We start from the raw sequence: 144,179 nt of genomic DNA, 5'->3' as shown, positions 1-144,179 counted from the left end.
TTCGCCGTTTCCTCACGTCGCTCACGTTGTTCATTAAGCTCTTAATTAATGCAATGAAAGACTTCAATACCACCACGCCACGATTAAGTCGCGCGAATGAACTTTTACCGTAATTATTCATGGATACATCACGGATGGAAATGAGACGCGAGAGTAAAAGTGTTCGCCTACGAGGATCCGACGAAATAAAAAAGATTTTAAAGACCTCGAAGAGTTTCAGGTTTAGCTATTAATAATAACGAAATTCTGCGGAAACTGTAACCATTACGAGACGAATGGACAACCGATTTTAGTCAATCGTATGTCTCGTGAATGTATATATATATATATATATATATATATATATTTTTTTTTTTTTTTTAAATATAAAATTTATCGTATTCGCTACGACTTTCTAATCGCTCGAAAGTCTACTGACCTTATCTCTGTGGAATGCTTATCGAGCGAGAAATGTATTACGCAGATTACTAGTAATGATCAAAACCAAATAGGAATATCGCACTTTCGCATTTATTTGAACAATCAACATTATAGTACAACAAGAAGTAATTTACAAGGGGAAACCGTAGGACGATTCTATTCTCACGACACTGACGCACATAGAATATTGACGAGGTAGAGAGAGGTGAGAATTTCTCGACCATAGGTGACGATGATCCGGCAAATAAAGCAAAACGCCAGGTGTGTGTTGCACATTACTTTCATGTCATTTATTAATCGAAATTCAATAGTAATTTAGCTCTTCCGCCGCTTCTCTAACAAAATGTGTTCACCATCACTCGCCAGATCTTTATTTTTACGTTAATATAATAATTAAGATTTAATTACATTATAATAATATACAGCATGGGGGGAAAGATGAGCGGAGGGGAAAAAGAATCGTTTACAGATGCGTATATCGTTTAACGGTTTCGTGTATACGTGTATCTCTATAGGTGTACTTTTACATGTCTTTCTGTCGCCTCTCTTTCGTTTGTAAATCGCTCGTAATTCGCAACATCCACACGCGTTGTTACTTCAAGAAAACGCGTTATCATGGATCGAAATCGGTATAATTTACATTTCGATTGTCACAGACATAAAAATGATTTTATATACAAGGAAACGTAATACGAAATATAAATACAAAATATTTAGAGAAATACCTTTCAAACTCAAATTAAAAATTTACTTATAAAAAAAATACAAATAAAATAGTGTTTGAAAGATATTTAGCTATTTTAAATATTGTATATACACACACGCACATATTGATACATATAAATATATAAAATTTATACATATACGTATGAATAAAACATATATAAATTTTATATATTTATATATATATATATATATGTGTGTGTGTGTGTGTGTGTGTGTATACAGTAGAACTCTGCTTATCCGAACTCTGCTTATGTCAGGAGATAGGATAGTTTTGATAACCAAGAAATTTGGATAATACAAGTTCACTAGCTTCTACTTATTAGTTTTGATAATAGAAGATGATGTTCAGAAAATTCAAGTCAAGCACGTCGAGCTCTTATTATCCGAACTATCCAAAGTTCAGATAATAAGAACTATGAGTTCGTGTATTTTGAATTAAGCACAAATTTATTCGTATAAATAGAGTGCGGATAAACGGAATTCTCTCTCTCTCTCTCTCTCTCTCTCTCTCTCTCTCTCTCTCTCTCTCTCTGTCTCTGTCTCTCTACTGTATGTATAACGTCTCACATTACATACATACATGCATGTACATAATGTAACACATGATGTATATTATATATGTATCATTGCATGTGTAATATACATGTACACACAACATAAAATGGAATTTATCGAAATTCGATACCGATTTCACTCTCCACGCGAGATAGAACGGGAATCGAAGAGTGCGGTTGTTTCGCGAAATCACAATTATTGTCAACTTCACAGAGAGGAAGGAAAAAAGAAACACACCTCGGGACATGGTCCAATTAGCAATTGTCCAATTTCGCGTTTGCGCGCGCCGATTCGCCCGGAAAAGGATTTCCTTAATTTCCTTAACGAACAACCGCGCTCCTCGACCTCCATACGTCCGAACACGTTCGCTAGCAATCGCACGATGCCACGATCGCAACAATTAACATCGATTTTCCACCAATCGCACGCCGTACACGATCGCACTCGTACGTTTTTTTCTTGCTCGCTTTGCTCCTTTTCCGTTCTTTCTTTTTTTTTGCATTTACAAAAAAAAATAATGTCGAATTTTTTTAGCGCAGCGTCTCATTCATCGTTTCGCAATTTCGCATCAGTCTCTCTCGCTCTTGTCTCGGCGATAAAAAAAAACGAGCAGTTCGATTTGTTCAGCCAATAAAATCACCCAGTGCGATCAATCACCGTTAATTTCGATCTCGGGGACGCCCATTCTTTTTGCGTGAGAGTTAAATTATAAGCGTCCGTCGCTCTCGCAACGATTCGCAATCGCGCATCCGATGCCGATGGGTAAAGCCGTTTGTCGATACAACAAAATCACTTTGCTAGCTACGTATTTGTCTCCTCTCTCCCCCCCCTCTCTCTCTCTCTTTCACACACACACACTCTCTCTCTCTTTCTCTCTCTCTCTTAATCAAGTAATACAGACGAAACAAAAAGAAATATTGTAAGAAAATTTTGCCAAATTTTATGGGGAGAGATTGTATTTTATTATCTCTTGCGAAAAATTTAAACATAGTAACAAATAATTCATTGGCTCAACAAATCTTCTCTCGCACATGACGCGTATTCGTCTCTTTTTTTCTTCCTCGTTTCTCGCTCTCTTCTATCGTGTGTGTGTGTGTGTGTGTGTGTGTGTTTTCTTTGCTATTTTCATTAAAAAATAATAATAATAACTAGCATGCAATAACAAATGGCGACTGAACTTAAAAATCGCGCATATCACATACAACTCTCCGTTAACGCTTCCGTTAACGTGTATTCTATACGATTTGTAACGCGACGCAATTATTGTTATAATAGGCGTTTAATTAACTAACGCGAAAAGTTTGTAGCCGATGCGCCTCTCGGAAAAAGATTCCTCTAACAATATTCATTTCGCTAACAGCTTTTTATGCAACAATAAAAAAGATCACATCATAAAATCAACGTGCAGTGCAATCTCCACAGCGCGGAATTCATAATTCACGAGCGTCAATTGAATTATGCGGAACAGTGTATAAAAAATATACATATGTATATGCAAATGGCGCAAGTGAAATCTTTTGAATCATTTTAATAATGAGTGTCGCATGTCAATTCGCGACTACAGCGTTTATAAGCGTGCTTTTTACGCTATACAGATCAATTTGCAGCATTTTTCAATTAAATTCCGCAATAGTAATCATTCATTCATTTTATTGAAATGACCGAGATTGTACTTGTCGTTGTTAGAAACGGGTACTGGCGAAGATATCAATGTTTTCATCGACACTTTATCAACATCGAGTTTGAACGACAATGATGCATATGAATGTAATATGCATATGAAAACATTGTTTATGAAATGTCTTTGTCGTTGTCAATACAGCCAGTATCATTTTTTTTGTCAGTGGAATAACTACTTTTAGGCAAGCTCGATCCTCGCCTAGTGCCAAGTGCGAATAAACGATGAAGTCGAAGATATGTTTGACATATCGAATATATCGCGCTAATTAAGGAAATGTGAGAAGATCAGCGATAAGCATCAGCGGCCAATTGAGCAAATAATCACAGAAGCTATATGACTGATAACAAAACACACGTAATTGCAGTAATCACTATGGTATGTAATGTATAGCAGAATTGCTATTTTGAGCAGACAGCAATGCGTTGCTAAATATAAAAGACGAGCTCTTCATTTTAATAAAAAAAAAAGTCTATTAACATCACATTCAGAAACATCTTCGTACACGCTTAAGTAAATTTCCGAGATTTCAAATTTAATTTTTTCTAAATGTGTGGAACCTAAAACTTTCATACAACATAAAATTATTATAACACATCACGCGCGTAGATTTGTTCGAATCCCGTCGTTCGCAAAGGAACAGCTGTTTGTACCATGAATCATATGTTATTGGTGAAGAGTAAGTGCGATTTTCGATTGACGAGCAAGCGTAAGATTTACATTTCTCTAGACATATTTTATAGCTGGTGGTCTTCCGAATTAATTAACAGTCTATGAAACAATAAGCAAGAGGATAAAAGGCTATGCAGAGAAAAATACCGTAATACACAGGAGGCTGATGAAAGACATTAACGCGAGCTTAACGACGACATAATGCTTGAAATTTCTCGGAGCGAACCTGCGGGAATGGATACGATTTCTATTAAACCGGCATCGGTAAATGGACCTAACAAGGATTTGATTCGTCCTCGTCCGACGACGGGGCGGTGATTACGTCAAAGAAGGACGTCTGTATTTCAACGACCGAGGAGGCTAACGAGCGTTGCTAATGCGGGAAGGACTCTATCCTCGCAGGAAGATGGACGGCCTAATATCGGAGCTCATAAAATTCCGAAGCTCGTCTCGTAGGCAAATATGCTTCTACCGATCCACTATGATAGTCACAGATAAGACCTTAAAGCGTGCGCACGATAGTACGAAGGGCGGATACACGTTAACTGATTTGTTAGGAAATGTTAATCCGTAAAGGGAAACGCATGCTACGATCGATCGTAATGAATGAGCTAAATTTTCAAGGTCGTGGTACAGTGAGAATATAGATTGTCAGCGCGTAAACGTACGGAATTTAGAGTAATTCCGACAAATTTTTAATGAAATTTCTCGCTAATAGAAATTCTTTTGCCAATTTAGTTTTTCGTTCAATTTTGCAGATAATACGAAATAAAAATATTTCACGATTCCCGTATCATTGCCACAATAAAATACGGAAGTTTTCTGTGAATAATGGTGCTGAGGACTAGATTCACTCGATAAACACGTTCGAAATCTAGTATCACGCACAACGGCTAAACCTCCTAAGCAGAGCCTCGCTGGGGAGGGGGAGGGGAGGTTAGGCCCAATATACCGTGCCATTACCAAAACGTCGAAATATTACGGAAATGAATAGCCCGCGATGCGTTAAGCGTATTATAACGATCAAAAATTACGATGATTAGCGGGTCGCGTGGTGGCCATGTAACGCCGGTCCGTCCGTAAAGTTGCCTGGTATACGGTGGGGCCCTCCTTATTAAAGTCCCGTGACGCGCTCTCCACGAAACGATCGCGTCCCCATAAAAATCTCTCTCTTCCCAAATTGGGCCGTGAATTACAAGCCGCGGCTCCGACGCGCGTTTGCGCCCCTAAACGACTCTTTTAGCCCGGCAAGTAGATACTATAGGTGCTATTAACGCGTCGGGCAGTTTATACACACCTAATGCATCGTTATGCGGCCCCCAGCTGCCAGACGCAAGTACGACTCCGCGGAAGTGTATAAATTACCGTCGGTATTTCGGTAAATACGCGTAATGTCAACGCAATGGTTCGGGCATTAATAGACGGTGACGAACGGGTTCGTTGAACCTCCTTACTTAAATAAGAACGCGACCGCCAGGTAAGTGCTTTTTGCGATGACCCGACTTGTCATGCGTCGCTAGTACTGTCATAATCTTCCTGTCATTCTAGCCATGGAATACTAACTACACGCTCAAAGAAGAATAGTATAAATGCAGAATAATACAAATCATGCAATTACAACGATTTTCTAGACACAATATTGTATCGTTTCGTGTGCCAAAGTAGGGTAACTCCGGTACATATGCCGCATCTATCAAGTGTTATTTATCACGTTTAAGGAAAATGAACTATATCAATAAAACCTATATTGCTTACTATTATATTAAAAAAAATTAGAAACACGAAATTTATTTTCTTATATATTCTTATATCTTCTTAAAGAAAAACCTCAAAAAAACCCTTGCATTTTTGCCTCATATTCCATAGATATGGGATATACGATCATTCATGTGTGGACATAGATAATTTACAAATGTTTATCAAATGTGAAATGACACAATAATTTATAAACTGTGTTTATAAAGTTTATTAGAGAATAAGAACGGAGTAATAATAATGCAATATTGAAGAGATTAATATAGCTGGATAGCAGTGGAATGCAGATACGTGTACTTTATGTATTCTGTGCAAGTGCAAGTATTGTCTTCCAATTACAGAATGTCTGTACTGTGGATTAATCGCGTGCACTGAAAATGCCGTATATCCCAAACAGATGAGATGATGCGACGCATCAAACCGATCAAAAAATCCAAGAACATAGGTTAAACACTTCTCTATTTTGTTATACTCTAGTCTTTACTATCCCTCTACAGTCATGTATCACGAAATAATTGTTAAATCTTTTATATTCTTTACAACAATCATTTTACGTAAGTTATAATAGATGATTGCGCTACTTACTACATCGACAAATCGATTCAATTCACTACGGTTTTGTTATTATTAATAATAAAAAATTGAAATCATAACAAAATATTAATATAACATAAAGGAGCATAACAGAGTTGCGTGTAAGTTACTCCTACTTTTTCTGATTTTGTGTAAATCCTCGTACAGCATAAATATTGGGAGTTACCCTATATTGTGTAAAAAATGGTATTATAAAAAAATAGATCATAAGAAAATTGTACAAGAGCGTCCTCGAAATAATACTTGAAAAATGATTTCGTCATTGATGTCAACTTTCGCGAGGAGCACAAAATCGAAGTCATGCGACAAGATGCTCGCAAAGCCGGCAAGTCAAAGTCTTATCCGGGGTTTCTTATTAACACCCGAATGAAGTTGATCGGATGCCGACAAGTAATCACGGAAAAACAGTATCTGCGAACGCGCTGGTATAATGACAACGGCAGCAGCCGATGATACCAGACAAATAAATCCGCGCGATACAGCGCGTAACGAGCCTACCGCGATGAAAAAGAAAAGGAGATGATGCCGCGTTTCGCGTGGGCACTCGGTACACCGGCGCGATCAACGAAGTACTGCACAACGATTGAGGTGGAAAATAAATCGCTAGAGAGGAGGCGAAGGTGTGCGTCGGCGCTACGGAGTTCGCGACCACCTACGCGTTTTACGACGCCAAGGAAGAGCCGCAAAAAGGCAGCGAGTCGATCGAGAGAGTTCGATAGATAAAAAAAAAATATATATATGAAGCGGTGAAACAAAGCGACACTGAGAATCTGGGAGACTCAGCTCGCAGAGACTTGCGACAGTCAAAGAAAAAGGAAGGAACTTTTCTCTTGCAGAATGTATATTGCGCGACAGATGTTTCTGTATACAGATCTAGAACGATCAGATCGATGTCCAGAATTAATGACTTATAATGTAACTTATAACGTAAGAATTATACGGAAAATATTACTGAGCGTATATTTTTTGGAAACGTCGATTAATGTGATTATCGAAGCGAGAGAGTGGGTCTCGCAAAGGAAACCGTATAAATACTCTGAAAGTATTGGATGAAGCATCGAGACACGTGACTACCTACGCGCCAAATAGTTAAAAAAAAAATTTTTTTAAATAGCAGAAAGTGAAATCTTGACGAAGCGCGAGCGTAAAAACAGAAGATACGCTCGATCGATCTCATCTCGATTTCGATGCCTGTGACCGCTCGAGGGACATAATTTAAATTTCATAGAGCGTATAAAGCCATGTTTATTTCTCATGAGAAAATCTACCGATGTAAAACTGATCTTCCATGGAATAAAATATTGTTGAGAATTAATTCAATTAAATAAATCTTCCTGTAAATTTAATTTTGCGGAAAAAAAAGTCTTCAGATTGTTTCTAAAGAATTAACATTAAATACAATTTCCCTATAACGATTTCCCTATAATAAAATACGATGTTGTAAAATGTATAATTTTATCACACAAGAAATAAAAAACATGATGTAAAAGAAAGTTCTTGCGCGTTTACTCTCATTATTTTCCATTCATTTAAACTTTAAAGGCCATAGGACGAACTTAATTTTACCGTCGGCAAGAATAATAGCTTCGTCTTTTGGCTAAGTATCTCTGTATTTTGTATCACGTGCGACGAATGCAAATTTAGTTATGCGCGCCGAGATTCGCAGTGGTAGCGAGAAAAAGAATCCGAAACTCACAATCAGCGAGACGATTCGCGTAGAGACGATCGGCAAACAAACCAAAGAGAATTTGGTAGAAGCGCAGCCGGTTTGTACAATATAATCTAAAATTCTACGTACACGATAATCTAAACAAATCGTCTAGACAAAAATATGAAAATTTTCTTCACGGTTTGTGTGAATATTAATAATATTATATATCGAATGTTTTCTACTTTTCATCATATCGATATTTAAAAGACAATAGAATTTAATAACACAGAAGATGAATATGAAATTATACGTCCCGTACTACTCCTTTACAATACTGTACTACTCTTTACAATTACTGTACCATAAACTGATCGGATAATTAATAACTTCCACGTAAATCACACAGTTTATCATCGTCTAATACTACACTTCATGACGTAAGATACTTTCAGTAAATAGTACTGTACGAACTGTGTGTGTCAGCTTCGCATCTGCCTAAGCCTCTTTGAAAAAAAAAAAAAAGTACAATCCAGACAGGAGAGGAGACGAACGAGACGAGAAGCAGAGAGAGACAAAGGGAGACAGATTGAGAGAGCGAGAGAGGAAGAGTTCTTCGATATCATGCCCGGCAGCGATGGAAGACGCGAGATTCTCGGCTCCGCACTTGACTCCCGGGCAGTACAGATATCGATGATATTAATAATGACGATGACAATAATAATAATTAAAATTATAATAATCGCAATAAGGAATAATAATAATAATAAGTGACAATAATAATAGTGGCGAATATTATAATAGCGACAATAATAAATTTACCGCGTTAACGCCGGATTTGTGCCACAATTACAACATTTTCTCAAGACCAGACAATGAATGTCACAATATAATAATATTAATGATAATATATAATAATAGCAATATAATAATAAACATAATAATACAATAATGATAAGACATAGCTAGAACCTTTCGATCTTTACATAGACATAGAGCTTTCGAATGTAACGCCGTTCCGCGTTTTCATATACATATATATATATCCTTTTTCTATTTATATATAATAATATATCTTCATCTATAGACTCGTGTATATATACACATATATATTTATGTATACTTACTCTTTATACAGAAGGGGTTTTTCGCGTGAGGGGGGAAACTGTCTTGCTGTCTCGCTAGGATTTCGCACGCGCTTTTCCAATACGCGGTTTTTCTTCGGTGTGCACCCTGTCCCTTTATATATATATGTATACGTATATATAATCTGTCCCTCTTTTTTTTACTTTGTCGCGCTGCATATTCCTTGTCTCTCTCCCTCCTCTCATCTCTCTTTATATCTCCTTCCTCCGTTTATTCCAGCTCCCGCGTCTGTTTTTTCGCTCGTTGTCGACGACGACGGTGACGACGACGATTCATGCTCTCTCTCACTTAACTTACTAGCTTTATCTAGTACATTATTTACAGTCCATATTTACTTATGTTACATCATCCGCCGGGTTTGCTCCGAGCAAATCCCGCGCGAACACAGCACTCGCTCTTTACGTATGTTCTTTTCTTGACGCCCGTTCGTCCGCCGCAAATTTCGGACCCCGTGGGAGATAAGGGAAAATCGCACGCGCACGCGAAAAAAACACCCTTGCGATCCGTGTTTCGTGTCCGATATTCTCGCTTCGTTCGCGGGCGAGAGAGAGAAAACACCTCCGTTCTTTTTAACCGCACCCTCGCCCGAGTTCATCTTGCGTCCGCGCACCTCGTTATTAAACCATCCTTTTTCGCGTCCTCATCGGAGACCGCTGAGTTAACCACTTTCGCTCACCGATGACGATGAAACAACAACAACAACAACAGCAAACAGCCAACAAGGTCCGCGATCCAGCTCGGATTCCACGAACGGACGAACGGGCCCCGACCTGGCCGCGCGAAGGAGGAACGTCATTACCACGTCCGTCAATGGTACCCTTTGAGAGGAACGCTACTGGATCTCCTTTAGTGTCGCGTCGCGGAAAACACGAGAGAGATATTTCACTTATCACCGAAACATCGGTCGATGGAAAAAAAAATAGCTGAAGTCGTGCGTAGAACGGTGTAAGATGACGATGACGATGACGGCAAGGCGATGATACTTCAGAGATGAAGATATTTTGTAGAACTCGGGCGTAAAACCGATCACCGATGTTCGCCGACGGCCGCGACAGTCACGGCATTCTCTCTTATTCCGTATTTCTCTTATTCTGTCTGTTCCGTCCACAGCTTTCTCTCTCTCTCTCTCTCTCTCTCTTTCTCTCTCTCTCCGGGTCTATGCGCGCGGTCAAGGTCGACAAAAAATCACCGACCGTGCGCGTCAGCTCCTCAGCCTCCCCGATGGACCGGTCTCGGCCTCGTTAAACCCCGTTGAACCTCGTTGGACGAGCCACCATTCCGTACCCTCGTCTCGGTAACGAGCGCCGCCGTCCGATAGATAGAAAGGGCGCCGTGAGTCGGTCAGCTACGAGGTCGTGTAACTGCCGGTGCGTGCCTGAAGGTAGTGATGATAGAACGGCGGCAGAGTCGTCGTTTCCGCCGTCGACGACACGTTTGCCGAGTTCTGTGAGGTTACCGCGAGGCCCAACGGGGGAGGCCCCGGCGAACGCTAGTGAGCCGCAAGCGAGTGGGCCGTAAGGGCCTGAGGGCTGAGCATCGGCGGACTGTGGCTATGACCCATGGGCGAACCGTGCAGATGATCCTGCGGATGATAACCCTGATGAAGACCGCCTTGGCTTTGGTGGCCCGGTGGCATACCCTCCATCATGCCGTCGCCGAGTGTATTGGGCGGCGTCATTCTCTTTTCCTTTTGTCGCCGATTGCAGAACCACACCCTAACCACTTCCTTCTCTAGTTGCAACGAGTCCGCCAGCGACGTGATCTCCTGGGCCGATGGTTTTGGTTGCTTGTGAAAATGTTGCTCGAGCGCACCCTTCACCGACACTTCGATCGACGTCCTCTTCTTTCGCTTTCTACCCTGAGCGGCGATCTTGTCGATGCTCGTCGGCGAGCCGGTCGTCGAGTCCGCCTCCTCGAGCCACTTCTGCAGCAGCGGCTTCAGCTTGCACATATTTTTGAAGCTCAACTGTAGAGCCTCGAACCTGCATATTGTTGTCTGCGAGAAGACGTTGCCGTAGAGAGTACCGAGCGCGAGACCGACGTCCGCCTGGGTGAAGCCGAGTTTGATGCGCCGTTGCTTAAACTGCTTGGCGAAGGCCTCGAGGTCGTCCGACGTCGGCGTGTCCTCCTCGCCAGCGCTGTGATCCCTATCGAGAGGATGGCCCGCGTGCAAAGGATGCCCCGACGGTGGACTATGATTGTGCGCGTCCCTCAAGTGGTGAGGTAGACCGGTTTGATGATTGTGCAGCTGATGTGGATGCTGATGCGGATGCTGATGCAGCATACCGTTCATCGCTGCATGGTATTGTTGGAGGGTGGTGGGCGAGGCCGCGCCACCGCTAGGGTTGTAGTGCGCCGACGGGACGACCGGTGCGTGCCAAGAATGCGGCGAGGCCATGCCCGGAGACTGGTGCGGGGCACGATGATGCATACCCTGGTCCGTCGCGTTCGCCGCGGCTGCCGCGGTCAACGGCTTCACATCGAGGCTCGTGTTTGCCTGATGGGGATGATGATGAGGATGATGGCTAGTGTGATGCGCCATGCCCATCGAAGCCGCCCAAGGATCGCTACCGGGCTGTAGGCTCACCCATGGATTCGCCGACGAGAGACTCGCAGGATGGGAAAGTCCGTTTGGCGACGGCGAAGACGTCATCTGATGATGATGGTGATGGTGATGATGATGCTGCGGAGCCGGCATGTACTTCATCTCGCCAGCGTCGGCGGCGCTGCGAGGCGAACCCGAGGAATAGCCACTCACGGCGATGTTCATCCCGATCGTTGTACCCGAACCACCATCCAGGTCGGTAGACACTGCGCTACTAACCGGCATGTACGTAGTAGCGGCCATCTACTTCCTGCTTGTCGAGAGGCTTCGCGAAACCCTCTCGATGTGGGGTTCCCCACCGTGGAACGTCCACGGGGTACGATTTTTCTTCGCACCCCTTTCGCAAATAATCTTCTGAACTCTTGTTTTTCACGATAGATGGAAAAATGAAGATTTTATAACACGGTGAAGAGAAAACTCCTACGAGAACGGGTTGAGATTATCGGAGATTCTTCTCCTCGCAGGATCGTAGATGCAGCTATATGTCAGTCATATGTCTAGTCACCTCACGAAAAGCGACGATCTTGGAAAAACAGATCTCTTAGTAATCACTGATCACTCGTCGCACAATCCACAGTTCGCGTCGACACACCGGAGACCAGACGAAGCTGGTCGTCGTTCGTGATAAAGTTTCGTCCATAGTTTCTCAAAAGTGTCATGTATGCAATAATACGGAAACATCGACGTATTCGCGGTGAGAGATGATTGTCGGTGTATACCGTTTCTCCCGTTCACTCCGGCGGGGTGGGTCCCCGCGGAGGAAAAACGCGTCTCCAGATCGGAGCACCGCTCTGTCGCGGCGCTCCGGAATTTGATTCTTTCTCTCGCTCTCTCTCTGTCGACAACCTTGTTGCGGTCACTCGTTCCCGCACAAAAATCACACGTGAAACGAAAGCTGGCTTCCTAGCTATGTACTGGCCAATCCTCGAGTCGAGTCGGGAAGTCACTCGCGACGAGGATATCGATTCAGCTGAGGTCACACATCCCTGGTGGGGATTCGAACTTGTCGAGTAATCACTAATCTTGTCTCGACGTCGACGGCAACGGCGATGTCTACGGCGATGCGAGGATTACTCCGCACTGGCGTCGTGTCTGTGGCCCCGACGTGGTGAACGCGTACCGACGACGACGATGCACGACGCAACTGCACTCGGGGGTTGCCACCGCGGACCGACGACCGAGCAGCGAGCGACCGACCGACCGGCTCAGCGTAAAGGGACGTACGACGGTAATCGCGGAACGGAAGAGACTCGACTCGGCGGGAGTAGAGTAGGTATATGATGTCGTGCGTATGTGTTCCTTCTAGTGGTAGATGTCCCTCTCTTTACATGAGTGTACGTGTGCGTATACATACGGTATACGTGTATGCGTGGAACAGCGTGTAGGTGAGAGAGTATAAGGAAAAAGAGAAAGAGAGAGAGAGAGAGCGAGAGTGTATGTATGTGAGTGTGTATGTGTATGTGTATGTGTGTATGGCGACGGAGGAGAGACGGGTTAGAAAGATCTCGCTCGGGCTCTCATGCGTTATGCATGTCGTAGCTGAGAGCGACTGACTGCCTCGCCTTGCAGCTCGCCCGAGGTTCCCGAGGCTCCCGGAGCCGCTTGTGGAGGAACCTCGTCATGCGCGTCACCGTCGTGCACATCCCTACCACCGTTGGCTACGCAGCTCGCAATTGGACGGGCTCGCAAGGTGGCCGTCGATGTACGTCAGCATCAGGCGGAACCTACTGTGACCGCGCCTACGAAGGCAGGCGAGGCACCCCAGGCGCCAGTCCTTCTCGACCCCCCCCCTTTCCCTTGCCGTTGCTCGACTACGTTCTCGCCTGGCTAACAATGCTCGTTCGCTGATGCCGCGACCGCCGCCACCGCCACCGCCACCGTCGCTGCTGCTGCCGCCGTCGCCGCTACTACCACCACCACCACCACCACCACCACCACCACCACTACCACCACCACCGGTACCACCACCACCACCACCACCACCACCACCGCCGCCGCCGCCGTCGCTGCCACCACCGTCACCGCCACCGTCAGCACCGATGTTGCTGCCGACGTTGCTGCCGCCGCGCTGCGCCAACTCTACCACACCGTGCCGCACAACCATCGCCAAATCGTGCCGTGCCACATCGCGCCGTGTTGCTCTGCACCGCAATCGCATCGTTCCGTTCTGTTCTGTTTCTGCCGTTGCGATTAGGATAAGCGTGAGCGATTAGGACTTGAATCGATTTGACACGAGCTAGCGCTCGTTCAAGTTAACCACGTGACGCAGCGCCCTGCGCGACTTCGTTTCTCAGGTGCACTCGATTTCTCAACTCTATGCGGTTTTGTTCATGTAAATCTCATCACTGTACTCGAGTACCTCGTTTTTCAAACGACGGATGCCCCCAGAAATTTTTCATGATCACGGTCGGCGATCGTTGTCGCGATCTCTCACGGCACCCGCGCGCGCACGCAACAGGTACTGATTTAATAGCGAATAATTGTATGTGCGACGAGGCACGGTAGACGTCGCGACGCGACGGCTCGAATAGTCCCACCTTCGGGATAAAATATATCTTGTGGGAATATCCGGAGCTATGAGAATCATATGTGGGAATCACGCACAAGGCATTATTAATTCACAAGTAATCATAAAGTATATAAAATAACTAAGCCACGCAGAAGCCTCCGTCAAGACACAAATCACAAGATTCTCATTGTTTCCGTCGAGCTTTTGGAACAACTTGAACACACACACACACACACACACACACGTCTGAATATGCGAGTTCATTCTGCTGCACCCTGCGATTCCTTCACGTGAACGACGATGGCATACGCGTCACGTACGCAAACGAAAGATCAATTTTTCAGGCACCGTCGCGGTACAATCCTGCCCGTCGACAGTTTCATTTCCTTTTCGCGTAGCTCGCGGTGCAACAGGTGCATGGATAACCGTTGGTTTCGGCTCGTTCGCTGATTACGCACGCCTTCGTTATCGGTATTCTGCACCTCGCACCGTCGTCGCGTCTCGTAGTGAACGAGAAAAAAAAATCGAAAAGGATAATCCGCCGCATTACTTCAATTTACGACTATAGGAAAATCCTCCCGCAACATTAAAAAAGATTATAACGGCTATATGCTGAAAGTATTATATACTTTCAATGTACGAAAACCTTATATGACAGATTAGAAAACAAGATGTAAATAGAACAGGTCCGTACGCTTTTCTTTACTTTATTTAGATTTCGCAAAGAATATTCTATTACTCGCAACGTAACCTAAATTTACGAAATAAAATTTTCAAAAGGAATCCAAACGAAGATAGATCGATCAATTATATCGATTACGCAATAGCAACAGGTACTTATTCGGAATGATTAATTATGGAGAAAGGTTGCCCGATCTCACCCACGAGGGAGGGAGAGAGAAGGGGGGGAAAGTGGTATCAATAAGAACGAGCCGAACACAAGAAACGAGCGAAAGCGTGTAAGTGTATTGAGAAGAGGGAAGAAGAGAGGAGGAGAGGAGTCGAGAACGAACGCGCGAGTGAGCGAGGTTTAGTACATTTAAATGAGAGCCACAGGTAGCAGCATTATGCAGTACGTGCCAGCTACCCCTCAAGAGGGGTGAGTTAGATCATCGTGTGCCGCGGGATCCTCCTGTGTCGTAGTCTGTTTCAACTACCCAACTGGCTTTGCGCGCCTTCGCACCTGTGGCCATTCGCGTTATTGTTGCCGCTAACTTCCTTCGTTTTCTTATTCTTTATTACTCGCGCGTGCGAGGAAGCGCGACTAATTATCGCTCGTACGAGACGTACGCGAGTTCTGCGCTTCGAGCGTTGCGATAAAAAAAAAATATAGTAGAAACACAGATGCGAACGCGATACTTGTCTTCCTCGCCTTGCGTGTGATCCCAGTAATACAACGCAAGAAAATTAAAACAGCGATAATTATCTATAATATGCCGTTCGACGTTCATCCAATACATGAAGAACGGACGTTAAATTTACAACTATTTCAACTTTTATCGCTATTTAATTAATTAATATTGATTTAATATTTAATTTAAAATATAGCAAAATAACTTTGTAGCAACGTCACTACGAAAATTCTCTTCATACAAAATTAAAATTAAATATTACACACGTCAATTTTTCAGATCGTAAAGGAGATCAATATTACAGTTGCGTTGGAAAAGCTAAAACGTTTCATGACTTCGCAAATGGAACGCACCAAGAATTTCGTGGTTCAGAAGAATTCCTACGAAGCATTCTCCAAATAATTTTCTACAAAGTGCAACAGTTGGCCGTGGCGTTTCTAGGTCGACACGGTAAAACTGAGGCTCTCTTAGCGCGTTGGAGAAACCGTGTCGGGTGGTTGCCCGTTATGCTCAAAATATCACGCTGTTTCGCATGGGCCTCGTTGTCCACCAATGACGATTGGTCTCCGCGGAACCCGCGAGACTTCACTTCGACGGCTTTTATCGCGCGTCTTCTTTTATTGCCGCCACAGCGTGCCGCCAGCGACAGCAAAGCTCTGTCGCTGAGAGAGAAATTATGCATTCCGCGTGTACGCGGGTGTACGTTACCTGCGAACGGCCTCCGGAATTTCACTCGCCTCGTCCCCTTTCTCCATTCCTTTGCCGCAAATATTCCAGAGTACGCGCGACTTGTTGCCAGAGTTCTTGAGCAAAACATTCGAAATCTCATGTTCCATCGAATGGATTCCTAAATTACTATTAAATACGTTACAGAATGAGATCAATTAAATTTTTATGTGGTTCAAAGTTATTCCCGTCTAAGATCCTTATACAATCTCATTAACACATTATCGTACTGCTAATTCTGGTTGGTCGACCAGATATAACGAAAGACCAGTCATCCGTCTTTTCTGTTCCTTTTTGCGCTCTTTATCTTTCACTGTCCGCCAACTTTTCGCGGCGATGCTGACATCACGGTGATCTACGAGCGGCGGATAGAAGACTCGCGCGAGGCGTATAAATTCGCGTTCGTTACGCGCGACACGGTGGCATCTTGTCGTAGGACACTGTAAACCGCCGCGGCAGAGAAGAGGGAGAACGAGGAGCAAGAATAGGATCACCTTTACATACCTATCGTTCAACTGACAGCCTATGAATGGCACTGCTTAAAATGCCAAAGACGTATCTTGTCAAAGTGCTCATTCAAAAACTGAAATGATATTGACGCATATAACAGATTTTAACGTGACGCGCGCGCATGCATTCTTGCGTTTAGGCGTAACACCGAAAGCATAATAGCGGTTGAAAACGCAAGAGGTTTTACAGAGAATTTAGAATAGCGAGTAGGAAATGGCACGAGATACGTAAAGTAAATGTCCCAGTAATCGGACATGTTACGGTGTAGAACTAAGATTGAACTTTTATAAAATGATATAATGATATAATTAACAGAAATATGAAATATAAAGCGTTGTTATTTAGCTGAAATGAAGGGATTTAAAAGATAAAAGAGGCATTGTCGACCATCATTATTCTTGCTTTAAATGTTTCCACAAACGACATTATGTTATTTTAGAAAGCGCCGAAATACAGAAAAACGAATAATTAAACGGATGAACTGACAAACAAGAAAGGTAATCAGCATTGATGTCGCTAACAATATTTGATTTTCAAGGATGCATAAATAATGTAGTAAATATAAAAAATATTTAAAGCGTATTGATTTAAAAAATTGCAAACTGTATGTTTTTTTTTAAACAAAGAGGAGATTTCTACTTTAATTGCTTGATTTATTTAATTATTTTAATTGATTCCAGTGCACTATTCAATCTCTTCAATTATCTTTACAGAATAGGCAGCCGCTCTTGCGAAATTTCCTTGATCCATCGATCGAGTGGGTCGCGGCATCATAATACGCCCTTAATTCGATTTCGTGTACCCCCATTGTGTCAAATTGGATTGAACACTGCTGTGAAATATTTGCTTAGGATCCGACAGGTAGCTCTAGCTAGTTTCCACTTCACGTACGACACACGGGGAGGAAGAAGAGAGGGAGATGAGAGATGACGAAGGTGAGAGGAAAGACAAAGAAAGAAACAGATGCAGGGAAACGCAGAAAACAGCTAACTAACGGCCTAGTCCTGGACGTGAAAATGTTTTGCTACCTGAACATATGCTTGCATAATTTAAGCGGTTCTTTCGGGACCCAACCCTGAGGGGACCTGAATGAGCCGGTTGCGGTTGATCGAAGGTCCACGGAAGTGCGAAAACATTTGTGTAAAACAACACCAGCACGAAATCGATTTTGTCCAATTGGACGTTAAATGCCCAATTTTCATCACTCGCCTTTTCTTTTCTTCATGTTAGCCGACTTTACTGAAGTATTTCATGGCATCTCGCATTCATGTGCATTACATCTTAATTTTGCAATACAAAATATCTTCAAATTCTTACAAATTATTGTACAGAATTATTTGAATTATATCGACATGAAGTAGTATTTTAAGCACACACCTGACACAACATTTCAAACAAACTATACAAGTTATGCGTTACACGAAGCAATAAAAAAAAAACATATTCTTGACCTTTGCCCTCTTAATTTTAATATGTATACGTTTGCTTGCATAGTGTTAAGCGAGCACGAAAAGTAGCTGCAACACTTTGAAAAAATAAAAGAAAAGTCCCAAATAATCGCCTTCTCTCCCAGTTATTTATCATGATGTGCTTACGACAGTGGCTTAAGCAAACGTATTTACATACGAAATCTGTGGACTTGAAGAGTGAAATACACAGCACTCTTGAGCACACAACACGCTCATGATTGTCGCCACGTGGAAGGCCATCATAATAGAGCGTGCACACAAGACTTAGCTAGGCCATCATTTTCGGGTTCATTTAAAATTACAATTGCGCTAGTCGTTAACGTGTCATGCCAAAACTCTCGCCATGATGTCGAACCGAAATATAAAGTTTCTGTATAAGATAACGACGATTTTTAACATCCTGCTCATGCAGAAGTTCAGGTACTTTGTATCGCAGGTATTGAAACAACAATCGCACTACCTACATCGCTGGAATTTTCGTTAAGCAAACACGTTTTATCGGTCATCAGAAGCGTAGAGCATGAAGTGTAAATTTTTTCCGGCTTCCATCGACGACCCAAAAACCTGCCAAAATTTCGTTGCATCCATTTCCCAAAATATGCGCGAATCCTGAAAATATTGCGCGAGTGCACGCTCGAAATTCGCGTGAATTTGATCATCTGTTAAAACACAGTGCGACGTGTGACAATGTTAGATCGCCGTTGTGACTCGATTACACACACGCATACACCTACGCACATGAGCACACACACACACACACACGCACGCACACACACGCACGCACACACACGCACGCACGTGCGCATATGTACGATGACCATGCTTTAACGATCGTCGAAATAAAACGTGTGGCGATCTCTACGAATCAGTGTGCGCTCCTCTTCCCGAGAAGCCTGTGTGCAAAAGCGAATATTTAGGACGTGTCGTAGGTCGCGGCAATCATAAAAAAAAAAACCGGGTGAGAACGCCACGTCACCCGTACGTGAATGGAGGACGTTAACCGTAATTTGGTCGCTTTTATGCCCGAAATGAATATTTTAATATTTTAATACGAAATACGCTATGAGGGATTTTATGGTGCGCTATAGCATTTCCCTATTATGGGTATCTGCCCCCGTGGAGGTAAGGAAAGGGAGAAAAAGGGCAACGCGCGTGGAAAGAGAACAGCGAGACGACGTGCTTAGAGAGGAGGCAGATAGCGATACGAACAGTGGGGACAGGGTTCGAGAAAACGAAAGGAGGGGGTTCCGCGAGTGCCATTCGAGGGGTCGGAAGGGGAATTATTGTATAGTGAGCAAAACTGTAACGAGATGGCAGCAGCGCGCGGCTATACCATCGCAAAGAGAGGGAAACTTCGTGGGACATCCCTTTCGAAAGGGTTGTTCGAGACCTGTTGTTCGATATGGTGACATCTATGGAACAAACCAAGAGTTTCCGTGAAAATACGGGAGCTTCGAAGATAATACGTGTGTTTATATTGATCATTTTAATTGTTGCATTTGCAACGGTACGTTAAAATTTAATCTCTGCTTTTAATATGAATAGCCAGAGAAACATAACAAATTTTATGTTGTTAAAAGAAAAATGCGTCAAGTTATTAAATAATATTACAGTAATCAATAACTTACGTTCACTGATTACATCTATATTTAGTGATACCTAGATAATATATCATTAACGTAAATTATTTTGATTATTGTAAGATTGTTTAATAACTTTGCGCATTTTTCTTATAACGACATAAAATTTATTATTTCTTTTTTTGTGTTATACATTAATAATACATATCATATAAATATTTCTCCATTTGTGTAAACACAATCATTATTAATGTATACACAAAAAAAATTAGGAATATTTATATAATATGTATTATTAATGTATTAATACTTTTCAGAAAAATGTAAAAATCACATTTTTGTATCTCAAATTTCCTTATTTAAACTGTTTCTATCTTTTCGTCTTTTTTTTTTTTTGATCTCTCGAAAGTTCAGCAACCCGTCATTACGTGATTAAAACGATTTTTCAAGCCACACGTCAAGATCTCGGTCTTGGCGAAGGGTCGTGAGCTTCCTCCCTCGCCTCGTGAAAATTTCCACTTTAAAAAGTTCGATCTGCCACACAGCGCAACCGTTGGACCGCTCGGAAGGAGAATCGATAGCTCGCGCGTGCAAGGATGTAAGGAGCGCGAAGAAATATGTCAGCGGGAGAAGAAAAGGGAGCGATGGTTTTATTTACTACCGTCGGTCCGTGATCTGAATTTTTACGATCGCGGCCGCCGAACCCGGGTGCGATTCATTCCCGCGATGACGTCACCACACGGGTCTGATACGTAGCGTCGTACACGAGCATCCACGCTCGCTTCAGATCACCCTGACACCCCATGTAAGCGTAGAGCACAAATCTCGAACGAGATCCCCGTTTACAAAATGCTACGGCTATTGTTTCGTAAACCCCTCCTTGCGGAAGAGTAGACAGTTCTTCTACTGTTTACACATAATAACAACGTTTCAAAGTTAATAGTTAAGTAAGTCTTTGGGCTATAAATTAATATTCATCTCTCGGTTACACGCGCATTCGGACATTCGTAGCAATCGCAATCCACAACTGAGACACTTGGTATTAACAGATAATTCGCGGTCGCTATAAGCGAATGCTGAACTACATCGCCAGTGTCCGGCCAGGCAAACGGATGGAAATTCCCGACGGACAGCAGAAAGGTGCCGAGCTGTTCGTTAAAGCGTCATGAGGGGTCGAGGAAGAGGAGCGAGCGGGCCGTGGAATAGATTAGGTGTCTTGGATTCGATTATAATTGCCGGCGGATCGAATCGGTCTCAACTAACTTCGTCGACCGCGGATCCTTGGCAGAAGCGAACGAAACTCGCACGGGATTCGCCGACCTGGTAGACCTCACGCCGTACGCCGTACGCGAATTTGCGTTTGAAATCGAGAAGAGGAGGGGATTTCTCGTCGCTCGAGCTCGACGCTCTCTCAGGCGCGGACTATTTGATCCTTGCACTCTAAGGACCCGCTAACTGCGGCGGAAACTTCGGCGCTCTGGGTATACTTGATTAAGGAGACGATAAGCGCCGCGCTCGAGCTCTTGCCTAATGCAGCGAGCCCAGCAGCTCGCGACGTTACCGCTGAAAGTTAGCGCGTATTCGCTCGCCGCTGCTGTTTCCTTGATGAAACGATGTAACAATGATTTTAGAGTAAATTGTTGATACGACCTTGTGTGCTTAATTTCTTGCATTTATCGAAAAGAAATAAAGCGTGAATACGAAAGCTCGAAAAATCTATGGACGATTTCAGAAAATAATAAAAAAGTGATAAACAATTAAAAAATATTATTTTAACAATATTCGTTTGTAACAATCGAATTGTAACAAGAACATTAATTAATTATCATCTGCCATGTATAAAGAAACGTAAAACTGAGCTGTTATGCATTTTTTCGTGTTTGCAGCGCATCGAAAATTACCGTAGCACAGCGTTTCGATTCTTGGTTCTAGTCGCGGCGGGATTTGCGAGAACGATTCGTCCTTCGTCCGTGCGCAGCCCCGAGGCTGCGTCGTCCTTCCATCCCCCATGAAAACGGAACCGCGGCGAGAGCACGGGCAGCCGACAGTCTCTCGCGAGAGATAACGATCGAAGCCTGAAATATGCACCACGCCAATTTACCGATCGAAATTATTATTAAGAGGTACCTGTGGTCAAGAGAGAGCCCGAGGAATGGAGCCCCTCGGTACCCCTGCATCGCCGTCGACGCCGGCGTACCAAAACCTGGCGGCTCCTGCTCCTTTTGCACCATCAGCCTATAATATTCGATGTGCGAAAATCGGAAAGTCGGGAGAGGGGAAGGAGGACGGAGAGGGAGAGGAAGAGAAATTATAAGAAGAAAGGAGGGCGAATAGAACTCGAGGATCGCCGAACAGGAGGAGGAGGAGAAAAAAAGGGAGAATATTGGCGTGCCCTCATGGGCAGGCGATCTATACCGCTTATGAAATATATCGTAAAGTTTTGCGAAGGTGAGGAGGAGGAGGAGGAGAAGGAGGATGGCGGGTTGAGGGACGCTGTTCGAGAAGGCACGGTCAGGAAGGTAGCAGCTTCGAGACGAAACGAGCAGAAAAGAGAATGTGAGAGAGAAAGAGAGAAAGAGAGAACGAAAGAGAAGGAGAGACTGGAGGCTAAGCCTGTAATCATGAGATTGCCAGGAGCTACTGCAGCTGATTGTTATCTTGTATCTACACCCACCACTTTATCGCCGGCCATCTTATTACCCTCGACATATTGACGTCACGCACGTACACGAAGGAGCGCGTACTCTCTTTCTATCTACTTGCCCTTCCTCCTTATCCGTTTTCTATTTTGCTCTTTTCTCCCCCGTCTTCATCCCCATTGAATGCTACGTATCCTGGATTAGAAGATTGGGACCGCGAACCCCGTCCCAAAGCCCAAGGGCCCAAAATCGAAGTCTGTGAAACTAATAAAAATTTAATTTCCGCCGAAATTTTCTGTGTTATAAGTATTTTGTTTACCCATACTTCTTAATTTTTAAGGTTTAGATCTTTAAAAGAAAAATCAATATTTTGAGAAATAGTGGTCTAATCTGCAAAAAAATTTCCATGTCTTTAAATGTTTATTTTATGTTTACGGACTTTAATTAAAAAAAAAATAAATTTGCAATATAAAAAGCGATTAAACATTATCGGTCTGCAATGTCTTCAAATTTATTAGTTATATAATCTGAAGAATCCTCTCTCTTTCCCTCTCTTTCTATCTACGCGCGCGCGCTTAACTGCGGGTTGCAAGTCCTTCAAGCCCGCATATCGCTATTATCGTTGGTTATCATTATTTGCGATTATTTTTGTAGCTCATAGGTAGCGCATCGATAAGACGCTCCTTCGATCACGACAATTAATTGGCGAACAGGCGTCGATAAATTTGAGCAAACGTAGCAGGTTATTACACACAAGTCGGACAACAAGTCTTCGACAACTTGAATACGTCGATTCTTCTTAACGTTCGGTGCGCCGCGCCGCCGGGAACAGCGACGATTCAATTTGTTTATGAAGGGCTGATCAATACAGAATTGATTACTTGATAAGAAATGAGAAGATTCCAACGTCATTGAATATGACCCCTTTGAATTATCTTTGATTGAATATTTTTATGAAATATCAGAGCAGTCTGCTATTTTATACATAGATTGTTAATGTAGAATGTATTAGAAATAAAAGATACTATAATTAGAAGATGATATTTCATATAATACAGTCGATACGCGGAAAACTAATTATTTATAGCGTTAACATTATAGCTTGAAGATTCAGAACTTCGAGAGGATTTTAATCTGGTTGTCCTGCTGTCGACATACCTCGGGACCTGTTAGCGTGAAATCGTCGCTCTTCACACGCACTCATACACAATTTATTTATAGCACTTTCTGCGGAAGTAATTAATAATGTCGTCGAAACGAGTCGATAGTTGGCAACAGAATAATTGCGAAAATACGTCGTGCAGTTCGTATGAATTAAGTCAGCGGGGATTAGCCGAGATCACTGACTTTGATAAAGAAATATGCGATTAAAAAGACAAGCAGGCGGGAATTATCAAAAGGAATGTATTGACCGAAATATAGCGAAGAAAAACTGTAATAATTCAAATTGCGTTGTAAAGCGAATCGAAATTAACTTTAACTCTCGATTGCAAGAGAGTGTATTAAGACAAGTTTTAATAAAATTGTTGAGAAATATGCACAATTAAGAGACATGTAAAAATTTGGTCACTTTGACTCACTTTGAGATATATTTTCATTATTTTATTGTTGACCTTAAACGAAAATAGCGCGATCGAGTTAATAGCAATAGGTAGCCAGTTTCTCTTGGAAGGACCTGAACATCAGGATGAGCGAAGGAGTCGTGTACAGCAGAGGGCAGACGAACGGAGCAAACGAGGAAGAAAAGAAGGAATTCACGAACTGCAAAATGCAATTATCGGCATTAGTCCGCGGGGTATCACGATCCACCAGGGCTGTTCCTGCCGGTCGAGTGGGTGGTGAAGCTTCTGTACCGGGTGTGTAACCCATCGTGGAATAAATTGCATCATAAACTTTCGTAAAATGTATTAGAAATATCAAAAGGTTCACTCTGATTTAAGTAACTCGTGAAAAATGCTGAGCACAACGAGAATCATCTCAGAAAAATAATTCGTAAATATTATGAATTTTTTTAAATTTCAATTTTACTGATAAATGTGTTGCTAAATTATATATCTATTCCTCAGAATTTTTCAGAATTTATATGATTTAAGAATTTTCTCGACGAGGTTTCGCGACAGATCGACGACTGCGTTGGCGGAGTTTCATCAATCATTACGCAACCGATTTCGGACAAATCGTAGGTTGCGAGGGGTCGGCACAATTTGTATCCGAGAAATCGGGAGTAAGGCGATAGGACGTAATCGACTCGGCCAAGTATCGGTCGATTACCTCCCGGTAACAAGCAGCTTCTTCTCTAATCGCACCACGGCGATGATTTCTCGTTACGAAACACGCCTAATAACCCGTTTTGCCACTCACGACCAGTCGTGCTGGGACCACGACGACAACTCGAGTCTAAATTACAAGTGCATCGGAGTGAACGTAAGACCATCTGAGAATTAATCCGGCCGATCTCCGTCTAATAGGAACTAATTCGAAATCGCTCGGTGAGAGTCATGACGGCTGAAGAATTTAGGATTAACTAATTCAGCTAATCGCGTGTGATGCGTACAGAGAGCTGTTGCGGATGTAAGAGACGTTAAAAAATCATTTTTAACAATATCTTTAGATCTCTGAAGATCAATAATCATTAATCGGACGATTGATAATAAAATCGCAAATCCATCTTGAAACTATGCCGCATTAATCGTTTCAATTTAGTCGTAAGTAAAGCCGAAAGTTCGATTGAACGGATAATCAATAATGAGTGTCTTTAATTAAAAATTACATTTAATATCACATTTATCTGACACCTTAATTCAATTTCGAATCAATAATTACATAGATGAAATTAATAAAGGTTAGAGATAACGTGAAGGATTAATGGGGAAAGCCCATTATCGTGTTTTCGTGATAATTAAATGTCTGGAGAAAATATCTGTGCGCGCGCTCACATTTTTCAATGCGGGACACCCCGTATACGTGAAGCAGCGTAGGTACGAAGCCCGGTAGCCCAGGGCCATAAGGTCGGACCTCCTCTACTCCCTCACCTACACGCGCTCAGGGAGGTGAAGGAGGAGGAGGAGGAGAAGGAAGAGCAACGATTGGTAGCAGACGAAGATGAGAATAAGAAGGCAGCGGCGAAACTATAGCGGAGACGAAAGAGAAGGAGAGAGAACGAAGGGATCGTCCACATGCGACTCTCGAGCTTTACACGGTCTATACTTTGCGTCGTGGTATCTGTATCTCAATTCTGACGGCGTAACACACGAAGGTGGCACACACGGGACGAAGAGAGACAGGACGAGAGAGCCAAGAAGGAAACCAGGGGAAAAGAGGAGGTTGCGCGGGAGGAGGTGGGGGAGGAGGAGCGATGAGGCTCGACCGAGTCCCTTGCGTTGTGTGTCGGGGCTCACTCCGTAATTTTCTAATTATATACTCGAAAATAATTGGTTATTATCCCCCCCCTCGTGTGTACGTGCGTCTGTGTGTGCATCGGTGATGCTGCGCCGGATCGCGAATGCTCTGTAGCTCGAGCCTAAAGGGAATCACGAGCGCGTCACGAAGCGCCGCGCCGCTTCTTCTTCTTCTTCGTCGACGGTTTCTCTCCTACTTGTTCGCCCGGTCCTGCTAGCGCGAGAATCATCTGCCATTTAAGATTCGCTGAAAAAGACAGTTGAACGGACCGCAAAATCAAAACGATAAATATTTAAGTATACAATCATTTCTCCCACGAATCACGCGCATAATAGATTATTCGTATAGTTATTAGAAGTTCTTTAAAAACATTGTCGATATAATATCGCGAACCTTGACCGCAAGATCGAGAGGAGTCAGCCCGAGATACAGGGTCACACCGATTCGAAGAAAATCGAAAAGTGCCTGTCTCGATGATAATAAATTAACAGCGAATTCATGAGTTTTCGTCGACAGGACACGCCGGTAGCAACGGTAGTCTTTCGAGAACAAAACGATAGTCATCTCCTCTTTCGGGCGAAGGGTCGAAGAGATTCACGAGTGGAACGGCGCTTCGCCCCTAATTTGCCGGGGCTGCGCTGCTCTCGGGGGCCCGGAAACGCGCTCGGAGTATTAATAAAAACGGTGAGAAATAGCTTGCGCAATATCTGAAATCGGTTTCACCGTCTCACAGATACTTTTTCGACGGGGACATAGCGATCAAAGATGCCGATGTCCGAAGGGTTGGCAAGATCGTCAACGTTCAAATTGTATAATGAATCGTGAGGACAGGTATGTGCCGGCGAGATAGCTCTTCTCGTCTATATCGATCTTATCGTTGCAAACAACTTGGTGTCTATGGGATATATATATATATATATATATATATATATATATATATGTTGGCAAAACGTGTCAATGAAAACGATCACTTTCTTGATTCAGAAGAAGTCGAAGAAATCTCATTGTGTTCGATCTAGACTATACATCATATTATCATATTAATTTAAACAAATTATTGCGTGAAATCTTCGTACAATTTATTGTTGATTAATAACAAAAATTAGACAACTAATAAGTTATATATTTCTATATATTTTATCCATAATATATATTACAGTTAAAATATTATACAGAAAAAAAATTTCATTAAGCTGATTTTTTTTTTTAAATAAACAGATTTTAAAAGTGTGTGTGTGTGTGTGTGTGTGTGTGTGGTGTGTGTGTGTTAACATAATTTTAATTTATTATATGACATTTTTTATGATTCTATTAAGATTTATTATACAGGAAAGATCGAAATAACAACGTGGCTAAACGACGAAGAGCAACATTAGAGCTCCATCAATTTTCATGTTCTTCTCTTTCTCTCTCTCTTTCTCTCTCTTTCTCTCATTGGAAGAAACTAGAAAACATTCCTTCTCAAAACACATCTCTTGATAACTTTTCCTTCATTCTTTCAAATGCTCTCACTCTTCTAAGAATCACGAATAAATTATCATCTGCATCTTGAGATCTAGCGAGCTTTGCGCGCAATACCACGAGAGAGATTCATCGATCTGGAATTATTAACGAGTCGGTTCCTCTATGGGCGGGAAAGGACTCGCGATCGAGATGAAACGAACCATTCGAACATCGTAAACGATATCACCGATATCTAGGGCTGTAAGAACGTTGACGAGTGACAGATCGTTGACGTGATCTACAGGAGGAATGCAAAAGGAGAAAGCCGCTCTACATGCCTTTCAAGATCGGTGACGATCGAAGGATCGAAATCGACGGCTACTAGAGGGTTCGTACCCTCGAACTGGTGGTGACATTTTAAGCGGGTCATTAGTTTACAACCGGTGGCACATTAGTTCGCATTAGTACACGTTTGTTTACATACGTATGTCAGCCCCGGCCCGACAGAAATCGACGATCTCACGATCGGAACTCGTGCAACGGCTAAATGGAAAAATTATGCCCGTCGAAATTCGTTCCAGTCTCCCTTTCCTCTCGACCGTGCCTCCTTTACACGACTCTTGAAATTCATGAACTACCGCGAAGATCTCGATCGTACGATCAAGGCGTGCGAGTGTCGCGTCGCGCCGCGCCGCGCCGCGCCGCGACGCATCGCCATCGACATTAGTCCGCGCACGAAAATTTACGTAATACCGTTGTAATTCTCGACCCGATCCGATTTGGGATAAATATAGGTCGCACGCCGCGCTTTACGGACGCCCATTATTTTGACACAGTCGCCGCGACGCATTGCCGTGTAGACTATGTAGAGAAACGGCAAGTCGTATGGTTGTAATAAAGCCTAATGTGTTAATTAGGGTATCGTTCATTAGGTAATTCCTAAATGCGTGCTCAATTAAAATCTTCGTTTCCAATCATACTTTTCAATCGACTTTCAATCTTAGTTTTTCGCAATAAAACAATGTACGATTTATCGTGTAGATAAATGAAATGCAATAAAAATAGTTGGAAAATGTCAATCTATTTTACTTAGACATTGATCGCGATATCGATCCTCTCTACAATAAATTTGCGAATTCTCAACTTTATTGAAAAGAGGATACACATCTGCAATTTTTCTCCTTTCGAACATAAGTTAAGATGATCTAAGGTGAGATTACAAATAGACGCGCAATCTCACGTCATCGAATGCAAATTAGAAGTAGATTAGAACAAGTTAGAGCATCCGGCGAACATAGTTCCAGAATGTCAGAGGGCATAAACGGGCTCTTCGCGGATTTTAGACGACGTAAGCCGGAAAGGCTGATATCACTGCTGATAAAGCAGCTAGCTATAGGTCAAATAAGTTCACTCTTGCATTTATGCATCGAAAGCGATCAACTACTGAAGCAGATCTTGTTTTTATTCAAATCATAAGAGCAGCATGTACGTTGCATGTAGTTTTCATACAGATTACTTCGATAGAAGATTCTTATCGAGAAAAAAGGATACTTGATCAATTTTGACATGAAAGTCGAAGGAAAATAAAAATGAAAGAAAAATGTATTATCAAAATATATTCGACAACGATTATATTCACAATTCTTAACAATTTACTAATTCCCTGGCCATTACAGAAAGCATTATTGAAAGTTTCAAGATCATGTATATGCATGTAAATGATAAATATAACTGCCATTATATATTGGAAAAGGCAAAGGTAAAAAATTAAGTGTAACATGTTATAAAAACGAGCGAAAGCCCGAAATCTTGGCACTAAAATCTCATTCCTAATTTTTCGAAAGATCAATCTTGTTCCAGCCGGGATATTATTCGGGAGACGGGATATAATTCTAACATCTACGACTTCGACCAAGGAGTAGATTTGTCGTTGCCGATTAAAAATAGTTATGTCGCGTCGGTGCGACGCGACGTGGCGCAGTATCAAACGGCCCGTCGTCCAACGTCGCTGCGCCGACGTCCAAGCTTAATGCATATGGAAGCAGGAAGCGGGCGACGTCGAAAGGTCACTCGGCATTTCGCCGGGGTGACGAAAGGTTATCTGTCGCACGGCAGACGCGGATGTGTCAAACGTCACGAAGCGGCGGCAGCCGAGAAATTCCCCTCCCTCGCGCTCTTACTCGACCCTTTCTTTCTCGGTGCGCTGCTCGCCGCGCGCCGCGCGCCGCCGGTAGGCATGAAATTAAATTCAATCTTTGACTACGCTGGATTTGCATACTTTCCCCACGCTTCGGAAGCTCGAACGACTGTCAACGCATAAACACGGGATTACCATAAGCGGGACCTATTCCCGGAGCGATCCATTTTTTCGGCCGAGCCAGACCGGTCAAGCTCTGCTGCCAAGTTGGCTCTCGGCGGCCTGGAAGATGGTTAATGGATCGTATAAACGATGTTCGTCTTGTCTGAAGTTACACGACTATCTTCCAAGACTATGTAAAATGTTATAAAAAATATCAACGTGACTTTTACGATGATGAACACATCTTTCACGATTATTAAGAATACCTTGATCGCTGGTTCGCTTTGTACACAATAAATTGCAATTCTCTCGCTGTGTATCTTGTTTCTCATTCTTTTATCTAAAATTTAGTGATCACTATGATGTTCTAGTCATGAGAGACAAAAGTTGATGGGCCGAGGAATGAAGAGAGAAGCGATTCGAAGGATATGGCGAGGACGATAGCGAGAGCGCGAGACAAACGATCGTAGAAGAGGAAGAGAAAAGAAACAGAGAGAGAGAGAGAGAGAGAGAGAGAGGGCAAAGGATCGTAGGGTCGTCGTTCTTGCAGATGATGAAGTGGCCCTCTTGTTATCCCTAAATACCATGCGCGGCTCATGAGCAAACAGCGACCGCGGTGAGACTGCCCGCCGGTTAACACCGCCGGTCCCTATGGGGGCCCATAAGACCCGCGCCTTAGGGGGGCCGGAGCCCCCACTGGCTTCTAGCACCCTTGTTCAACCCATTATAAACAAGGCCTGTCTGGACCCCAATGCATTATATTTCGATATTCCCTGCTTCAACGCTGGATTCGGGACTCGCGCGGCGGCGCCCATCCTCCCCCGCGCGACCCCCCTTCTCCATTTTATTTTCTTCTATCTCCGATCAAATGGCTCGTCGAAGAAAGTGTGCGGGATAATCGATATGCTGATCATTCTCACGGCGCATTTTTAATTCGCGATTATAAACGTTGCCGCGAATTAATTGGCCATAATAGAAATCGATATGACAAGAATGAATATGCATTTCGTTTCATCAAGATCGAAAGTGAGCGAAATGGAATAAGGAGATATCGGGCGATGTGGGGAAGAAATGAAAAGACACGTTTAAGAAGATGTAATGTAGCAAGGAAGACATTTAACATTTTCACGAGGCAATTATGCCTCTTCGATGTTAAACGTGATGAATTCATTCGAATTAACTGTAACGTCGAAACATGTACAAAGAATTTCTTGTTTAAAGTCAAATGACCAAGTGCATAATTACAGCGACTACTTATCGTAACGAAATGATAGAGGCTCATTGTACCTGCTAGTGCCTCACTGGATAGAATGGATCCAACTGGTCCCGCCGGTGCCAACCAATCATTGACCTCTGCCATTCTTCCGTGACTCACGAGGGGCCTGTCCGATATTTACGAAGGGCGCGCGAAGAGCGTTGATTAAATATCGTACTAATTAAATAATTTATTACGCCCGCGCGCCCACGCCCGGCTGATAAACGATGGTCCATTCTTCTGCAGATCGTGGTGGGCCCACGGAACACTCTCGACGAATCCAAATAGGATTTTCTTTTCTCAACGTTGGCACACGGCGGGTCGGATCACCGTTTAAGAGATAAAAGATCATCAGCTCGTGGAATTAATCCTCTTCGGACAACGCGCGCGCTTTAACGCCGAGAATCGATATGTCCGGCAAAACCGGCATAAAAAATTGTTCAGATATATCAAACGCATTGTGGAAGTCAATTTAGTGCGAGAAGCTCAAACGATGCCAAGTGTTATTTATATCTAATTATTGCTTTTATTAACAACAGAGTTCTTTTCTTGATGCAATTTTCGATTTATTTTTAATCTTTTAATAAAAGTTTTATGAACGTTTTTTTTATCAATATAATATTGGCTGATATTCTCTTAGTCTTTCAAACACGTCTAAATTATCCTCGAATCCCTTCTTTAATTTCGACAGACAGATGCGACATGCACATGGACGCTCGATGTTGTCATGCCAATCTTCAACGTACAATTCTAACCCGGCTTAGGAATATCGCCCGCAGCAATGTGACAGAAAGTGACATAACGAGGCAGATGTCGTCTGTTCGAATTGTTCGCAAATAAAAAGCAACCACAAACGAAGACTTTATAGAATGAACTCTCACAATAATTGCAGAAGAAGATGTCTGTCTTAATAAGTAAGCAATATATTACCAGTTACTACGAGATTAATTATTTAGGATTTCTTTATATCAAAGCCAATAATTTTAGAATTAAGATTTGAATAACAAAATAAAATTTATAGGATTATAATTCGAATTTGCAGTTAAAATCTAAATATATTCTTCAACATGGTTTTTCACTTTAGTGTAATATACGGACGTAACGGGCATAACGGCATAAAAAATTCAATCAATATTTGCACGAGCGCTATTAATAAGAGTAACGGAGCAGTTTGTCATGGGTTAGCAATATAAGTATCCCTAGACGACTCAATACTCCTATTCGCTACAGTATAAGCTGCGTCATTTATCGAACGATAAATTAACAGTAACAGTGAAAGGAGACCCCGTTCCTGGATTGAATCGTTTCCGGTCGGCGCGTGTTTCTTCCCCTGTCATATTACCGAACCATTACTTCCTCGTGGGCGACCCAGCATCCAGTCACCAATCCCGAGTTGCTAAGAGTCACCCTCTAAAAATTACACGAGTGTAAACGCACGCATCGTTCATAAGTTTACGTCACCAAAAATTTATCAATCGATATCTGAAACATGTTTGTGATTTTTATATTTTATGTTTTTTAACGTTTCCAAAACGAAGGAAAGGAGGGAGGGATTCATTCATGAATGAATTTTCCTTTGGCAAAGGCTTTTCCAATAAATTTAGAACTTAAATATTTTCTCTCGGGAGTAGCATAAATTAACACTCTCTAACGTTATTTTTATAATAGCACCTTGTCTATGCACGTTGGATCACGATACTTTTGAGCTAATTTTCATTACTTCTATGAATATAAAAAAAAATCTTCAATAATTCTTACATTTACTTTAATATTTCTTATATAGTATCTCTTATATAGGGTTAAATTTGAGAAGAACCATTAAAAAGAAATGTGCTATATTTCGTGAGCGCTCCATTGTATGTGTCTATAAAATAATGAAATATCTTATTTCAAGTATTAATAAATTATAAAATATGTATTTGCCTCTTCAGAATTTAATTTGCATCTAATTTAAACTTATTTATGAAGCATGATATTTTTAACGTCAGTTAAAAGTGCAAAGATAATTTCTACAGCGTCCTCCCCAAGCATTGCTAACACCTCGCCAGAAAGTCACCCCTAGCTGGTGCTAGGGCCATCCTAACGAAACGGGGTCTCCGATGGCGATGTGGCGGAAACGGTCTTCGAGGGAGAGGGGCTACACCGGATCAGAACGAATCATTAGTGCCATCGCGACACAATGGCACGGCCACGTGGACCCTCAGGAAGTTTAGCGCGGCGGAGATTGCGAAACGCGCCGAAGAGAAAGACAGAATTCTCCGCTCTCCTCGTTTTCCCTTTTTTTTCCTTCCTGTAACGCGTACACGTGATATCTAAATCTAAGTACCCGAGATCCCGGAACGAAAGCGGATCCCGGACATTACCGAGAATAATTTACGATTTGTTATTCCGTTCTGATGTGCTCCGGTCTCTACCCTCGCGCCGGATACGTTCCCGGATTTTTAGCTGACAGAAAAGTCATCCAGTACTACGATAGAAGACGTGTACTTCCTACAAAACAATTAGCATACCGGAAAAAAATCAAAGAAGACCAGGAATCCTCTTGTTACTTAAATAATTAAAGACCTATTAAGTTGTTTCAAGTTAAAGTAACTCAAAGACTTTCTAAAACTTGTACAATAATTTTAAAATATTTGTGAAAATGGAAAAATTATACTATTAGTTCTTAACAATATCAATGGTTAGCACTTTTAGCGATGTAAAACTCACTTTTACTTGATAAACGGTCACTCAATGCATCACCGCGCTTTTTAACTTTGACGGTCACTGCTTTCTAATTTTATTTCGTATTTCTGATATTCAGCGTGTCCTCGCGTTCGTACGATTCGAAATTGTATGTGCGCAATCATCGCGCTAACAGAAATACGAGTGCATTCAGAGGTAGCGTTGAACCGTAAAAATGATCGAGACGCTCGATATATCCATCTCTGCCTCTCTCTCTCGAGAGAGAGAACGCGGTCGGAGACTAGAAAATATTTTAGTCTCCCACGTTGACGTTAGTGGTGGTTTCGCAACTACCTCCTCTATTTCTCTTTCTCTCTCTACCCATAGTTACCTCCGCGATGCGTCGCGTCGCCGGCGGACAAAAATGTACGACGCGTAAACACAATGGCGCGTTGGAAAGCGATCCTCGGTTTTTCGGGCATTGTGATCGCGTTCTGGGAACAACTTTCCCTCCCGATCTCTGTCCTCTCGTACGGTAACCCCCGGAGCAACATGTCAGAGGGACAAATTTCACCCCTAAACACGCAAATAAAGGATAAAAGCCGCTAAATTAGCCCAGCGAAAGCGGCATAAATCAAAATATTAGAAAACAGCCGCGTGGATGGAAGCGGTCGGTGGTGGATGAAGGATTTATGGGGTTGGTTCGGTATAGCGGGTCAATGCAAAAGCGAGGGCGTGCCTCCACCGTCTCCCCTCTTTCTCTCTTTCTCTCTCGTGTCATCTCTTTCCTCTCAATGGTCACTCTTTTCGTTTGCACCCCCTGCACCCTCTCTGATGCATCCTGCAGCGCGGATCAGCGCGACTTTTGTTTAAAACATGATCTATCGCTTAAATACCTAAAACCGGACTATTTATGGGTGTGCCACCTAGGGAGGAGAAACGTCACACGACAGGACACAGTGGCGGGAGAACCCTCTTTCTCCTCCTCCTCCTCCTCCTCCTCCCTTTTTTTTCGCCAAGAGCGACGCGCTTATGCAGGTGAAATCCCACGCCTTTGAATTCTCTCTACGAACGTGAAACGCTCTCTCTATTCCTCTTTGTCCTACCCCCTTCCGTCCTCTTTCATCGACGAAGAGCACCCTACGACTCCCCCTCGAATGCAATGAAATTTGACACGTTCCCTTTATAACGGCAGATATTCTTTTATCATTTGGACACACTTTCCTAGTGGCGCAATCGAGGGTTTGGGGCTCTTTCTCTTTCTCTTTTTCTCGTTTATTCTTTATGTGCTTACAAAGGTGCTATCTACAGTGATAGCAACGACAATATGGATCCTCGAGCCACACAAAGCGCGATCAAAAAGAGCGAATAAAGATAATATTTCCTTGGACATGCAAATATCCGTCGTGCAATTACGCGAATTTTTAAGATGCATTAAATTCTACTTAAATGTGTGACTTTAAAGTACCAAAAACATTTTTTATAAAAAAATACTCGGGATTAAAGGATAATTTTTGTTTTAATTTTTGATTGAGTCTAATACGAATAACAATATGCGAAAGTGTGTATTAAAAAAAAATGTGTTTAGCATAAGATAATTTAACACTCTGTACACACATCGTTTACGACATCTTCCTCGCATACAACACTTCCAAGTTAATTTTCATTACTTTTACAAGTATAAAAGAAATTCTTCAATGACCCTTACATATACTTTATGTAACATCTCTAGAAAATATTTGCATAATTGTATATTATAAACAAAAAAATGTATATAGATGTTACAACTAATTACAGTACTCAATGAGTAATATAAGGCCGAGAACGAGCTATTCTTTGGTTTTTCGAATTACAATTTATTTTAATCTTAGCAACCAAGATACAGTTAGCGGACTGCTAATCGCTAACTATATCTTGGTTGTTAAGATTAAAATAAATTGTAATTACTCATTGATCATTGATACGAGCGTGAAAAGAATCATAATTACAGTACTCTTGGTTGTTCAAAGAAACGAAATTCGCAGGACAAAATTGCCGAATCATTATGTACAGAGAGTGTTAAGTTAATAAATTAAAGCATAAATATAGATATTAATCGTGTATAAAACTGTCAGCCTGACAGATTAAAACTGTTTGGTAACAATGCTATTTTCTCGAAAAAATCGGTGATCATGATACACGCACTACTCAAGTTTCACACGTACGTGAGGGCCGTATACACATGCCACAGATGTGTGCGGCTTCACGCACGTGTAGGGCACCTCGTCTATCTTTTTGTTATTCGCCCATTTTTTACGGTAGATTTTCTATGCGATACATGTCGATTCTCGTAGCGCGATAAGCACAAGCTGACAGAGATCGTTGTTTCTGCGACAAGAAGCGCCATGCACACGTTACCTTTTCTTTCTGTCGCTCCTCCACTTCTTTCTTCTCGAAAAGAGAGAAATGAGGAGCGCACTTTAGATGGACACGTCGATAGATCGACGAGCTAACGAAGGGAGGATCCTCCGCGACTGAGAACGTGGCAGCGAAATAAAAAACCATGGAGATTTGCGGCGAAGATTGTGTCAAACCCCACCGCGGAAGCTGCGTCGGATTCATAACTTTCGGGCGCTTAAGTGCTCGTTACGTCGACCTCGTGGGATGCGCTGTGTGCATCTTTATGTCATGTTCTGCCAATTAATCGATTAATAACCATGTTATGACGGTGCGCGAGACGGCAGGAAACGGAGCGCGGGTCTTTCGCATCAGCATGTTTTATTTGCTGAAAGGAAATCGCGAACGCACGCGAATGTCTTTGGATTTTAATGCGTCGCTCCGAGGTGTAATTTTACAACCGTACCAGCGCGCGTCCAATGCGGGCGCGCATTACGTTGAAATTATACAGAAGATTGTCCGCGGTGAGCAAGCACGTCGCAATTGGTATTACCAAGTGGGACTCGTAAAATTATTATTACGACTTCTAAAGCAACTACTAAAATTAATTGACGCTTGGCAACGCGGTAAATATTTTCCAAGTTAAACTTCAAAAAGCAGCTCTACAGACCTTCTGGTTTATTGAGAGTGGAGAAACTTTTAGAAAACTTTGGATATAGAGAATACAATATTTTTGAAAGAATAATATAAAATGAATCCATATCAAGTCGCTTTTGCAAGAGAATTGATTTATGCACATAATGAAAGATATTATTATAATGATATAGATGTTATTATAATATACTTTTTATAATGTCAATAATGGAAAATGTGAAAAAAAAATGCTCGGAACCATTCATGAATTAAGAATCAATTTTATTTTGTTTTCATACACGCAAGATGAGCTAGACAATTGTTATTTTAAACACTCGCCATTAAATTGCGTGAAAACAAATCGCGCATCACATTCGATTGTAATCGCTGCCGAATCTCGTCATGATACCAAGTTCGCAAAAGCGCGACAACAACAATAAGCGACGCTCGCCGTCGACGGGCCCTTACGTAAAGGTACCAAGAAGGCGATACAGCGACGCCGATAAGGCTTCGGGCCACGTATTGTCGCGGCGATACGTAATATGCGCGAGCGCGGCGACTCGCGTGAATAATGTATGTAGCTCGCTGTTATCTACATGGCAACCGTTCGCCATCGACGCGGGATATATAGCGCGATAAGGAACGACAGAATCGGACAGCGGCCTGATGTCCCGGGCTACCGCGAAGATAAGCGGAATAGAAAAAAAGATCGGAGGCGGCGAAACGGCGACGCGGCAAAAAAAAGAAGGAGGAAAGTCGAGGAGGAAGAGAAAAGGAAGACAAAAGACAAGGAAAAGAAGTCGTAAATGCATTTATGTATCTCGCGTGATTGTGATCCATCGATGCTCGCCTCCATTCTACTACGCTTCTGCAGAACGCACGTCTCACCCATGACACCGCTTCGGGCGACAAACAAAACACTCACGAGGCATCAGTTAAAAACATGCAACCAGTCGCGGTAGCATTATGCACAAATATCATTTTATTTAATCGCGCTTGGACGAATCCTTTTCCTCTGTCACCTCTGTGTCGCGCGCAAAACGTCATTGTAATTCAGAAACAAGTCAGGACTGTTTCGATCATAATTGATTAATTATAAAACTATATCAATAAGCATAACTTTCTATAAAATACAAAAATTTAATATAATACCAATATGATACTTTCGTTGCGCGAAAATCTTTCAAAATATACAAGAAATAAGAAAAATGCTATTTACGATCGAAGCTGATCTTGGCCGTGCTTAATAATATTTTTGAATCAATTGTTTAATATTTTTCAGTTTTATAAACTGCGTGCCGGTACAAGTTATCGGATTTAAAATGCAATCTTTAAACTGAAACTAGAAATCACATCTCAAATTAATTCGTCAGTTTTAATAATGATGCTACAAAAAAAAAACTACGTGTAAAAAAAATATTACACCTCAGTCGAGGGATTTGAACCTGGAACTTTTCATTTCGTGAGGGATGTCATAATTCGTTTACCAAAACATCATCGCAATAATCAGTATTAATTTAAGAAAAAATTTCTTATTAGGCGACATGTATAATAAGTTGGATATTAGACTGATACGTGATTAAAATCTGGCTAGGTGATATTTTTCGCAACAAGTTTTTTTACCTGTTTTTAAGATCAAATTATTTTGAGATATGCTTACGATTTTTAACTTTAGTTGAAAGATTGAACTTCAAGTTCGACAAATCGTATCGACACGCAGTGAATTTGTATAGAACTGAAAAATATATTGAAATATTATTAAACACTAGAATCAGCTTCATAAATAATTTATCAAAATAAGAATATTTCGAGAATATTAATACCAGTAATTAATAGATATCAGAAACCCACTCTATTCTCTCTCTCTTTCTCTCTCTTTCCTTTTCGTTTCCCTAATCGACATCATCGGCTCTATCTTTCTCTATTTCGCATCTCGGTTTTTCTCCGTTGGCATTGCGACGTACGATCGCGTTTACAAGCCGTGTCGAGAAACCATCGATCGCTCAAGATGTATTCACGAAGGCTCGTTTTACGGCGCAGGATGCCCGATCGACACAAATCTACATTGCGTATCGTGATACGTGGTACACGCGGAGGAGAGGACGGGTCGATTTGGGTGATCGATCTCGGGAAAATTCAGAGTACCGTCCGCGAGTCATACAAGTAGTCACTTCGATAAAGATCGCTCCAATATCATTTGCAACGCAAGTTCTATACTGGTACCTTGAGATGTCAGGCTCGAAAAGAGAGTCTCAAGGAAATTAGGTTTAAATATTTAAAAAAAAAAAATGTTGGAAATGAATTTTGTGGCAAGATTCAGTTCATCACAGATAAGATAGAATTAAGGACGAATACATTCGTAACGCAACTGACCGTAACTGTTCATGGCACGTACGGTCGTCATGATCATGGCAAAAATCCATTTTTCACCGAGATCGCGTTAGGATACGCGCATTTTACCTGACTCTGACAGACAACAGGCGAGGGAGGCTACAGCGGGTAGGTTGACCGCGAACGTGCTGTTCTCGCTTTCTGATATCGGGAATCGTCGGGTGCAGAACGGGATTTTTTTTTTCTTTAGCCTGCTATCCTCTGACTGCCGCTACCTCCACTAGGATTATCTGATGCTTGCTCTCATCGCCGAAAGAACAAAACGCAAGTGGCCCTATCCGGTCACCATCGCGATCATGGTACATGATCTACGCGCTGCTGTTGTTATCTTCCACCGATCGAGGATACTTACTTACCGTTGGTCCCGAGAGAGAAATCTCGTCTATCCCTCAGGAGACCATGGCTACCATCTTGCCGAGATCGTGTCTTGTCCGTCGTGTCACGTCGAAGTTGCAAGCTGGTGACAGATATAATAGATATCTCGCACACATACTATCCGTTGTTCTACAAGAACCACTGTGTTAATTGCTCCAATAGAAAACTCCTATTTTTATTACGAGAGAGAGAGAGAGAGATTACTCTTCTCTAACAATACTTTGTATGAAAAAAGAGAAATGAGAGAAAGTTAACTCATATTACTTGAAAATGTTTCAAAAGAGATAACTTTGATTTTTTGTAAGATGTAAACAATTGTCTCATTAATTTAAATTAACGTGAATTAATTGACGACTCATAAGTAAAGCGGCGGGACGTAATAAATTTTTAAGCAATATAATTAAACGCGAAAGGTGACATCGGAATATCGGTAATTATAAGAATGAATAACGTTCGATATATTTGAATGCGTTATGTTTAAGCAGTTCGCAAACGTTTAATATTTTAATGGTCTGTCAGAGAACGGTGAGACTCGATTAATTTTAATAACACGCTTCACGACGATACCTGTCCAACAGTCTTAGCGCTCCGAGGGTGCGACGTCGCACATCAGCACCGCCAGCACGACAGGTTATCCTGGTGCTTTCCTTCACGGATAAAGCAGCGTCACGGCATGATGCGTAAAGCCGGAAAAGTTCAGCCCACGTTGCTGCACCCCGCAGAGAGAAAAACGATCGTACAGGTGCGTCGGAAATCGCACCTACCACAGGAACGACAAGCGCGCCCGTCCAGAGATGTGATAAGGCCCGTGATAAACGCTTTCTTCGCCCCATTAGCGAATCCAATCCATTTAAGATACGTTTTTAGTTAATCGACTATATAGTATAATTGCAATATGAATTTAAATTATCTCTGATATTAGAGTTCATTTTAAGGAAAACTATATCATCTATCACGCTTGATGACTGAGAAATGATTCCTCGAGGACAAACTTTTAACAAAAAATTAATAATTCAACTTACATCACTCTTTTTCTTCCCTTAAAAAATAAATTATTTACTATATATTATTTAGATAAAGTGTTTCATAGTCGCGTGTTTGCATTTGAATCGATCATCATGAAAGCATTTTCCAAAAAGCAGTCTTGAGTGAATATATAATTAAATAGAATAAAGAATAAGGAATACAAAATAAAGAAAATAAAGAAGATAAAGTAACAGTTAAAAATCCCGTCGTCCTTGATATCATTAATAAAATAAAGTAATGATACGCCTCGAGAAGGACAACTGGCGATTAAGTGCATTTTGACGCGAGACTGCTCAAAACGTGCTTCAAAACGAGCAAGTTTCGTACTACCGTGACATTTAAATGATAACACTGATAGGATATAGATCATGGTAAACCGATTTCCTGCGATGCTCCGACTGCCGGAGGTGGTGGAATCGATGCAATGACAAAGTGGATTGTCCGTTACGCTGCAGAATTCGGAAACGACAAAGCTATCTAATCTTCTTCGTGGGTCAGGTCGATCACGGTGGGATCGTGAGAAATCGCGACGGAGGACGTGGGTAAGCGAGGAAAGGAAATCCACGAGCGAAATTAAGCCCAACGGGATCGGACGTTCGTCGAATTCCGCGGGGTCACTTATCCGAGGCGAGCTACTCTCTATCTCACAGAATTCAACGTGTTTCTGAAGGCATTATCCATTGCCATTTCACGTTTTTCCGTTCACGCGAGTCAGAATTTTCCCGACAATGAAGTAATCTCTCAAACTACTAACGATTAGAGATCTTGCATATTCTGTACACTAAAAAAGAGTTTGATAACAATAACCAAGCTTTAGTGAAATAATTTCAATTAAATTTTTTATTAACCAAATATTTAATAATTATATTAAATCTATTAATAATATACAATTATATTAATAATGATCAAACATAATAATAATAGTAATTAATCGATTACTAAACGGTTATTAAACGGTTAATAAATATTATTAAATATTTAATTATATTAACTAAACATTGAATTAAAATTATTTCACCAATAATTAGCAATTTTCATCTAGATTTGATTGCTATTGCTAAACTTTCTTCAGTGCAATCGCACGGTCGATTAAAAGAAGAATGTTGCTTTTTTAAGCGACTGTCACATTTAAAGTGAAATAAAAATAAAAATGTTGCTATTTCGATGTTAAAGATAAGGATATCAATTATGTATTATCACATATTTCGGAAACTCGTCGGTCCGAAAAACGAGAAGATTTAAAATTTTCCACTAAAAAATATTTTATCAATATGTATATGCATCAATTCTTGTAAATTATTATGTACGTATAAGTTTGAAAGAACGCATGAAACAAACTAGCTAGGAACTAACCGCATACATAATAAACGCTCGGGCGCAGTCGAGCGATGAAAAATGTTTAAGCTCACTTTTCGAGGATTATCAATTTTTCGCTAAGCGCACGTACATCGCACGTCAGTCACGGCTTTATCTAACGACTGTTATCTGTCGGACATTATCTACCTAGTCTATTTCAGTACGACACGACCAGCACAAGTTAAGTCTTCCGCCTCTTTTCGCCTCCAATGCAAAATATTTTCTTTTTTTTTTTCAATCTTTTTCATTCAAAGTGGTATTGTATTACGTGTGTAAAGCACTAAAAAAATAATGCAAAAATACCTTAAGACACTTAGCCGACGATCAGCTAAAACTTTAAAATCAATCAACGATTTTCTATGAAACTCTATGGCGATATTTCATCAGCACTATAAAGGGCTTTTGAGACTTTGAAAAAAAAATGATTAAACATATCTTAATATGATAAAATTACTTTTTTAAATAAACATGAACATAATTATTGTGTTGCATTATTCTATTAGCATTGTAAAATTAAACATAATTAAACTAAGTACTAATTAAATATTAAAATAATTTACAATAAAGAGACATATCTATTACATGTTTTAAACATCCGCAAAATTCGTAAAAAGCTTTTTCATGCAATGTTTCCTTCCTTTTTTTCGATAGTTTAAAAATTACGTAGAATACAAATTTTCGTTGTATGCAAATAACTCAGGTTAAATATTCAAGAAGGAAACCAATTACTAAACATTTTGACAAAAGCAACGCATAGATAGAATCAATCAATTGATAAGAAAGACTTTTAAAACTACACCTAAACGTACAAAAAGATATGTTCAGGATACATGTTGTACTGTGTTGCAAAAACGTTAATGGTCTTATATCGTACAGATTCCGACTGACACAAAAAATTAATTTCATTTCATTAATAAATACCGGAGTATCACTTTGGCACATTAATCGATAGCGCCAGATTTTCTTAGTAATAATTCCGCTCCGTTGACGAGTAACATCTTAAGCCGAGATTTCATTTGCTGTATAATGTAACAGCGAAGATCTTTTTAGCCCTTAAACAATAGCCGCGTCGCGTCAATTTTCTCATAAATTTTCCCGCCCGCCTCATTTAGGGATCCTCTTTCATGACCTGCTGAGATTATCAAAATTACGTTGACCAGATCAAAATTTTCTATAGCAAATACTCGCTGTTACCCTTTGACTCCAAAAAAACCAACCCTTTTCGAGATGAAACACCTAACATTTTTTATTCTTCATAATTTTTTATTAATACACTACAGTTTCGCATTAATTAAAATTGTTTCATAAAAATAATATGAATTTAACAAGTTTTGCAAAATGTTTTATGTAACGTCATTATTCATTGTAAAGAAAGCGAGAATAAATTTTGCGCGCTCTTTGCAAAACAATAAGTAGAAAAGAAACGATGGCGCGGCGTCAAGCTGTCTGAGAAATATATGATGAGTAAAGATACGTTACAACAAATCTTCCTCGCCATGCAGCTTCGATGATAGAAAAATAAAAAATACAAGTACGAAAAGAAGGAAAAAGGGGAGGAGAAAGATGAAGTAGAAAAAACGGCAACGATAGAGTCTCCAAAGATCCAGGTAGATGCTAATGGGCGCCCATTGTTTTTTCCCCATCGTTTCCCTACTCAGGCATTGTCCTTACAACGAATTCTCAGCTCCCCGCTCATCAGTTAACATTGTCCACGGCATTAGGTCGTCCTTGTTCCAAATTCGAGATGGAGTCGTGCGCGCGACCTACCGCTTTCGAGGAATGCAACGGCTCGCCCTCGAAGGACCGCACGACCGAGAAAAAGAACAGACGAGAAGGGAGAAAGCGGGGCAGGGGGGTGAGGTAAGAGCAAGACAAAGGTAGAGGACAACAGGCTCGTGGAACTCATGTAAACGAGATCGTACGAATAGCGAACACAACCGTGGCCGAAGATGAGGGTTGTGGCTATGAGCGAGACACACTTCCGTCTCATCTGTTACCTGCTCAGTTTGTTTACTTTCTTCGAAATAAAACAAACAAGCTCGTTTTTGTACTGAATGAAAGTATATATTGTACGCGTCGATCCAAATGCAGATGCAAATGCGAGGACGGACCGATTCGTCGGGGTGTCGTCTCGAATCCCCAGTTAACCCTGACGCAACAGGGATCTGAAAATATTTTGACTTTGCGTCGATACAAAGGTAATACGTTTCAACCAGATGCTATTCTAAAGAAAAAATGGTATCACCAATCAAGTTTTTGCTCGGGATTTAATCCTAAAATGCTACTCATATTTTTAATGCTACTCTAAATGATTTATTAATTTATTTAATAATTTATTATAATTTAAAATATAAACTTACACATCTTTATACAAAGCTTCTATAATATACATCTTTAAGAACATTCAAATGAATCGATTATGTTCCTATCTATGAATGGCACTGAACGCGATAATCGCGGCTGGTGCTAATTCGCAACGCGTAAGATTGATGTCTTATCTCGAGTCAGTCCCGACGAGAGATGAGACTGCCAAAGAAGACGAAGTGGGTTAAGAAGAAGAATGAGAGACCTAAAGGATGGCAAACGTGCTTCGGGCGGCTTCGGGGAAGGAGGTGGTGTAGTTGTCTTTTAAACGGAGCAACGTTACGTACCCCTGACGAATGGACAGGAGGAGGTGCCGATATCTCAACCGTAATTTATCACCCAGCTAGACCAGCTAGAAAACCGACGGGCCCCGCCACACAGGCCCACGAAGAGAGGAACGCGAACGGAAAATAGAGAAAGAGGAGAGACACGAAAAAGGGGACCAAGAACGTGCTCCGTGCTGCACTCTTTTAGGCCCCTCGGGGCCTCGGGCCACAACCCTCATTACCACGCCTCCAGACTTCCTAGTCATTATCTGGTGGTTCCAATACCGAGATCGAATTTCATCAGGAATTCCGACACTGACATTCCACAGAGATAATCACACCCATCTTTCGCTTACATGTGCAAAGTCTTTTCTCGTGAACTTTTTTATTATTTTTTTTTTGTAATCGATGGACAATGTGCGTTACATTTCACGGAATTACGTGCGCTTTAAATAGCATCGTATTCACCATTAGCCTTGTACGTCGTCAAATATGTCGCCTAATTAAAAACTTTGCTAATAACGTTATGTTAATATTTTAATTATTTGCGTATATATATATATTTGTAATTTATTATTTTCAATGTTGTAATTCAATTGTAATTCATGTTTGCGTACAATATCTCATAAAACTTTATAAATTATTATAAATAATTGCAAAATTATAATACATATGTAGAAAATAATAAAAATTGATAAATAAAGAATAAAAATTATTTTCAAAAATTTTCAAATAATTTCCAAAAAAGATAACAGTTAATAAGATAACAAAATTATACATAACAATTTAATAATATTTATACACTTCTGCGAGTTCTTTCCTATATAAAACAGCCGGTTAATTACACGATGTAAACCAAACCGATGATGAAAACTTAATCGCTAGTGAAGGCGCGATCTCAATTTTCCCAGAAATTCCTGAACACCCCGAAAGCGGCGAAAATTTCTCGAGATAAGTCCCGGAAGATTCCGCTCATGGGCTGGTTGTAAATAATTAAGGAGGTCCGACAAAACAAATATATCGTTTCGCGCAGTGTGATAGATGATGTTGCTTATTCAGCATCCTGGGTGAAGAGAAAGAAGAGATTGGGAGGAGATGGAGATGGCAGTGGGATATGTGGAGGAAAAGAAGCAGGAGGAGAAAGAGAATCAAGACTCGGTGGGTTTTTAGGGGCCTTACGTGGACCCACAGAGAAGGTTCAAGGGCGTACTGGATATGGATGCTGCCGAGGTAAGGAAGGCGAGGCAATTAGGAAGCGCAGCAGGGTGCCAAAATCTCTGCCCTCTTCCTTCTCCTCGCCCAAATCGATCCACCACCTACACCCAGACTTCCTTCTTCTACTTCTTTGGCGAGCTGCGCCTCCTCGACGAGCTCATCTTCGCCGTTAAGATAAATGTCTTTACCTTCTTCGTGTGAACAGAGTATGAACTTGATATTATTACTTGGCTTTTGATAAATCGAATCGTAATATCAATGGAACTATTTTCTACGGCTGCTTTCCGAAATTCACTGCCAATACTGAAAATCTATAGTTTACGTTACATTTACTATAGATTTTCAGTACTCTAAATAATGTGAATAACGGAATGCATTCTGTGGCAATACTTGAGTATATTCTATATTGTTACTTAACTATCAATAAATCATTAATGTCGATAGAATTATATTCTATAATATTAATACTTGCATCATTCAGAATTCGACAAAAATTTTCCCTAAAATTTTAAAATTGTATCATGTTAAGAAATATACATTTTCTCTGTAGCATTATTACCAATTTCGATTGGCCATCTATGACACAAAATTGTAAAAATTCTCAAATTTGTGTATTAATATATCATATTAATTTGATTCTATTCCATATGACAAAATTTATTTATAAGTTAAAGTTAAATGAAAAACGTTAAAGTGATCTAGGACATTTATACATTAAAGAAAATGAAAAATTACAAGTCAACTATTCAATATAACTCCCTCTGAGTACGGTGTGTCTGCCAGTGGGAAATTATTTAGATATTATGAGAAAAAAAAAGATTTTTTCTGTCTTCAAGCCTGTCTTTATGCATTAAATCGTAAACATCCCATTTAACAAGCGTGTCTAAAAGTCTTTCAGACATCCTTTTGACATCCTTTAGACATACGCATCATCTGGGGTTTTAATGATATTGGCATGTAATATGTTTTGTCTGGCTAACAAATTTTGAATAGAAACACCTTTTAACTAAAAGACCGCAACGATTTCTTTGCGGTAGTACCCTCACCGCATGACTTCGCAAGATAATATTGTAGAAGGTCAGTTCACAATAGCTTCTGTCGATTACTTTGGTTGATTCATAATAGAGTGACTTGGTACCCGAAAGGATTTTTCCTATGGCATCGTTAATTTTCCACTGACATTGTATGTACTTAAAAAGGATTATATTAAGCAATTGATATGTAGTCAATTTTTATTTCCTTTTATTAAAACATGAGGAAGGAAAGTTCAATGAGACTTTCTTTTCGATACGAATTGGTAATCAGACAATATATTTCACATTTAACAATACAATCAATGTCCACAGAAAATGAGTGATCTGTATATTTACAGATGCTCCAGATTACTTATACAGTTTCTATTTGACTCTACTTTGTGTAACAAAATATATAATATTTTCTTTTATTTAATAATTTATAATTGATGTCCGTATAATTAATGTAATTTATAAGTATTTACGATTTAACATTTATCGCTTAACTTTGATGCGCTACTATCGGCAGTAGACGCAACCCGATGTCCAACTCGGTAAAGTAGTAAATACTTGATTAACACCCGGTATATAAGTATCGATTTAATGTTATCCGGTATAGGTATACTTATCGACTTGACAGAGCTATCCTCAGATAGAGATTGACCTTGCTTACAATAGCTAAATTTGTTCCAATAAAAAAAAAATTTTTAAAGTTATATAAATATTTTAATACATGTAAAAATTTTAAAAATTAAAAGCTTTAAAAAATGTTACATATCATAAAATATATATTTCTTTTCGTCATTAATTTAATTAAACTTGTTTCGCTAGATTACACTACAATTATATTCATAATGTGTGTAAAAAATGTTTACAGCAAATTCTATATATGTATATAATATATATTATATATATATATATATTCATATTGAATTATAGTTAAATTGTTTATACATATGTACATATATATATGTATGTATAATTTCAATAATTTAACTAAAAGATAATATCCTTCCTCTTTTCATTATAAATAAATCAAAGTTCTAAATAATTCACATACATGATAAATGAGAACGATGAAATGTAGATTACGTATCTTGGATACGAAAAGCTGCAAGTCAATAAAGAGAATTTCCGTTTCTATAACAACAGACATAAAGAGTTCAGTAGCGAACAGGAACCGCCCTAAGAAACCTTTGTACAAGGGGGTTAAAAACGCGCGGATCGCGATAACACAATTTTAAAAGTTAAATTTCTACGCAATTAAATTGCGAAAAAAATTAACGATGATTACAAGAACGATGGAGCAGTGCCGAATGTGCAATCGGGGATTGCAATCCTACAATATACCCTTCGATACACAGGAAAAGAAAGAGACTTACACTTTCGTGAAGAGTCCAAGAGCGATATTGCATATTCAAAAGAAATACAGAAATCCTCCAATGTAAGTACAATTAATTATTTTTTACAACAGATAACAATTTTATGGCATAATAATAATAATGACACAATAACCTTACTTAAAAAAACACTTTTGGAAACTCGAAAAATTGTTGGCAAACATCGGCAGATTTATAGATTTTGGATAAATTTCTAAATATAATTTTTTTTCTTTCGAAGAAGAATTAAAGAGATACGCATAATTAAATCTTTATCGTTTTCGTTTAAACATTAGGAATTTTTCGTAATTTTATTACCAAGTAATAAAAATCATTTCATTAGTTAATTCATTCGTTATATTAATTCATATTAATTCATTTCTCCGACATAACAACATAACATAAAGATCATAATTATACCCTAATAATAATTGTATACCACTTTGCGCAATTAATAAAAAATATCTTTTTTTATATTTATAATTGCACATACAATTTTTATGTTGTCAACGCAACAAGTGTACGATGTAGTTATAAACCCTTTTATCTATTTAACGCTTTCATACAAATGTACGCCCTAATCATTATTTGAATTAATGATTCCGAACGCAAAGCAAACGTATAATGGAAACCACAGATTATATTCGTTTCTTTACGTGAAGCACTGCTCTACATATTTAACACGATGCTAACCTCACGCGAAAGTGCGAACTTTAACTTTACAAAAGATTTACACACATATTAATGTCAAACGTGTGAAAAGTAGAACACGTCAAAATTGTGAAGAATCTATTCTTACACGTTGTCTATTATCTGCAACCTTTTCTCACTATCAATATTTCTCATCTATAGCAACAAAATGAACTCTCAATGAACTCATTTAAAACAATTTGTTGAACTGAAAAAATTACTATACTGCGCGATAGTGATATATATTTTATTAATGTGTTGAATAAAAACTTATAGACAGCTTGGGGAAAAAAATTTACTAAATTATATATTGCGAGAAAATTATTAAGATTAAGCTTTAAAACTAGAAAAAGAATATCAATAACTGGAAAAGCACAGCACATTGATAATGTAGCATAGCCATTTAGTCTATAGATTACTGTACTTATAGACGACAAAGGGAATGACCGCAACGGTAGTTGATTTTATCGTACACGGAAGAACACAAAGTGTGTGATGCTATGCACATTCACTCTTCACGCGATTTCTACTTTTATCAAAAAGAAATATTTATGCTGTACAGCTACGAAGTAGAAAAGCCTCTTTCGTGAGAATTTAGATTAAGAACTTATAATCTTTTTTATTAACAAATTCTATAAATATTGTTAATTAACATCAAGATAGAATTTGTTCTTATGCAATAAAATTTTAAATAATGAAATTATGAAGTTTATAAAGCTATCAAATCAAAATTTGGATTTATTGTGTGCATTTAATTCTAAATAATTTGTTAGATAGCAATTTGTTATTGAATATCATTATCGAAAATATCATTACTGAAAAATACATTAAATAAATAAAATTATGCAAATAAAATTACGCGACGAATAAAATGATTAAACCATAATCCAATATAACAACAAATTAAGAAATTATTTAATATAAATATCATTACAAAAAATTTTATACACAAAAGTAATTTTGTATAAATTTGTACATGTTATCATTTTGTAAAATAAATAGTACAGTCTCAAAGAACATTTTTCTGACTATTTCGTTGTGCACTAAATTTAGCATGTCATTTGCATGTTACATAATAAAATAATCAGCAAGTGATATTGATTATAGAATAAAGAAATGCTTTACGTTACATGCAGACGAGACATTCAATCATGAATTAATAATAACATCTTCTACAAAGTCGCCTTAAACGAGAGAATGTCGATTCTTTATAAAATAATTAAGAGAACAATGGAGATATACATTGATCCCTCGATTTACGCGTAATATTCATTCCGGATGATTTTTTTTACACGGTGATTGAAAATGCATAAATAAAATCTGCTAATACAAAAAAAATACATGTATATTATAAAAACATATATTTCACACATTTACAAAAAAACAATATTAATACAAGTTAAAAATAAATTGTAATTTTATTCGTTGTAACTGAGTACTTGTACTGTGAGTCCAAAGCAGACAATATGTATTAAGTATAATTATGTAAGAACTTTTAACTCACTGATATAAAATATATACTTTCAGTAAATACTATTGAAAAAAATATTTTCTAACCGCGTAAAAGAACGATGTGAACCAAAGGATATATATATGTGTGTGTGTGTGTGTGTGTGTGTGTGTAAATGCATTTAAATGTGTATGTATGTATATATATATTTTTCTTTGATTGTGATAGTGTGAATAACTTTGTTCCTCTAATTTCTTCAAATGAATTGTAAAAAAAAAAACATTCGTATGTGTGTGCGTGTGTCCTACTTGTTTTATTGATTTTCTAATGGCGAATATTGGCGTCCTAAACATGTAATCGCACGCGACGTTTCACGCAAAACGCGAGAAACCAGAGAGCAATTTCTTTAAGGATTTTTGCAGCGTATTATATATAACATTAATATGAAATATAATAAAAATTTGTATCTTTTATCCAACTCTATGCAATTAATTGTAAACATTTTTTTAATAAGATTAACACACTAACACATTTTTTATTTAATAATTTTTTTATTAAAATTCTCTGAAAAACCGGTGATCTATTTAAGAAATTGGAACGATAACGCAAACACTGTAAGCTATTATCAACGATCGTAAACAGCCGTAGGTCACTATTTACGACTTTATTCGGGTAAAGGTTGACCAATCAGGTGATTACGCGTTCATACAAGGACGAGAAGAAACTATCCTATTATTACACTACCGACAAACTTGGACACAAATTTCTACTTATGAAATATTACTTGTTACTTTTATATAATTTTTAATTTATTAGATTAATGCTTTCTCGGAATATCAAAAATTTTCTTAATAATATATTACCACAAATCTGCGTTAAATGTGCAAGATTCACTGGCATTATGCAATCTGTAATTGTGCGAGAATTATGTCACTCGTGTAAAATTCGTGCAATCAACTTTTATTTAAATTTTTTTGAGTAATGAGCTACTTCAGCTCGCAAATTTCGTTTATTGGGAACAGATCTAGATTTTACAGTTAGATTGATAAGCACTATGTAAATGTCGGATGTAATATATTTTCGAACAGCACGAAATCATTATAAATGCAATTGCGATACATATGATTACATATAAAGTACAATAGACTTGTAAATTGAAATTCTTTTGAAAAACTGAAAGCAATATATAATAAAGTTGTAATTTATTATAATTTAACGTACATATTATTGTAAAAAGTAATATTACGCAGAGAATATGATTCATATTCATATTATGTCTGATTATACTCTGAATTTTTATGTACACCATTTGCATAAGTCGTGTGGTAACAAAATGCCTTACTCATCTCGTAATTTATTTTCCACCTATCGTGCGCATACACACCTGCATTAGTAAATAACTACCGCTACAAACCAGAACAACTAGCTATATGCATACTCGAGGGTGTTTTGAAGAATAAGAAACCTCGATGCCAAGGTTACCTGAATAACCTTAATCTTTTAGATGCAGTGAAAAAAACATATATATATATATATATGTATATATTTTATGAAAAAAAAAGAAAGAAATAAAAAGTTGCACGTTTGTAGCTAGAACGTGAGTCAAGTGTTAAGACCTCGCAAGTGTTTTGGCGACAGCTAGACGCGATCAAAAGCTTCACCTTGAAGTGTTGCTAGGGTTAGAAGTTCCCGAACAGGTTCCCTAGGCAGGTAGAACCTCGACAATGTTCCACCCTTCGCCGGGTAGACTTAAGCATGCGCAACGTTCGCAGTGGTCAGCGTTATTGAGTGGCCGGTCGCGGGGGTGAAGATATATGTGCAACTTGGCCTATACAGTCTATATCGGTCGATTCTAAGGACATTGTCCAGTCTCTGAACTCCCCCGCGAGCCAGTCAGTAATGCCGCGGCTACACTCGGCGAACGATCACAACGTTTTCCTCGATTTTTCCACGGGCAGCAAAATTGCCGATTTGGCGCCAGTTTTGTACAGTACGTATTAATGTGAAGCGATTGTGAGAGAAATTAAAGTTGATAATTTCAAAGAACTTTAACTTCTCGATATTATGAATACGCGAGCACAAACTGTTCGCGTTACGAAATAATCGTATTTCTGCATCTATTTGTAATATGTGAGATATTTTTACAATTTCGATAAAATAGTCAAAGTCCAAAAATTGGTCAGGTAATAATACAAATAAAAGCTATTTTCAAAGAAAGAGTTGATAACTAAATAATACATGTATAAATTGCTCACCACATCTTTTTATTATGTTCTTAATTAAGAATCATTATATTTTTGTACCAAGATTAATAAAAATACTTCTTATAACTTCTCACCATGAGCGCTATCGCAAAATTGTTCATGTTTTAAAATTAGACAAATTTGCTGATAGCTAGACCTCTCGTGACTTGACCGGTGAATAATTAAAGTAATAATTACGAACGCCACGTTCACGTTTCAGTAACTGTGATGTTCTCACTTAGCAAATACTGAGCAATCAATGAGCGATCAATAGACTAAGCTTTTGAGCCTTCAAATAATAGCTTCAGAGATTTTCGAGACGCAATTACTTCCCTCTGCACAATATGAATGCCTAAGGAGTAAAATCGCTTGTATAAAATATTATGTTTAAACTTTTGAAGGGGAGCGCTTGAAAAGTTGAACACAACGTGCAATTTTAATCCTCATCGATCGATTCGTCATGTCCGTCGCAAAATCGGACGTCTGAAGAAATCGGAAGGATGCCAGCTGGTATATCGACTCTGGCGCCGTCGACGGATGCGGGATCTTTCGGTTATGAAACCAAGGATCCGTCGGCCTTTACAATCTTACAGAAGGATGGCCTGGACTCGAGTCTGCCGCTCTTACATGTCAACGAGGACGATGAGATGAGTGCGCCGCAGCTCACCAATTTGGAGAACATGAAGAACACGATGAAGAATAATCTCTGTAATCGTAGACGTATCAGCAAATCCAACGAACATTTGGTCTTGGCTAGTTTACAGTCAAATCAAGTCAATCCTCTGAAGAAAAGGCATCAGAGCAAAAGCCAAGATAACTTAGAGTTAGCTGAGGAGAGACCACTTACAGTTAAACCCAGCATCGTCTTATCAACGGAGGATTTCAATGAGGTGCTGAACGCAAAATTGAAAAAGATTCAAGAGCAAGCCGAGGCCGAGCAAGGCCGCAAATCGCCCAAGAAATCGATTCCGCAGAAAAAGCCGTTCATCACGACCGTGAAGACGGGAGAATTTCTAATGCCACCACCGGAAGTGGCGGCCTGGCTCGGCATAGCGCCCCGCGGAACCGAGGAGGAGGCAACGGACGGATGTCCTCTGAGGAGTAGATTCAAATCACTGGTATCGCTAGCAAAGAGACCGGAGGTACGTCACAGTAACCACAATGCCAGATGCCCAGCCGCCCTAAAGGCCACCGTAGACTTTTCCCTTGGCATGATGAACGCCACCACCATCGCAACTGCCTCGACCTTGAACGAGCAGGCGAGGAGGTTCAAGAGAAGCGAGCAAGTGTAAGTGAGGTAGCACAGTCGCGTATAGACACCAATTGGCATGTCGGTGTCGTCATCATCTTATCATTTTTACAATCAGGGGCGGATTTACAGAAAAACAGAGAGAGAAAGAAGGAGAACTGCCATGATGTTTTACTCGCGAGAAATCTCACGCAAAACACTTTTATTCGCAGAAACATTTGTCGATTTTTTTTTTAATATATAGGTATATTACTTCTAATACTTTTTAGTTTACTATTGCTATCGAAAATGTTTATGTCCATTTTCATTAATATAGATTAACTTTAATCTCGGTTAAATTCATTTATCCTTTTCTAGTTCTAAAAATTAGAAAAAGATACAAAGTAAGTTAAACTGAGATCAATGTTAATCTACATTGGTGAAAATGGACATTACAAAGTAAAATTAATCTCAGATCACGGAATGTTATCCGCTCCTGTTTTCATTGAACTTATTTTGTATAGTTCAGAGCGACGACAAATTTTTTATTCCAAAGAACATTTTCATAGAAGCAAATTACAATATTGCAATATCTTACTTTAATATTATTCTCATCAAAAATTCAATATTTACGAAACAAGGTAGACATAAGCTGGAACATAATTGATCGGCCTAATAAAAAAAGTTCGCGGAAAGAACTTACCGCCAAATTTAAAATTGTAAAAGATATTTCTGTCCCAAAAGGGAAAATGCGATTATGAATTCATTGAATCGTGCAAATAAGAAGATAACGAGAGTAGGAAAAGAGTGTATAAGAAGAGCAGGAATTGTTTTTCTAGCAGATTCCCCCAGACGCCGCGTGCTTTACCGAAAAAGTTGGAACCGATCGAGGGCATGACGAATATGCTGCCGAGACTCCGCGGGTAACGAAAACAACTTACAAGTGGCACCACACTTATCACTGGTCTTTTAGTTGATAGCAGCTGCTTTTTCCCCGCTTTTTTTCTTCTCGTCGGCCCGATTTATTCTCGTGCGCTTGTGGTCGCGTTCGAGTTTCTCTTTAAGTCTAGCGTCGCTCTCGGTGCACCGTATACACTCTTGACTGTTCAGAGAACGGAAATCGTGTTCGACGATTGTTCGTGACTGAAATTTTTCTTCTCGAATAATAACATTAGAAACCCACATTTAACCTACATTGCCGTTCCCTACAACATTAGGGTCCAAATCCAAAAACTTTAAGTATATTTTAAATAAAAATTAAACTGTTATGTAGTTCTTATTATTATTAGCTCTTTATTTTACTACGTGGTTAATCATTTTCTCTAGTTGCTTACTACATAAGTGAGTAAAAAAAACTAAAAAGATTAGTATGAAGAGACAGACAGCTAAAAATAAATGAGAAGGTTAATTTTTATTTTTCTTCTACAATATCTAACAAAATTTTTTATAACTAAGAAATACTATATACAAGAAATATAATCGGATGAAATATGTAACTACATGTCGAACAAAAAGCTTCTACCGCGTAATAATTCTGTTTTTAGTAATCAAATTTTAAAAAATCAATAAATAATAATTAAAAAAGAAATCATCTATCAATCTCAAATCTTCAAATTTTCTTTATGTTATAAACGTTTTGTTGCGTTCACGTTAAACACTGTTGTTAAATTAGCGTGCAGCAGGGTCGTAGACACCAGCGTCGTAATATTTTGTTGCTATGGGATTGAAACGCATGCTTTATTAAGTGCGAATTGGTATATCACGAATATATAATATTTAATAATAGATTTTTTAAATTATTTTTCTTCCACATTATATAATTTGCTGCGTGGCAACACATAATCTCTATATTTCAACTATTTTATATCGTATAAAATATTATATATATATATAAAATTATATATATATATATATATATATATATATATATATAAAATTATATATATAATTATTTTATTATTGTATATGTGCACACAGAATTATTTTAATTCAATTACATAGAAAATCTCAAATTATCTTATTAATTATTATCGAAATTATTCTTAATTATTAATTATATATTATATTATTATATATAAAAGATAAATTTATAATATATATAATTAATATTAATAATAATTTTGATAATCAATAAGATAGTTCAAGATTTTCTGTATAATTGAATAGAAGTAATATATTCTATTATATCAATCGAAAAATTGGCGAAATAAATTAAAAATGAACTAATATAATCTGTGGTTCGATAGTTCATCAAAAATTAATTACATTAAAAAATAATTATAGCTTATATAATTTAAAAAAAAGATTATTTTATAAATATTATAAGTTTGTCGATGCTTGCCAGAAAACGTCAGGTTTTATACTAATTATTACTCAGCATGTTCAGCTGAGCTTTCTTAATTAGTTTGATGTAATCACTAAAAATTAAGTTTTACTATAAATCAAACATTATTTTGCAGCGATCAATCGGTTCCTTTCGGGAATATTATGTTTGACCGTCGAGTGGCTCGAGGAAGCACATTCGCTTCCGTTCCTACTCTCGTAAGTCTACCTTCTACTAATTTTTCGAAATAAAAAATCTATATTTTTTTGTAAAATTTGTATCTATCTAGATCGATGGGGAACAATCGATAGCAGCAAGGCAAGCGGAAGCGAGACGAAGACATTTGGCAAGAAAACGTGCCCAAGTGCAAGCCTGCAGAGCGCTTGTCGCTAGAACGGGTTCGCCTCCTCCAGTTCCTGGAAGAAAACACGAACCAGTGCAAACCGAAACTTTTCTCGAAGAGGTTAATTGAAACCCTTCCATCTGTACTTAGTACTTTAGTAATTTATTTGGATAATTCATTACTTTTTTTTCATTAAGACAAATTAAATATACATTAAATATACAAAATTTTAAATGGGCATTGCATGTTCAAGTTGATAGAAAAACCAGACGAATCCGAAGTAGCCACACAAACTGATTATTTCATGGAAAGACCAGTATTGCCGGATTATTATCCAGGCAAAGTTGGAAAGGACGCTTGTACCCAAATCGAACCCGGGGAAGTACGTGACCTTAACACATTCAAGAGAGAGAAGAGAAGAGAGAGAGGTGGTGTGATCACCACCGAAACAGTCATCTCTTACTTCCTAAGACAACGATACTTCTGTGACTTAAAAATATGCGTACCATTTATGTGTGTCAGTCATAATCTGTCAATGCAACTTCTAGAAGATCACTTGACCGATGGCCCACATGGTGGTCACACCCTCTAAATAATTAGCCAAAAAATGTATTGCGAACGTGTTAATATTAAAAAGTTTGATTACAATAGATACTAATCTTTTATTATATCTAGTACAATCGGTCTACAGAACAAATGCTTTGTAACGTGATATTTTCAGCTCTTCGACTATGACACTGAAGTTCAACCGATCTTGGAGGTGTTAGTAGGCAAGACTATCGAACAAGCCCTAATCGAAGTTCTGGAAGAGGAAGAAATTGCTGCTCTTAAGGAGCAGCAGAGAAGATTCCTCGAATTACGCATGGCTGAACAAGCTGAAGAGCAACGATTGGCGGAAGAAGAGAGGAGACGTAGAGAGGAGAAGGTATCGATTTTCTCTTTTGATTTTTTAATATTTCAACACTTTGAATTTTTAAGTCTTTTATTTATTCTCTTTGCGTTATCGTAAACAGTAGAAAGCGAGAAGATGTGTAAAGTGTAAAGAAAAAAACAAATTTGTTTTTAATCCGCAGGATCAACGTCTAAAACAACACGAAGAGGCAATGAAGGCTCAGCAAGAGACTGAGGAACGAGTTGCGGCTGCGGTATTGTTAACAGGATATATCGCCGAACTTTTACCTTCAGTTCTGGAGGGTCTAAAAATGTCTGGCTTCTTACTGGACGAAATCAAGGCTGGTACGTGAGCTAGCGAAAGACAAGATATTTTTTCGAATTGGATATATCCTGTTTTTTAATTTCCGTCTATTTTTTTTAATGATTCTCTCACTATTTGTGTTCGAGCCCGCTTAACCATCTTGCTCTTTATTTGAATAATAATTTGCTGTGCATATGATTTTCAGATGTCGAAGAAGGTTTCATGCCTTGGTTAATGAAAGAAGTTAAAAAAGAAATGGGTAATATGATCGAAAGCAGAGAATTATTAATGGGTAAGACTGAGAGCTGTAAATAAAGAGTCTTTAAAAAGTTTTCGAAACACTACCTTCTCAAAAATCATTTAATAGAACAGAAAAGAGATTTCTTCTCAACAGCTTTCTGTTGGCAATGAATGTATCTACAACATACAACGGTCATTTTACAGAAATTATTAGAGAAATCTTGGAGAACCGTGCGCAAACATACAGGCAGCTTGGTGAAGAATACGATATTTCAAGAAATAAGAAACTAGAAAACGTATATAACTTGGAAGGAGGTGAAACTGATAGCAACTTCGTCAACTATGAATCACCCACAGAAAATCATCACGCAATTTAGCGTGATAAATAATTTGGTACGTTATCTCTCATATATTTGCAATATAAAGATCTAAAAATTTATTTCAACAGATAAATCAGAATTAAAATCTCAGCAAAATTTTATTTAACAGTATTAAATAAAAATTAAAATTTACTAAAATTTAAAGAAGTGAAAGAGATGTGGAGAATGTAAATTATTATGGCATCATAAATATTTAATAATGGTCGGATAGTAATTTTTCGATAATAATTTTTGTTATATCGCTAACTGCACTAGCGTGCAATATTAAAGACATTGATGACACTAGAAAATGAGCAAACCATAGTTAACTTTTAGATAACGGGATTTACCTTAACCAGCACAAAAGCAATATCCGAACCCGGTACCTTCTACATTAAGCAGTGTACACAGCTGTGCAACAAATCCATCTCCTTCGCTTGCACCCTCTGACAGGTCACCGCAGTGCTCGCGATCCCTATCGCAAACAGTAACCGCCGAAAGAACGAGAAAGGCCCATCAGAAATTAATTATCGATTCTCGAAATCAACGGTAATCTCTCTCGCTGTTATAAAAAAGATGCAAGAGACAAAGATAAGCTTTGTTAAAATCACTTTTTATTCTAAACCAATCTTTCTAAACTATAAAAGATTTTTTTTCTTTGCTGAGATTTTAATACACAGAAGATATTTTTCTCATTATTTAATATTAATATGATTATTTATAATTAATGTGATAATAATTCCATTTATTTTTTTCAGTTTAGATTGACATGGAAACGTTGCACAATGCTTTCAAGAATAAGAAGCTGATTATATCCTGAGATGTAATTTGTAATTTATTCATGTAATTCCGAAGAGATCCCAAAAATTTAAGTACATATTAATAAACAAAAATATAAAAAGAGTTTAATGTGCATAATATATATTTTTCATCATTAGAAATTGCTCTCTCGTACTTGTCAAATTAAAACATTTTTGTTTTTTAATAATAATATACAATTTTAATATCGTACGAGTGTGTATTTTATTTAAATCAGTTGTTTTAAAATTTGCTTCCAATCTCTATTAATTAGATTTCGTGGATTATCATCCTAACTCACGATGAAGAACTAGCACAGCTGAGAACATTTCTCCTACGTCGAAAATAACAAGTGTAATGTCATTAAAGCAGGATATGTTTTTACACTCGCTTTAGCTAGACTATTATTTCAAATAACAGATACTTCAATAAGAAGCATCTGTGTCATGTAAAGTAATTGCATTGACAAGAACGATTAATAGAATCTTCTAACAGAATTTGCTCAAACACGAAAATTAATATATATATATATTAAGCATTTAGGAAGAAATACGTGTTCCTATTAACATTTTGTATTTTTTGTAGATATTAATTTGCAAAATATATAATATTGTTTAAAATCTTTTATCAAAAATTACTCATCTTTAATATCAGTATACTTTTGTGTTCATCTAAGACAAATATCTATGACAAATACTAAACGGAGATCATTCTGAAATTCACCCCCAGGTATGATCGCGTAGGCCACCGATACACCGCCAAAGTAAAAAACCTGTCCGCTCCAATCAGGATTAGACCGATCGTAATGGGATGAGGTTTCACGCTGAATTGAGATCGGCACAGTTTTAAAAAGCCACCCACCCTCTTTAACTAAGCCCTCGCGGGTGAGGGGTGAAAGCGGAGTGAGACAAGGGGACATATTGTATTGGATTAAATTAAGCAAGGGGATCGACTGCTTTCTCGTACCGTGCATTATATGCACAAAAATTGTGTGCCAAGTGAATCGTGTTTTTCGAGGTGAGGGAGAAGGGGTGGTCTACCGCACGTTGAACGAAGAGGGATAAAAGATGCCCAGTGCACCAGGACTGGTATGCCACGAGGGCTCCGACATTATTTTGTCATGTGACCCATGTCATCTGCATCTTCACGTGATTTTTTTTTTCGCTGCGGATACGACACGTGCAAATTTAAGAACTCCTACTGTAAAAATACATAGTTAGCCAACGTAATTTCTCGAGACACATTTTAATTTACTTTTAATTTAATTTAATGGTTTTTATATATATCAAGATTTATATGCGATAAAAACCTTTGAAATTTATTGTACGTTGTAATTTTATATTTTATAAAAATAAATCTCTCCGTTGGCTGTTGGTTGAGTAAAAACGAAACACTATCGTATTTTAATATTTACCCGTAGACAATCACGTGAATTGGATTGACTCTTAAAATCAAGTAAACAGTTCCTAATGGTTAAATACTGCCTCAAACGCGGGGCGCGCGATCAGGATGGAGAATGGAGAATATCTGTGGGGTATTCGGTGGTCACGTGTCGTGTTACAAAGCACTCGTTTCTGCGGGACGCGAGCAATATGTCGGTGGCACGTGAACAGCGGAAGTGCACTTTGACTTCTCTCGCATGGAATGCAACGCAGAAAAATTTGTAAAGTTTTTTTAAAAGTTACATCAATTGAATTGATCTAGATATTAAAATATAATAAAAAATTTTCTTTGCATATAAAACTTTGTACAAAATGCAAAATTAATAATTAAAGTTGTAATAATTGTTACCAATATCACAATTGTAATAATTGTTCTAGCATATTTTTGAAATATAGAGTAAATATAAAAATATGAAATTAAATTTAAAAATTCTAAAATTATTAGCTATCTTTAGATAATTTGTTATTTATCCAGCCAAACTCGCTAGCTAAATTAATATGCCTTGCTCTAGCGCAATTTGCAGCGAATATTAATAATACATAAGCCACCATCTCGTTCGAGGCAGCATTAGGCTTTTGACACTTGCAGAACCGAGACGAATCATCTTTATGACTACCTCCCTGCAACCCTCTATAACTCAGAATCTTAGTAAAGGGACACAGAACAATAAGATTTGTTCCGTTTCCCCGCGTGGCAAAAGGCTCCAAATCTACGCGCATCTTCCGTCACCGATGATTCGCGCTACCACTACGCTCTTTTAACTGTATATGTCCTTTTAAATATATGCAAAATGTACTTATCGATAACGACGATATAATATAGAAAGTTCATAAAATATGGTACACGACCCACATCAACCTACTGTCTACATATCTGTCTACATTATGAAATAATACACGTATCTTTTTTAAATCTTAATGTTTGTTCACAAAAAGAAATATAATGATATAGATATATCGTTTAATAATGTTTAAAATTAAATATCATCACAATAACTAAAACAATATAATATACAAAAAATTTGTATATCGTATGGCACTAATATATTATTAAAAATATATCAGCTCTATCAATATAAAATATCATATTTATAAATTATTATTTCTCACAATTAATTTTGTCTCCTTCGTCACCACAAAGTTTTTCTATTTTTAATATATGTATAAGAAAGAATTTCCTTAGAACTGAACATTTCGCATTCTCCTGTGCAAGACCAAAATGCACTTGCGTCTCCTCGTGCATCGTCACACCGGGTGCTTGGTGCGCGGCTTGGTGCGCGAATACAAGATCGCGGAGGGGTGCTTCCGCGTAGGCTTATTTTGAACATCCCACCCATGAGGGTGCAGCGATAATACGTAGATGATAATCGCGATATTAATATCGCATTGGGAAGCGCACACATGCGTGCAAGGGGCCCATTGGTCACGGCGGAACACTTGCTCGCTTGCTGGCTCCGCGGTTGTCTGAATTGCACCCTGATTTTAGAAAGAGACGACCAGAGGGAACGACCCTCCGCCGCAGCGCAAGCGACAAACGAAATTTATCGGCAAACTGCGAGAAGGTAAGTAGGTGTAATATCGTCAATATTCTGTATGATTTATTTGAAAAAAAAAAAAAAAATTATTGCATGCAGAACTAGTTATAATTCACTAAATTATTTTATATATTAATTATTATATTGTCAACAAAAATATCCTGACAAATAAATATCGCAGTTACAAAATGTCATAAATTTTGCATGCCTTGCGTGCGCTTCCTACTCTCACATTTTCCTAAATAGCTACACCTTTACTACGGCTTTTACCGAAGGTACCCAAATCTTTCAAACTTCTGTTTCCTACTCACAAATCGTGTAAGGGGCTGAAGCACTTGCCGTGCACATTTTAGGGCGCGATAGAATGGTGAAACACTCGTGCTCGAGTTTCCAGCGACCAGGGAGGGGTTGGTGCAAGGGATGGTGCGGCTTGTGAACACTCGTGTCATTCCCTGCTCCGACATCATACATGCGGATGAATCACGTTCATTCATGAAAGAGACTCGCGGTCCTGAAGAAACCATGCCCCTTTTCTGGTTCCTAATCAGGCTAGTAACCTACGTACAGCTTCGAAAGCATATCTTGAGGCTACTATAACTGCAGCGACCTTAATTATGATATCAGAAGCGAGACATGATGAGTGGTAAAGAGCTTAAGAATTTACAAGATTATTTTTAAAGTTGATACCAATTTACAAAACATCCGAGCTAAATACAAAATCAAATATATGAATTTATTTTTATTCACTTTCGAAATTAAAAAAAATTTATGTCATGTAAAATATACTTTGATATTTGCATGAATATTCAATTGTGCATAGCCAATTCATCACATAGACGATTAATCTTGTCGTTAAAACGATAAGTATGTCGTGTCCGGCGAAAAGCGTTTCACGAGATCATCTATTGCGTATATAAAAAAAGAAAAGAAAAAGAGAAACACATATCGGCAAGATAACGTCGAAACGTACTGGGTACATCGAGATCGATGGACGATTAGACAAATCCGAACGATATCGCGCCTACGCGATCAATGGCTGGGACTACCGGGAAGAATAAGCCACTTAATTTCCTAATCAACCGTTGATTCAGATGCACCTTTCGGCCGATCCCTCGGCATTGGTAGTACGGAGACGCGTAGTGGGCCGCAGCTGAGCCAAACAATGTCTTTTCACATGAAGCTTTTATAGCCCTATCGAGAGTACTGTAGGTCTGTTTCTAGTCCTACCCTGTCGATTTACGAATCGCACTTGCGTCTTCATCAAAATCGCGACAACTGTATTTTGCAATAATATGCAATTATAAAATCGCGCAATTTGTTGATTACTATTTTTATACAAAAACCCCTTGTAAGTGCAATGTAATTTATTAATTTTAATATTAGTAATTAATTTTAATATTATTCATTTAAATATTATTCATATATATATAAAATTTCAATTGTTGCTTCTTTATTAGTAATGTACAAGCGACATCCGTAATACCACATGACGAGGAAGTAACACCTGCTACAGAAAATGTCCAAAACCTAGGACCTAGGACCAGCTAGCTCCTCCCATCCCATGCGGTTGCACCAACGATGATTCGCAAGCAACCGAAGGGCCTATCTACTGCCGGCCCTAAATACAATTACATATACGTATCCACTCATACAAAGATGAGTAGAGGGGAGGACACACGCAGCTAAACCAATGACCAAAATCAGGCACCACCTCCGTACAGATTTAAAGCTTGCATGAAATGTGTCTCTACGTTAGTTGATATCTTAACTTCGTGTCATGACTATGTGGCTCATTAAGGTACAACGATTGTGGGTACATCTTGAAAAAATTTGGCTCTGTGACAATAAGCATACGCGAATGTTCTGCAAAACTTTGTGAAATGTAATTTTAATTTTATTAAATATTTTTATTGTAGTCAGAAAAATGTGTGTCAACAATATTCTGACGCGTTTAGCAAAAACAATATATAAAGAGGACTGATAAAAGAAAAACCAGCGTTTGTGAAGAGAATTCCAAGGTGGAGAAGTATCCACAGGCAAATTGTTCTGCGAAAATTATTTTCGACATAAACGCGCAAGTGATGTTTCCTGTAATATCGGAATACGAGTCGATAACAAGAAGAAATGTAGAACCAGAAAGAACTAACTTATCTCAAAAATATCAAGTACAAATACCGAGTACAAAACATCTAGGATACGTCAATCTACCTATGATCGGAAGGCCTAATTTCTTCATGAGCAGACCGCTCGTTCGAGCAGCTGGACTTATCAAAGGAAACACAACGACGGAAGTTATCCACGTCAATACATTGTCTGAAGGAAACACATCAGTCGTTCAACATGTATGTAATGACAAATTTATTTTATTTAGAGCTATAATTTTCTGTCTTAATTTAAGACAGATAATATATCAACTTAAATTCTATTAAATATTAATATTCTAGAGTGTCATTGAAATAATTGAGGTTGGCGATCGTCTTCACTGTCTGAATGCAACTATAAGCCCATCCTGTTGGCTGAAAGTCATCACCTTGGCGACAGATTTCCAAAATTACAACGTTCTACTCACGATTAGCAATGGCGGACTCGTATTAAGAACAATAAAAGACATAACATCTGGGGAACCATTATTAATGTGGTTTGAAGATTGTATTTTAACTATGTTGAACATCCCGTTTTTGACACCAGTGAATTGCAATATTCAAGGTATGAATTTTGCAAAAAGATTTCTCTAACCTAACTTTTCTGTGATAATGAAATCAATATGTAAAAATTAAGTTACTAATTACAGTTTTCTAGCAATTTAATAGTTTATTATATTTTACATTATTATCGTACATTAATACAATTTAAAAGTATACAAGTATTAGTTTATTATAGATATTTTAATTAAGTGTTAACCATTACTATCTATATATTTATAAGATTTATACTCTGATATATTTACAAATTAATAGTTACATATTAAATAAAATAAAACTTTTATATTATACAGGACTAAGTATTTATTGATTTCTAATTGATGCTAATGCAAAATCAATTACAATTGTAGCAGGTTTCTTACTATTATTTCAAAAATCTAATTTTGTTATTAATATTTTTAAATTTATTAGGAAAGAAAAAAACAAAAAATTTTATTAGATAAAATTTTTCTAGTTTATCATAGAATCAATTTGGCATAGTCAATATAAGTTAACAATATTTCTTTAATTTCTTGCATTTATACATATAAGTATGTTATAGACCTCATTATTAATTTTCGTTAGAAAATTAAATTACAGAGTTGTCTAACAAAAAGGATTAAACATTTGTGATAATACATAATTTTACTAACTAGATACTAATTTAATTTAATTTTCATTAAAACAAATTTTATATTGATATCACTCATATGAGCGATAATCAAATTTGACAAAAACATTTATAAGAGAAAAACTCAAATAAATAAGACTTACACTTATTTTAAATCTTTCTTTGTATTAATGTGTGATAATAATACAAAATAGTAAGTGTATTATTAAAAAATTATATTATTAAAATATTTTTCAATAAACTAATATACAATTATTTGAATGATTGCAGGTCAGGTTTACATATGTCATAATTGTAACAGTTGTTTCGATTATCCGAATCCTCTGAAACTACATTTGGCATTGGATTGCAACCGAGTGGACAACAGTTACATTTGGATGCTTCTTGCGAACAAGATCATCAATTCCCCAAGAACAGATCTATCTTTCAATCAATACGCAGGAAGAAGTTTCACATTCGAGCCGAAACCCTTGCCCATTTCTAAACCGGTAGCATTACCGATCGGCATTCCAGCGTATCCGGCGATTGACGCTACCACCCGCTTATTGAGAAATGATTCACCGTGCTCGTCGAATCGATCGTCAACTTCCTCTAATGGTCCCTCACCGATACCACCGTATTCCTCGGCAAAATCCCCGTCGGCAGAGATCTTACCAGGCTCATCAACTTATAAAGAGTCCATCGAGAATATAACTGACAGAAATCGCCACTTAGCTTTAAGGTCCTACGAAGCCCTGATGCATCAGAACGTTAGGAATAGCTTCATGCCCTATGACCGTTCCAACGTACAAACGGAATTCAAGATGAAGGATCCCGCGGAAGTAGAGACACTCGCCAGCGACATGGGCAAATGCGGTGCCGGATACAGATGTATATTTTGTCACAAAATATATTCAAGAAAGTACGGACTGCGAATCCACATTAGGACCCATACTGGTTACAAGCCTTTGAAATGCAACTACTGCCAGCATAGATTCGGGGATCCCAGTAATCTCAACAAACACGTGAGACTGCACACAACAGGTGACAGCCCTTACAAGTGCAATGTATGCGACAAGGTGTTGGTCAGAAGAAGGGACTTGGAAAGACACTTAAATTCCTGGCACTCGGAAAGGAGCGACGCTAACGTTTCCAACGTCAACGATGTAAATTAAAAGAATTGAGACTAGAAATCAGAGAATTTCGCAAATTTTGTTATAATTTTTAAGCTTTATCTCACGACGCTAAAAAATGTCATTGTCTGTGATAAATAAATTGTTTAAAGAGAAATCGATAATCGTAAACAATGACATTTTTCTCTAACTCTAAACCGATTTTAAATATTGAGATGTTAAACAGAAAGATATATTATTTTGAAATTAATCATAAGAAATAATATCGTTCTTTGCTGGTTTTAATAGTTTCATAACAATTGTTAATCTGATATCAATGAAAATTTCCCTGGTTAATGCAAATAATAATTATAAATGTATTTTTATAACTTAAACTGTAAATCACTTCTTTATGACTTTAGCTTTATGCATACGTTAAAAACCGAGATTTCTCCATTGGAAATCTTAGTCAAAGAGAGTCAATGTATATTATTGTAAGATTGTTGTTGTTAAAAATAAATACTTATAATCATCATAAACTTTTAAATGTTATGTATTATTTTCTCGCATCGTTTTAAGTTCATTAAAATTGATGTTATTGCAATAATAATATTTTGAGTTATTGATGAGAGAAAGAAAGTGCCAAGCTCTCTTTGAGTAAATGCTCATTTTCTTACAAGTAATCTAAAAGGTTAATTTACAATGTGCTATTTCTTGCTTTTTGCCTATTGTCCTTTCGCTTCTTTGCTGTTTTATTGAAATTGTCGAAATAAAAATTAATAAGCTTCAAAAATAACAAGAAACACGATAAAAACACGATGTTGATAAAAATCTTGAACAAAAAGGTAAAAAGATAAAAAAGGTAAAAAAGCAAAAAGCAAAAAACAAAACACATTGTAGATTATTCTAAAATCATGATTCGAATATGAAACAAGAATTCTTTTTTTATTAACATAGCTATCATACTGCATTAATGTCCATTTATACCAATGTAGAATAACTTTAATCTCAATTTAACTTTTTTTTTCTAGTTCTAAGAATTAGAAAAAAATAAGAAATAAGTTAAATATTGAGATTGTGTGAAGTTAATTTACATTGATAGAAACCTAGTCGACATAATTGTGTTCATTATATAATATAATAGTTACTATCACATTTCATATAACATGAAAATTATGTTATATTATAACAATGTTGTATTATAATTTCGTCCTTTTTCAAAAGATGGTGTATTTATACAACTAATTACTCCTTTGTATAACATTATATTCCAACGTTTAAATGCAATATATTAAAGTAATACATACTCGTTATGTAAATAATATGTAGTATTTGCAATTATACTACATAAAAGGAAGGAATAAATACATATAGTTATAATAAAATACCACGAAATATTTGTTATATAAAATATTATTCCCAAATTATATAGCAGTTATAAATTGTGTCAACTGGGAATAGAAACACAAATATAAATCCATACAGCACAGAACTTGCAATAACATTGTTACAATATTGCAGCAATGTCGCAATGTTGAAGCAATATTGCAACAATATTTGTGCTGTTATAGAAAATGCAGTGATAGACAATTTGCAAAATAAGACTATATTAGATAGTGATCGTGACTGCGACAGAAAATAATAAACATTACTATCATATATTTCGATTAATTCGTACACGTAAAAATTCTTTGTAAAAAATTCTATCAGCAACAATACGATCGCGCAGAGTTTAACTGACGGAATTGTCACATTATCGCAACATACTGTAATGATAAGGATTAATAACTAGCAGCTAGGACTTCTTATATTAAAATTAACCAAGTAAGGAAGTAACGATAAATCGGGCAATTAAGGAGTCAGCGCGGTAATAATCGGTTGCGTATCAAATAGATTAGTTTCACTTACAGTGATATCTTTAACGTATACTATAATGAATTTTGCATTAAAGTTTCTAGTATTTTTTTTATGCTTTGAAATGATTGATATACATAATTAGTTTTCACATACACGTCAATAATTAGTGTCACGCAATAATCATAAATAAATTCACTCACCACACACGGTGCAGTGGATGCATCATCGCCACCGTTGGCACTGCTTCGACGAATCTGGAAAAATAAGAGAGAGAAAAGATAAGTACTACAAATTATTGGAAGGTTCACAGAAGTATTGAATCTTACAAACAATCTTAATAAGCCTTTCACTCTGTATACCAATCGTTAAGATTCTTTTTTCACCGTTTCGAATATCCACGCACATACTTTTTTGCACACGGTCCACTCATGAGCAGAAAGTGCAGAGAAAAGTGCACTGAATTTTCGAAGCGACATCTGTGGTGCAAACTCTAAATTTCGTTGTCGACCGCTTCACTGCGCGCGGTCGATCCGGGTCGCAAGAATCGTCTGTGTTCCCGCACACATTTATGATACTCGCAGGATTTTAAAACACAGATACAGGCGATCACACGGTGAGCATAACGATCTTACTGCAAACGAGGAACGTAAGAATACCTCGCGAAAATTCGAGCCCGTTTACTTAATTCGGACTCATTGTCCAACATCGAAGGCTAAAAAAACAAGGTTATACGTGTATCCCGTACTTGTGATGTAACAGCCTCGTCGTCATGTCACTGTGAAGAAGACGTGATTTTCTCTGTGAAAAGAAAGTTTAATTATTATTTTCAGTGTGTCAAAATGTCCAATCTCGCTCGCACTTTTCGCCCTTTCCTAAGATGCGTCCGCAGCCAGAGGAGAACCTACGCGGACGCAGCCGGTAATGAAATGAAGTTTACGTTTGCTGGTGCTAATCAGGTATGATGGAATGAAAATTGTATAAGGTGATAAATTGTTATGTGTAACGTTTAATATGCTTTTTCTTGGACAGGTGTTCTACGATCAAGCTGCAATCCGCCAAGTCGATGTACCTTCCTTCTCAGGTGCCTTTGGCATTCTACCAAAGCATGTGCCTACACTGGCGGTTTTGAAACCTGGTGTAGTTACAGTTTATGAAGAGGATGGCTCGACTAAAAAAATATTCGTTTCCTCTGGTACAGTTACTATTAATGAAGATAGTAGTGTACAGGTATGTTTCTTCAATAAATTTAGTATAACAAGTTTCTTTGTTTAATTCTAAAGCAACTTGTCATTCTTAGATTCTAGCAGAGGAAGCCCATCCACTAGAAAACCTTGACGGTTCGGCAGCGAGAGACGTTCTTAATAAAGCTCAGCAGCAGCTCTCTTCGGCAACGTCGGACATAGATAAGGCTGAAGCAAGTATTGCAGTGGAAGTTGCAGAAGCTCTTGTGCAAGCTACACAATAAATATTATAATATGAAATTACATATACATAAATACTTCGATACTCTATCAATTAGAAACAGGCATGTGTTCAACACATTCTTATGTATTATAATATTTGTTGTATGATAGTGTAACAATAAAAATGTGTTAAATAATGTATATTTATTAAAACATCATTGTGCCAAATTTTATTTTATATCAAGATTAATTGTAGATGCCAAAGGAAAGGAAGTATAGAGGATAGTTATAGATTCTTTATTGAGTTAGTTTTTTATATTTGTTCATTAACAACATAATATGCTGCTATTTACAAGCTATTTAGGTACATTGATTTTATTGCAAGTACTTATAACAGCCATAAAAATTTCACGCTAAAATTGTTAAAAATTAACGTTGTTCTATTCATTACAATAATGCAACATAAAACACTAAACTCTAATTAAAACCTAAAACTTAGTGTCTTAATAACGTCACAGCAGTAACGTTATAAATACATTGGATGTTTATAAGTATTTGGCACTTCCTGATTAGAGGAAATATCAAGTTTTTTTTTTAGTAACTTGCATTAGAAAAAGCCTTTTCTCATAGATATCGCGTACACAAACAACAATAGATAAAGAATAATATTTCTAAGGGTAACGCTATGCTTTGGGAACATATATTCAAGAGTTAAATAAATAAAATTCTTAAATGTACAACTATTATTACATTATTTTTGTATTTATATATTATAAATAAAAATTAAAAAAAAGATATTAATATGCTCTACATATTTTCAAAGCTCTTAAATTTGTGACAAGTTCTTCAGCAACAATATTGTAGATACGAGAAACAACATATATTTGCGGTTCAGAATATCAAAAAGTATACTATCTATCCATTTTTATGATGCACAAAATGTTATAAAATTGAATATATGTATATATAACATATTTGTTCATGTGTCAAAATAATTTATTTGTATAAAAAATAATTGCGCATTGTGCATTTTTTTTCTTGCATATCCGTGTATCACCAGTTGTCAATTTCTTTTTGAAGTTACTTTTTACAAATAATTAGTTTGAAATTGTGAATATTTTATTATTATAAATTATGCAACAAGAATTTTGTATATATAAACACTTTTGTAAAAAAGTCTACAAGTATTTGGCACAAAATAATGTATAGAATACATTATATATAGAATATGTAGAAACTCTTTAACAGACTTTAACAGATATAGCACATATATGTATGTACAGTCGCATTTACTCAATTCATCCTAAATAAAATAATCAAAAGGCAAAAATTGCCTATATTTAAAGCTATCAGGTGTAAAATCACAAATTTTTGGGGGGATTAGCGTAAAGATACAGTATTATTTTTTTTTTGCGTGACTAGTTAAAATTAGTAAACAATATTTATGAATCACTGATTCCTGGCTACTTGATACTTCATCGAGGATGGTAACAACTTTTCCCTACAACATGTATTTGTAACGTTGCTAGTATTCTTACAACAATTGCTAAATATTTTCTGTAGCTGCTGCAGTGTCTTTAAACAAATTACAACACAGCAAGAGTCACAACCACCGGACTCGGCGTTGCAGGAACATTTATTTTGCAACGAAGACATAAAGTCATTTACAATTTGTACCGTGTCTTTTTTCGTAACTTCTGCAGCCGGGTTATTTGTGCAATTCTGACAATTTTGCAAATTATTGCATTTACAATCAATACACTTACATATATCAGCATCCGCCGTGATCTCCTGCAGAACATTTCTATTCTTGTTTTTTTCATTACCCATCTTATACTCATATTCTGCAATTTTTTGGCATTGCACAATATCAACGTTCTCTGTACTCGTAGCGTTGACATTTTTCAAATTTTCCGTAGATTGCAATTGAGTCTCTATCTCTAGTGGGTCTGGACCTACTAAATCCACTAAAGAATGAACCGTAGGAAAGGCATTTAATTCCGACCAAGGTTGTTCTCTCAATGCAGGTGCAGTTGCCAATGCCATCACATCTATCCAAGAGGAATGCAATTCCTCTTCGGTCGCCATCGCAAGTTCAACGGCTTCGACGGCTTCGGAGTGAGCATTTGTAACAGCGTTCGCATGCAAATTATGATTTGGAACTGTGATAAGAGACTCATTTTGTAAGTTCGCGTCATTGATGAACGAGAGAGTATCCATTCCACTCTCGAAAAGGTGGGCTTCGTTTGAGGAACTTATAATATCAGTAATATGACTAGTAATGCAATTGGCACTATATAACGCATCGCTGTTATCAGATATATTTTCTGCATTTGATCGGTTTGTGAACACATTATCGGAAGCAGTAATAGATTTATTTTTATACTGTTTCATATTACTAGTGAAACTTGCCCCTTCGGAAATATGTGCTATTGCATTTTGTAAACCATCTTGCATGATCTTCTGTCCTAAGTTTATCGGGACAGATTGGTCCTGTCTAGCTATACTATCACTATGCGCTTCCGGTAACGAAGTTGACTTGTGCGGGTGATTTTGATGCCCAGCTACATCTATTAAATTGTCATGCTGTACATGTGATTCAGTCATTTCATTAAATACTTTAAATTCGTTATAGTCTTCATTATTGTTAAAAACGCTGATTGCATCGTTAAAATTATCTAAAACGATATCCGTTGCAAGAAGCGCAACTCCAGTAGTTTCATTCAAATCCTCTTTGTCTTTGGTAGAAATATAATTGAGTTTTGCATCTAACTTACGATGAGTTATTATATCCATTACATTAGTAGGAGTTACTTGTTCTGCATTTTTCACAGACACGTTTGACATGTTTCCATCATTTTGCACTAAACCTGTAGATATTGGTATAACAGCATACGATGGTATAGTGGTGTTGCTCGCGCTCACTTTTACAAGTTTTAATTCTAATTGAGTTAACATTCTTTGCTTCTCAGCCATATCATCACTTCTATTATTTTTATGCTTCTATCATAAAATAAAAAAAAATAAGATTTAATATATAATTAATACAAGACACTCTATTGTTAATATTTATATTGTTAATAACTTACCGTATCATTATTCACAGTTTTGTTATGAGTTTTTATGTGGCTCTTTAAGCTATGAGGAGTAGTGAAACGTCGTTTGCAATTTTCAAAAGTACAGACGTACGGTCGTTCACCAGTATGTGTCCTCTTGTGCGTTTTTAAATGATGTGAAGCTGTAAAGGCTTTTCCGCAACCCTTTTCTCTGCATCTTAAAATAAAGAAAAATGATCATCTTAAATATATGTAAAATATCTAAAAATAGTTTTTAAATAAAAATTAGCCGAGTTGATGATCTGTTTTCCTTTCAATTTGTTAAAACGTGTTTGAAATTATGATTTGTAATGTCCTTTTTTTGTTTTTAATATTATAGAGGAAGTACCGAAAAACATACTTGTACGGTCTTTCTTGAGTATGAGTACGTATATGTTTCTTGAGATCGCTTAGAGTAGTGAAGAATTTAACGCATCCAGTCTCTTCACAGTTGAATGTGTTGCCACTATGAATTCTTTGGTGAGCTCTCAGTCTGTAAAGGGTATTGAACGCTTTCTCGCAGCCTTTGTAATTGCATTCGAACGGTTTTACTTTTGTGTGTACCCTAATGTGGATCTTTAGACTGTAGGACGTGAGAAAGGCCTTGCCGCAACTCGGCTCTGCGCATTTAAATCGATACTCGCCTGAAAGTTTTGAGAATTCCCTCCGCATAAAAAGATTGCAGGTGTACCTATCTCTTGCAGTATCTGAAAGCCATGCAGGTCAAAGCGCTTCCTTTATACCAGCACTGATGAATTAATATCACAGTTGCAGCAGAAATATATTTTTATTGCTAGCGTCAACCCATGGAAATGTAGCTGTAAAATTTACCTGGATTCTTTCACCCACGGAAGATGCAAAAACAAGAGCACATATAATTTGTTAGTATAGCATATAGAACAAACTGCATATTGAGCACAACATGCAAAGCAGATGATTTTGTAATGTTACAGGTAAAATAATTATAAATGACGCAACATAAACAATGGTATAATGAAAATTTATCAAAATGAATGTCCTAAATATAAAAAAAATCTTAAAAATATTAAATATAAACTAGAAAATATGTACAAAAAGTAATTAATACATATTTATGATTGTTTTTACTATCAAGTTATATTTTCTAAAATAAATGATATGTCAAAGACATTTTGCCATAAAAATGTTCTCTATTAATTTTATCACATGTATTAGAAAATTCCATAAAATATAATATACATCTATACTTAATAAAAAAGAGTTATTCTAGAAACTTACCTTTGTGTGTTTTCATATGAGTACGTAAATTTCCAATGGTACTATATGTTCTAGTGCATCCTTCGTATTGGCAATTGTAGCGATTGATATGCTTCTGATTATTATCTGGATCCATACTTTCAATCGCAACAGTTTCGTGAGTAGTTGCATGCTCTTCAAAAAATGCATCATCCTGACCTTGGTGAATTCGCATGTAAATCTCATTTGGACTGATGTGATTGATATGACTATAAATATAAATACATACTTGTGATATATATACATACATATATATATATATATGTATATATAAAATATATATTGATACTGATATTATCATTTGTGAGACTTCACAATTTTACTAATATACCAAATAATATACAGACATATGTGCCAATTTTACTATTAGATTTTGCTAGTAGGTTAAATATGTAGGAGGATAGAGTATGAGTAATACATTTGCTATAGATATCATCAAAACTAAATTTGTAACAAATATAGCATCCGTTTTCAATGCAACAACAAGAGAATGCAAAAATGTCAAATTGCCAATGATATACTACATATAAAATAATGAAAATAATAATCCTACAATAAAATAAAAATAATAAATAATCTTATATAAAGTAACAAAATAATTAAAAAATATAAAAAATCGTACACAATATATTTATAAGTTTGTAATTCATTATTCCTTCCATGCTTAGATTATCAACAAGTGAATGAAACAATGCATTTTATATTGCTGTTATCAAACACACACAACACACATACATACACACACACACACACACATGTACATATATATATATATATATATATATATATATATATATATATATATATATATATATATATATATATATAATGACATATGGCTTATTTTGAAATTGTTATGCAGTGGCTAAAATTTAAAGATTTCTAAAAACATAAACGATATATGATATATGTCAACGACCGTCAAAGTATATTTGCGTGTCGTCCCAATGTTAATTCTCTGATTTATGAATTAAAGTTCCCGTTTCAAAACACGTATATAACCTTATAAGGAGGGGACAAAGAATACCCACGAGGGTGTGCAAATGAAATATCGACAGTGCGAACAAAATATCGACTCGCAGGTTCGGCTGCAGGAAGAATTTAGCAACGTGAGGAGAAAATGTGATCGGGAGATGAGAGAGCGCGAAAAATCAAGACTGCCTGGGAAATTTTCCAAAATCAATACTCACTCGGTCGTGTTGTCATCGACAGGTAGCCCCTCGTTAATAGCAGTGTCGTCGTCGGAGTACCTATCGGAGTAATCGAACACCGCGCTCTGCTCGTAGACCTTTTCAAAGCTGGACAGATCCAAGGTATCATCGAGGCAATCCTGCAGATCATGCGTCACCAGGATATTGTCGAAATTACCCCCGATACCGTCTGCATTATCGTCCTCTTGGAACTTATCGCTCTCCCACATCGCCATACTTTTTCGGGGCTGCGCGACAAACAAATCGCGCGACGAGCTTTCCGTCCGTGCTCTGACATAACCTACAACTTGCGATGCGGGTCGATAAGGTAGATCGTTATTGAAAGTACTTTATCATTGCAGAGAAAGACAATTACAAAGATTGCAACGGTTACGGAAAGCTATGTCGTTTGACTATTGGCACACCTGGCGAAGGAAGCGCCAAGCGCGCGTATGCACATACATAAAAACTGCGTCAACTTTAAATCATTCCTAATCTAATCGTTTTTGCGCGACTGATTGATTTGTCTCGTTTCGTCGTACCGTACCGACGATAATTTACGCAAACGTAATGAGGACGAGGCACGAATACCGAATTGTAGGGGCGAATAAACAGTAGATTACAAGTACAGATTGACTCACCGTTCGCCGCTGATGGTTGCTCCGTCCAGCTCCGTTTCGGCCGCAGCTGTCGAACATATGTTTGAGATCCAAGGTCCTCCTTACAACGATTCGCACTTGACACGAACGCGCGACCCTTCGTTTTCGACACTCTCGAAACACTCCCGGTACTCACGCGTGTCGAAAACTCGGGATACGAGATAACGGAGAAGATGTGAAACACGATTGAACGCGACACGACTTCGAACCATGCATCGGACACAACGAATGTTGGTACGAACGCTCGACACTTCATTGTCGGTACTTTACTACCGCCGCGCTGACGGCGCTACGCAGTAGCAGCAGTCGGTCGGTTAGGGAACACGGCGAAAGGTCACGGCGCATTTCAATTCGCATCTCGTCGTCTCGTACTCGTACGAGTTTGACCTCGAGTGAGTGTTTCGAGAATGCCGTGGAGTGTCGGACGTATCAACATTCATCGTCGTCGTCGTCTCGGATACGATGCATGGTGCAAAGACTGCGAAATCGTGTCGCATTCAATCGTGTTTCGCATCTTCTCCGTTGCCTCGTATCCCGAGTTTCCGACACGCGTGAGTACTGGGAGTGTTTCGAGAGTGCCGAAAGGAAGGATCGCGTGTTTGTATCAAGTGTGAATCAAGACGAATCGTTGTAAGGAGGATCTTAAATCTTGAACGTACGTTCGACAGCTGCGGCCGAGACGGAGCTGGACGAAGCAACCAGTGACGAATGGTGAGTCAATCTGTATTCGTATCTACTGTTTATTTGCCTTTCGGTATTCGTGCTTTGTTCCCATTGCGTTCGTGTAAATTATTGTCGGTACCGTGCGACAAGATTAGATAAATCTATCATTCGCGCAAAAACGGTTAGATTAGGAACGATTTAAAGTTGACATATAGTTTTCGTGTACGCGCGCTTGGCGCTTCCTTCGCCAGGTGTGCCAACAGTCGAGCAACGTGTTTTCTGAGAGGTTTTTGCTTTGCTGTATATACATACAACACACGTCTCCTTTTCTCTTTTTTTACTAACGATAAAAGAAACGTATAAAAGAGAAGTACGGTATCATTCAATCACAAGACGATGTGTTTCTTTACGACATTGTGACTTTAGCATTCTTTATTCCTTGTAAGAAAGTAACCATCTTCATACTCTGTTCTATATTATGTTATATATATATATATATATTTTTTTTCTTTTTACAAATTTTACAGACAACAATCTCGCCTTTGTTATCTTCGTAGTGTATACTTTACTTGAAAATGAAAGGCGCGGTGTATTTCCGATGAGTGAAAACTTGCGAGAAATTTGACACCTTTTTAATAAGCATTTTACAAGGTTCTAGTAACGCTTCTAATGGACGAGAAGCAAACAGAAAATTCGTAAGTTTGAAGAAGAGTTCTTCACTCAAAAAACAAATTTTTACGATTCTATTTTTCTGGTTTCTGTTTGCCAATTGTAATTATTTTTTTAAGAAGAATTGGGAATTCTTCTATTAGCAATGTACCTATGATAACAGCCAATTTAGAGATGCTTACCATAGAGACTAACTCTCTACCTACAGAAACCAAGAGGATTCTTAGGAAACGGATATCTAAACCTTCAGACGTTCGTATAGTAAGGTAATAGATAGTATGGTAATTTACAAGATTGTACGCTTTTGCATGTCTGTAATAAGACCTTGTGTATATGAATATGTAGGCTTAGGTCAAAAAAGAGAAAGATCTCTGAAGTAGAACCATCAGAGGACGATACCAAGGATATCAAGAAGTATTATTTAGACAAAAAGATAAATAAAAAATCAAACAATCTTGAAACTATATATGAAGAGAGGGACAATCTGAGTGACGATGCTGCAACATGTATGAGTGCGAAAAGATTTAAGAGAATGTTGCAGTTCTCCCCTACAGCTTCCAAGCTGAAGAAGAGACGCGAGAAGATACAAAGAGTATTTGGATCTAAGATTAGGTACAAGAAATGCTCAATGCAAGCTCTTGTAGATAAATTAAATACCATTAGAGAGAGTTCACCAATGAAACTTGACAATGAACTCGAATCGTAGCAAATTTTTTTGTGAGAATATCAATGCCATGTTTCTAAGATTTTTTTAAGGCACTATTTGCTTCAGAATTTCATGAATTGTTTGCTTCTATATTTCTTGTAGGTAAGAAATATAAAAACTTATATTAAAGGATAAGAAGTGTCAGAATTATTTTATAATAATATTTAAATGGAGAAAAATTTGCATTTTACCTATCCAAGACTGAAAGAATTATATTAAGAAAATTATATTACATGGAGTTCTGTAAGCATTTAACTTGCATCCCACTAGATTTACATGTATTCTAAAGTAAAAGAGAATAAATGAGATAATTGTATTTCTATTTGCATATGTGATTTATCTCTTTTTTTTTATTAACAGCAATATATATGTTATATTGTAAGGAGCAATAATGTATTTTTATTTCTTTAGAGCTCCTACATCCTCGTTACAGCTATAGCTATGGTCCACTTGTTACTACAAATGCTTCAAAGTATTCTTTGATTGGTCAATTTGTAAAATCCTTTACTCCTATTGATTAATCAAATACTTTGAAGTATTTGTAGTGTCAAGTTAACCACTGCCTATATTGAATTGTGACATGAGAAATAGAAGAATTTCACAAAATTCACTCAAAATATTTTGTATGATTTCTTGCCTGTGATAATATAATTAAGTAAGGAAGTAATAAACTTCAACATTGTTCGTACCAGATATTGCATTTTTAGTTCAGATTTAATTCAAAATTCATATAAATTCATTAAGTGATAAATGAAACATACATTTCTCTTAAATATATTAAACTCTTATGTGTAATATGTATTTAAAAATCACATTAATTTCAATTTTAAGAATAGAAAACTAGCCATATGAAGATTTAAGTACAGAACTCTCTTCTTTTAGGAATAAAACCTAATTCTCCTTCATAAATATATCATATGTGTTCTATTATGATGTATTGCATATATCATATTAAACATTGAAATTTATAAAATATATCTCTGTTTTAAAATTAGTGCTGGTATCACTCATTTTCATACAAAATCTTGTATGTATTTGTATTTTTATAAAAGGCACTAATTGTAACAAATTTATAATTATGAAATATGAAATATTAGATAAATAGAGATATGTTTTTGGACCGATAATGTAATAACACAATGATAATAAAAAAGCCTTCTTCGGTCGTAGTTGGATCTTAGTGCCTATATTTATTCATGTGATTTTATATACTTCTTCGAATTCAACCAGAATCCTAAGATTCGGCTATGACCGAAGAAGGCTTTCTTATTATCATTGTGTTATTAGATAAATCTTACATTTATGTATTTTTGCATTGTGATATTATAAATACAAAAATATTAGTATATCTAAAATGTTATATAGGTAGGAGAGTGTATATTTTCTTATATCATGTCTTATTTATCCTCAAATCATCCTTATTCATTTTCACTATGCATTTTGTCGCATACTTGTCGCAGCCGTCATATTCTCTAAATCTAGCTTTATTTTCTTCATATTCCTTGCTATCCAATCTAATACAAGTACATCTAGATGAACCTTGTGCGCCTGCAGTCTCGAACAACATTCTTGGTACTCCCACCCAACCTCTATCGATTCCACCACTGTTAAACAAAAATTAATTATACAATTGTATACTAAAAGGTTTATTTATCACATTTCTTTAATTTTTCTTTAATGTTAAAACTGTTAATATGTGATCATTAAATAAATTTCTACCTTCTTTGAGTACACCAGAATACAGTGCCAATATTCAGATCCCATTCTACGTTACAAGGTGGAAACATCCTGTCCTGTTTCTCCTCTAATGCTTTTTTCTTTTTAGCAAGTAGTAGCTTCTCTTTTACCTTATCTGATTCGGTAGTTGGACTACCATCTCGATTATAATATCTACCATATAATTTTCCTGAAAAAAATATAAAATATTAAAAAAGTATCACATGCAAGTTGATCCACCTCATGCAATATCTATATATCATCATGACATAAAGTGTTACTTTTACAGTAAAGAGGGAATAAAACAAAATGTACCTTTCCTTAGCTCTGCCCACTTGCCCAGCAGATCAACAAGATATAAAAATATTTTGGCTTTTAGGACAAAGTTATTCTGAGATGGACCAACTGCTTCTATGTTCCATGATGATTTAAGTAATTATACCTTTATAGATATAGTTTGTGTTATAAAATTGTAGCCAATCATCCAATGCCTTGACTTGTCGCTCCGATAAACTAGATATATCGTCGGTTAAATTTTGTTCATCAAATTCTCCAGTAATAAATGCCAAGGAAGCATCACGGCCTACGAATAAATAAATAAATTACACACACACACATGATATATATATATAGGTGAACGCCTTCATGTCTAAATATCTTTTGGCATAAGAAATCCAATTTACCAGTAAAAGCATGGTAACTTGCTCCAGGTCCATAATGTTTCTCTCCTTTCGTTACATCAAAGACTTGGCCCAAGATTGAGAGATACAAACCATTCTCCAAATTTGTATATCGTTTCAATTCGTTCGCAGAGAACACTCTTGGCCCGCCAGAGTTTTCATTTAATCCAAAATATAACGTGTCAGCAATATTTAATGTTCCTTCCGTCAAGTGGAACTTGATCTCCTCGATAATGCCACGCGAGTACAATAAATACACAATTCCCAATAGGAGCGTCAGCCAGAAAAATTTGGAGAACATAATTGTGTCGTTTTACAAACGCTCGAAGATTCTAGCATGGATGGCATGGGCTGCTCCGATTTCCGTCGATCTTTGATGATGTTAGATTACAGAACTCTGTATTACCGGTCAAAATTTTATAGTCGTGATCAGTCGTGATCACGTCGAAAGTATAGCCTATATTTAGGCTGTGTTCCAAAATTCACTGTTAGCAGTAAAAATTTATAATATATGTAATATAAATTTATAAATTTTTAGTTCTGAATTTTGAAGCAAAGACCTAGAATGAGCTTATAATGTTAGCACGTTTTTTTTTTCATCTTTTAGCGTCTAATTGTATATTTATTTATCACAGCACAGCGTAATTAAAAAAAACATTTATGTCTTTTCGGAATATAAGGGGATATCTTAAAGATATTAGTCAGTAATATTAAATTATCAATTTAATTCTGTGATATTACTTTTCGGATTCAATTTATAAGAGTTATGTTTGAAACCGAAAGCAACAGCACATAATTTAAAAGAATTGGTAAAATCACACTAGAGACATTATTTCAACACTTAATGAGATCTTGCTACTTCTGGCCTTTCTCAATTTTAATTGTATTATATACAAATCACAGTCATAATTATCATTAAAAAATTAAATTATTTAAAATTGACTTTAAGTTAAGTTAAATATTATTAATTTTATAACTTTAATATTTAACTTTAACTTGTTAACTAGTTACTACCCAACTCTACTATTATTTTGGATTCGAATCAGCCAAAGCCCGTTTTCTATTTCGCCCTGCTTTCTGTCAACTTTCTGGACCGCTTCCCGGTTCAACGTTGTCACCAGACGCGCATTCGACCGGCTTGATCGCGTTATCGATTGATAAGTTGCGCACACACATGTTTGAGGTTTGCGTACAAATCTTGTTTCTACCAGCTGATATTACGATAGCACTGGCAGGCCTAGGCGACGGTGAATGACGTCTAGAGGCTGGAGGACGGTGGTCACGCTTGGCTAACCAAGACAATCGGGATCAACGGTCAGTCGCGCACCAGCGTGTATCCTTGTTGCACCGGGAGTCGTGCACCCGCGACTTTCCTCGGTGTTTTCCATCATTTCTACGCCTCCGCGTCATTTCGTTCTTCGCCGAGACAGCATAAAGTGGTCTGTCCTTCTATCGCGTCCCAGATTGGAACTTTCAATCGCACGCAAAAAATTTTCATAAATTAATAAGTTATGTGTTTTGTTTCAACGCGCGCGACCGTAGCTCTATTTTACGTGCAACTTGTATTTCGTTATTTGTCGTAAAATCAATTTAATAGAGTTTACACACGGTTAATAACAAATTAATATGAAACGAGACGTCGAGGAAGTTTCTTTCTCCTGTCCATGTTGAAATAAAATTTGCTATTTCTAAAAAACGCGCTTGACGTAATTATAACTTCTTGCGTTTTGTGAAAGGCAGTGATATTTAGGAAAAAAAATTAAAAAAGAAATGAAAGGAGATTGTTTCTTTCTGATGAAACATGAGTTCAATAGTATAGCTTCATCCAAAAAAATAGCCTCTTCCTTAATTTTTTTTCTCGATAATAATAGACATGCAACCACAATGTACTTTGTTTCAAACAAGTTTCGCGTTTTGTTTCTCGTTTTAATTTCTTAATGCATGTACCGTTTCATGTCACTTGGAAATTTCAGTAAAGTTGCCATTGTGTACGCAATCAGATCACCAGGTATCTTTGTTCTGTTCGGTGCGAGCTTTGCGATTAGATCTTCGCGAAGACACCACAAAGAAAGGCGCCATCGGACGCGCAGATAAAACCCAAGAATTCAATTTGTCGCGGTCAGTTGTTGCTTAACGCACATCCAGGTTAGAATGAACGTCGGCGAGCATTATGCGCAAATTATCGCGACTCGCATTCGTCCTGCTCATCGGTATGACAGCTGCGATTTTCTGCATGCTGTTACTGTCTTCGAGTTTTCTCGCCGTCGACAGAAGGTCTTCCGCATCGCGAAAAGAGCAGGTGTCCAGAAAAGAGGAAAACGAAGAAAGTAGAAGGCCTGTCTCTAACCCGGAATTATCTAAAATGCGACTATTCGCGAGGATGGTGTCCCTGGATGCGCACCTCCTGGGAAGAGGCTTCACCGATGAACAGGTAAAATTTATTTATTGCAACAAATTCTTTACAATTATTCGGAATGAAGGAAGCTTATAGATGCTTGTTAGCATCAGTACATATTATTAAATTGATTATCAATTTAATATTGTGATATTACTTTTCTGATACAATTTAAAAACTGCGTTTCAAATTCAACAAATACGTACATGCGGCGCGCAATTCTAGAAGAATTAGAAAATGTATATAAAATCATCTATAAAATTATTATTTGAGCTAAAACCGTTGGCTTTTCTTGATTTTAATTGTTGTACACTTTACGATCCTGTATGTATATTAATTAAAATTATTTTTTGCAATACGTTTCGCTCAGGTAGGAAGTATGTCTCCTCTCGGAAAATGGTTATTGGCACCGGAAGGGAGTCCACCCCCGCAATTGAATGCCTTCAATAAAACCTATTTGATTCTGATTTGGAAGCATGGGCAGTTCCTGGAACGCAGGCACATTAGACGTTTCACGTCCACTAAGTTTGTAAATTTTTTAATGTTTTTTTTTTAGCAAAAATGATTATAAACAAGGATACTTAAAATGAAACAAACTGACAAAGGCAGATGTTTTGTGCGATATAATATTTAATTTATGTTTATTTATGTAATAGCCACTAATTTCGTCTAAAGCCTTTTCAACGCGATATTGACTATTTTATCTTTTATTTTCTTATCTATTCTGATCTTATCAGTGGGTACGATTCATTTCAACAGCGCTTTTAGCTTGAAATCGATTTTAAAATAAATTAATTTTATCGGTAGAAAATTACATTCGGCTGAAAAGATAGTAGCGTTGCTCGGTAAAGTTGCGATCAATTATTTTCATATTGATGAACATCGACAGATACTTATAAATTCGTACATTTTAGATTTTCACCGTGGGACCAATGTTCAGTACGGAATTGCGTATTGAGTTATGACGAAAAGGATCTGCATCGAGCAGACGCCGTGATATTCCATTTGCACTTTACGAGAAATCCGTCGGAGTTACCAGTGAGAAATCGAGTAGATCAACGATGGATCTTCCTGACAGATGAGTCACCCTACCACACGTTTCTGTACGGCCATCAGAGGCTGTCGAGTTACGATGGTCTGTTCAACTGGTCCATGTCCTACCGAATGGACAGCGACGTACCGGTTCCCTATGGAAGAACAATACGAGTCTCTGATGACTTTTCGACTAAACGCTGGGACGATATTATGAGAACCAAGAGCAAATTGGTCGCTATAATGGGCAGCAATTGCGGCGGCCTTAACGGACGGTGGTCCTACGTCAAAGCGCTCAAGTCGTCGCTTCGCGACGACCTGGACATTTTCGGGAGATGCCTGGACGGCAACAGGACCATTTGTCCCGGTCATTTCGACCGGGACTGCCTCGCCCTGGGCGCATACAAGTTCTACTTGTCATTCGAGAACTCCAATTGCCGGGAGTACCTGACGGAGAAGGTATTCTGGAATGCGTATCGCAAATTTGCGGTCCCGATAATAATGGGAGCGTCGCGGCAGGACTGCCGGCGATTGTTGCCACCGCGCTCCTATCTCTACGCGGACGATTTCGCGAACGCAAACGCGCTTGCAGACTACCTCAGATATCTGGACCGCGACGACGAGCGTTACCTCGAGTATCACGAGTGGCGCAATCGCTACCGGGTGATCAACGAGCACGGTTACTTCGGCAGCGTCTCCAGACATTATTGTCGCATATGCGAGGCGTTGCATTACAATCCCATCGTGCCGAAGGTCTACATGAGGCTCGATCACTTTTGGAGCAAGGATAAGGATTGCGTTCCAACGAGTGCTTAGAGTGCTCCTCGTTGCCCATGATTATCTAGTCTTTGTGTAGATGAATTAATGATTGATATAATTAAATCTGTAATATAATTAATTTTATACAGATAAATCTTTCGTCAGTGACTTTAAACTTTGGCAGTGGATGATAGTTTTTAGCGTCGAACTAGATCGTTTAAAGTTATAGAGATTAAAATTATGTATATAGATTATAAGTTTAAAATTGAACGTAATAAAACATTGTACATAAAAATAATGAAAGCAATAATTGTACATAAAAACGCTAATTTTATAATTTTTATAACTAATAATTGGCGCTTTACTATCCGCTATATAAAATGCGTATAGAGAATTGAAATATCTTCGTAATAAGATCCACGCATGTATAATAGATTTATATTTGCCGCCTAAAACGAGAGTTCTGAGAAGATTTGATGCATGTTTTCGATTTTGTTCTATATTTGAAATATTTATAAATCCTTAAATTAGCTATATATATATATTATTTCAATATAACTTTTAACATATATAACAATATTTAATGCAAATTTTTGTGTATATAGAATATAGAGCATAACATTGAACGTAATATAACGAAATAAAACTGCAATGTATTTTATTCGCGGAGAATCTCTTAATACGAAATGTATTCAGAAGTGTATTCCCCTCTCGTTTACGCGGCGTTCGTTCAAATTCGGGACGTTGGAAGATCATTGAGGAGAATCTTTTACCGCGCCAAGTCTTAGCGAGGTTTCGGGAGTCGCGCCGCTCATCGCTTCTACGGGAGGGAACAAGTGGCCGTGATTAGAAGGAAAAAGCGACGAGGGAAAGAGAGAAATAAACTCGAGACGGTGACGCGTTGACGTCGTCACCCGGCAGAGAGAGGGACGGTACAACACGCTGACGCGGGGCGGAAGTACAGGGAGCGATAGACGGCGACTCCGTACGTTGCAAATGGCAGACGGTGCGTGTGATATACCCTGATAAAAAACCGCCACACGATCTGTGCCGCGTGCCGTCGCGATTGGTCTCTCCGTCCAGCGAGCAAGTGGATTTCAGCCGCCCTCGTAGTCGCCCGAGGCATCGCAGCGTAGGTCACGTCAACCAGGTGGTCCCCCTCCGATTCGCAGGGAGGTAGCGGCCGGCGAGAGCGGGCGGGCGAAATTGCCTTTCGGGAGATTGGACGTGGACTTGGGATCGGGACGACTCAGACGGGAAGGCGGACGATGGCGAGGCTGGTGAACGTTTGGCGGAATAATGTTCCGATGGAGCTGGCAAGCAAGCAAATGCCGTTGATCATCGACGAGAAACTGACGGTGAGCGAGGGAGCGCGCGCATGCACGGTGCCCGTGTCCGCGCCCGCGTGCACGCTTACATACCGATTTCGTTGATCATCGACCGGCGCGACTCCCGGAGCACGACGGCGACGTCGCTTTACGTAACGAAGTGTACCCCACGTCCGCGCTCCGCCTTAGGGTGCTCCAACCTAAAACTGTACAACCAGCCTAGAGGGGTGGGGGAGAAAAAAAAATAGAAACGAAAATACTAGAGGATCGTGAATATCGTGATTTTAGAGCTCGTCGAGTCGTCTGTCACGATCAATCGGCGATCGTGCGTTGTTAGTACGTCAGGCGGACACAATTGCGTTAAATGAAGATAACCTGACGATTTATTCTTATACTCGTGTCATAACCACAATTCCAGGAGAAGGAATAACGCCTGTCATTGGGGATAGTCTTTTACATAAAAAAAAAAAATACGCTCGCGTTATAAGGCCTTTTTTTTATAGTTGAACTAATGGGTATACTTTTTGTACTAAGCTTTGTGTCCACATCTTGCGATATCAGAAATTGCTTTTTGGGCAAAGAGAGAGAACTGATCAATCAATGTATGAGTTATTTGGTTAAATTGTTCAAATGTAATTTAAGGTGAGCCTTTTATGCATTAATGCCTTTTATGCATTAATGTCTTTTATGCATTAATTGATTACGAACAATCGATGAATTAAAAGACTTACCTTTCTTCTTCATTCGAGATCTCCGAGTTCAGAGCATTTGCTAGCATTGTGGATACAAAATCTTTAAGTAGTGTTATTACAGACCATTATCATTACAATTTGAATGTTCTTAGCTGGAGCATCAAACACGAATCTTTTAAATTACCATCAAGCTGATTTATCATTTGATATTGCCATAAGTAAATTTACCATAAGATTTATTTGTTAATGTGTTTTCTTTCAGATGATTATGGATATAAGTGGTTTGGGTGCCATCTGTGATAATCCCTTGATCAGTGGTAAACAATTGGAAGAGTTTATGAAGAAATTTACTGTTCTTACAATAGAAGAAATCAAAGCGTCTCTTGAAGTTACTTGCAAAAAAATAATTGACATTTTGAATGAAGCAGAACCATGTGTCGGTTGCCGAAGAAGGTGATCATTTATTAGAATAATTGGAAATCACTTTTAATTAGCATATATTGCTGTTATTGTGCCAATAACTGATATTAAAATATTCTGCATTCAGTGTTGAAAGATTGTTCTACGAGCTGATGAAGTCTGGACATCCTGCGTTAGATCCACTGGTTATCACCCGCAATGGCTTGCTTTCTGTAAAAGATGATGTTTTGAAATCGCCTCAACAACTCTGTACTCTGTTACATGGACATAGGTATATAGATGATCGCGAGAATATTATCCCACATGTGCAAGAGTTTTATTATTACATCTCTGCAGCACTAGGTTAAATAATTTAATGGAAAAACAACAAAGAAATAGAAAATCTCGACGATGCGTATTGCACACTTTGGAGATTCAGCGATTGCCGCCGATATGGAACTCTTGGAGGGAAGTGTGGGATTGCATGGAGGAACCATGCAAGGAGGAATTAACTTTAATAGAGACAAATGCACTTGATGAAGCTTTAGATACTTATTTACGTAAACATAGGTATGTAGTTACACATAGATTATTCTGTAACTCTCTTCTATAATTTGATTGTGATTATCAGATTTTGTGCGGAGTGTCGTAACAAGGTGCTATTGGCGTCGTCTCTTCTGACACGCGAACCTGATCCTACAAAAGAAAAAGGCTACGTAGCGGTTTTATATAAAGAAATTAGGCGTTGCGAAAAACATGTTCATTTACCACACCATACGGAATATATGACTACTCTCCTTGGTCGCGCGCAGCCGTGGGCGCTTATGGGAAGGTACTGATTTCCAAGAATACATTCTCTAATATCTTGGAAGGAATAATGAGGACGTTTTCGAATTTCAGGGAGCGCCACGCGAAAACGCTGGAAATTGCTCAAGAAGAAGTACTTACGTGCTTAGGTATATGCATCGCGGAACGATTGCACAGAATACATCGACGAATGAAGGAGGAGGAGACTGTTTGTAAAGTATTGGCTGCTGTTGCTGTGGACGCATTGTCTAGAAATTTCAGGGTAATAAACATTTTATATCATAATATGCCCCGTTTAATAATATTAGAAACATCTATATTTACGCAAAAAAAGGGATCATTCTGCAATAGAAGTATTTCGTGTTTTGTTTAGTCGGCGATCGAGGCAAAACAAGGTATCTCTCAGTTGGAATTATTATACAAAGAATTTACGAGGGAAGAAATAGCGAAACAGAATAAGCGTGAAAAATTACGTCTTAAACGCAAGAAGAAGAAAGGACGTCGTAATGAAGCTGAAGAAAAGGAAAACTCCTGTGATGTATGTTGGAACTTGCAAGATATTTCTTAAACAAAATTTTTTTTTTTAATTTCTTACCGAAAATATTTATATAAATAAAGTTAACACGTTTGTCTGCACATGATTAAGCTGTATCTTTTATTATAGTGTTCAAATGAGAGGCAAAGTGAATCCCCTTGTACCTGTGTGAAATCAAAACCAATGACAAACAACTGGCATAAGGTATGGTAGTCGCTTAGTGTTATATATGTGCCTCTATATACTATTAGCTCTTTACCTTTTTGATCGTAGTTACAGGTCCTAGATCCAAAAAATAAAGGTTCGCCGACATGTAAATGTTCAGATTGTTTAAAAAAACTAAAAACGCATAATATATCACAAAATAAGACGGAACCATCATTTCCTGTAAAGAAGGGTTTGCAAAAAGTTAAAAAAGACATCTCCGGAACAAAGAAGAAACTTAATACAAGTCAATCGAAGAAAAATAGTACGCCTTGTAAACAATTATCTCAGGAGGATTCATCTGATATTTGCGACTCGTGTAAAGTAACTATAATTGTCAATTTTATAGCTGTCGTGTTTGTCAAATTTTTGAAAATAAAACGCTTAATGTTTTTTTCGCTCCAAGGAGGGTGAAAAAGCTGATGAGGGTCAATGGCATTATGACGACAATTGCAAAGACTCTGTAACTAGCGAGTTACCAGACGCTTGGATAACAGAAACGAAATACGCTATGTGGATAGAGATGCAAAATCGTTTCGAAATACCTGGGAGAAAAATCCATTCCTCAAGCGAGCGATCGTCTCAAGATTGCGGATATTCTTCTGAACACAATATCAGCAGTTCTTCTCTTCCTAGCACACCGGAGGGTTCTGAAGTAGCCTGTAACGACGAATGGTGTGATCATGAAAGGGCTTGTCATGATAAACTTAATCATTCCAGTTCTAGCATCTCTTTATTGGAAGAGGGTGGTCCGACACTTACTCAAATGTTAAAGGTAAATTTTTAATATGACACTCCAAATATTTAAGGCTTGTTGTTTTCTTTAGAAAAAAGTTTAAATTCGACGTGGCAAAATTGTTTGATCCTCAGGAGTCCTGTTTTTCTGACGATGACGAGAAGGAAAGTTATATTCCAGTGGAGGAAGTATTAGAATTCAAGTCGAGGGTACGTCAACTCACGGAGAAGCGGTTGGAACTCCGGCAAACACTTAGAGAACGTTTCGACAAGTTGTGCAGCCATCAGAAATCATTTATCATTCTTCAGTAAGAATTCCTACTAGCTATGGTAATATACCATTCGTTTTCTTTTTTTACTTTGATTTACTGTCAGTAGTGAGATACAAATACAATAGATGTATTTTGAAGAAACTGTTATCATTTGAAGTCGACCTTTTAAATAAAATGCTGAATATGTATATGTAAAAAGGCCAAAAAACATACAATAATACTGTTTATCTCTTTGAGAGTGAAAAAACTATCAGATAAATAAAAAAATACCGAGGGATTAAGTAGTTTCATACACGATAGTGAAAAAATGTCGACTTTGAGAAAAGTGCAGAATACACAACGCAAATCGTGGTACTATAAAAATAATATACGGAGTAATTTAAATATTACTGTATTTCTTGAAATTGATTGTATAAAACTAAGCAATTTAAGTGAACAAATAGATATCTTGAATGAATATGCCTTGGCCGTGAAAATATGGCAAATACGATTCCGCGGTAAATGCACATTGTTAAAAACAGGTTTTTCAGTGATCTTCGAAAAGTATTGTATTTTCTTGAAAGTTTTTGTTTTCAAGATTGTTTATCGCGGCGATATGACTACGATGGATTCGTATCGATGTTATAACAAGCAGAGATGCGGATATGTAATATTGTCGGAATTTTAAAATTAAAATCAATGTTGCATTCCATTATAATATATATACATATATTTTATTATTCCGATGTATATCCTCTCTGTGTAACTTTCATTACACATGCACTGTAAAAATATTCTATAAAAAGAAATATTGTCGTATCATACATATATATTGTATGTTGCATAAAAGTTATTAAAAATATTTAAGCCGTCATCCATTGGTAATCAATTCTATAAAATTTGTCACCAAATTTACTTCTCTTTGATTTTGTTGTTTTTATACATATGTACATGTCAGAGTGTATTTACAGGAACAATGTCTCCTTTTCTATCAATTGAAAATATTAAAAGGTCCATTGTTTATCTGTTTTCTAAAATCATATACAATGTTTATCCTTGAATATTTTCTTCACTTCAGTTAAGGCATTTCAAGGAATGACTAGTAATTAATTCTGCCAGCATTACTTTTGTTGTAATTTCAAACTTAATTAATTGCCATTTTCGCTTTTTTAAGGAGACACATACTTAATTTTTTCTATTGATATAATATTAAAGTAAGATCCTTTCATCTTCTGAAATAACTTTTCTCTAAAGTTCATTATTGAAATCCTTTTGCAAGCATTTCAAAGAATGATTACAATACTCTCTCTCCAGAAGACAGAATATATGACAGAATATTATATGAAACTTTTCTCTTAATCAGAGACGTATTCGGTGAAACACAAGCACGCGTTTGTTCCACCGAATCCAAATGCGTTTTTCAGGGCTGTTCGACGCGATGTCGCGTTCCACTTCACTTTTGTATGCGGTGCAAATTTCAAACGTGTTTCCATATCCAAGTTGTGCAGGTTCAACGTAGGTGGTATGACACCCTCCTTGATCGCCAGGATCGTAAAGACGGCCTCTAGGTTACCAGCGGCACCCAGCAGATGACCGTGCGCCGCCTTTGTGCTTGTTACCGTCACGTTCTTGCTGTGTTCGCCCATCAACGACTCGATCGCCTTCACCTCGATCGTATCGCCCAGTGGCGTGGACGTGGCGTGCGCGTTCACATGCGTCACTTCCGAGGTCTCGATACCGGCATCCTTCAATGTCCGGTCCATCGCCAGCAACGCACCGGCACCGTCCTCGCTAGGTGCCGTTATGTGCGACGCGTCGCCAGATAGACCGTAGCCCAGTACCTCCGCGTAAATGGGCACGTTCCGTGCAAGGGCGTGGTTCAACTCCTCCAAGACTAGTATTGCGGCGCCTTCGCCCATCACAAAACCATCGCGATCACGGTCGAAAGGCCGCGACGCTTCCCGTGGCATGTCGTTCTTCGATGTGCTCAGCGCACGTAACCGACAGAACGCGGCTATGGCTAATGGACTGATACATGCCTCCGCTCCGCCACATACCATCACACTCGTCTCGCCACCGCGAATGAAGCGGAATGCATCGCCTGGAAGATAAGATTTATTATAATTGTTTCATGGATGAGAAAAATATTCAGAGAATCAGAGAGTTCATCGCTTTCATTGATCAATTACCGATAGAATGTGCGCCCGTCGCGCACGCGGTCGACACTGCATGATTGGGCCCACGAAAGCCATACTTGATGCTGATTTGACCAGCTGCCATATTTGGTAATATTCTTGGCACAAAAAATGGACTGACTTTGCTATATCCCTTTTTCAGAGCTTCATATGTCATGCACACATCCACTAAGTCTATCATGCCGATTCCCACTGAAACGCCGGTGTCGCGCTTATCAGCCTCATCAGTCGGTTTCCATCTCGCGTCCGTGAGTGCCTCCTCTGAGGCTATCAGCGCATACGCTGTGGCAGGACACATTGTGCGTAGCTCACTCTTCGTAAAGTAGGAATCAATGTTGAGCTCGTAAGCAGAATTTCCTTTCGGCACCAATGCAGCTAGCAAATACAAATCGATCGTTACATAATTATTGTATGTAATAAAATCGGAGGTAATGGCATGCAATTATAATATCAGGTATTTGGAGTCAATGAGTCCTGCATAATGATGATATAACTTTTTTCCAAGGATGGAAATGTGAAAAGTTTTTCTATTAATTTCAACGATAAAGATTCATTTTTTTACATTTTTGCCCTATGGAAAAAGTTACATGACCGCTATCCTGTTTACATGCAGAACGCATATATAAATTTTGACAATCCGTCGTATATATGTTTGTGTCGATAATACTCTGAAATTGCTCACCTACTTTACACGGTAGTTTATCGTAGTCCGGTTCAGAAAGTCGCGTGATTCCGCACTTGGAATCGATGAGAGCCTTCCAAGCGTTTCGCGTTCCGACTCCCAAGGGGCAAACGGTCCCTATCCCGGTTACGACGACACGCCGCTTGGACCTCGCGGCAGTCGTCAACGACCGGCTAACGTGCAGAAATGGAATGGACATTTCCGCGGTTTTCGAGAGAAATCTCGCACTGACGTTTTTGTCAATAATTAACACGAGCTATGTCTCGTTAATTAATCGAGTCCGTCATGATCGTCAAAATAAAAAGACATTTGCAAGGCACATTGCGTGATAACACATGAAACCTTCAGGTTATGTTATAGTTGATTACGATCATATGGGTTACTATCGCACTGCCATCTGCCATCAATTGCTACGCACTGTCTCGTCGCCAGTGTTGCCAATTCGTTGAGAGCTTTTCCTATCGGAACACGTCTGAAATCCTACGCGCAAATTTCAAATCCTACTAGATTTTAATTTATCTATAAAAACGTTTTCTAATTAAATAAATAAAAAAAAATATATATACATGGTAATCTTTCTATGTCAACATTAGACTATGAAACCACAAGACATTTTAATACTAAGTTAACGAGTTCTTGGAATGGATGCATCCCGATATGCTTCTACTTCTGCCCCAAAAAAATTGTATCTTTAATTTTTTGCCATTGAACATGTAAAGCGTCGTCTACAATACAGTCGTTACGATGTTACGACGTTGCGACGGACCAATCAAAGAAGAAAATATATCATTTTTTCTTCTATGATTGGTCCGTCGCAGAGTCGTAACATCGTAACGACTGTATTGTAGACGACGCTTAAGAGTTTTGACCATTGAAAATTTATTTTTTTCTATATCATCTTGTGATTCAATCATTAGTTGTGCAAGAGGTATCACAGATGGCTTTATACGCTCCGAGAAGCAGCACTCGTAACGTAGCGAATTATAATGAGTGCTGCTTCTCGGGCTGGTGGTGTAGCATTGTGTGGCTGTAAAAAAAAAGGTACAGTTCACCGATATGAATGGAGAGATAGCTAAATTCGCGGAAATCTGTCGCCCGCAAATACGCAGTCAACGGGCCGGTGACATGGCGACGGTGCAACGCATTTTGGGTAGCGCATTTAGATGAACATTGAGCTAAACGATGTGATTGTATAATAAATTTGAAATTAACAGCAGGATTAACTCAAAATCAAATAACGTAAAGCTTATCGCTCGTTGGAGACGTGTACATTTTTTTCCTGAAAAAAATTTTTTCTGGAAAGTGCATCCGTTACCGATCATAATACTTCGGAATTATTCGGAGCAAATTCGGCATTCCACATTGCGCTAATAGGAGACGCCACTGACAGCATTAGTGGAATGGAGTCAGTGGAGTGGCGGCCGGCGATATAGTGGACGTGCGCGGGTAATCGGTCCCGCGTCGATGGTCGTCGCGACGCGTTTTATCGTTGTAAGTACAGTCGCAGGAAGCTTGATTCCGACACACGTATGATAAGAGTGCGACAAGAAGTCGCCGCGATACGCCGTATTTCGCGAGAGATAGTTAAATTCGCGGAAATTTATCGTGCGCAAGTAAGCAGTCAACGGGCCGGCGACATGGCGACGGTGCAACGCATTTTGGGTACCGCATTTAGATCAACATTAAGCCCAACGATATAATCGTATAATAAATTTGAAGCGGACAGCAGGATTAACGTAAATGAAATAACGAAAAGTCTATCGCTCGTTGGAGACGTATACATTTTTTCCTGAAAAGTGCATATGCGTTACTGATCATAACATTTCGGAATTATTCGGAGCAAATTCTGCATTCCGCTAATAGGGGGCAGCACTGACAGCTTTAGTGGAGTAGAATCAGTGTTAGTGGAGTGGCGGCCGGCGGTGTAACGGCGATATGCGGCTAGTCGGTCCCGCGTCGACGGTCGTCGCGACGCGTTTCATCACTATAAGTACAGTCGCAGGTAGCTCGATTCCGTTATAGCAGTGTGTGATAGGAGTGCGACGAGGAGTCGCCGCGATACGCGTATTTCGCGAGAGATAGTTAAATTCGCGGAAATTTGTCGTGCGCAAGTACGCAGTCAACGGGCCAGCGACATAGCGACGGTGCAACGCATTTTGGGTACCGCATTTAGATCAACATTAAGCCAAACGATATAATCGTATAATAAATTTGAAGCGGACAGCAGGATTAACGTAAATGAAATAACGAAAAGCCTATCGCTCGTTGGAGACGTGTACATTTTTTTTTTTTTTTAATTCTTTCTGGAAAGTGCATACGTTACCGATCGTAACGCTTCGGAATTATTCGGAGCAAATTCGGCATTCCGCATTCCGCTAATAGGGGACGCCACTGACAGCACTTAGTGGAGTGAACTAGTGAAGTCAGTGGAGTGGCGGCCGGCGATATAGTGGACGTATGGCTAATTGGTCCCGCGTCGATGATCGTCGCGACGTGTTTCATCGTTGTAAGTACAGTCGCAGGAAGCTCGATTCTGACACACGTGTGATAGGAATGCGATAAGGAGTCGCCGCGATACGCGTATTTCGCGAGATATAGTTAAATTCGCGGAAAGTCGTGCGCAAGTAAGCAGTCAACGGGCCGGCGACATGGCGACGGTGCAACGCATTTTGGGTACCGCATTTAGATTAACATTAAGCCAAACGATATAATCGTATAATAAATTTGAAGCGGACAGCAGGATTAACGTAAATGAAATAACGAAAAGCCTATCGCTCGTTGGAGACGTATACATTTTTTCCTGAAAAGTGCATATGCGTTACTGATTATAACGCTTCGGAATTATTCGGAGCAAATTCCGCATTCCGCTCATAGGGGGCAGCACTGACAGCTTTAGTGGAGTAGAATCAGTGTTAGTGGAGTGGCGGCCGGAGGTGTAACGGCGATATGCGGCTAGTCGGTCCCGCGTCGACGGTCGTCGCGACGCGTTTCATCACTGTAAGTACAGTCGCAGGTAGCTCGATTCCGTTATAGCAGTGTGTGATAGGAGTGCGACGAGGAGTTGCCGCGATACGCGTATTTCGCGAGAGATAGTTAAATTCGTGGAAACCTATCGCGCGCAAGTACGCAGTTAACGGGCCGGCGACATGGCGGCGGCGTAACGGCTACTTACTACGCATTTCGGGTACGGCGGCCGGCCGGCACGGACCGAGCAGCGCGTGCTCCGATCTCGCCGTGTGTATCTCGGTACTTACAGTTCAAGTGTTAATGTGCAGTGTGAAGTGAAATGAGTGTTGTGTGACGATCGTTCTAAGACGTGTGTGTTGACTTTTCGCCGTGCGGCTGGCGACGCGAGTGAAGGTCGCCGCGGGAGGGGACCGTGTCCGCTTCGCAACGTTTCGTGCCATTCGTATGCCTGCCCCTTCGCATACCATCATCGATGTCGAGTGGATTCGCCTCGTACATCCGAGATTTTGTGTATAACAAGGCGTGCGTTTACTTTGGATGCTCACGTGCCGTAAGCATCATTTCATCCTCGTTTATAAATATTAAACAAAGACAAATAATGTTTACAAGCGTTGTGAGCGTGAAAGGGAACGCAGCCTATACAATGTGCAGTGAAACATTCGGACGAAACAGTGATCTACTCTCTATCTCTCTTTCTTTCCCCCTCCCTCTTGAGAGATGCATGAAATTGGCGAGCGAGCCTCTCTCGCTGCAACGTTCAGACCGTTCGTAAGTGTTCCCCTTTGCGTGACGTCATCATCGACGCGAGCGGAGTTTTCTGTGCGTACGAGTTTTCGTAACTGCAAAGTAAGATAAACATTTGTACGAGATCGCTCGGAGACGCGCGCGTTATTTTGATAATTAGTGCGCAGTCGTAATTGATATCTCGTGAGTGTTCGTGAGTGTTGTGCATTGACAGCCTTGACGGGATCTGAGAGGAGGCGGAGGCTCAGGAGGAGCATCGGGCAACGGCGGGACAACCCTGTGGGTAAGTATTTATACATTACTCGCACTGAGAAAAAAAATCGTCAACTATTAATAGCTCGGTAAAAATTATCGCGATTCTGGCATAATAAATCCCAGTCCACGTAAGAGCCGCCGCGTTTTCCAATTTTCTCTGGTTGATGGAATAGCGACGAACATACACGAACGTATGCGGTTTATTTTATTCTCATTAAATTATATTTCATTTTCGGTAAATTAGAGTTGTTTGCATAGTCCACTTTAGACGAACTCTAAAAGTGAAGTTTTGCGTCAGAATTTCCGAATTTAGAACAGTCTCCTTTGTAATTTCATGCGTAAGAAATATTTCGAAAATCAAAATATACATGCATGTATATAAAATGTATATTAAAATATGCGTGTAACGTAGTTTTTGCATTATTAATTACTGCGGACGCTATTATAATGTGAATTATATTTGTGTTTTACAGATTACGACGTTGAAAATTCCGCTGCTGCGCATCGTGTGTCGGTGAGTGACAAATTATATTTTAATCTAGTAATGAATCTCTATCAATATATTGATAGAGATCCATTGCTCCATTGATAGAGAGATCTATTTACCCTTTTTGCCGTGCGTTTATACCCGCAAGATTTTCAGAAAATTGGGAATATTATGAGATATTTTTTATTATAAAATTCACTATATAAAATAATATATAAAATAATTATATAAAATAATCTACATTTTTCACGTACTTACATTATAACTTTTGAGTTCAAATTAAATTAAATTTTTGAATTTATTATTTTACAAAATATTATTTTACGAAATAAAATGCAGTGAGAATATACGTCTATTAATCTGGCACAGTCATTTCCGCACAATCAAATGCGACTCAAAACAGGAATTACTTGCTATTTTTTGTTCCATTTACGATTTTTTAACAAAACGACTGGAACTAAAAAAATCGTAAATAGAGCAAAAAATTAGCGAAAAAATAGCAAATAATTTCTGTATGAGTCGCATTTGATTGTGCTAAAATGGCTGTACATACCAGCTTCAAATTATCTTTTTATGAAAAAAGGCCGGATGAATGGTCGCTTGCAAAATTTTTTTTGTTATAATTTTAATATGTTGCGGACGTTGATCTACGCAATCAATGGGTACTTTTCATTTAGTGATACAAGTCGACACAAGCATTGTTCTATCTTCGTTGCTCATTGAATATCAAAAAATAATGTTTGTGTCGGCTTGTATGTATCATTAAATGGAAAGCCCGATGCCTGCACATCCTGAAGGTAATGTCCATAATTTTGTGGTTTTCTTCCCTGCTAAATCAGGAATACAGTTAGACAAGGGTCGGTATTCATAGTCGATTTTTATTTCAAGATCGTCTTAACTAATATCTTAACATGCTAATACAGCTTTTTGAATAGTTAATGACATCTCAAAATGTTACTTAAAACGATCTTAAATATAAGAATCGACTATGAATATCGGCCAAAGACGAAATCAATCTTTCGATCGTCTTTATTCGATCTATATCATTCCTCGATTATCTACACTATTTTGAAGAACATTTTTAAAGAATATGTATACGTTGAAAAATTCGATATTTTTAGAAAACATTTTTGTAAAAATATATTTTTTTTAGTAATTCATAATCTTGAAATTTATAGCATAATCCTCTTAAGAGAATCGCAAATTCACATTACTTACGGATTTCGTAAACATTCATTACGTAGAATATCTATATTTTAATATCTACATTTTATAGACTGTATGAGGTATCCTAAAATAAAATCAAAGCTGATGTCCGTGGTTCCTCTCTGATAAATAAAACAACAAACGCTCTGCTTTACGCTCTACTAACGACACTTTGATATTTTGCAAAATGTTTTATTCTAAATTTAAGAGATAAAAACGGAGTTAAATGTTTTTTTTTTTTTTTAATCAAAAATGCATTTAATTTTTCAAATTGTTGACACTCTTTAGCCATTATATGTTATTTTAACCTCGAAGCGCTGAAAATAAAAGAACTGGTGTGGGATGACTGGATGGGCGTTGAAAATGGTTTTATTATCGAGAATAAACGGTACAACAAAATGATATATGCAGAGAATACGATTAAAAACTTTATTTTGGTTTGCTTTGTAATTGGGAAAAATATATATTTATACATATATATAATATATATATATATTTATATGTGTATGTACCTGTAGGAACTTTGGGCTACAGATTATGTCAGGGACAATCATCGTCTGGGGTAACATATTAATTTAAAAAAATGTAAAACATGCGAATATGTCACCAACGAAATAAAAAAAACATCTTACAGCTATACTAACACTAACGTTTTTTTATCAAATTTAAATGTACATACGCATTGGTAACAAATATAAATTGTTGCATGTGCGATACATGCATCTCATTACACGCAGGCCTGAATCGAGCTCACACGTCTGCGTTTTTTTTTTGCGCGAAAATCGTGTAAATCACGAAGGATAAGAAAATAACTGGACAGAGTTTAAAGTAAATTTCTGGAAAAATTGACAGGATATTTCTGAAATTACACGCAGCAAAAAAGAGCGTGAAAGAAAGAATAATATGTCGGGCGTTTCACTTTTGTGATATCCCATATAATGCGATAAAACGAAGCTTTTAGTCACATTATCAGTCATCTGAATAAAATTATGTTTAAAATATCTTATATTTTCATACTCAACTTATCGAATTGATGTTATTACAATGTATTTTTTTAATACATTACATTCGTGTATATTTGGTGCTCTGAAATTTGCGACTCAAAATACTATAGTAAGAAAGTTTTCGAAAAATTAAATAAAATAATTATTTGTAAATTATTTCAAACATTAAATTTTGAGATATAATGGCTAAAAGTTAGTCAATCAGAGATTACATTTAGATAATTGTCTTGCCTCACTATTACCGCTCAAGTGACTATTTGAAATAAATACTTGTCAAATAATTATTTTACGTAATTATTTTCTTTTTTGCTATAGAATTTTTTTGCTATAGTATTTAGAGTAGCAAATTTTGGGACACTTATGTATAATAAGATAAAAGGATTTATATACATATGTATATATACATAAAAGAAAAATACACGCGAAATATGGAAATATGTACTAGAGAGAGAGGTATTTAATAATTAATAAGTAGTACTTATTAATAATGGTTTTCTAACTAAATGCTCTGTCCAGTGATTTCTTATGCCTAAAATGTAAAATGAAAGAGAAAATAATGCATAAAAAAATTCTCAAGTTATTTCTCTAACTTGAGCGTCCGTGTTAAGGTCAATTATGGAAAATGAATCTTACATATAGGGGCGGATTGAGTAAGCGAAAAATATCTAGCTATATAGATATATAACTTGAAATTGATTAATCTATTACAGACAGTACTATAAAACTTGTCATATTAAATGGCAAGTTAATTTTCTTTTAAATTTGCTATAATAACGGAGTAAACATGTTATTATAACAAGATTACTCTTTTTATTATGACAAATATTTTACTGTTTAAATTAAAAATTTTTTATTTTTTACAAAATCTTTTGTAGATGAAAACAAAAAAAAAACACCTCGAAAGCTTTCAGCTAATGGCTCCAATCCGCCCCCGATCTTACGCATGGCACGCGATTAATCGACATTCTAAAATCCGTCGTTGAACTCTGGTAAATTGTATAAAATTATATACAGCATCGCGCATTATTTAGTATTATGCTCCACTTCCACAAAACACCTTGGAAATTACTTATTTCTTTTTCTGCTCGTTTTTCGAGCACTCGAAAACTTTCGACTAGTGTATGTAGTAAAGTCTAAAAAAAAAAGAATTATACATAACACACGAGGCTTGTTCAACCAATGGCATCGAATATCGAATATCTCGTTAATTTTCGTCATTGAAAGAAGACAATTTTTTTTTCATCTAAAGCTCGAGCAAAGCGCAAGAAATTTCACGAATTTCGTTCTGCAAAAAGCAGAACCATAGACATAGAAAAAATATACCAAATACATGATACATAAAAAAAAGACGAAAGACAGTTGCTGTAAAAGAGAGAAGAGACCATTAAATCAGAGAACGAGATACGGTAACTGTTTTCTTTTTTTTTTTTCTATCTTTATTATTGAAGTATTGGACACATTTGGTCTATTTTTGCTATGTCTATGAGCAGAACGTGGTAGCGTGGAACCTCCTTTGAGATGGGAGATCAGTAAATGCTTGTGGTAAATAGGATAATATCATCCATTTTCTTTGACAAGGATCTTTCCGATACTTTAACCATACGACACAACACACGCTTAATCCTTCTTTGATTCTCTCCGCATCTCATCTGTCGCTCAATATAAATCATACCCTTGTAGCTCTTTCCTTGACTAGATTCGTACTCAATTACGCTGATATCTCTCGCCTGATGCCATGGTATACACCGGGCGTGTAAGGACCTCGGGCGTTAAACGTTGCTCTTGCCTTTGCTATTTTCGGGCTCTGGCGGACAATGATCGGAGTGTGTTGCCCACGCAGCAAGCTGTCAATATTAATACAATCCTTTGTCATTAATAAGCATTAACGCAAATCACAAGTATGTAAAACTGATTTATCGTACGTAACTGTGCACTTGACATGACATGTACCTGACATGAACGACTACAATACCACTGATTTCCGCATCCAGCGCAAACGAATTGTGCAGGTCGAATTATGCATCCCTGACATTTTGGCGGAGCGTTTGGTGAAGGTGGACTGTCCTTTACCGCTTGTTTACTATCTCTTCCGACCACAGAATTCCCTTTCCTCTCTTCAATTACCGCTGTTTCCTCCTCTACATCCTCCTAAAAGTAAAAGGACCAGAGAGAAATAAAACATATGCAAGTAAAATTTATTAACAAATTGAAAAGGAAATTTACCACTTGAATTAAATCGTTGGAGTGAGATTGCGCAGAAGTGTTAACGACGGGGGTTATAGTTATCTCTGTGCGTGCCTGAAAAAAGTGTCTTGGGTTACTAAAAAAAAAAAAGGATAAATCTATTTCTCGTCTAATTGCTTATTTGATTAGAAATTTTTCAAACATGCATCTCCCAAAAACTTGTGTTACTTATTCCTATTTATTATATCAAATTATGCTGAATGCACATTCGAATAGCACAACAGTCACTAAAGAAAACTACTGGTATTTTATGCCAGCGCAAAAAATTGTAAAAGTAATTGCAAAAAATAAAAAGAAAGAACCTTAGAAGAAGACAGTAGATCATTTATAGAAACCAGATTAGAGCCTTGGTATGTCTGCAAAAGGTGCTGGGTTGTAGCATTTTGCTGCGACATAGACGCTGACGCCGCAGCTGCTGCCGCCGCAGCTGCCGGAGAACTCCTTTCTCTTTCAGGCGCGGTGAGTAATCTTGCTAAAGTGGGTGAAAAAGTCGTGGATCTCGGCGTTTGTGCTTTTGTTAGAATTCCATGGAGTAGTGAGCCAGTCGGCTGAGATGTGTTCTGAGACGTGGGAGTCACAGGATGAAGCGTTACATCTGGATAATTCTGTGGTTTGACCGCTTCACCACCTAAACACAATGTTGAAACATGGTTGTAAATTGATGATCAATTACCAATAATATTGTAAATAATTGCGAATTGGCTTTCCGGTATTTGCGATATAAACTCAATCGGTTTAAAAATCGAAAAAAAAAACCCGATACCTTGTTGACTTAGTTTAGCAAATTGCACTAGCATTTCTTTGTAGTTCATGGAATCGTTCGCGCTTGGGTTGCTCTTGCACGATTCTGTGCTAGACGGTCTAGAGTCAGCATTATGCCCAGTTTCGACCATGGCACCACCAGCACCGAGATTGATGTTTACGTTCGAATTTCTCATCCTTCGACCTCTACAATTGCAAATTATGCTTAATAATCTAATAAATAACGGAGTTGTCTGTCTTTATTAAAAACATAAATTATGATTTTACAATAAAAGATCGGTTGCAACATAAACACATATTGCATATTATTTTGTAGCAAAGTCTATATAGCGAAACTCAATTGTTAGTCTAAACACTTAAAATCTTATTTCTTTTTATCTGAAATTGTATTTGCTATAAAAATATCTTTCGATCGTTTAAAAAAGTGAAATAAATAACATCGCGGAATTGATTCCAGTGTAATGAATTACGTTTAAATTGGGTTTCTCGGTTATTATCGAAATTGTATCGCGCTAATTTAACGTAAATTTTTATTCTTCAAATATTTATCGAAACTATATCATTGAATCGTTTTTTTAAATATAAATTTTAAGAAATAACATTTTTATACTTTTTGAGAAAGTCGTACTCTTTCTCTCTCGTTCTTTTTTCCAGTCTTTCAATTGTATTATAATTAATTACCTTCTTGGTACGGTTTCTGGATGCTTGAGCCTATGATCGGCGATAATAGCTCGAACATCCACTATCGCACCTTGACGGCCTTCTCCAATCTGCCGACTTTCCGGACTTGATGCCTCGTTCTGTTTACGACTGCTCTCGCCATTGGTCTTCGGAGGAGTCGCGGGTTGCTGCGAGCTAGCTCTCGTAGTTTTCTCTTTCTTTAAACTCGACAAGTCCAAAGATTTCTCATTTGGATCCTCCTTAATTCCCAAGGCTCTCTCCTTTGATACGGTGTTACCGTTGTTCTCCCATTCGGTCAAACCCAGAGACGATCTAGCGGGCGGCAAAGTCTCCGGCAATTGACCGTCGTTTTCCATGTAGGCTGTCGTTTGTATCTTTCTTTCTAGCCTCAGGTATGCCTCTTCCTTGAGTTTTCTCTTCCTCAGAATTTCGTTCCATTCCATTTCTTTGGCATGTGCTAAGTTTTCTAGAGCCTGCAGATAGAAATCAATGAAATGCGTTACGTTTAAAAGAAATTAGTTTCTTGAAAGGTCGCAACTTCGAACACTCACCAATATATCAGCTCGCAATTGTTCGGCCTTTGCTATAAGGTCCTCAATACTTTCGTTGTTATCGCCCACAATTCTCGAAATGTACTCCTCGCGTGTGTAGTTGTCGCGAAATTTCTTTCTGGGATTCCCTAGTGAGGTCAGCTGTCCATTAGTGGATTTCCGTTTTCTGATCTCCACAGGCTCAGACCCCGCTTTAATGTGACGTGGCTGCACAACGACATCACTCGGAGTCGTCGCACTCTGTCGCGACGTGCTTGCGAGCAACTGCCTGCTCTTCGGAGCCTCGGTATCGCAGTGCGACTCGTCCTTCTTCTTGGCGCGCGCGCGATCCACCGACGCCGTTGCTGCCGCAGCTGTCTCCTCCGGAAGGGCGGCACCGTTCTGCTGGCTTTGGGGTACCTTTGGCGACGGTGACGATCTCGATGTCTTATCCTCTTCCGCGGTGTTCACCTTACGTTTGCTCTCGGCCGCACCCTCCATTGCGTGCATCTTGTTTAAACTGCAAACACACAGCGGTGCTTTCATTAGTAACAGAATTCTTCGTTTAAGCTCACTTCAGGTCTCACTTCTTCTTCTTCTCAATATACAGAAAACATATGAAAAATGAAAAATACACACACGTAAGCATATGTTTAAACAGGAAATATATATAAAGTATAAAGTATGAATAGAAATCTATCTCAAAATCTAATGCAATTATAAAATTAGATCGTCTAAAGCGAGTTTAATATGTGTGTATTTAGTACTGATAACACGCACTGCTCCCCGTATAACAGTCACAGATAAAATTATAAATAGAATTCTGTCTATAAAAATTATAAACGTTCAAAATAAGCGTCAGGAAAAAAAAACTAAAATCTTTAGAAAATTTGAAATGTCAAATCAGTTATCGAGTGAATGTTTTTAACAAAAAAATAATTTGAGGAAATAGCATAGGATTTCTCGAGAACATCAATAGAATGAGATGTGACTATTGAGAAGATAAAGAAAAGAAAAATAATACTTGTAATATTAAAACATCATGAGCATTAAATTTTTCACAAACTATGTCTAAGCCAGAAAGCAGTAGTCATTTAGAAAGCTACTTTCTCCAACTTCTTAACACAAAATTTTTGAGAGTGCAATGTGTAATGCACTTGCAAAGCAAGGTAGATTGAACGACACTTTTAATAAATATTTTCTTGCAAATGCGAGGAAATGATATATTTGACTTTCACTTGCGATGATTAACACGTTATCTGTCCAGCATTTTGTTTTATACGTCTTATTTTGTTTTTATATGTTTGACACAGTAAAATTTTCACAATCATAAGCATAAAATGATAAAATATATACACGATTAAATAAGATTGTATTTTCATGGATATTGAATATAGTACACATTTTATTTCATTATTTTTTACTCATTGTTACTTAAGTGTTTAAAGTTTTAGTAAGCTATTTAAAATTTTATATTAGACGGCGTTTATTTTTTAAAAGTATTTTAAAAAATTTCAATATTACCGAACATAATCGCGATAATCACCACAGTAATAAACAAACTATAAATCTATAAACTATTCTAATGTAATGATGGGTAGCAAGTGTATTGTGTTTTATACATTGCATTATCAATAAATTCGAATGCATTGAGTAATAATCGGCTGATATTTTTCGATTAAATTTATAATCCGTATTTTGACTGACGCGTCCTCTTCACACAATCATTATCATTGTCAATATTTTTATCACACAGCAATACTCGAAAATAAAAAAACCGTGCTCTTCAAATCGAACTCAGCGTATTCACTGAATGATAGTGAACAGTATGATTTCGATGCTACACTTATAACTATATCAGTGCAGTATCTTTCAGTGATAGTATATTGATTCCAGTGAGTGAAAATACTCAATCAGAATTACTGACAGACAATGAATAATCACTGATAATCACAGTTATAAGTATATAGCACTGCAAATCAATAAGATTTCACCGTCAATAATCTACATCAGCCTAGTAATATTAACTACACACGATCAATAATATTATATTTGTTTGGATTGATAATATTATTGACCATAAGGTCTCTTTTAATTGCAGCTTATAATTAAAGGATTCCATCAGGATTTTTCAAAATGTCTTGCTTTCGTCTCGTTCGAGGAAAATCCCACATGGCGCACAAACACGCAAGCACTTACTAGATTCTCTAAAAATTCCAATCTTGCATAACAATCCGCAAGAAATAATGATATTAAACTAATGAATATGTACTACCGATAATTTAGGATTAATTTTATGGTGCTTAGTCTATTGTCTTTTGTATAGTCATTCAAAATCTTTTCCATCTCTTTTCATATTGTTGAAATAGGGGAGACCGTTGTTATAAGGGATAATTTGGCATTATGTATTTATGGTGAAAGAAACAGTAGAAAAATTATCGTCTTTTGTACAAGTACTATTCTTAAAGTTTTATAAATCAAACTAATAATATGTAACTCAGGACTCTCGAAAATTAAAACAACAAACAATTGAGAATAAGGCCAATGAGAGTCAGTGTGGGTATAGGTGCGCAATCAAAATTATTAATGTATAAATTGTCATAAAAACATTAATAATTTTGATTGCGCACCTATACCCCTGACTCTCATTAGTCTTATTATTCTTAATTGTTTATTGTTTTTATAAATCAGACAAGCATTACAATAAAGAAAGGGAAAACTTTTGATTCAAGAGAACTAAGATTTCAAGACAAATAAATTTCCAAATGTTTCAAAATTTTGTGTTATTGTTCTTCAGCTTGAGAGAATAAATTTAAGTTTTCATAAATTTTTACTTTTGTTTTCATTTTCATTAATTTAATATGGAGTTTGTAGACTTATACTATGACATATCAATTTATCTTGCTATGGACATAAGTTTGCTACAATCAATACATCATATAGAGAAGAAAGTGATATTATGGACCGTATAGGTATTTTATGATCACTCGTATTTTTAGTAGAAAAAATTTAGTAATTATTTATGGAATCATTTGTTTAATAACTTGCCATTAAGTAGTAGCGTTAAGCAGGACATGCTAATACACAATAGTCAACATTTATTACAAGGAGTTTTACTTTCGAGTATTTTGAATCTTTTTAAACAGCAGTACATTCGAGTTTGTTTTTGTTATTTAAATAAATTTTTATTGGTAGATTGTATACATTTCAAATTATGCAAAGTTAATAACATGAAATTTTGTTAATATGAAGTAGTATGTATGCGTAATAATGTCTCAATAAGTCTAATATGGCCTCTTTTTCAAAGTTTTCATATCGAAATAGTTATTCGATGAGTCGATTGTGGTTTTATTGCTGATATAATTTACATAACATGTATTAAAGATTTATCAGTATTGCAATCTATATGCGGAAAGCTTGTGTGCATACATATTTGAACATATTCTGCAATATTTTCTCTTCATGTTGAATAAATAAATATATAATTTTATAATATTTTAAATAATATAATTTTATTTTAATAAAGTCATTGTATAAATGTAAATGGATTGCCAATGAGCCCCGATCTCCCCTACTCTTGTTTAAGGGAAACCGCAACATAACAAACAAAAACGGTTTTCCGATCTTATCGTCGAATCCTGCGAACAATTAGTTTTTCCAAGATCGTCGTTTGCGAGAAACGATGACCTTGAAAAGTCAATAAGTACATTGCAGCTGGCAGGAGAACCTCGATTGACCTTGCCTAGAAAAATAGTCTTTCACCGAGGGTTTCAAGGACGACGGCGCGAACGTGGTGGTGAAACGCCACATGCGCGCTAACATTCCCTCGCAATGCACATCGCGCGACCGGCGCTTATTAACTCGGCACGTATACGCGTCCTCGCACGTACATGTATCACGGCGTAAATAAAATCTTCGTATCACGACCTGATTAGCCCAACTGCTATAATTAGACGCCGCCTGGCTTAATCGGCGCACCGTTAGCGTCCCGATTAATCAGTCCGCGTAAGTGTCTTATGGGCAAAACGTTCGTTTGAGTTTCATTAACTTTTTGTGTATGAGAAAAAGGGAAAGGGGTAACTGGAGGTGGTCCCTCTATCTCGACGCAAACGAGACAATTTTATAAAAGTTTAGTGATAAAAGTACAAACGAACAAACGGGAACTTTGCGAGAGATCCGATATCACGCTCGTTTCCTTATAGTCACAATCAGTTTAAAAATTTATGAAAATTCATCAAAATATATTTTTTCTTTTTTTTTTTTTTTCGTTTAGGTCAATGACTCAAACGCGAGATTTCTCGTATTCTTTGAACAGATACGTATCCTATGGTAAAATAGCGATAAAGTGTTTTCTTTCACAATTGTTATGATTAATTCTCATAGTCAATTTAACTTATTCAATTTGTAATAAAATTGAAATAAATTCTCTGAATAAGGGATTTCTCAATTCTCTTAAATTTAACTTAATCCATTCAATTATTGATAAAATTAAACAAAATTAATTTACACAGTAAAATTCAATTTAATTTTGTATTGATTATACGTACGCGTTACGTAGAAAGTATTGAACAAATAATGGCAATCAATGAATAACAAGAAATAATATTTTTTTCCGATTGTTTGGACAGATCGATGATACTGCAATTAAATGCAAGGAAAGACTGCTTCTCTCAACGCAATCACTTCCAAAATATTTTTCACAAGTTTTCTGTGATATTTATATCGTGTTTTCTTAAAGTAGATATGACCATGAGCCATTTGCAACATTGTTCTGGTTCAGTAGAAAGAATAAATTATAGATGCAAGTCGCATGCCATGTTATATTAATGATTCTTTTAATATGATTTTATTATTTAAAAATGTATCTTATACGTCTTATGGTTGTGGCGTTTTTATTTTTACAAATTCATCTCGCACTACATCCATTTAATAAAGCAATAAAGCGTATTGGCGTTCTGTCTGTTTTTTTCTCTGAAACTCTTTCTTTAATAATTAATACTTGATTTGCAAACCTAATCTTAATCTTCTACATATCGTACAAAATGCATATAGGACGACACTCATGGAACGATCTTTATTTAAAAAAATCGTCTTCTTAAGATTTCATCCAGTAAAATGACTATGTAATATTTCGAGATCGTACTCGAAACAGTCCAAGTATAAGATCGAACTATGTGTGTCTATCATCCCTAATTGTTTATATTACATGAGATTAAAGTTCTTTATTGATAATGGCTACATTCGCTTTGGCGCTCACAGCGCGCTTTAATCAATACTTTATCCTTGTTATTTATCAAATATTACGGAACATCATTTGCCCTCGCTTAATATTTGATAAACAACAAGGATGCAGCAACAAGGATGATGTTTAAAGTGCTGTGAGCGCCAAAGTAAACGCAACTAATCGACGTAGTATTTGACGCGTAAAGTAAGCGTCTAACAAATCAGTTTATATAGCCACAGTGCATGCATGTACAGAATGCAAGTCTTGTTTCTCCTCGATCGATCACTTTTCCGAAGGGAAGTGCTGTTGATTCGCCTTTTACATCTTAGAACAGGCATCAGACTTACGGATTCAAATTCACAAAAATATTACAGATTTTTTTACATGAATAAAGATAAAAGTTTTGATATTGCTAAATCGATGTTGTAAAACCGTGATATTATTGGGTGAATTTAACATTCCTGGTTTACATCGGCCGAATATTCAGTATGATGACTCGTCATATCACGTTAATGCTACCACAAATATATACCATCGACGTTAAGTACGTCGGCGCAACGACGGTGCATTGTGATGTCGTCGCGTCACATCGTCGCATCATAGACGTAAATTGTGATATGAATTAAAAAAAATTTATTAACATTCAATATTATTTTTTATTATATTTGATACAAATGATCGAATAAAAATATGTAAATGGAATGGATACTTTTAAACTACTCGTAAACTGAATATTTTAAAATAAAAGTGATCAACATATGTTGTCTGTAACATAATACTATCTAAATCGGAATCAGTAAATTATTCACCGATCAACAGTGAACAATCTGATTACAGTATTTATAACTATCGATAAATTATCATATGCATTATTTTTCAATGATTTCGCTCAATAAGAGTATCTCCCTCTTAATCACTGAAAGACTGAATAGTCACTGTGATCATCAGATTACAGTTACAAGTATAGCACTACAAGTTAGTAAAATTTCACTAATTCAGATTTAAAGAGTAAATTAGTTGGATTATTATTTGATGGTGCATGTGCGAACGCATTAGATCTTTTGTTTGTAGCTGCATTATGTCACATTGTTTGCTTAAAATAAAACAGGTGTATAATTAGACATCGCGGAGAAAAAGAGGAAAGATAAAAAAATTCAGTTACAAACACATCTTTATTAGCTTCATAAAAAAAAAATTGTTTAGTACGATTAAATTTTGAAAAATAGGTCTGAAAGACAGATTTCAAATTTCATATCAATCATAAAAATAGGTAAATTCCGCGGTTACATAATTGATTTTTTTAATTAACTAAAAATTAATGTTTTATTACATTATGATACACCATTATTTATACACCATGTTTATTTTTGTTACAAAAATGTGTCCTATTTTTATTGCAATGCACATGGATCTTATGTTATAATAATCTTTTATTAGAAATAAATTACACATTACAATATTTTGTTCGAGATATTGATTTGAAATATTGATATCAATATATATAAAAATTTTATTAAAAAATCATATATTTTTTTCTCGATATCGACAGCTTCGACACAAACGATAAGTGGCACGCGAAAAATGGGCCTTAATTCGCGAGCGAAAGACCAGATCGCGCTTGATACGAGGCGTAGAGAGACAGTGAGAAAGAAGGAGAAGATTGGGAGAAGGGATGGGATGATGAAATCGGCGGGAAAGGGGTATTAAAAAGAGGAAGGGAGAGCTAGTGGGAGAGAGAGAGAGGAAAAGATACGGAGCGAGTTCGTTGCACCCGCTCGCGTTCACTGTGCTTTATAGATGCGGATATATAGGTTTCACGGTACCAATTCTGAAAAGAGCGCGAGACTCTTCCTTCGCGTTGGAGAACGCGTTGTTATTATATTAGCGATTAGATAAGAACGTTTTAGGTCAAGCCCTTCCATTTTATTAATGGAATGTTATCTCTTTCGAAATACGCGGAGAGAAATCGTAAGGGATTAATAACCATACGAATGTAATTAAAAGATAATTAATAATTAAAGGTTAATTAATAATAAGGTTAATTAATAGTTAAAGTTTAATTAATAATACAATTATATTTTTTGTATATAACAGCTATTTCAATAAGTGTATTAACAGCCGATATGGTTGCAATATTAATATAGTATGATAGTGGCTACGTTGTGACAATGTGATATGCAATTAAATGAACAATATTTATGACAAATACTCTTAATCTTTTTTTCTTCATGTAGATATCTTAAAAACTAATTGTTGCAAGATAAACCGGTTAACTGAACGTTAAGTATCGTTTAAAAATAATTACAGCTGTGAGATGATTACAGCAAATTTCAATTGTAGGGTGAGAAGTAACAACAAAAAAAATCTTATCGAAAGATTATTGTCATTAATGATTCAGCTGTAAACGTGCTTTTATTGGTACCGGCCGGTTGTTTTCGTTTAGCGTTCTTTTTCGAAAAATCAATGAAAAAAATCCAGTTTTTTTTCCGAAAAATATTAAACAATAGAACTGTGATAATGACAACGGACAAATTGCTTATTAAAATTTTTAAATATTCACATGTTCAAATAAAAAGAATTGACATAAAAATACGGCAAAGAAAACCTGGAAAAACCTGAGAAACTTCTTTTCTGATTTACTATTCTTCTCGTTTAACGATGGCAATAGATAACACAGAGGCACAAATCAATACATAAATTAATCAAGTGTCAAAACTAATCAGTATCATTAAATTGTACCACCAACTCAAAAACTGTATTTGAAAACGCATCCTTTCGTTATGTTTTTCAGCTTGCTTTTTTTTCACGATACCTACGGCTAACAGGTGGTAAGCGCAAACTCGCTTTTACGCACGTCATTAATTCACGGGCGTGTGCATAATGAGAAGCTGTTTATTCGAGGTAGTGCATTTAATTATTTCACAAAATATGCCGCGATATATAAATTGTCTTGTAGATGCGCAGGGAAGTGAAACGATGTCAATGTACAACGATACCGATATCTTCGGTACGAACGAAGTGGCGTTAAACGCGTTTCGAAGAAGGAGGGCGGGGAAGAGGGATATGCAGGAAGCGCGATAGATGAAAGAAAAGAAGAAGAGCGGAAGAATGCCCGCATGCCTTCCTTCTTTCTCGAGATATTTTTTGGCAGATAGTTTCGCAAGAGGGTCTTGAAACCCTTTTATCGATCGGAAATGTAGGATACCCTTCAAGTGTACCCGCAGGAACTCGATAGCATCTCGAGCGTTCCCAACGCCGCGCTGCCGATCTGCAAAGAGCACAGAGAGCAGTCTTCTAAAGATCAAAGTTTCGCAAATGCGCAAAGACAGCGAATTCCTTGCTCCGTAAAATATACGGCTTATTTTATCTAAGAAATTTTAAATAAAAAGCATCTCGCACGCGGCTGTTTTGCGCCGAGCGAGAAAGGAAGGCATATCGATTATCGAAATGGACGGTTGCGAAATGCGATAAGCGGCGGCGCGGCGGTTAAGGAACATCGATTCGACGATCGCGAATATCGGTCGTGACCGGCAGGCGCGCAAAAGATACGTCGCAAAGTCGCAAAATGACGCGGCGCATCGTGCGCATACGTGCGTGCGTGCGTGCGTGCGTACGTGCGTGCGTACGTGCGCGCGCACACACAAATCGTCGCTTCCACACGATGACGGTCGTGCGAAAGAGCGTTTCGCGTGCCGGCCGCGAGTTCGCGGTTGACGACCTCTCCGTTTAAAACAATACCTGTATTTCACCGCCGTGCTCTACCTTTCACAACCGGTCGTCGTCTCGTGCGAATATTAATTTTCCTACTTGTCCGCGATAGCGAAAGCGAGGAGAGAAAGCGCGACCGCCGTCCGATGGGCGGCACTTTCTTAGAATCCTGCGAAAGCACAGGAAAACAGGAAGATACGGTATATTTCACGAGCGGTGAACGATGACGATGATGAGGAGATCCAATTCGCGTAATTGTAATTGCGCCGTTGTCCTTTTTTTTCGAACTTTTCACGTCTCGCGATCAATTCGTACGATTGATTCGCGAGCCAAGCGGAAATTTTAACGAGACGCAGGAAAAAGACACGTTTCCTCCGAAACGTGAGCGAGCTTAAAGAGATTTATATAAATTTGTATTATTATTTTTTTTTTAATCGCCCTCACCGGTCGAACGACGATTCCGCAGGCTGAAAACTCGACGAGGAGAGATGTTCCACAGCACCGCGCTATTTCTTCGACGTCCAATAAGTCGGTGGCTCTAACAAACACGGGTAAATAAACGTATCGAACGTCGCCCCGGCGAATCGCGTGCCCAAGTAGTCCATCGGAGGGATGTTTCGATTTTTCAAGAGTCTGGCGAAGAGTATTTGCACACGACGTTTCGGTACTCGAGTTCACTTCGCGGCCTCGAACCTCTTCGCAAAATAATCCATGTACATAACGTGCACGCGTATACGCGTATCGAATGCAATTTATATCTTCATTAAAACGTTCCCACGACGTTTCGGGGGCATCGTTCTCGCGCCGCGCGGTCCGTGCACCATTATTATTAGATCGCCGTCGCCGGCGATGAAACCGCACCGCGCACACTGCGAGCGGGAACGCTCGGGAAGCGTAAAGTTAACTTGCGGCCGTTATAAGTAGGCCGAAACGATCCATCGTGCATCGTCACGAACATTACGCACAGCCGAACATCACGCGATCCCGCGGTCAGCGTCGAGTGAGAGTTAGCTACCTCTTTCTCTTTCGAGCGCACGTTAGATCAGGCACAGGATCGCATTTCTGCAATCTGCAACGAGCACCGCCCGCGCGCGCCGCGAGATAGAAGAAGCGAACGGAAGCGGGCGAACGGAAGATCCGCGACGAAGAATGCAAGAGAGAATGCACATGCACGCACGCACGCACGCACGCACGTTCTAGCCAGCAGCAGCGACAACGCCACTCCACTTGCACTTTTCACCGAGCGTGTCTTTCCTCCGTCGTCGGCCCGCGTTCCTTTCCTTCCGCCCACGCTCTCCGGCGGATGCAGACTGGTGTTGGTCGACCGCTCCGGCCTCTCGGGGGGCTGCTCCCTCCAACGATACTTCGTCCTCGCTCTCGTCAGGTAGCGGGCGAGGGAGGTCACGAAAGGTCGCGCGCGCCGCGACGTTACACAACCTCGTTGTTGCCGCTGCTGCTCGCTCTTCGATCTTCTTCGATCCTCGTCGGCGAGGAAGGTAGTCTCTTCGAAAAAAATAGGAGAGAGATGCCTCGGAGCAGTCCCAAGTAAGCTTCGCGACGAAGGGACGCGACCACGTCGTCCACGGCGTCGTCGTTCCACACGATCGACCTCCTCTCCTCGTGGAGCGCTCCAGAGAGCGGTTTACGAGAGCGCCTCTGTCTCTTTCCCGCCCAAGGCTACGACGAAGAGGAAGACACACGGAATGCGCGAACGTGCATCGACCACGGCGGCGCGGTATCGGGGTCGAGAGTTCCACGACCGAGCGCAGCGGCGGGCCACCTACCTACCTCCTCTCCTACGAGGCCACGACGACGACGACGACGACGACGACGACGACGACGACGACGACGACGACGACGACGACGACGACGACGACGACGACGACGACGACGACGACGACGACGACGACGACGCGACGACGGCGACGACGACGACGACGACGACGACGACGACGACGACGACGACGACGACGACGACGACGACGACGACGACGACGACGACGACGACGACGACGACGACGACGACGACGACGACGACGACGACGACGACGACGACGACGACGACGACGGCGGCGGCGGCGACGGCGGCGGCGGCGGCGGCGGCGGCGGCGGCGGCGGCACGCTCTCACTCTCTTCTATCCGCGCCGCTCACCTACTACGCGCCGTACGAGAGCGTCGTTTTTGCGCGATCGCGATTGGCCGGTATACTGCCGCGTCACGGCGAACGGCATAGCCGAGCGTCGCCGAGTCGGCGGCCCGCGTCTCGGAGTCGCTATTACTACTCCTCCGGTACATACACTTACGACCCGAACGCGGGCGACGAGGGCGACGTAGCCTTGCCTCCTCGTTTAGCTTTCTTTACTTCTTAGCTTCGAGCGCCGCGAATTCTTAGACCGACGTCCTAGAGATGAGTATTGAAGCTCCTTGGAGTTCTTCCCTCGTTTATGTGAGCAGTTGCTCCAGTTTTAACGTGTTCTCATAATTTTTCCTATTTTCATCAAACTCTCGTCATTTATCACTTTCTGATTGATAATATTATGTATCTTTGGAAATAAACCTTAGAAAACTTTTTATCTTCGCTTTAGTAGTTGCACTTCTTAAATTTTACTGATATTTTAAAAATGTATAATGGCTAAGTGATGCATATACGAGTTGCTTTCAGCAGAGAAAACAGTTCAGTGATTTTTGTTTATTACAATTGATTTCTACACTTACATTGTTAGATGTAGCGAAGAATTAAAGATAAGAACCAATCGTATTAAAGAATCATATGAGCACTCACTGAGTTGTTTCTTCCGTTGAACGCATTGATAGGTATAATAATGGCAAATTTGCTGATCAGGTCTATAAAGACCTTGGTTTGACGCTTCTTTCACCTCCGGGGAAACTATTTACTCACTAGTGAGTGGAAAATCCAAAGGGGGATAACAATAAGAAGGTTCTGGGTCTTAAAATACTTTTCTGGATTTTCTCACTAAACAAAAGTATCTCGGGAAATTGACATATATTTTCACAGTCTTTAAATTTTTAATTTTTAAAGGTCTCTGTAGAATCAAGCCTCAAATTAAAATTATTTTCTCAAAGAATAATCTACTCGAAATTAAAAATAACCAAAGAATATTTTATTACCCATTTGTTCTTGTAAAACTTAGTTTTTAAAAAAACATTTTAATTTGTTTATGATTTAAAAATACAAAGACCTCCATGTGACTTATAAAAAAAAATTGATTTGACATTAATTAAAAAATTTGCAAAAATGCGCTTAGCGACGAGCTGTTTCATTGTACAGTGTTTGTATTACCATTACTATTAATATTAATATTACCATTAAAGTTGCTGAATATTCCTGCTTATGAATATCTAATGTCTAACATATAATTGCCTAATAAAACGCCACAAATAATATATTACCCTTTAATTACAAGTAGTAAAATCAGTCATTAGAATAATGATCTTCTTGCAACGTTGTAAGAGTAGAGGAAAATTTTGAAAATTCCGTACAGAAATGTATAAGTTTCTCATTTTCATGAAGTTGATCAAACATTTTACATTATTTTAAACGTTCATAAAATTTTCTGATAGAAATAAAAAAAAAGAAAAGTGAGAGGAAAAAGAGTAGTTACAAGTTTCATGGCTTAATACAAAGTTTTATGATCTCTTATAAAAGAGAAAGAAATTTTATTATAATCGTTTAAAAATTTTTAAATGAAAATGTTCAAAACACTTGATTAATTAATTTTAGTAGTGACTATGTCTATTAGAAGATATATTAAAGGCACTAGGCTCTGCGATTGTATCGCAAGCGGAATCGCGAAACGGCATGGTGTGACCGTAGGTGCTGCGTTACGTGGTGATTATTATGGCGAATTATGCGTGTACGTGCGTATCAATGACTGAAATTACATTTGTCGCGCCTCCGCTGTGCAGACACGGGGACAAACGGCGGAAGGTAAATCGCGGGAAGCGCGAGGAAAAAGCGAGGCGAGAGAACGAATCTTAGGAAAGAAACAGACTTTCGAACAGCGTTGATCCTCGAAGAAGGTTGACGTGTTAAACGGTCAGGAATGCATATCCTCGCGAGGAGGCGCACGCGCGATATAAAATATGCGCTTTACCTTCGTATTGCACAAGCGGATAAGCCATTACGCATGGACGATGACGCATATCTTGGGACCTTCAGGACGCCTTCGACGAGGAAGAACGGAAGGGATACGCGTAGGGAATGAACGCGCAGCTAAAAAGAATGCAACTTTCGATATCGCCATTGTATCAAGTTTCCATTGAGTTTCGCTAATTTCATCCTGATTCAAATTTGTTATAAACGAGAGTGCCGTGTTCTTCCATTCAGAGAAATATTTCTTTTTGCATCCATATCTATTTTGCGTCTCTATGAAATTTTGCATTCGTCATATCTTTATTACTCATTAATTAATTTATTTGTAGTTATGTAGCAATGATATACATCGTCTTCTCACGAGACTCTCTTATATGTTCTTAAAAAGGGAGTTAATGAGAAAATGTTGACAGCGCATTTGGCACTCGAAACGAAGAAAAATATTTATCTCTCTATTTACCTAAAAATGAAATCTGGCTAAAAGGAATATATGTATTTTGGATAATTTGGGGTACACGCGGAGATTCGTTGAGCTGAACATTTTGTCAATCAATTCACTTACTGAATTCGAAAATTATAATCAAAATGAAACGCGATATAATAAAATTATTTTATAAGTTATACAAAAGTTTGAAAGTTTTACGGCCGATTACTACCTTTTCATTGTCAGTCCTGCGGCGTTGGTTAATTTCCGACTTTTGCATTGATCCATATTGCAGAATTCTGCACGAATTGTACATTTCGACCCATTTTTAGCTTAACGTTGTTCGTTTACTTTCGCGCACAGTTTGTGAGTGTCAGTCGACATGTTATATCGTATATCGTTACACTTGGAAAGAACTAAAACTTCCATTGTTTCGAAATATTCATGTTACTGTGAAAAAGGTATATATTCCTCTCCGCCCATTAATAAATAATTTTTCTGAGTGATCACTGAGCTCACAGTAGAGTTCATTTTAAATCATTTAATTTCATATTATCTCTGTTAGGTTTATCTCTGTTAGTTTGTGAGATAAAACTGGGTAGCGTATTGATACGGAAACATTCTGTAAATATGTAGTACGTACTGTGAAAAAACAAAGCTCGTACAAAGCTCAAGACGGTATGATAATGTTAGCCAATTTTTTGTTAGACGGTGGAAGATTGCAAATTTCATGATTTTGGATATCTCAAATATATTCTTATTCAAAGATGTCTTTGAGTAAAAATTGAACTGAAGCACCTTTAGTAGAAGAGTGTTTACCTTTTTAAAATTTACGTTAATTATTCGCTAAACAATTACAGCTTAAAAATGGCTAGTAATCCTGCTGTACGAGAGAAACTGCAAGTTCAGACATTTGGTTCACACTCTCGATCGAGTGGTCGATGGTGCGAAGCTATGTACAGACTTTATGTACAGATTAATAAAATGAATCAATTGGTGTAAAGAAAACATACAGTTGTGATAAATATTTGCAATATGCAATTATATATTTTTCTGAAAAATCTTTTCTTTAGAACAATTGATCCATCTCACTATTATATGCATAAAAGTGTCAATTGATATAAAGAAAACATTTAAAAAAGTACGTAGTATATATACAGTTTATCACTTCAGCATATAATTTAGCCGAGAAGTGGACTTGGTTGACAACACGGTTAACAACACTCGTCCATCCATTCCTTAACCGTACTATCTATATTAGACTATATCTATACTTATACCTGTACTTATACCTATACCTTGCCTATTCTATGACTTAATATTTTTTTTACATTGCCTTTTTACCTTTTTACATTTACATTTATTCTTGTCTTTGTCTTATATTTTTCACTCGCTATAACTTTACCTGTCTATTCATATCTACTTTTAAAGCACGTAGTATATTATAAATTCTATAATTTTTTTAAAAAGCAAATATGCATTTTCTTTACAACTGATTTGTCTTACTATTCTGTACAAAAGTATTAAGGTACAATGATCAAAAAGTCAAACAGTTTACAAAATATTTTATGCTATGTCGACACATGCCAGAATAAAGTGTGAACTTGAAAATTGATTTTTCGAGAAAGCTACCTTAATGTCCTCAATACTTTTACAGAATAATTAGAGGAATCATATTATGATTAAAAAAACTGTATAATTCTGTTTAAAAAAGTGGGACACCCTGTATATATTGAATATTCAACGATTCCTGCGTGTTCTCTAAATCGTCTAAAATCTCTTTTAGAATTTACAAATTTTTGTCCATTCCAAGAAATCGCAATGCATTCTGGCACCTTGCCGTCAAGTCACAGGTTCAAGGTCACTAGAAAAGTTCGGTGAAAGGAACAGTTCCCTGTCGAGACTCCGCTTGACTAGTCGCGTCGTGCGTATTAGATGCAGTTTGCATAAATTAAGATAAAGAGTACATTCTTGTACTCCGGAGGATTCTAAATAGCGTGTGCCTTTCGGAATCATAAGTCGAAAACGATGAACAAAAACCAAGACGTTCTCCAATCAACGGACATCCTATCGAAACGATTATATATCCTTCGCAAGTACAGCCTACGTTATCACCTCGCGTTTGCCAATCTTGCAAACTTCATTCGCAAAAATTCAAGCGATGAACGCGACCATGACATCGGGGCATGATGTCTTTCACAATGTGGGACGTCATACGTGAAAAAGAGAAAAGAATTATGTCACACTTGTCGACGTGTTTATATCTGTCAGAGACGGCGCGGAACGCAGAGGGAAACCTCGAAGCGCGATCGAAGTCACGCTATTATTATGAACATTGAATCGGTTACGAGAGAACCCGAGTCTCGTTCTCATCGCTGTCGTCGCCGCCGCCGTCGTTGTCGTTGTCGTCGTCGTCGTCTCGACCTAATTCGCGGACACTCGCGCGGAGGAGCGGCCGGTCCCCGCACGCCCGAGATGTCCCTGAGCGCCAAGGACGCGCTCTCGAGCGCCTTGGTGAACCACGAACGCACTTCGCCACGTCGAGGTTACGCTAGATTGCAACCGGCTGCCAGCTTAGATCGAGGCGTAGATCCAAGCGCAAATATCCCCGCCATGTTACCCAGCGACAAAAAGACACGTTTATTTTTCCCTCAGTAAACGTACTTCGACGTACTTAGCTCAAGCATTGAAGAATCGAAGAATCTTCATGAACGAGTTTCAAGTGTTCGAGCCACGGGGACGAACACGTAGCGACAATCTCTGTACATTTAACAACCCATTTTTACAAAATATTCATGTGATTTACAGAGTCCTGGCTTTCTTCCACAGAATCTTAAACATTTCAAAAAGAGCCTTGGTGATTAAGTACGCAGAAGTAGAAATATAAGGGTGCACAAAAGATGAGATGCCAACTTTTGATTTACATTTATATTTTCGTGAAAATTGATCATGACTTTTTTTTTTAAATTAAATTTATCTAAATTTTTCAAGAGAAATTTAGAGGTATTTATCAGAATTATTAACAAAAATATAGTTTTTGAAAAAAATGTGTCATACTCATTGTCAGTATATCGTTCTAGAATTAATCAGTCAGATATAATCAATTTATGTCCATTTTCGCCAATATAAATTAACTTTGATCTCAGTTTAAGTTACTGTTTATGTTTTTCTAATTTTTAGAAGTAGAAAATGATAAAAAATAAATTAAACGGAATCAAAGTTGATCTATAATGAAAATGGACATTGATCAGTTTACTCGGTTCTATTTTTTAAAAATAGGCTTATCCAAAATTTCTCTTGCAAGCTGAAACGTTGTCATATCTCCGCCATCTCAATAGAACAAGAAAATAGTAAAAAAAAAGGGTAGAGTAGAACTCCGTCTAAATCCAGACTTGCTCTATTAAGAATGAAATTCAATTTATTTTTAAGTTGTAAAAGTATATTAATTAAATACAACGAACACAAATACTCAAACGTAATACTAGAATATTCTATGCAATTTTTATGTTTTCGATAATATTTTAAGATATGACTCATATCTTTCTTTTGAAGATTATTGTAATTCCAAAAGTTGTCTAGTCTACCTGGCATTGAAGAATATGTTAAAATACCCTTTTTTTTTAGTTTTCAGAACATTGTTCAAAAAGCTTTTTATTTTAAGTTTTCTGACAGATACAAATTTTGAAAAAAAAAAATTAATTTGAATTTTTTTATTGTAACTTTTTTATTGAGTAATAATAAAGATATATTTGCTTGTTACCGTTATATTCCTTAATGTCTGACGTTTTAGGACTGAAAAAAAAAAATAAAAAAATAAAAAAATAAAAAAAGTTAAGTGATCAAAATAAGGTATGGGCATACCCATTGTCAGTGTGTCTTAGGGACGACAATTCCCACGACAAAACGGACAATGTATCTCATATTCTAGTTAAATAAAAGTGAGCAATATCCTTACGACTAATGTCGTCAAGGTCGACGAAAGAGTGTAATATTGGTTTTGTTAAATGAAACAGGAGTGCAAACGCAATGCGTCGTAAAAACGCGTGTCGCAATTCCCCGCGAGTTATGTGACTGTTCAACTTTGCGTCCCATCGATCGCTAGGTCAGTCACGTCAAAGTCCACGGTACAACCATACCAGTTAACACAATTGTGGCCTCTTCCAGGTTGTTAAGACAATAACTATCCGAATGAGATTTTTTGTCATCGTTCTTCGGCTTCTTTCGTTTTTGTTTGAGACCTAACTAATTTTAGTTTGTAAAAAAATATGCATATAAATAAGATAAATCTTTACAACAAACTTTTTCTTATTTCTGATCAATTTTTTTTACGTTTGCAATATTGTCGTGACTAGTCCAAGGACGAGCAAAAACCGGAAAGAAGTAAATTATTGTAACTTCAGTAACGAGAAACGGTTAAAAGATGTTGTAAAAATATCTATTATATGTATCAATTTCAAATTCCCAAAATCATAGAGAAACTTCATGAAACCATGATCATAAAATGATTGTTCAAGACCTTGAACACCGTGAAAAACACGTAGTATCGTCGCGTTGTTCCCTTCTTCACTTTGACTTTCTCCTTCTCTTTTATCTCATCCTGCCTTATCCCGCTTATCCATGCAATGAACACAGTTCGTTTTACGAGAAACGCCAATATATCATGAGAAATAGAATAACGAAAGGAGGACGGTCGATTCTGAGGTTACACGTAGGTCAAATTGTCGACGATAAAATCTCGGCTAATGATACGCGCACCAAAGATTCTTTTTCCTCTTCTCATTTAATATAGCGTTCGATCCCTTTAATTACATAGAAAAAGCAGTTTTGTTGAAATATCTAAAAATATGACCAGTTACGGATCTAAAAATAATTTTATTGGAGCAATAATTACGTAAGATGTTCAAACATAAAGATAATATTGCAAATAGTTTTGATATTCTAGTAAATATTTTACATAATTATATTTTAATGGTCCAACAATTATTTGTATAAATTTGTATCTGGTCCAACAAAATTCTTGCGTGCTTTGACAAAATCGTTGTGTTTTTATGTAAGAACTAAAAAATCAGTACGAACCAAAGATAACGAAAGCATTTTATTTGGTGACTGATTACAACTATAGGAATTCTTGTAGTTCTGCTGAAAAGAGTTTAATAATAACTACCAAATGTGAAATAAAATAATGTCAATTAAATATTTAGTTAATATAATTAAAAATAATCTTACTTTTCTCAATACTTTGACAATTATTATATTATAAATTTTATTATACTTACTAAATATTTAGAAAAGTAAAACTTTTGGTTATCTGATATAATTTGATTATTTTACTTTTCTAAATATTTAATAAGTATAATCAAATTTAAATATTTAATTAGCATTATTTTACTGAACATCTGGTAGCTATTTTCAAATTCTTTTTTTTAATGTAGATATGTGGCTCTACATTCTTGTAGAATATGAATTTCAAATCTATATGTCTATAAATCATGATCTATTGATTACAGTAAAATAAATTAATATCTAATAAAAATTATAAAAATAAAAATAAATAAAAAATAAATATATAATATATAAAATATATTAAAAACACAGTATGATATGTAACAAATAATATCCGTCTAATTCTCTAATACTTTAAATTTTAATTGGATATAAATTTATTTATTAACAATAAATGTTTAAAAATAATGTAATAATAATAATTATCTCCCCAACATAATCAACAAAAACATGTGTGTTGCGCCACTTAAAATTCATCGTTGAATCGCGCAGATGCACACTCATTCGCAGATCTTTAATTAATTTCTCAGTTATTGCGAAAATCAAATAATAAAAAAACTTTTCAATTTGATTAGATTTATCTATCTATAAACAAGTAGTTATACGTATTATCAGATATTCTGTATACTTCACTGTGTTATACACAAGATATATTTTCTACATTAACCACATTATTACAATTTTTGCATCGTCCTCGATGATGTTCCACGCTCGATTGAACACGCTAAACCTTCACGCTGAATCCGACGAAAAGCAAGTGCAAATCCGTGGAAAGCTTGTTGTTCCTTAGAAGAACAACGGTATTTTCGTTCAAAGAATTTCTGCCGAGCGAAAAAGTTCTATGATTTCTGCCACTTCTCACATGATGTATTGAATTTGAAAAATATTATTTTATTATGATAGAAAGAAGCAAAAATAAGAAATCAAGCTATGACTGGATAAATACACCGAAAACAAACTGCTTCTCTTAGAGGAAATTCAAAAAGTAAAAATAATAAAAATAAAGGATCCTTCTCACCAAATAGCCACGTGGACGCATTTCAAGATGCGCTGAATTCAACCTTTCCCTCGTGCGCATAAATACCTCCCTTATACCCGTATCATATTAGAGGCTCGTTATATCGATGAGCGAATTTGGATGTCTCGTCTGACGCACAGTGGTTTGATTACCGAACGGTTTTTGAAGTGAAAAAATAAAAATAGATGTTTTCGATTCCAAACACAGCCGATATAGAAGTTTCTGACTTGAAAGAATATGTTTCACAGTTGGGAAATTTGTGTTAAATTTAACATGTTCGCATAGTCTGCTCAAATTTTTGTGTTAATTTAACACAAGATAAATATGTTAAATAAATATATTATGTAAAATATTAACAAAAAAATATAACATTTTGACATAATTTGGAAATACATTTCTACCCTAAGCTTATTGTTCAATGATGGCGGAGGAACAATTAGTATGACTCACCATACACTGTCGACAGGAACAAGACCAACCGCTAATAGGAAACATTCTTGTTGATCCAATTTCAGACATTTTTTTTTATTCTTCCGTTCAGTACGTTCTTTGGCAATAGGTAAAATCGTCTTAGTATCGCTACTATCGTCACCATCTTCATCTTCATGGGCTCTTTTACAGCCGGATTGTTGAGTATCCGATAAATCAGAAACAGCCATGATATTTATTTTAATACGTGCCGCGGATCGCTTCTTCTCCGTCTCGTGAAGCAATTTGAAACAAGGTTGCACGAGTACCGGCACGTCTATCGTGGGTACCGCACCCAAGCGCAGTCGGTTTCTCTTCTGATTGCCTTGCATGATCTGTTCCCTGCTTTCGTCCTCATAAAACTCCTCTAGAAAATGTCGGGAGCAGATTCGTGCAGTCTTGATGTTGAATGGTGGTTCTCCATTCGTCAAGGGTTCGCGACCACATGCACGCACCCATAGCTCACGCAGTTCGGGATTGTGTGGAAAGCGATGGTACCGCACTGACTGCTTGCGGGTCCGACGATGGCTGTTGCGGCACGTGGCCACCGCGCACTGCGGCATCCTTCGCGGTCTCCCTCTTATCGTCGTCGAAAACGGCCTGCCTACCTATGAGGCGCAGGAGAACAGAGTAAGCCGATTGAGTCCGCGTGGTACATATACACACACGTGCGCGCACACGTAGATTCACAATCGCGAGCGTGGAGAACGGAAGACCGTGATGACGAGTGGCGATGAACAAAGCCCCCAAGATTTACGTAAGACTAGTTCATGACGATTATGAATGATAAACGACTGCTACCAATTCGATCATAGGGCGGTATTCATAGTCAATGTTTATATTTAAAATCATCTTAAGTATCATCTGAAGATATCATTAATCAATTAGAAAGCCGTATTAGCTATCTTAAGATATTACTCAAGACGATCTTGAAATAAGAATCGACTATGAATATACCGGCTATATATGATTCCTCTTCGATATATTCCTGATCGAAATCCTGGTCTGACTGAATTGGTAGACTGTTCGAAAGCGAGTGGACACCGGTGGAGAACCATCTTACACTCAAGGAACCAACGTTACACTGGAGCGATCACACAACCAATCACGTTTATGTACCCTACGGTGCATGGTCCCTGAGAATGCAAGGGATGCTTCCTACCTGATAGCACGTTAAAGTAAAGAGAAGAGATAGACAACGACTGAATCCAAAGTAAAACTAAAATAAAACAATATTACACATTATTTGCATCCACTTCGACATAAAGACTTGTCCTCTCTCTTCACTCCCTCTCAACTTCGAAATTGTAGGGTTGTGTTTGCTTCAGCGTTATAAGCGAACATAGCCTAAGAATCTAAAAATTAATGTGAGCAGTGGCGTAGTAAGAAAAGATGGTGCCCGGAGCGATTTCTCCTCCCCCACATCTTATATCTCCTTTATTATACTATTAATAGGAAACTAGATTAATTATCAGATTAACTTCTTTAACCTATTAAAAACGTTTATTTATTTTGAGAGAAAAAATATCTTAAAACAGAAAATTTTTACTCTATACAAAAAATTTATTTATTCGAATCCCTAATAGCTCATTTATTTGTGGTCACGTTAAAAATTTCTTAATTAAAATATTTATGTAAATTATATATATATATATATATATATATATATATATATAAAATAAAGAAATAATTTATAATCAAATAATTTTTTTTATAGCTCTAGAAAATATTTACTGTTAGACTATTTTTACATTCAAGATAATATTGTTTAATCTAAAAAAATAATTTGATTAATTTTAATAATATTATTAGCTTATTTGTATAATCGTGATTTAAATGTAAAAATACAAAATTATATATTTAAGATAATATGATTGTTTAAAAGTAAATATTTTTATTTAAACAGAAAAAATAATGCTTGCACCAAAGCATAAGATTTGCAGAAAATTATAATTTTTACATTAAAAAATTTTTTTCTCCAAGTGTACTTGCCTATTGCAACAAAATTTTAAATATTATAAACGGAAATTTATCCCTATTGTAATAAAAAAAGAAGTTAGCTATAAAATTTTCATCATTTTAATTGCTCTTTTTGTCTTTTGCCTAAATAATTAAGATAATTTATAGCTTTTTATCTTCTATTACAGATAAATCTTTAATTCTAAATTTTTGCTTGTAGCGTGAAAAAAGTACTATTAAATTGACATCCTTGCTAAAACTGCTCCCTCCATCCCTCTTACTACGCTACTGGTTGTTGGTTATCAATAGAACCGATAACAAAAAAGTGAGATAGTGAATAGATGCAATACGCGTGTAAAATGAGGTAAGTGCAGGAAGAAAAGAATAGAAGATCGAGTACCCAGCGTCCTCGTGAGATGTCACCTTCATGCTACACACTTAGTTATCGAGGCGTTCCCAAGATGGCGATGTTGATCAAGCCGGCCGGCCGGCAAAAGTTGAGCACCACGCGAGAATCGGTGAAAGAAACGTCGCGTGTGGAGAACGCGACCAAGAGGAAAAGGACAGTACGAGACTGATAGAACAAACAAGAGAGAGAGTGCGAGAGACTCACCTCTTGCGATGAACGTTGATACCGGAAGTATATATTAATGCGTTTATATTAGGAAGACGAGGATAAAGGAAGTGAGGGGTAGTTGGAATCATGTGAAGAGATGAAGTTAAAGCACGGCGCGACGCGACGCGACGCGATGCAACGTGACGTGACGATGACGACAACGTTAACGACAACGGTGACAGCAACGACGAATTTACCCGCGCTCGCGGCGCTACTCTTCTGAACACTGGCCTCTGATCAGTCTACAGCAAGAGGTGGCAGGCACAGCTACTGGCAGCTGCGTGTATCCGTGCTTGCGTGAACCCAGGCGGTGAACCAATCCGCTCCACCGTTGCCGTCGCGGGCAGGGATGACGAGGATGTCGTGGAGGGGGCCGCGCAACCTGGGGTTGCAAGGAACTGCCGCGCGCGCGAAGGCCGTCGGCGAGGGGGGCATCAGTATGGGGTATGCGGGGGGAAAGGCGGCGGGAGGTCACCGCTACCATATACCGAGGGTCCTACGGGGTTCGCCACCCCTCGGCGCGCACGTCGTTGCACGGTCTTCCGCGCTTATCCGGCGCGATCAACCGCTATCACCGACCTGGCTTTCACTCTCTGCTGATATTTTTATGTCTCTTATAGTTTTCACTTTAAAGTTTATTTCTTCTTATAGTCTTTTCGCTAACGACCATCTTCTTGTACGCTTGTTTCCATTCTTTTGTAATACTTGCGTACTTAATTTTTAGCATTTATAAGAGCGTGGAGAACAAAACTCCCTGATGTGATAAATAGTATCGCTATGACGGTATCAATATTAGTGACTTAAGTCACTATTGTTTCTTTTGATCTCGGTCCATAGTCTATCTTTTTATGATATTATTTTTATTGTATTATTTTTATGTTGTTCTCTTGTTCTAGTTTTATCGCTTTGTGATGGGGTGATAACAAATATATTTTCTTCGAGCTTTCGAAAAATGTAAAAATCAAACTGAAATTTCTATTTTTAAACATACTGATAATTAAGCTATTATCTACTCTTCTTGTTATATTTTTGGTAGTATTTACAATATATCATTATTAAATAAACATTTTTTCCTTTTTTTATGCTACACTTCTTTTGTCTCGTTCGCAAAAGTATGTAACAGAATGCTTTTCTATATCTGAGAATATCTCCACTGTCAATGTTTGTGCATCATTGTCTCGTCATTTAAACGATTTATATATGCTATTTGCATATTGCATCTTTTTCGATAACTGTTATTATAGTTGAAATATATTGTCGTTGAGATTTAAATAAAATTCTGACACCGGTTATTTAAATTTAACCTCTATATTTATATAAAGAAAGCAAGACGGATTTTATTTTTATTGTTTCAACTTTATTACATTTGTATTATATAAATTCATTTTTTCCATCTCTTTTACCTAAATTCTCAATTACTTCAAATTATCCTCATAATCTCGTCTTGTGCAGGTATTGCTTCTTGTACTTAATATGCCCATTAGTTGCTCTCAATAGAAATGTCTTTTCAGAGCATGTTTAAGAGACCGTCTTCTTTTTTCCTTTCGAAGCACAATATTATCTCGTCGCGCGTTGCTCTATTCGTCTGAGCGACCTCAAGTTCTCTCCCTCGCGGGGCGTGCTGAGTTACGCGCCGTTCCTTTGGTAATGCACTCTCGCCGATTATTCGTAATACGAGTATATAGTGGTACCGAGTGAGAAAGATGAAGATGTCGTTGCCGATATAGTAACCGTCGTGTCGAAGACTAAAGATTTAATCATTTTATTGCTCTCGATAAGTAATGTATCGAGATTTTATGTTTGATATGTCAAAAATAACATCTCCGAGTCAATTACAATGTAACACTCACTATTCTAGTTCCGGAAAGAGTAAAATTATGAATGTCTATTTCACTTGTGAATTATATGTTGAAGTAGCCATCAAAGTTGAATGGCTTGAAAAGTACTTTACAACAGTAATAAAATTTTTTTTTTTTTTTTTTAATTTTAAATTTCATCTAACTTTTATTCATAACATTTTCTGTATTTCTTATAGTTTCGACAATATACGTTTCGAAAGAAAAAAAGACCGATTTTCTTCAAAGTAGTGTTTTATCCCCTAAAAGTGAGAACGGGCATGTGTAAAAAAATTACGTGTCCCTTATTTTGATCTATACTATAACATATTAAAGGCTTAGCAAAATCGGACATGGACACTTCTGTCAGTCCTCTTGTTAATGCTGAAATATTATTTCAGCATTACGATTTTACTTCGACTGTATTATATCTTTTTCGCCTTTAACAATTAAAATTGTATTTTGTGTTATATATTGATAACTTCATGTCTTATATTATCTAAGATGGCATGGGGTTTAATAATTCAGAAGATATCGGGCGTACGAACTCCTGAACCTATTTCGATAGCGTTAAAATCTCTCGCCGCCAGAGTGACCTGCCGAGAACATTGATTCTATTTGCATGGAATCCTATTACGCCATAAACCGCGAATCGTTTCTGCCATTGTCATCAATCATGGTATCTGTAATATTTTGTGCAACACAAAAAAAAGAGAAAAATTTGATTATATCTAAAACTCTATCGACAAACAGAATTAATTACGATAATATACAATCAGTTTCACCGAGCAAATTAATATCTCGTGAAATTGATAATCTTTTAACGCATCAGTTTCTATTCGCATTTTTTTTACGCGATCGAGTTTTCAATTTTACAGCAGATTAGTGTGCTAAACGGTGTTATATTGAATTCCTTGTGTTACAACTTGCATGGAAAAAAAAAAAATAAAAATTGTTTAATTTGTTTAATTTCTGCCAACAAAGAGTTATACAGAAAGATTCAGAACATGTTACTTTTGAAAAGACATTTCAGTTAAATTCTGACTTTTTCTTTTGATAACTTTGTCCGAATCTTAATTTTGGAATTATAAAAGGAAATAATTAACTTATTACAGATCGTATACAAGAAGTAGGAAAGTCTTAGAATCAATCAAAAATAGTTGTTTCAATATCAGGGGGTTATTTTCAATACAGGGGGTTGCTTTGTTGATAACATATACTTCAATTATTTCATTAAAAAAAAAAAAATTATAAATTATTGACTGTGTAAAATGATTGTGTGCTAGAGCTTGATTTTTATAATTGAAATTTCATTAGATTTTATCATTCAAATAACAAAAAAATAAAACAATGATTCCCTCGAAAAGATATCTACTTAATTACAATTCCTCAGAAAAGTACCTGAAAAAGTATATATGTACAAAATTTATGATAAACAATGTTTTAGTTAAAATGATTACGACAGGTATTTTTCCAGGGAATTATTATTAAATGCATATTTTTTAAGAAAGTTATTCAATTTTTATCGTTGTTTGAATAATGATATATATGTGTGTGTGTATGTGTGTGTGTGTGTGTGTGTGTGTGTGTGTGTGTGTGTGTGTGTGTGTGTGTGTGTGTATGTGTGTGTATGCATAAAACACATAATTAAATATCAATTCAAATTTTATTTTTCCAAAAACGTTCGCATTGGTATCAGGTTTTTCTCGAGTAAAGCATGATTTGGAGAAGCCTACGCGGAGGCTCCATCAAGAGCGTTTTTGCGACCCATCCTCCTTCTCTTCTTTTCCCTTCTCTTCTACTTTCCTACTCTTGATCACTCGCGTGGGTCTTCTGATCGAGCGAAGGGAAGAAGTTATCGAAAGGAGCAAAGAAGAAGCGGGTAAAGAGGAGGCTTGCCTGACTTCACTGTGGTTCACCAAGCGGTGCTTAAATAAGGACAGACCGATTTCCGGTAGTTTTGCTTCTCGCTTCTCACTACACATGAGTCTCTCCGGCCTTCACTCGACCGCGCGGATCTCGACACGAGCTTCAGGCTCTTGCTACGAAGTTTTTTCGAAGAGCACTTTAATCGTGACATTTCTCTCGGACATTAATCCGTATTAAAGTTATGAATTATTTATTTCAGAACTGGTTAAGAAATTTAAGCTTCTTCAGGGAAAATTATTTGCCCTTCGAGAAACAGATGTTGACGTTGAACAGTTTTACAAAAACTGAATTACGTCGTTGTAATCTACGATGAAAAGAGATAGTTTATACTGTATTAATCGGAGTTTCGTGGCTCGCAACATATCGAGACTCAAACGCTCTTTATCTAACAAGATTGACGGCGAGCCTAGATAAGAAGCTTTCCCTGTATCTGTAGTCTCAGTATCCATACCCCGATATCCGAATAATTTGAGTCATTCGGCTTCCGTGGAATACCAACAGACCAAATCAGCGTCGTGAGAGTTCCTTCGGATACCTGGTTCCGCAAATATCCAGAGGTCTGTGCCTTGTTCTCACTGGATTCGGTTCTCACCATGGCCCTTTCCGCCGGAGTATGCAGCCACAGAGAGAAAGAGAAACGGAAAGGGAGGGAGGAAGAGAAAGAGAGAGAGAGATAGAGAGAGAAGGGAGCTCGATTCGCTCATGTATCTTTCTCTCTCTCTCTCTCTCTCTTACTCTCTCACAGTCGACACCCGGGCACCTTCGCCCTCCCATAGCTCTCTCGTATCCGTGGCTGTTCGACTCGGCTTGCTGTCGCTACCACCACCGCCGCCGCCGCCGCCGCGGCGCACAGCTGGCGCAGGGCGCAGGAGGGAAACAGCGTCGTCGGCCCCGTGACCACCAAACGCGCGCCTGGAGAACGACGAAGGATATGATGCGCAGCTGCGAACGAAGATGAAGTGGGGCAGGTCGAAGAAGAGTCTCCGCGGAAAACGATACCTTGCAGAGGCAGCAGGCAGGCAAGCAAGCAGACAGGCAGACAGAGGGGGCATCGCTGTATATTGAGAAAATTTCGTCTTTTGCCCATCATTTTTCTCAAATAATATTTCACACGCGCGAATAAATACTTCGCGCATGATTTATTATAGATTACTGTTTGACGAATTCAGACGATTAGTAAAGTGAGGCATGATACAAACGGTCGAATCGGATTGTAAAATTGAATTTATTTAAAATGTATCAGTTTATCTTTGCAAGTCACCAAGAGGAGGACATTGCTCTTACGTCTGGTTATATTTATAATAAATTGCAAAATTCTAAATTTAATTATTTTTTTAAATGAAAGAGAGAAGTGAGAGTATCGTATCATTTCTCAGACCGCGTTTGTTGACATCACGCCCGGATAGCAACGAGAAAGGCGAAGCAGAGAGACGAGACACGTTCTCTCGTCGAGGGGGAGTAAAAGATCGACCGTGGGTCGAAGCGTCGACCAACGCGATACATCCTCCTCTCATCCTTTCCGCGACGCGACGCTCGCACGACAACTTCACGTGCTAAGGCGATTAACTATAACGATCAAGTGAGAATTAAAATATTTCACGTTATAGCAAGCGATTATCTATGGTTCCTCGTTGATAATTTACATCGATATGCATTTAACTTAAACGCGTGCGCTGTGTCGCGTGTTTATCGCGTGAAAAATTATTCTTGTAGTTAATATCGAATCTACTTCGACAACAGTTCGTGCACCTGCAGTGAAAATATGCAGATGTGACTGCATCAACGCCATCTTTATTGCATCATACTGAATTTTGCAAGGACGAGTGTCTGGCTTGAGAGAGAGAGAGAGAGAGAATTCTTTTTTCTTTTCACGAACGCATATTTATCTTGTAAAAAACATCCCTGGACAACACGCATGTCCAAAATCAAGATATAAGACGTCTTAACGACTTGTTTAACGTCTTATGTCCTAATTTTAGATATACAAGATATACAAGATCGCTTTTCTGCACGAAAAAAAAAATATAAATATATAAAATTAATATATTAAACTTTTTTCTTTTCTTTGCTTCCTTTTATATAAGATTACTAGAATTAGAAGAGATAAAAATCTTTTAGGAATTTGAGAGATTTTAACAGAAGAAAACAAAATACTGCCTTGTTTGACGTATAAGGCGTTTCTCTATTTGCGTTATTACGAATACTTAGGGTCTTCGAGTCCGCTCAAATTTTCAAGAATAGAAAAATCTATAAAATATTTAATTAATATTTGTATATAATAAATAAGAAAATATCAATCTTGAACGTACATCTGAATAACTTGTAAATCTGAATAACCTCAAACTTATTCAGATAACATGAAGAAACAGAAAGGTTTTAAAATGTTCTAAAGTCATCATTTATCAATTTAAAAAATCTTTTTGTATAAACTCAAGATCTGGAAAATCATTAATACTAAAATCATAATTTGGATTCAATACGTTCTTTTACATTACATATCGTTACGCTTTAATATGGCCCATTATTTGCATTCAAATTAAATCATTTTAATACGAATGTAATATTTGACGTGCATATCAGACGATCAGTATGAACCAACAAACCACACACGAACATACAAAAAGGATTTAATCCTTCAGGGACTGTTATCATCTTGACTAACAAACTTTTTTTATTTACTAAAAATATCTTCTAAATAAGAATCTATGAATATTTTCTTTATTTTTATTTTTTTGACGTCTTTTTCGACTGATAACAGGCAAATAAACAGCAATTAAAAAAAAAATAATAATTTCTATGCTTGTGTAAATCACAAGTGAAATTTTTAAAAAATATTCATAAAAAAGCGGTTTTTCTTTCTTCGATAGCTTAAAAATGATTGAAAATTAATAAAAAAGAAATAAAAAAATAGAAATGCACTTTTGAAATGTTTATTGTAAAAAGTAGTCTTTCATGTTAAGAAATTAAACCCTAAGCCTTAATTTCAGACACCTCTTAGTTTTTCAAAAAGTAAATACAAAAATTTTCAAGATATCGAGACTTTTTTGAAAGCTTTATTGGACCGCTCATTATGAACAAAAGAAGAATGATATCTTTGGTACACACGGATGCGTTAGGTGGTTCACCCTTCTCTTTCTCTCTCTTTCTCTCGAGAGAAAACACACCACTCACGTGGTTCCTCTGCTCCCTACTTCTCTTTCTCTTCTCGCCTGCTCTTCCTCTTATCGTCGTCAGCGAAAGAGTACGAGAGGGAGAGGTAGATAAAGAGAGATAGAACGAAGCCCGCGCGGTCGAGAGCGGAGAGGGGAAACACCCTTCATCCTTGAGGTGGGGTCCCGGTCACCCCGCTGCTACCGCCGGGATCAATACCCACCACCCCGACCAAAGTCCAAGCCAGTCTCTCCCTTTGCCTGCGCGCCCACTCTGTCTGCCTGCCAAACCTGCCAAGTCGCGCGCTCGAGTCTCCAGGGAAGACTTCCACGAGCGGCCTCTTCCAGGCTACGCTTCTGTGATCTAGCCGATCTAGGGATCGCTCATTCACGATTCAGGTCGAATAGGTTAATCTGTTTGGTTCTTTCGAACTGGTTTTGAACTAAACTCTCTTTCCGCCCACATCGTAACGATACGACGCAACGTCGATGTTCGACCTGTTGCTCGCATGATGGAAAAAAAATCCATTTAGTGATTTAAGTCTATTCCAACGATATAGATTATAGGCTCTTTGTAGATAGTTCGTATATCAACCGATATGTGTGCTCTCGAAAGCCTAGTTTAACTCTGGATTATTTACGTAACGATAAGGGTGGAACACGTGATGGTCTCTGAGATCACCAATGCTGGCGGCAAACAGTGGCTCGTGCCACAGTTCTTTGTGTTGCTATGTGCTATGCACAGTAAAACGTATATCGTAACTTTGTAGATATTTCTAAATATATAATTGAGAAAACAAATGAATATTCGACAGTGATATATTTCTGTTAGAACATGAAAGTATATGAAATGTTATTTTCATTGTAATTAGATCCGTTTATCGTTTAAAATGCAGCTATAAATTAAAGTGACAATGTCAGTGGAGACTTAAAATTTCGATTTAAATGCACGAAGAAGAGAAACGAAATGTGATGTTCAGATAAAGCACCAGCTTTGTGTCGCATCTACGTGTTTGCACTGATACTGGATACCAGAAGAATCGACAGTCTCCTATGCTGTTTGGTCCCTATAACAAAATGCCGTTCGAAAAATCTGCGAACACTCCGTTGGATTTCTGATGAGAGCTATTTAAACTGGGAACCGCTAAGGAGAAAATCTGGTTTCACATTCGGGTTTGACGAGTAACAGACTCCGCGTATTCCTTCCTGTTTCATAAACGCATAAAATGCAGTAACATGAAGCTCTAATACAAGAAATTATGCAAACGGTGTTGATATAAATCTTCCAGCTAACTCGAGGAACTTCCAGCTGACGTTCACTTTCGATTCTGAATTTTCTGACATTCAATTTTATTAATAAAGTCAAATATATAATGTCATAAGAATTTTAGCGATAAGCGGGACAGTCGTTATTAACTTTTTTAATAATTAATAATTAATAATAACTTTTGTACTTATTTTCCATCTTAACGAGATGATCAATTACAAAATTATGTTCAATGAGATGCAAGTGTGATGATTATCTAAACAATATATTACAGTTCGCATTTATTCGCGATGTCGATTCAACAATCGATCGAAGAATGAAGAATATCAAAGATTTCGAGAATACCTAACATTTTGTACGCGTTCGCTATAGTCTCGCTTCGCTTCGGGAACCTGCTCTATCTGACTCTCGTTATAGCGGCGGCCGCGGCGGCTGCGGCGGCGCGAGAGGGGTCAGAGTCCGTTCAGAGGGCGACGAAATTGCGAAGGGGATCGCCGGAGGGGGCGAACGAGAGAGAGAGAGAGAGAGATAGGAGAGGGACTGGAGGGTGGCTTGATCCAAGGGTGGCGGCGATGCTGGTCGTGACGGTGGGTGGCGATGTTGGTGATGGTGATAGTGATGGCGGCTTTGGCAGTACGCGATGGTAACGAACGGTTACCAGCCGCCGGGGTCTTTGGTTTGGATCACACACGCTGAATGACGTCACTCCGGCGTTACCAGGATACCGGAGTTCGAAAGACGAAGAAGACACGCTGCGTAGATGTCACTGGATCTTCGCGCGATTAATCGTCATTCAAAACTTACGACGTTTCGTAACTCGACAACGATAATGCGAAGAAGTCTAAAACAAGCGAATCTAAAATCTAATAAAAATGAAGAAAAGAATTCGAATGCGAGTCTGGTTCGTTTTAAACAATTTATTAATTACTTTGATTTTAATGACTGCCAGAATTTGTTCAATTGATTGAGTTACAGAACCACCAAAATGATGTAAGACAAGTTTCCATAAAATGATGTATTACATAAGCTCCAAACATCTCTCTTTTTTGGGATTACTTGAAGTCCACGCCTATGGATCCTAATGCTCAAAAATAAAAACATATCAAGAAAACATGTTACAATATAGAATGACAAATAAAAAGTTTTAAGATTTTAACTGTTCTACATTTCCAGTTTAATCGTTCTATATTTCAAATATAAACATTAAATGCTTCACAAAAGCATCTTTGTAAAAGAAAAATTTTATTTCTCAAAAAAGCGTCTTTTCGGTTCCATTTTTTATATTGGCAATATTTTATAGTTCAATCGTATATTTTGTATTCTGTGAAAAACGTAACAAAATACTATATCTATAAATTCTGTGTTTCTCTTTTGATATATGTACGCGTCAATTTACGAATCTTGAAAAAAGTAAAAATCCACGTCATTCAACAAATACTCTTAAACTCTTAAACAATATTTAATCAATGATGCACAATTTAACGTTCCGGACAGATACATCGAATCTCTTTCTAACTTTTTAATACGGAGTAATTCGGTTTAGATTTGCACAAAACTCTTCCAGCGAGGAAGCGAGGTCGAGGTAACCACGAGGATACCGAGAAGTTTTTCTCGTAACGAGAGAAAGCGAGTGAGACTTGAGAAGTCTACAAGATCCGAAGGTATCCGCCATTTTGGTACCATTTCGAATACCCTTGTGAATATAGCGCAACAAAGAGAAGGATAGGCCTGTTTTCGTGTGCGTGCGTTCATGTGAAAGGCTGACGCACGCACATAAAATACTCGGTGTGCGCGCGCGCGGTCAACGGGGCTCTCATCATCGACCATTCAACCATCTGGTGCGTCCCTCGCCTTCTGCGTCCTTCGCCGGAGGGACTGGGAACAAGGAATTTTCGCTTTTCTTCAAGGCCTTCACGTTTGAAGGTTCCTGACACGCAATAGTTTCCGATGTTCAAGGTCTCTACGTATGCCCAAGGGCGCTGGCGACACACACGCATTCAACCACCTTAATTATATATAATACACGATGCTTCGAGTGTCCACAACACTGTTACATCATTTTTTAATTGTGTATTTTACACAATTAAAGTTACAGAATACACGTATGGTTGAATGCTATGAACACAAAATAATCATGCTAAAAGTCACGATATATGGTTTGTATCAACGACTTGATTCCAAAGACTGCCGGAAGTTCCATCGAGATACGCACAAGTAGGAACACGTTGAGTCATTGAATTCGATTGTGGATTCTACTCTTTGTTATCAGATCAGAATGTGTGCATTCTGGATCCGTTAATAAACTAAGATCAAATTGAATTCTCTTAAACACAAGTTAAATTAATAAAATTAATATTTTCCATTCTCATTGATGAAGAGCGAGATGCTGCTGTTTAAGAAGCATCGATGGGAAAATATTAAATATCAATGAACGCAGAAATCCAAGACGCGCGTAGGTCGAGCATAGATAGAGGGCCATGAGACTGGAATAATCGAGTCGAAGGGCTGGATGGATCGAGCCCTTCCAGTCGGTACCGGAGTGGTTGGTCTCCGACAAGCGGTGACTGCACGTAACGACCCTAGCGGTACCGTTTCTATGGTACCGTTCGTGGGGATTAACGCCCCTCTTGCGTCGTCGCGGCCGCTCCACTTTCATCCGGCGGCGGCGGCAGCGGCAGCGGCAGCGGCGGCTGCTGCTGCTGCTGCTGCTGTTGCCGCTGCTGCCGTCGCTGCTACGGGGTGAGACCAGCCTTGGCCTGGGACCATGGAAACTGGATAGCCTTCCCGTGAAACACGCGCGCGCATATATTGGTCGATCGCGTATTATAATTATCCCGAGTCTTGGCTACGCGGCACATCGAGGGCCACTTGGAAAAACCCTCATAGCACGTCGATCCATCGATCGAAAAATAAATCGTGTATCCGATATGGTAACTCTTCTAGAAACTAACTTGGATAACAGTACAAAGTTATCTACGAAGCTGATAAAATATTATATTATCCATATAAAAACTCTACTAGACGTTTTAATAGATAAGAAAAAGGAGAAAAAAGTAGACATATTTAAAAAAAATTAGTTTTTATATCAGAAAAATGTGCTTTATATATTTAGATTAAAATGTTTTCTTTTTAAATAATTTTCTAAAACTTTCGAAATATTTGATCAATGAATCATTGTAGATTAGTTATATTTAAGCAACAGGAGTAAATAATTCTAACAGATAATAAATATTCGTATGTTTCTAGAGAATTATTTATTCAGTGACGATAGTGAGAACACAAGAATGCAAAAGCGTAAAACGGAAATTTGTACGTAATGCGTCATGGCGCTGAACTATTGAGTTGTTGGTTTCTGCATTAGTATAATGGGAAAATGACTAACCGGTAAGCCAGTACCAACTGGCACAATTATGACTCGAGCATACGATATAGAATCATAAAATAAATGTTTTATCGTAAACCATCGTTTTTGTTGCAACATATATTTATGTTGCAACAAAAATGTATAATTATAGAGGAAATCAGATAAGTTTAATCCCGGAAATTGTTTATTGCGCACGCTCGAACTTTTCACTGACTCATTCGTAATGCCACTTATTTTTTTGCCAATATATCGAAATGTACTCGCAGAGATCGAGGTAGCGTTTTGATAGCGTCTTGATAACATCATTATGGACGCATACTATTCAACTGCGAGTTTACGCCTGGCGTCATCAACAGTATATTGTCGCCGTTTAACCTTCGTGTCATCGAATCATTGATATTATGCTTACGATAACTGACAAAATTATTTATTTTTCTGCCTGCTTGAAAGATATCTCCTGCCTGTACCAAATACGAGTATTTTAAGAAAAAAAACGCAAGTCACGATTTACGTTCAGAAATAAATGTTCTCCAGCGAACAAGTCAACGATACCAATAAAAAAAATTTACTACATAGCAGAATTATATTTTTTTTTCTTTCAGAATTATTGCAATTTTAATCTTCTTCTCAGTTTGTTAATTTTGAGTAGAAATAACTTAAAATAAAAAACCACATGGATTAGAATTACATGGATTAGATACGATAACTTCAGATATTTTTTATTTTTTACTTCTTTTATTATTACTAACAAACTAAACAAAAATGATCGTAACTAAAAACGTAAGCACATTGATGTTGCCGAAAATTTCTTGACTTCCTCAACAATTATCATTTATCGTATTTGGACGCAGGTTATAATAGAACCTTTCCCTTCTATAAGTAAACTCAAATTTATATAATGTAATTTAACTCACCGCAAACTAATCTGTTTTTCACTGTTTAGTCAGACCAACTGGATTGCTAGTTGTATTTTATAAGGGTTTTTGTACTTGAAAAAATCTAAAAAAAGTTTGGTATACTCTTTTAACATTTAGACATTATATATAATGGTACGATTGTACCATTATATATAATCCTAAAATTAGTAAAATGAGAAAATTATCTGGGAACTAAAACGACTAATCGATCTGCGAGTTAATTTTTCTAATTTAAAATTTAAAATTTTTTAATGCATATAACACACATCTGGTATTTATGTTAAACTAGCCAAAACAGGCGCGCGCTATGGAGCTTTTAATTTTATACAAATTTAATATTATACTATTAACTCTTTAATATACATAGTCAAAAGTTAGAATACGCGATCTCCGCGATGACAGCCGCTCATGAAGTTAGCGCCGCAAGAAAACCAATCGGCATTGGTTTCGGCATGCCGAAAAGCGACAACAATAACTTCGATGTATTCTTTACATGCGAAGGAAATGAAAACGGTCCTTAAAATTTTTATATTGATTTTTTAATATACACGAATACTAATTTAAATGTGATTATATTATTTAAACTTATTTTTTTAAGTATAATAAATAAGAATTAATTATAGTATAATATATATAATAAATAAGAATAATATAATAAATAATCGTTTTTTTTTGTGTGTAAAAAAAATACAATTTTTCAATAAAATCGTAATACTTTACAAAAAGATATTTGATATATTTAGTGTTAATATTATTTGTACGATACAATACCTAAAAATTCAGAAAAATTTGATTAAAGAGATGATTTTTTTGTATTGTATACGATCTTATTGAGAAATGTATTTTTTTTTACACGCAAGAAAAATGATTTAACTTTTAACACAACTTTTTCAACAGTGAATGATAACATAGAAACAACTGCATGAAAATAAAGGGCAAAATTACTTGATTTTAAATACGCTTACTTACTTTTGAATAATCTTCAAAATTTTCGGGAAAAAAAATAGTAAATTTTATGAGAGTCGTGATTTCTTTTTTTCCAAACCTTGCATTACGTAGCTATTCGCGCGATTGCGACACCATTGAGACGTTAATGCGCAGCGGCACAAGAATTTTGTACACCGGAAAATATTTCTGGAATACAGCGAATATTGCTCCTTTTTCTTGTAATCGCTGTTTGATGGTGGTCGAGATATTGGCGTTATCGGCCGATAAAGCCGGGATAAGTGGCGAACGCACTGGCAGTCGCGCAAACGCACGCTAACGACGTCGAGAATCGTGATGAAGAAAGAGAGGCGAAGAAAAAGAGCCAGAGGGAGCGAAATATTGACCGTGGAACGATAAGCAAACGGTGGTGTCGATAACAGGACACTATTTTTGCAACGCGCCCTCTCCTTCTTCAACCTTCGCTTATCTACGGAGATAGCGTACGTGTGTATCTTATTTTTCCATATTTATATCATAAATGCCTGCCTTTTCCTAAATTCTTGTTTTCTATTTAACATTTCTCTCTCTCTCTCTCTCTCTCTCTTTTCTTTCTAGTTCTTAGCTTGATCTTGTTAGAGCGTAGTGACTCCTTTCTTCTTCAACGTGCGCTTTTTACAATTTATACAGATATATGCAACCTACAATTTAAATGCCGGTTTCGAGCGGCCTAATTTAAAGGGATTCTTTTGGCAAGATACTCTCGATACTTTGCCATTATCTTCAAAGACGTAGCGATCGAATAAAATCAGATGTTTCTTCTGATCAGTTGAATTTGAATCCCGATTTTCGGAACAGAGAGCAGATACAGGAATCTCTGCGCCACAATCACTACATTTAACATCTAGATCGTATTAGAAGATGAAAAATCTTGATTAAGTTAACTGTACGTTTATGACTTTCTCATGAAATTTACTAATTTTTTTTCGAAAGTTTTAAAGATTATTTGAAAGTATAAGCATATTTAAAATCAAGCAAATTTGTCCTTCATTTTCATGTAATTGTTTCTATTTTATTATCTACCGTTGGAAAATTGATGTTAAACTTAACATATATTGCACACACATGTAACATATATTCCACTCAAATTTATTGTGTTAATTCAACACAAAAGTGTAATATTTTGGAACGTGATTTAATTTGGATTTCTTCAATAAATATCAACATTTATAATATGTTGATAAGTACATCAACTTTATTCATTTATCATAGAATTTGTTTTAAAATTATATTATTTTTGTATTATTTGTTCATTTATCTATAAACTGTATTATTTTGACGCTAAGAAATGTTGAATATCAATTTAACATAAAATAAAGACGATGTCAAGTATGATAATTAAGATAATGTTTCAGTAATATTTCGTCATCTTCTATTTTCCCCATTTCGATCAGGTTAACAATGAATAATTAATTAAACATATGGTACTCACCATTTAATACTCCTCTTTATGATGCTGCTAACGATCTTCTTCGATTTTCTTGACGATGCAAACGGTGGAGTGATGCTAAGCCTCTTTCGTTTCTTTGCCACGTTCTGTGTCGTACCTTCTTCACATATCTCTTTGCATTCCTCGACGATGTTATCCTCATCGTTGGAATTGCCTCCCGTGTTTTTGACCCATTCTACTATGTGCGTGTCCACGCGATCAGTCGGTAAGGCAGAGTTTCTAGCAAGCTGTTCCTCAACCAATTCATCAATCGCTGTCGGAGAATGAACAATTCCGAAGCTCTCTGATATTTCCGAGGACCTTGTCGAGTCTTTTTTGTTCTTTACGAGAGTAGTATTGTTTGAATTGATCGTCTTATGTACGTCCACGAGATCGACTAGTAAGGCAGAATTCCTAGCAAGCTGTTCCTCAACCGATTCTTCAATCGCAATCGGAGAATGAAGAATTCCGAAGCTGTCTGATAGAAATACCGGAGAGGAGGACCTTGTCGAGTCCCTTTTGTTTTTTACGAGAGTAATACTATTTGAATTGCTCGTCGTATCGTCCGTCGAACTGTCACTTTCCTTCTTTACTGTTTGTTGCTCTTTTTCATTGCTCTCTCCAACATCATCTTTTGCGATTGCAACCTTACTATCGGATTGGGGAATCTCTAGCGCTAAATCTTCGTGAACGATTTTGAAGATCTCGTTTAGGCTTTTCTTTGTGGTTTTATCTTCTTCACTAGACCATATTTGTTCACTAGGATGTACTTGTTCACTAGGATGTTCTTCTTCGCTAGGCTCTGTATTTGTAGAATTATGTTCTTCGGAATTGCTTTCTTGAGTCTCAGAGTTGTTTGACTTCAAAGATACTGACTTGTCGAGATCAGCATCCTCTTTTAAGTCCCCATTGCAGTCAGTTTTAGAAGCATCTTTTTGCACTTCAGAGCTAGATAAATCTGTATTTTCGGTTTCTTCCTTTTCAACAATATTTGAAGATGCTTTAGAAGTAGATGGTTTGTTGATGTCTACTTGATCATGATTCTCTTTTGTATCAGAGGAAACTGCTGTATCTTCTGCCGAAGAATCCTCCAACATCTTGTTTTCTACTGATTTAGTATTTTCTTCTGTAGCTTCTGCCATTGTTGTCAGATGCCCTCAGAAATCAAAATCTTCTAGAATATAGCATTTTAATTTGGATGACGAGTGATGAACTCTTAATATTTCAGAAGACACACTGTTACCATTCGAGTCTTCTTGGCCATTTTGCACAGAATGGAAAATATTTTCTTAATCAATTCTTCAAAATTTTTACTCCAATTCCAATTTCTTTAGCATTCACGTTCCTACAAGAGAAGAAAATAAATTTTTAAAAATTGTTATTTATAAAAGCTGCATATTTCTAAAATTTTATTTAGATAATTCCGTTCTTAATTATCATGTATTGGTATTACTATTATTGTAAACACATTAGAATAGTAGAATATTATTATTATTAATATTATTATTATCATTATTATATCGAGCTGTTATATGGCTCCGTGTGAAAGTGACAGACTCGTAAGAGTGACAGGTCACATGTTTGAACCTATAGATCTCGGATGCGGATTTTTAACTTTTTAGATCTATAGATGATGTAATAAGAATTGACAGTCCTACCTGTTCTCATTACTACTACCAATCTCCATTATGAAATTTCAGTAACAATCTCGAAAATAATTTTTGCCGACTAGAAGGATCCCTACATTATCGAGCATGCATTGAGGTTAGGAGGCACATATCGGATAAGATACGATTTACCACTAATTTTATTCATTTCGTACGACATTAGTCGCAATAATCGCATACGTATTTCTCCTTCCTCCTCCCGTCCTCTCCCGAAATAAAAATATTCAATTACGAACGTAACAGTCGCGCAACGACGTAGCATGATCTGACATTAAATTACGCACGATATGAAGCAGTCGCAGTACATTTGATGGATTTTAAATGTTAAAAATTCTCGCATGAATCTCATCGAAATTTTCACCTACATCTTTCCGCGCAAATGATGTCTTAAACAGATTGTCACCATTTCCGCGACGAAGGACAGCGGCGATAGCTGTTTTTTTTCTTCCCCCCCTCCCCCCCTTCTACGAATTTACATGAGAAAACGAGAAATTTCCAAGGACTTACGCTTGCGAAGCTGCCGGTGAATTATGCTTCTCTCTGAACGTCAATTTGTGACTTGTCTCTCAAGATCCGTCGAGTACTAATGAGGAATTCGTCTCGCCTCTCCGTCTGATATAGAGAGAGGTCTTAACGATTGACCAATCTCCTGCAGATTCTGTCCCATTAGCGGTCAATAGGACATCGACCGTACCTTCCCAAATCGCAATTTCACTTCTGACGTCGATCTCGGATTAACGTCGCGGCGCGCCTCGGTCCACAGACGTTCATCACTCGATTTCACTGTGCGAGCCTCATTCCTCGATTGGGAACAACGTCTCGTAGGTGGACGGTGAATACGCTCGCGCGCGCGCGCGCGCGCCTGCCTAACCTCCTAGATACCGGCGTCGATGGTACGGGACGCGACACGAGAGGGGGGGGAGAAGAGGGGAAATGCGGCGAGATAAGATTCTCGTACGTACCTCGACCACTACTCGGAGAGGAGGAATTTTGGGGCCTCGGTGCTACGAAAGAGATTCGCGCGACGTGTCGATGTTGGCCGAGTTCGTCCGTGGGAAACAGACTATGACGATAGCTCAGATTCGCGTCGGAAATGGCAGCGGAGCGAGCGAACGATCGACCATTCGCGGCGAATCGCGACGTGGCGAGAGAAGGAAAGAGAGAAAGACAGAGAAGGAGGGAAAGAGAGAAAGAGATAGAGAGAAACGAAGGAGCGCGCGAGCCGCGATTCCTTGGTGAAAAAACTCCCGGGGAAACGCGAGAACACGTAGAAATACAAACCGAGTACCGGCGAGGCTGGTGACCTTACTGAACCCTATCCATACTGGTACGCGCACTGGCGCTCGAGACGTCACCCGAGAGAAACAACTTCAAGCAGTTGGCGTTCTTTCTCTCTCTCTCTCTCTCTTGCGCGCGCGCGCGCGCGGTACAGTCCCTTGAGGAAGTTACATCGTGTAAGATGAAATATGCTCCGTGTCGCGAAAATTGATTAAACTTTGGCGGGGCTTGTACAAAGCTTTCAATGCGCATGCTACCCTCTGATACTTTTTCTCTCTCTTTCTCTCGCTTTCTCTGCTGACTTTTTGTTTGAGAATAATACGTGAGAGCACATTTCAATATGAAGAGGATTCAACAAGTGACTTTTATCAATTGTTATTAGTCGCAGTAAGAGAAATTGGTTGTATCTAAACTTGCGCAAATTTTACGATAGTTGAACCGAAACCGTTTTA

General features: G+C 37.7%; 11 protein-coding genes across 31 annotated transcripts; 6 read left to right on the top strand and 5 right to left on the bottom strand.

Annotated features, from left to right (window-relative positions):
* Positions 1–9,327: 9,327 nt before the first annotated feature.
* LOC105202647 (POU domain protein CF1A) lies at positions 9,328–13,356 on the bottom strand. The gene has a single exon (XM_011171230.3). The coding sequence runs from the start codon at positions 12,040–12,042 to the stop codon at positions 10,684–10,686; it is 1,359 nt and encodes a 452-aa protein (XP_011169532.1). The 5' UTR covers positions 12,043–13,356; the 3' UTR covers positions 9,328–10,683.
* Positions 13,357–52,034: 38,678 nt separating this feature from the next.
* LOC105194072 (radial spoke head protein 3 homolog) lies at positions 52,035–59,120 on the top strand. Of its 5 annotated transcripts, XR_005576084.1 has the most exons (12): positions 52,035–52,168; positions 52,823–53,709; positions 54,489–54,572; positions 56,109–56,190; positions 56,262–56,435; positions 56,569–56,697; positions 57,037–57,240; positions 57,389–57,551; positions 57,716–57,802; positions 57,955–58,143; positions 58,446–58,658; positions 58,873–59,120. XR_005576084.1 is itself a non-coding variant. In XM_026136078.2 (11 exons), exons 2-10 carry the CDS (start codon positions 52,922–52,924, stop codon positions 58,125–58,127), a joined length of 1,881 nt encoding a protein of 626 aa, XP_025991863.1. In that variant the 5' UTR covers positions 52,035–52,168; positions 52,823–52,921; the 3' UTR covers positions 58,128–58,143; positions 58,868–59,120. The 5 variants fall into 5 exon arrangements, 4 of the variants coding, with proteins under 4 accessions (XP_025991863.1, XP_025991862.1, XP_025991861.1 ...); XM_026136078.2 differs by lacking the exon at positions 58,446–58,658 and having other exon boundaries at positions 54,492–54,572; positions 58,868–59,120; XM_026136077.2 differs by lacking the exon at positions 58,446–58,658.
* Positions 59,121–63,667: 4,547 nt separating this feature from the next.
* On the top strand, positions 63,668–66,424 carry LOC105194081. The gene is made up of 4 exons (XM_039455434.1): positions 63,668–63,697; positions 63,840–64,226; positions 64,329–64,590; positions 65,467–66,424. Exons 1-4 carry the CDS (start codon positions 63,668–63,670, stop codon positions 66,348–66,350), a joined length of 1,563 nt encoding a protein of 520 aa, XP_039311368.1. The 3' UTR covers positions 66,351–66,424.
* A 2,184-nt stretch (positions 66,425–68,608) lies between these two features.
* Positions 68,609–69,748, top strand: LOC105194061 (ATP synthase subunit delta, mitochondrial). 2 transcript variants are annotated; one of them, XM_011158790.3, is made up of 4 exons: positions 68,609–68,757; positions 68,975–69,100; positions 69,174–69,371; positions 69,442–69,748. In XM_011158790.3, the coding sequence occupies exons 2-4, from the start codon at positions 68,984–68,986 to the stop codon at positions 69,607–69,609; spliced, it is 483 nt and encodes a 160-aa protein (XP_011157092.1). In that variant the 5' UTR covers positions 68,609–68,757; positions 68,975–68,983; the 3' UTR covers positions 69,610–69,748. The 2 variants fall into 2 exon arrangements, with proteins under 2 accessions (XP_011157092.1, XP_025991785.1); XM_026136000.2 differs by lacking the exon at positions 68,609–68,757 and adding an exon at positions 68,772–68,869.
* A 99-nt stretch (positions 69,749–69,847) lies between these two features.
* On the bottom strand, positions 69,848–76,037 carry LOC105194046. Of its 4 annotated transcripts, XM_026135998.2 has the most exons (7): positions 75,749–76,037; positions 75,108–75,414; positions 73,900–74,126; positions 73,004–73,349; positions 72,637–72,820; positions 72,325–72,550; positions 69,848–72,117 (listed from the first exon to the last, which is right to left on the bottom strand). In XM_026135998.2, exons 1-7 carry the CDS (start codon positions 76,020–76,022, stop codon positions 70,997–70,999), a joined length of 2,685 nt encoding a protein of 894 aa, XP_025991783.2. In that variant the 5' UTR covers positions 76,023–76,037; the 3' UTR covers positions 69,848–70,996. The 4 variants fall into 4 exon arrangements, with proteins under 4 accessions (XP_025991783.2, XP_025991781.2, XP_025991782.2 ...); XM_026135996.2 differs by having other exon boundaries at positions 69,848–72,550; XM_026135997.2 differs by having other exon boundaries at positions 69,848–72,550; positions 73,004–73,286.
* Positions 76,038–76,162: 125 nt separating this feature from the next.
* Positions 76,163–78,130, top strand: LOC105194024 (protein tantalus). Of its 4 annotated transcripts, none has more exons than XM_039456200.1 (4): positions 76,163–76,477; positions 76,957–77,124; positions 77,218–77,364; positions 77,444–78,130. In XM_039456200.1, exons 2-4 carry the CDS (start codon positions 77,099–77,101, stop codon positions 77,802–77,804), a joined length of 534 nt encoding a protein of 177 aa, XP_039312134.1. In that variant the 5' UTR covers positions 76,163–76,477; positions 76,957–77,098; the 3' UTR covers positions 77,805–78,130. The 4 variants fall into 4 exon arrangements, with proteins under 4 accessions (XP_039312134.1, XP_039312136.1, XP_011157031.1 ...); XM_039456202.1 differs by having other exon boundaries at positions 76,165–76,477; positions 77,221–77,364; XM_011158729.3 differs by lacking the exon at positions 76,163–76,477 and adding an exon at positions 76,675–76,870.
* Positions 78,131–79,092: 962 nt separating this feature from the next.
* Positions 79,093–80,585, bottom strand: LOC105194017 (neuferricin). The gene is made up of 4 exons (XM_011158715.3): positions 80,204–80,585; positions 79,963–80,103; positions 79,524–79,710; positions 79,093–79,408 (listed from the first exon to the last, which is right to left on the bottom strand). The coding sequence occupies exons 1-4, from the start codon at positions 80,499–80,501 to the stop codon at positions 79,195–79,197; spliced, it is 840 nt and encodes a 279-aa protein (XP_011157017.1). The 5' UTR covers positions 80,502–80,585; the 3' UTR covers positions 79,093–79,194.
* A 1,785-nt stretch (positions 80,586–82,370) lies between these two features.
* On the top strand, positions 82,371–84,650 carry LOC105194008 (alpha-(1,3)-fucosyltransferase 7). Its single transcript, XM_011158704.3, has 3 exons — positions 82,371–82,631; positions 82,966–83,120; positions 83,510–84,650. The coding sequence occupies exons 1-3, from the start codon at positions 82,371–82,373 to the stop codon at positions 84,441–84,443; spliced, it is 1,350 nt and encodes a 449-aa protein (XP_011157006.1). The 3' UTR covers positions 84,444–84,650.
* A 658-nt stretch (positions 84,651–85,308) lies between these two features.
* LOC105193993 (gametogenetin-binding protein 2-like) lies at positions 85,309–90,161 on the top strand. 3 transcript variants are annotated; one of them, XM_011158694.3, is made up of 11 exons: positions 85,309–85,744; positions 86,669–86,859; positions 86,954–87,097; positions 87,163–87,375; positions 87,437–87,637; positions 87,706–87,874; positions 87,986–88,150; positions 88,277–88,351; positions 88,427–88,675; positions 88,758–89,126; positions 89,222–90,161. In XM_011158694.3, the coding sequence occupies exons 1-11, from the start codon at positions 85,655–85,657 to the stop codon at positions 89,396–89,398; spliced, it is 2,043 nt and encodes a 680-aa protein (XP_011156996.1). In that variant the 5' UTR covers positions 85,309–85,654; the 3' UTR covers positions 89,399–90,161. The 3 variants fall into 3 exon arrangements, with proteins under 3 accessions (XP_011156996.1, XP_011156989.1, XP_025991871.1); XM_011158687.3 differs by having other exon boundaries at positions 85,311–85,744; positions 88,421–88,675; XM_026136086.2 differs by lacking the exon at positions 85,309–85,744 and adding an exon at positions 85,808–86,356 and having other exon boundaries at positions 88,421–88,675.
* On the bottom strand, positions 90,050–92,612 carry LOC105193981 (3-oxoacyl-[acyl-carrier-protein] synthase, mitochondrial). Of its 2 annotated transcripts, none has more exons than XM_011158677.3 (3): positions 92,215–92,612; positions 91,527–91,907; positions 90,050–91,438 (listed from the first exon to the last, which is right to left on the bottom strand). In XM_011158677.3, exons 1-3 carry the CDS (start codon positions 92,411–92,413, stop codon positions 90,693–90,695), a joined length of 1,326 nt encoding a protein of 441 aa, XP_011156979.1. In that variant the 5' UTR covers positions 92,414–92,612; the 3' UTR covers positions 90,050–90,692. The 2 variants fall into 2 exon arrangements, with proteins under 2 accessions (XP_011156979.1, XP_025991872.1); XM_026136087.2 differs by having other exon boundaries at positions 92,219–92,440.
* Positions 92,613–98,277: 5,665 nt separating this feature from the next.
* LOC105193970 lies at positions 98,278–143,864 on the bottom strand. Of its 7 annotated transcripts, none has more exons than XM_026136081.2 (9): positions 143,731–143,864; positions 140,786–142,127; positions 103,116–103,614; positions 102,565–103,037; positions 101,885–102,069; positions 101,424–101,749; positions 101,101–101,175; positions 100,805–101,025; positions 98,278–100,721 (listed from the first exon to the last, which is right to left on the bottom strand). In XM_026136081.2, exons 2-9 carry the CDS (start codon positions 141,922–141,924, stop codon positions 100,586–100,588), a joined length of 3,054 nt encoding a protein of 1,017 aa, XP_025991866.1. In that variant the 5' UTR covers positions 141,925–142,127; positions 143,731–143,864; the 3' UTR covers positions 98,278–100,585. The 7 variants fall into 7 exon arrangements, with proteins under 7 accessions (XP_025991866.1, XP_025991864.1, XP_025991865.1 ...); XM_026136079.2 differs by having other exon boundaries at positions 142,957–143,829; XM_026136080.2 differs by having other exon boundaries at positions 143,412–143,829.
* Between the last annotated feature and the right edge of the window lie 315 nt (positions 143,865–144,179).

The sequence above is a fragment of the Solenopsis invicta genome, chromosome 12 (assembly GCF_016802725.1).
Source record: "Solenopsis invicta isolate M01_SB chromosome 12, UNIL_Sinv_3.0, whole genome shotgun sequence".
Classification (NCBI taxonomy): Eukaryota; Metazoa; Arthropoda; class Insecta; order Hymenoptera; family Formicidae; genus Solenopsis; species Solenopsis invicta.
This window is presented reverse-complemented; position numbering and strand designations above follow the sequence as displayed.

Bases quoted from the DNA above. Each gene is read 5' to 3' on its own strand.
- LOC105193993 (XM_011158687.3), top strand. From the start codon at position 85,655: ATGGCGAGGCTGGTGAACGTTTGGCGGAATAATGTTCCGATGGAGCTG. The intron at 88,352-88,420 runs GTATGGTAGTCG...TTTTGATCGTAG, and splicing joins TGACAAACAACTGGCATAAG to TTACAGGTCCTAGATCCAAA. The intron at 89,127-89,221 runs GTAAATTTTTAA...TTTGATCCTCAG, and splicing joins CACTTACTCAAATGTTAAAG to GAGTCCTGTTTTTCTGACGA.
- LOC105202647 (XM_011171230.3), bottom strand. From the start codon at position 12,042: ATGGCCGCTACTACGTACATGCCGGTTAGTAGCGCAGTGTCTACCGAC.
- LOC105194081 (XM_039455434.1), top strand. From the start codon at position 63,668: ATGTGGCTCATTAAGGTACAACGATTGTGG. The intron at 63,698-63,839 runs GTACATCTTGAA...TGACGCGTTTAG, and splicing joins TTAAGGTACAACGATTGTGG to CAAAAACAATATATAAAGAG. The intron at 64,227-64,328 runs GTATGTAATGAC...TTAATATTCTAG, and splicing joins ACACATCAGTCGTTCAACAT to AGTGTCATTGAAATAATTGA.
- LOC105193970 (XM_026136081.2), bottom strand. From the start codon at position 141,924: ATGGCAGAAGCTACAGAAGAAAATACTAAATCAGTAGAAAACAAGATG. The intron at 102,070-102,564 runs GTAATTAATTAT...TTGCAATTGTAG, and splicing joins CCAGAAACCGTACCAAGAAG to AGGTCGAAGGATGAGAAATT. The intron at 101,176-101,423 runs GTTCTTTCTTTT...CACTTTTTTCAG, and splicing joins ATCTACTGTCTTCTTCTAAG to GCACGCACAGAGATAACTAT.
- LOC105194046 (XM_026135996.2), bottom strand. From the start codon at position 76,022: ATGAAGTGTCGAGCGTTCGTACCAACATTCGTTGTGTCCGATGCATGG. The intron at 74,127-75,107 runs GTGAGTATTGAT...TTATATTTATAG, and splicing joins GTCGATGACAACACGACCGA to TCATATCAATCACATCAGTC. The intron at 73,350-73,899 runs GTAAGTTTCTAG...CATGGCTTTCAG, and splicing joins TCATATGAAAACACACAAAG to ATACTGCAAGAGATAGGTAC.
- LOC105193981 (XM_011158677.3), bottom strand. From the start codon at position 92,413: ATGTCCATTCCATTTCTGCACGTTAGCCGGTCGTTGACGACTGCCGCG. The intron at 91,908-92,214 runs GTGAGCAATTTC...TGTATTTGCTAG, and splicing joins TAAACTACCGTGTAAAGTAG to CTGCATTGGTGCCGAAAGGA. The intron at 91,439-91,526 runs GTAATTGATCAA...CTTATCTTCCAG, and splicing joins GACGGGCGCACATTCTATCG to GCGATGCATTCCGCTTCATT.
- LOC105194008 (XM_011158704.3), top strand. From the start codon at position 82,371: ATGCGCAAATTATCGCGACTCGCATTCGTCCTGCTCATCGGTATGACA. The intron at 82,632-82,965 runs GTAAAATTTATT...CGTTTCGCTCAG, and splicing joins GAGGCTTCACCGATGAACAG to GTAGGAAGTATGTCTCCTCT. The intron at 83,121-83,509 runs GTTTGTAAATTT...CGTACATTTTAG, and splicing joins AGACGTTTCACGTCCACTAA to ATTTTCACCGTGGGACCAAT.
- LOC105194017 (XM_011158715.3), bottom strand. From the start codon at position 80,501: ATGTTCTCCAAATTTTTCTGGCTGACGCTCCTATTGGGAATTGTGTAT. The intron at 80,104-80,203 runs GTAAATTGGATT...ATTTATTCGTAG, and splicing joins AAGTTACCATGCTTTTACTG to GCCGTGATGCTTCCTTGGCA. The intron at 79,409-79,523 runs GTAGAAATTTAT...TTTGTTTAACAG, and splicing joins TTCTGGTGTACTCAAAGAAG to TGGTGGAATCGATAGAGGTT.
- LOC105194061 (XM_011158790.3), top strand. From the start codon at position 68,984: ATGTCCAATCTCGCTCGCACTTTTCGCCCTTTCCTAAGATGCGTCCGC. The intron at 69,101-69,173 runs GTATGATGGAAT...TTTCTTGGACAG, and splicing joins CGTTTGCTGGTGCTAATCAG to GTGTTCTACGATCAAGCTGC. The intron at 69,372-69,441 runs GTATGTTTCTTC...TGTCATTCTTAG, and splicing joins ATGAAGATAGTAGTGTACAG to ATTCTAGCAGAGGAAGCCCA.
- LOC105194072 (XM_026136077.2), top strand. From the start codon at position 52,922: ATGCCAGCTGGTATATCGACTCTGGCGCCGTCGACGGATGCGGGATCT. The intron at 53,710-54,488 runs GTAAGTGAGGTA...TTGTTTTTCTAG, and splicing joins TTCAAGAGAAGCGAGCAAGT to CAGATTCCCCCAGACGCCGC. The intron at 57,552-57,715 runs GTACGTGAGCTA...TATGATTTTCAG, and splicing joins ACTGGACGAAATCAAGGCTG to ATGTCGAAGAAGGTTTCATG.
- LOC105194024 (XM_039456200.1), top strand. From the start codon at position 77,099: ATGGACGAGAAGCAAACAGAAAATTC. The intron at 77,125-77,217 runs GTAAGTTTGAAG...TATTTTTTTAAG, and splicing joins GAGAAGCAAACAGAAAATTC to AAGAATTGGGAATTCTTCTA. The intron at 77,365-77,443 runs GTAATAGATAGT...ATGAATATGTAG, and splicing joins TCAGACGTTCGTATAGTAAG to GCTTAGGTCAAAAAAGAGAA.